Genomic DNA, 144,179 nt, shown 5'->3' with positions numbered 1-144,179 from the left:
AATGTATTATAAAGTTATAAACTTTACCTTAAACACGCCAATCAATGTAGATTGAATGTAAAATGCATAATTTCTCTTTATGAATGAATTTGCCTTCAACTGATGAGCGTATTGCAGAGTACCGCCGACGGCGGCGGCTACTGAAATGGATGAGCGAATAAGGGTGCGAAACCATTTTAAACCGATATGGTTAATAATTTAATTGGTACAGTGTTTGCAATGATGTGGTATGGCATTAAAGTTTTGATGTATCGATATGAAGTTATTAGTCTGATGTGTGATTCATTTTATCGTTTCACATAATCATTTTATAACAAAACTACGTTTATGTGATGCCAATATTGCGTTGAAAATTTGGTGATAAATTTAGAACCATTTTCATTTAAAGATTCTTTTAAATTAAGAATGATACATAATTTGAGTATTAAATTTCTTTTTTTTAAGTACAGGTAGTCCCCGAAATACACGGTACCTCTTATACGCGGATTCGGAGATACGCGGTTTTCTAAATTTGAGCAGTTCTTTGAGCAAATTGTGCTGATTTGACTCATCCATTGTCAAATGCCATATAAATTCTCTTTTAATCAAATGTCTAAAACCATTTTTAATGGTTTAAAACTGTAATATACAGTCAGAATCATATCTAATAGTTAATTAAGTAGCAAAAACCACCCTCTACTTGAAAAATTACACGAATATTAGTGATAATCTTGAGATAAGACTTACGCGGAAATTCGAAATACGTGGTATTTTGCGGTCCCCATTGGCCGTGTATCTCGGAGACCGCCTGTATTGCTTTTAGCAAATGGGCAATTTTTAACCTTAACGTATGACGCATGACATACCATCATATAAAAAATCAAAACACAAACTTATTAAGTTTTGATTATTATGTCATTCATTATAATGATTTTATTCTTAATTATCATGTTATTTCTTGTCTTAATTAAATTAAACCAAATTGACCTGGTACAAGTAATTTACACCCTAACCCACAATTAAATTACGCCAATGGAGACGCCTGGCCTTTCTGTAATTAGAATGATAAGAATGGAAGGAATTTGGAAGGTGTCTTCTAACATCTGGAACCTTAACTTGGAAAAATTGTATTATAAACTAAAAAAGAAAGAAATTTTTAGGGCTGGAGAAATAAAATTGATACTAATTATGATAAATTTTAGTATGAATTGTCCTTTTCGGACCAGAAAGACTTAAGCGACGAACCCAGAATTAATCGCGGATCGTAATGAAAATAATGCAACTTTAACAATTAAATAACCATTGTGGTTGCATGAGAAGTTCATCAAAGATGGCTTATTTGCTTACTAAAACATTCAAAATTATACATCTGAAATGCATTCAACATGAAGATCTCAACTCAGTACCACTGATGAGTAGAAATGATACAATCTATGTTGATACGACAGTAGCCTTCAATTACATTACCCATTGAGTCGTGCGGTTTTGACGCCCTACCGAGTGATTCAATTAATTTACAACTGTTTTGCCTTTTTTTAGTTCACAAACCGAATAACACTTTTCACCACAAAACCCACAACGCAACATTGGCAGCTGGGTGTAGAAATATAAAAAGAAGCTAAACCAACACACTTCATCAAAAACCATTCCGTCGCATCTACCGGCAAAACAACTGTATTTACCGCCCTGACATTTGAGCGGTTTCGGTTGTATTTAAAAATGCATTTTACAATGCAATATTGGTCATTCCGTGACCGTACGATTAATGTGCGGCTTGGTAGAGCCCTTTCGTATGAATACTTCTTCAAACCCTTCTCCCCGTCCTTCTATATCGTGCGCCTTTTACCGCGTCGATCGTAAAATGGTAAATGGTTTACCGCAAATGTTTAATGGTTTGCTACACGGCACCACAAACACACCACGCTTACAACTACCGTTTAATGCAAAAACGATCGACATTTATTAGTGGACGAAATTGAATGTGATTACGCGCGGGATGTGAGCGCGGCTGTGTACCACGGCTGATGATTGCTTACGGCTAAACGATGACGGGTTTATGCTTCATCAGGATGCACAATGATAGTTGTTGCGCGTAGCGCTGGACGAGCAGACAGAGTGGTGTGCCTTAGCGGTAAACGGGTCGATCATTACCGATCGTGATGGTGATGATGATGATGGTGATGGTAGGGTGGATGGTATTTGGTGTTTTGGGGCATTGTCGTTCGCATTGTTGATCCATTCTCATTATCTGTAGGCACGTGGTAAGGCAGTTTTGAATACGGAAAACGAGAAACACGTGTCAATTCGTGCGGAAGTGTTTTGCGAGTGATTAAACGATCAAATTACACGCACTGAAATGAAGACGAAATGCCATATGGCGTTTGTTATTGTGCGAGAGACATTCAAGAAGAGAAAGAGAGAGAATGAAGGGAAGGAATGTGATTGAACAGAGCTGAACTTGTTGCCAAAATTACGGTTTAAAGGAAGAGGTAAATAACTGTTAAGAAAGACAACAACGGCAACGCTAAAAGCTATCATAATCCTGTTCAAAACTACGTTTTCGTTAAGAAGGGCAATAAAATTTGAATGAAAATCCCATAATCCTTGCATAAAACATACCGCATTTCAATCTAATTGGCTTAACCTTCTCGTCATCGACCACACAACTCCTCTCGGCGTTGTTTATTCATATTTGTTCGTTTCTAAAGAAAGCGTTCATGCAAATTCTTTCCCAACATGCTACCAAAAACCCTCTTTCTAGTCTAGACACCGATCTCACCGGTGTTCTCGTGAAAGGTGTTTTTTTGGGTAACATTTTTCGGTGGAATTATTCCTCCCCCTCTCCTGTTCCAAAACGGGTCAAACATTCCACCAGAACTGCTGCTGGTGCATTCGAAAGATGAGACCGAGGCAGGCCAAAAATGAGTAGCACACGCAGACAGTCCCGCTGTAAACCGGTGCCATGCTCTATGCAGCATATCATTATCGTTTCGTTTCGATTTCGGTATATTCCGGGAAAACCGGCAGCGGCAGCAAACCCTTAAATTGGCGTGTTCCGCATTTGACGTGAGCTGCCGATGAATGTACAACCAATCCAGGCGGTTGGTGGCTTTCTTTCTGTCCCACACCGTTTGAACGAGTCGTGTGCGTTTTTTTTATTGCTGCTCAAGGTGAAGCATCATCGGGAAGGTTGTTTTGTGGTTGGTCTGGTGTTGAAAGCCTGTTTTTTTGTCTTGTTTATTTGCATTTATTGTCTCGAGGAGAAGATGGCAACGGAACGGAAGCCTTGCGTTGCTGAATATTGATGCGGATTGCTGGAGGAGAAAACGTGCCGAGATGAAGGGATAAGCTACCTTTTGAAGGTGTAGCCTTAATAGGAATATGTCTATGCTATTAGTGTCGAAAGTGAAAGCAAAATGGGAGAGGATTATTCATGCAGGTGAAGGAATGAGCAAAAGGGGATAGAAATTTTGGCTATATGGGTTGTAAAGCAAAGGAAACATTATTAAAAAATTAAGCAAAACCATCACTTAATGAGCAGCTCACAGATTATGCCAAATATGTTTGGACCTAAAGATGCCTTCGCGTTAATCTCTGACCAACTTCGAATTTCAAACGAAAGGATGTCGAATTTTAAACATTGTATGGTAAATAATGAAAAAAATTGATGGGATTCACTCAAAGACGATTGTAAGCGACCATGCCTAGGTACATTAGCTTCTCCTGCCTCTGAAGGAAGTCCTATAGAATCACCTATGGAACCAGTGGAGCTGGCCGTTAGTTTATAGGGAGTTTGAGTGAGAGTAAGACTCACTTTTGGCTTCTTGTGGGTTCTAATATTGATGGGATAGCTTGTTCGTACATTTTTCTACTTTAAAATTATCATTAGTTTCATAATACCGCAAAGAACTTTCCGTCCACGTTCATCCTATGTTAGGATGAAACTTATCATCACCGCCAATGATTCTGCTAAGTTCCTTGCTCCCAAGCTTACCAATTTTTGATACTTTCTTTGTCGTAATCATCTTAAAAGTAATAACAATTAAAAGTTGGAGCACTGAATATCAGCTGAAAGGATGTTCTATTCCCCAGGTAATTGCTACGAAATCTATCATTAAATGTTATATTATTCATATTTTTGCGCCATTCCATGCTGACAGAATTGTAGCAGAATATTTCTGATTTATAGTAAGATAAGCATGTAATTTTAGTGTGGCTGGATGAGGAGTGTAGTGTTTTTGTTGCTGTGAAGAAAACGCCACACTCTGATTAATGCGTATGTTAAATGTATTTAAAAATCTAAAAAAAATTATTGGTCGGTTTCGTGGTAGAGTCGTGAACTCGAACGAGTTAACAACATGCCCGTCATGGATTCAAACCCCAGAAGTCACTCAAAGCCAAGCCCACTAGTGGCACAGGCCTTGGCAGACAACGGTTATTGAGCCAAAGGGGAAGAAAAACTTAATATTTACTTTCAATCGATCACGATGTATCGATTATCTTAAAGAGATACGATGGACAGTAATATCATATTAATAACATATAAAAAATATGTTTAATGTCTTTGCTGGCCATTCTCGCTAGTGACATCATTATTAGGATTTCTGTCGCGACGCTTCGATCCTTCAACCAACGCAACATATCGTTTTCCCGGCGGCTAGTCACTTTTCAAAACTCGATCGAAGCGGGAACTATCGAAGTGACTGTCAAAAGTGACATAAAATGGTAGTTTCCTTGACTATTTTTATACAACATTATGCTAAACTATTAGCAAAACTGAGCAGGATCTAGGCGTATCTAGGCAACAGCAACTATCGTTTCTCTTCAATCGAGTTTGAGTGTTCAAAATTCTTAAAATTCTAGGCGAAGAAGTTCTGTTTAATTTCTATTTTGGCTCTAAGCCTAATCGCGATGACTATCCGCCAACGTAGGTGATCACCCCAAAGAAAAATGATATTTTAAATTAAAAATAATGTAACGAGTATCAACTCAGCCGGTCATTATACTACTGTATACCTTGTTGAGTAAATGCTAGGATTGCCAACTTTGAAACCGTAAGAGAAGCTTTAGTTACACTTCTAGGCTTAATCATTGTATATTACCTTGAGTCTGCCATAGTTGTCTTCTTATTCTTCAGTTGACTAAACAACCGTTGTCGGACAAGGCCTGCCTGTACCAATTATGGGGTTGGCTTTCTGCGACTTATGGGTTATTCCCTCATAGCAGGATAGTCATAGTTCTACGTATGGGGGCACAGTCCATTTGCGACTTGAGCCCATGACGGTTATGATGTTAAGTCGTACGAGTTTACGACTGTACCTCGATACCGGCTCACATAGTTGGCACATAGTTTTAAAACAGAAATTTGAAATTAAGTATTTTTGAATTTTTATTATTTGTTTGGTCAGAAAAGTCCAGTCCAGGCTAATAAACTAGATAAGCGCATCTTAGAGCGACTTGTTCAAGTAAAATATAGCAATTTAAAACTTTTTTTGTTTTTTGTTTTGCTTCGCTAGATTAGATTACACTAGATCATTATGTAGTTTAATGGGAACAAAGGGAGTTTGGTTTCATTTATTCCGTACCCTTCCTATGATAATTTGTGTTACATTGTTTTCTTTCGTGCAACATTTGTCGGTTAATTTTTCAGATATCGATTCATTCACAGTCATTTACTGATTAGCTTGTAGCAAACCCAAGTCAAGTAAGAGCTTTTAATATTTTTTACATGTATAATTAATTACAATGAAGTACTTTTTTGCTTTTTACGACTTGCTTTTTACCACAACATCGCATTAACATATTTCTGCCGCACTAAAACAAAAGTACCCATGTCAGGGGGGGCCTTTTTCCAGTTTTTGTTATCAAATCTAATCAGCACCATCTTATCTTTCCCAAAGTATGATAAAAAATGCAACCATTTTGCAAGCCCTCCTGGAGTACAGCCATTAATGGTAAAACACTCCACCTGATGGTAATACATTCCGTTTCTCTGCCTGTTTTTACTACGCGGCCTTTTTATGTCTTTTCTGTTTCGATTTCATTCGCCATGGCCATGGCTCCGGGAGAGTCACCAGCGAGAATATAAAACCCCCTAGAACGACCCCCATAGCATGTGCTGTATGTGTGTGTGCGTGTATGTGAGTGTGAATACATGCATGCAATTGCACGCTACCCAAGAAAGCAGAAAAGGTCTTATCAAATATGTAAATGATACGCTATCGTGCCTGAGCCCCCCTCCCCCATGTTGCTGAAGGTGCTGGAGCGGGAAAACTGGCCATTCCGTACCGTTCGCCAAACGCGCGTCTATATAGCCTTCAGCTACTGGACGCTGTGCGAGTACCCGCCCAATGGCAAAGCGGGGGCTTTGGCGCACAATCGCCCCCTCCCCCTGCCTTCCTCATTTCCGTCGTCGATAGTGGAGAGAAATTAGCATATCGCCTCCTTTTGCAAAAAGCGGTTAGTTTGTGTGTGTGTGTGGTTGTGCGCCTTGAGGAAAACTGCGAAGCGTACGTGTACGCATTCGGCCCTTTACGGTGTACGCGCTTCCCTGCTCGCTTGACCCGTTCGTGGCTCCGGAGGCTTTGCGTGCTGATGGAGGCGGGTGGAAAGATTTGCGGCCATTTTCAAAGATGGAAACCAGCCTGTGTGTGCGTGGTGAGTTGCGCAGTGCGAGACGTCGTTTCCATGTCGTGGGGCTGGGGTTAGGGGCTTGAAATTGAAAATATAAAAACGCGTCACGCCTAATCATAACGTTAAAGGGTCGGAAGCATATGCATTTGCTTTGGGTGTTTTATTTTTTGCGACCAGGACGTACAAGTTGAGCAAGCAGATAGGATTGTAGAGTAGTTGAAGGAACGCATGTTGCATTAAATGTAAAAATGAACAGATTACGCAGATTTTGTTGCACCGTATTTTATGAATTTAAATAACAGTTGGCTTTAACAGAAATAAGAAGAAAATGCACATATCTAAATATAAGTAAAACATAAATTATTTTCATGAAGAGAAAGTTTGGCAAATATAAAGAAATTTTAATTAATTTAATGAATTACATACAAAAATGGAAATTTACATAGAAAATTGCATTGCTTCGCAAATAACGCTGTTGAAGCGTCAACTTTCAGTTAATGGTAGAACGTTTTAATCTCGTGTTGATAATTAAAATGTAACTACATCTATAAAATTATTTTTATTAATTGCAAATTATTATTGAAGCACGATTTTCGTCTTGAATTGACCAATATTATTATTTTGATTTAAATTGTCACTCTTCTTCTATTTCTATCTGGCGTAACGACCCCCTGGGACATTTGTTTACTTATATATTTTTTTATTTGTAACATTCAAGGGATAACAAAGATCCCGGAGAATGGCCATAGTTCTAACCTAATTGTATGTAGGACGGCACGTATCAATAATATATTCTGCATCAATTTTCAATGTCAACAACATTCATTGCTTCATTAGCGAGATGTTTTTTTTTTACAGATGTCAATTGTTAAATGTGAAGAATCATGTGGAAGAAGTAAAAAATATTGTGATGCAAATACAACATTTGACAGCTGTTGAAAAACATCTCGCAAGCAACAAAAACTGTTGTAGACATTGGAAATTCAGTCGCAAAACCCTGTAGTGCTGTGCATATTGGAGATTTGATTGAAACACCTTGTAAATATGTATTCACGGTAAGAACCTAAGTTTATAGCAAAACGGCCTTTTTGGACCATTACTCCTGAACAAAAAGTAGTACATCATTGTAGCCGTAGTCAATTCGCCATCAAGTCACAGTAAGCGATGGCTAAGAATGCAGGGATGTAGTGGGCGCATATAGGTTCAGGTGCTCGAGTAGGCCGGCCTATACAGGCTTTCGAGACTTATTGAGTACAATGCAGCCGGAAAGTCAGTCCTTGCTGGGGTTGGTCCATCTTAGGCATGTTACTCTCGACGGGAATGTTGTTAAGTCGTGCGAGCTGACTACAGTACCCAATTGCCATAACAATAAATTATTTATTGTAACCTTTACAAAGGCTCCACAAACCAGTGTATTTTAGGCTCTATAATGCCCAGGAACATTGTTTGTAAACTCTTGGGTCGAACACAGATTCGTTCCAATACGTTCGACAGGATGAACGATTCCAAACGGACGTAATATATATCGATTACAAGCCAGCATTCGACAGCATCGACTATAATATTTTACTAAAAAAAGTTGTCAAAATTAGGGCTCGGAACTAAAATATTGTGTTGACTGAAGTGATACTTAGTTATGCTGTGACACTCGAGCAATGTATATCCCAATCGTTTGGGATATGATTTATATGATCAATTTGCTATCTATTTAATGTACCAAATTAATAATCATATAAATAAATAAATAAAACGAGTGGGTAAACATTAAATTAAAGATCATGACGATTAAATGCCCTTATGACGAGCCCTTACTACGATGGATCGGTTTTGATAAACACACCTTTGAATTAAACCAGAATCTATCGGACTGAACTAAAACTATTGTATCCTTTTGGTTTGAATTGAATTTTTAGAATATTTTCAGATTTTTTAAAACTATATTAAATCTGTTTAAAGCTGTCTGTTTGAAGCTTGTTAATGTATGCGTCCTTGTTCTCCTATCGTCCTATCCAAAATTACCTCATTCCCTAGTTAGTATGATTATTGTTTTGTTAAACCCATTGTGACAGACAATTTACTGACAAATAAATAAACAAAATTAATAAAAATGTTACTAACACGGTTTCATGTTCTTAGAGGGTTATTTTTTTCTATTTAATTAGCTTTAAAATCTATTTTAAATGTCTTTTCCAGAAATTACCGCAGATGTTTCTGAAACAAGAAAATACAATTGAAATAATACATCTACATGAACATTTGAGCGTAGCCAGTAATATTCAATTTCGTGTTTGAAAACATGCAGAGGAACGCAAAACTATGCTACTTGCGGCTCAGCATAAAAGATGGCCGCCCGTTGCTCAAATGCTCTGGCCGAAGTCAACCGACAACCGGAGCGCCATTGCTTTCGCGATGCAATCGAACCGATCACGAGGTCCCATGTGCGTAGGACACGGTTGCAAGGTAACATGCATTTACGCTGCACCACGATTCCGCACGATAAGAAACACCCTTGGTCGTCCACGGTGCGTCACACGGGTTTGGTGTAGGTCGTCGCGGGCAACTCATGGTGTATCCCCCGAAAGGATGGTGGTGATGGTGGTGGCGGTGCGATAATAATAATTATGTTCAACGTCATTCCCCCCGCGTCATGCGAGTGCTTCGGAAACTGGCGCACTCTGGTACAGGATCCGACTCCAACTCGGCTTCCTCCTGTGTGGGTAAGGTTTGGTGTAATGGTGGAGTCATATGGGAACGGTTTCAGTATCGCTGAACGAACGTTTCAAACTGAGTAATGGATGGTTTGAAGAAGAGCGGAAACGGGCGAGAGTGGAGTTGAGTACAGGAAGGTTTCGCGCTGGTCGTTTCGCGGTATCTATCGTATCAGTGGCAGCCCGGTGGAAAGGAACCGGTTCCTTGGATCGAGATGGAAAACGACGTCCATCGCCTCTGTGCTCCCGTAAAGGCTCCAGAAGGGCCCACGGTCAGGCACCAACATCTGGGCCGACGCGTCGACGCGGCAACCAATATTAGTAACGTGAAGAAGCGTGTGGTGTGTGTGCTTTTTTTCGTTTCCGTTGTTCGTTTTAATTTGATTGGTATTGAATAGCCCGACGGCGGAAAAGCAGCGTGTCTGCCGTTCTGCTGCATTAGAGAAAGGATTCGATTTTTTTCTGTTGTTATTGCCTCTATTCAGGTTCAGGAGCAGCAAGCAAGGGACGGCATTCAAACGGTAGGCTGGCTTTACGGGCACATATCACGCAAGGTGAACGGTAAGCTCGTTTTTTTTTACGTATATCGTGATTGAACGTGCTGCTTTACGTTGGCAGGAAAGGAATGTTGCACCTAGAGTTGGAAATAACGCCAATCGATCAGCGGGAAGGAGGGAATAATTGCCATTTCTGTTGCTAGAATGCAGATCACCTCATTGCGGACACTTAGCTGCAACGTTGCATGTATTGATTAGCTTTACTTTACACAATTACTAATGGAAGTGAATAGAGTAGAAAATTTTATTGCTCATTTGGTGCAAACTTTCAAATTAATTTTAGCAAAATAAATTGAAAACAAAAATTCGAACATTTTCAAATTCGAACAGTGTTCAGTTTAAGTAAACGTCTAACAGATGGCGCTAGACAGTTGAACTACTCACCGCTAGAGGGATGTCGTTTGATTTCCACCGCGATGTGCCGTTTCTTTCATGGGTGGCAAACAACGGCAAAGCAAACTGAAGGAAAAATTGATTCTAAACCAGTCCCAATTAAATGCAGGCAGGGGAAATTAAAGCAACCTGTATCCTTCGCTGCGCATTGCCGACTTCCCGTTTAAACTAAAAAGAAAAAATCTCCTTCAACAAAATTGAATTTTCATTCGCCATCTTTATTCGAAACGCATAAACGCAATGGGTTGAGCATGAAAGATGAAAAGTGTGGGGGTTTTCGCACTTTCCCACCCCCCACTCCATCTCTATCCTGACCTCCCTGATGCTTCCTTCACCTTCCCAATTAGGCCTCTGATCGGACACTGATTGGCTGCATGTAGTGATGTTGTAAAATTTAAATAAGATCGTTTATATGCACACAACGGTACGCTTATTATTTTCCGTAGCATGTACATTTTAATTGAAAAAGCTTAAACGACCGGGCTAGAAATCTGTGAACGGGCCCTTGCTAGAAGCAAACAGAGATAGAGGGGAGGGACCCGTATCCAGGCTCCAGTTGGACGCGGGGACGAGAGCGCTGGGGTGTCTTCGGTCTTGAACGATCAACGTTAAATCGATTAAGGAGCTCGCTGCGGCAGGAGATCGAGCGTTCGTGCGCTCAAGACCAAGCGCGGCCTTTTTGCGATAGAATAAAATTAAATAACAACACTGCAACGCGCCTTGCAGGGTAGGATGAGCATCTTGCTGCCAGGGGAAAATCGGTTCCCGACGAAATTTGATGGGCAAATGATCATTTTTAATTCGGATCTTTTTGGACATAATCGATCGTTTCGCGTTACCGAGCGTTCGGGTGATAATGATGATGATGATGATGACGGCCGATGCGGGGTTGTTAATTTTGCATATTTATTTGATTACTTAACCCCCTTCCGAAACAGGATGAGCGTACAGGAGGAAGGGGGTACATGGTGGAGGCTCGAACATGTTCACTCTTCCTCCATTAATCCTATTCTTCCCGCACGCTCAAATCCTACAACAACTGAAATGACTTTTGCTTTCTCTGCGTTAAGGCACGAAGGCGAAAAGGCAACTATGGGAATGTGCGGAGAGAACCCATTTATGCCCATCAGCATCATCATCCTCATCGTCATGGTCGTCGTCGTCGTCGTCGCCGGTCAAGCCTTTATGGAAAGGGAGCTAAAACATATGACGCCGTGACGCCATCCTTGAACAGGACTCGATCTCAAGTGCGGATTAACGTCGGCCCTTATCGGGCGCACACAAACACCTATGGCCATCCGGTCGCTGTTCATTAGACACAAATGAAGAGAGACAGAGAGAGAAAAAGAGAGAGAGCGTGCAGCATCTTTGCAGCATCGACGAAGCTTTGCGGCAACGGCCCCGGCACTCTCAAGAGGGGCAAGTGTTGTTGTTTATGGTCCGCTCAGCATACGGTCGCACAATATACACTCAGGACAAGGCGGGCACAGGTACGGTTACGGATTGTTATTGCAAAACCCATGCCCTGCACTTGAAGTTGGTGTTGGACTTCCAACGCAAAAAACCAAAGAACAAAATCAGTCCAATCCTTGGCCGGCTGATGCAAAACCCGAACGAAATGGGATTGATTGATTGACAGGACTAATTTACCGGCGACGCAGGATTCGGGTTGTGTCCTTTCGGGCAGGATGTGCGTTTGAAGCGGCACACACATACACAAAATGAGTCTCCTTACGAACGCTCAACTCGGTTTTGATGGTTGGCGCCTCTTCACACCGTCGGCATTTATCGGTGCGTTCTGAGGACGGCCGTTTGACATTTTATTTGTTACAATTCGTCGTAACGAGCGCTTTTCCCTGCCCGAAAGGCGAAATTGTACGTGATGGTTTTTAATTGTTATTTAGCTCCTTTCTTCCTTTTGTTCCTTGTTTGGTTGGCCGCGGGAAGCTTCTTTGACGATCAGGTGATTGATGTCGGTGCAGTTCAAACAAGTGGCAGTCGGTTGATCGTGCCTGTGTGTGTGTGTGTGTGTGGATCGTGATCTGGATAAAGGATGTTAAAAACCACGCGGGTGGCAGTTGACGACGGTTTACAGTCAAAGAAATTAGGGGGAAGCTAATATTGTAGTCTTTAATCGGAGGCATTATTAGTTTGGCCCTTGTCTTCTGTTGGTTGATGCGTAGCTGAGCAGAAGGATGTGATTGTATGGGGGAAGTCCGATGCCCGACTGACAGGTGAAAATCGTATCGTAGCAGGCGCCAAGGTAACGAATTATGCCAATGAGCACTTTGATTGGGTGGGACAGAAATAAAGCTTTTTTAATTGCCTTTTCTTTATTTCGTTGTGTCATTTTTTCGTTTAGTTTGTTTCTTTTTTCCCTTTCCTTGCTATTTTGGCATACAGTTTACTCATGCTTGCCTTAAATCGTTTCATAGTATATTTTTATTACATCAATACATTGTTTATAATTGTCTACAATTAATGATTTAAGGTTGTTCTCAAATTTATTATTACGAGTTTTTATTGATATGTTGAGATTATTTTGGTATTTTTTTCACTTTATGTAAACCAATCCAATTAATGAGCCATTTGCAAAAGTAAAGTAAATGACAAAACTTCAAAATTACAAAATTTTAGCAATAGTGAGTATTTTTTAGGAAATTCTATTCTATTCTATTCTATATATTGTGATAAATCTATAAAGGTGAAAATATACCAAAAATAATACATTAAAAATGTTGGATGATTGCAAGTCTTCAAACTATGGACAAATAATTAATAAAAGAATGGCCAATGAATAACTTAATACTACTTGCGACTTACAGCTATGCATTATAATGGCAATTACCCATTCAAATTGTCAAAGTTTCTGTGTGAATGAACGTAAAAGAATGAAAATTAGCAAAAGTCTTTAATTTACTTCATTTGAACTCGAGTCTAGCTCTTCGAGATTGCAACAATATAAAAACTTATTCTATACTACTTCAGCCTTATTACGAAACCATAAAAAAAAAAGTTCAATGCTGTGTGAGGTCCAACCTAAATTTAACATCCCTAAGAAAAAGGTGACATTTGCAAAAAAACCCCGATCAACCTCCGTGTCTCTCTTTCTTTCCGTTCCGTGTTGTTTTGCTTCAATGCAATCGACAACTTCGCCGCGCAAAATCCTGAAAAACAGCACTAATCCGATTAAAGTGTTGTTGGAACCAGCGGGTTCCTTTCTGTTTTGCTCCCATTCCCTTGCTTCGTGCGTCTTAAGATACGTTCGGTTGTAATCGAAAAATCTACTTTTCGATCATCATGCCTCACCGTACCGACTGGGAAGGATGCGTCCGGCGACCTGCTATCGGAAAACCGAGATGTCTCAAGTACGCACGCAGCCACAGGCCGGTGAGAACTTTGGTTTTGTTATTGTTTTTTTTTCTCTTTTTCCGTCTCTTGTGTGTGTACGAGTCTACCAACAGTTTGAAGCTAATCTTCCTTTTCCTCCCCAGAGAGACTTTACCACTACAAGCAGGTAGAATGGACAGGAGATGAAAAAAAAAAAACGAGTCCACGAGGTTCGTCGCTTGCGAAGGATTCTAGAGACAAAGCAAATTTTTTTAATATCCGTAAAATATTGTATTATGTTTATTCCCCCAGAAAAAAAAAAACACAAACGAATAAAGCTCGCTTTCTTCTAGGCGATATATTTATGATGGATCGCTGACACTTTCGTTTCCTTCCCAGGGGCCTTGCGCTATGGGAAGGCGTGGAAAGGGCAAGAGAATAAGCTCGTTTGGGAATGGGCCATAAAAAGGATAAATCTGTCCATTCTCTCTCCCTCTCTGCAACGTCAAGTAAAATATTACATTCTCAATACAGTTTATGACTAGCTGGGTGGCTACGGTCGATAATTTGTAATCGATGAGATTACCTTCTCGAGTTGTTCCGCGCGCTTCGGGGTGTGACGACTGTCCGCCTCTTCCGTTGCGTGAGCCTTTCCTTTGTCCTTTTGCCCGCGATCGTTCGCAACGCGGTGGAAGAGGAGGGTGAAAGCAGTGTAAGGTGTGTAAGGCAGCCGGGCATGGGATGTAAGAGGGGACATGGGCGTTAGAATTTGTCACGCATGCAGCGTACATCACTCGCAATACCTCCCGTGAACAAAGGATCCCGATCGTTTCACTTTCCACCACTTTCGTCGGGTGGGTTTGAGATTTTTTGTTCATTCCTTCTGCCCTTACAAATGCCTTGTTTATTAGAGCACCTGCGATCGTCGATCCTGTGAGCCCACGGGCACTGCCGGGTCAAACGGGCGAAAGTCATCGGTTTCACGAGATCATTAAAGTGCTATTTACGATTGTAAATAGGCTTCCTTTCGTCCGCTCTCGCTCCATTCGATTCGTTACCGTGTAGCAGCTAGTCGGTCGGTCGGTTTTGCTCGGGCTGGTTCAAATTGGCCCATAAAACGGTGTCGGTAATGGGATCGTTTACGATTTGTTGTTATACCCAATGGCCACTAGACGCAATGGTTTGTTGTTAGCTGGCAGCTTGCCACCAGGCGTATGATCGGAACCGGGTTTATGATTAATCAATAAGGTGAAAAATGAAGGGTTAGTGGTGATGTTCTGCAATCCTAAACTGCTACTTGCAAGAATTGTAAAGATTGGCTGCAATAAGCAAGTGTCGATGGCACGATTAACAGAGCATTTTTAGGGGATATAAGTAGTTCGGGATAACACAAAATAGTTAGTTGCATACTAGTGTATCACAACTTAACACCATAGGCTGAATTTTCGACCCGTAAAACATCAATTCTAAATTTTCAAACTTGTATCATTGATCATACTGTTGATATGTGTTTAATAGATTTAAAATATTATTTTATGTTATTGAAGTAGGTAGAAAAGCTGTGTACGTTATGTTTATTCCAGTCATATAATTGTAATGCATCTCTCTCTCTATATCTCTCTCTCGCTCTATCTCTCTCTCGCTTGATGGCCTGCTCACGATAGAGCACACGTGATATGACGTGGTTAATAATAATTCTCCAGGATGACTGCAACCTCCCATCCATGCAGATACCCGATCTCCGACAGGTTTCGCTTCATCTGATCCAGCCATCGAGTTTGCTGTACTCCCCTGCGCCTTATGCCGAACTGGGATTTGCTGTCGAACAAGATGGTGGGGTATGAGTCCGGCATCGTTATGACATACCCCAGCCATAATATCCTGCCAGCCGTCAGGATACTCGGTTCGCCGTACAGCTCAGCAAGATCGTAGTTCATCCTTCTCCTCCACGCTCCTTGCTCAAACACGCCCAGAGCGTTTGCATTCTCCACTCGAACAGTCAAACACTCTTGTCCATAGAGGACCACCGGACGAATCAATGTGCGATATATCTCACATTTCGTGCGGGCTCGAAGTCTTCTGGATCTGAGCAGTCGGTGAAGCCCATAGTATGTACGATTCCCCTGCACAATGCGTCTCCGGATTTCGGTACTCTGGCTGAGTATCTGGCAATCAGGTACTTCGTCTTCATGGCATTGATTCTCAATCCAATTATTGTTGGTTCGCGTTTGTGTGGGGGGTACGCCTCACACACCTTCGCTGTTGTCCTACCGATGATGTCGATCATCCACAAAGCCAAGCAATTGGAGAGACCGATGGATGTAGATTTACATATAAAATGATTTGAGGTTACTTAGTTCACCATTGGTCAATCAGTTTTTTATGATTTTTTTTCTAAATATATGTCATTATTATTTGAACTGTGTTTTAGCATTCATTTGTGTGAATTTATCGTTAAATGTGATTAATGACTATCAACATAGTTTTGCTGGAAAATTATGGGTAGACAATTGTATTTTGTTTTATGCATAAAGCATACTAATTTGACTAAATAAAAAAAAACTTACAAGCTCAAGCTAAATTCATGATCCAGTTTTTACGATCGAGCTGGGCGCAGTAGTATCAGAACGCTCATTACGGCTTCTAATCTACGAGCCAGCTGCTTAGTGTGCTAAAATACGCCCAGCTACAATGAAAAGATCAGTTCGTGAGTACAAAACCTAATTGTCAAAAAATAAAACAGAGACACCACCCCAAAGAACCACACCCCCAAACAGCGAGAGATAGAGGAGGTAGAACACACACAATAAGGAAGAGCACAAATTACACACATCTAATAAACAAAAATCGCGAAAACGAAAGATAATTTGCCATCCTCCGTCATAAAAATGCGCGCGTGTTCTTGGCGGGAGTAATAAAATCGCTACGCCGGTGGCGCGACAGCACCCCTTCCCGATAATAGGACGGCCGGTTTTTGTGTTTTAAAAAATAATTCTGATTTATTCCCTCTGCTGACCGTCGTTCTGTGACGTTTGTGCGCGGGACTTGGAGGTTTGTAATTTTTTAATTAGGATTCGTTCCGTCGCGAGGATGCTCTCATTTCGGATGTGTGTGTGTGTTTGATTCGGGTATTTGGTGAAGGTAACACTCACCCAAGCGGAAGCTTCGAACGATTCGCGTTGTGCGTTCTGCGCTTTTGCACACCTTTTCTCACATCGTTAGCGGCTTTGGAGGTGGAGCTCAGCTTAAAAAATGCCGTGTCGAATTATCGAAATATCATGTGTGTTTTTTAATGGCTATACCCAGCAAGGTGATGGTGTCTGTGAGCTGAATTTCATTGATAAAACCGAGTTTACGATTTCTTCACCACCGATACCGGAAATTGGTCCAACACTTTCGACCACCGCTTCAGCTAACGGTACACAGACAGGACGGGCACGGCATCTTTAGAGGGTCCTGAATATGCAGGCCCCATTAAGAGCCGATCGGTTGGTGCGAAACTAAGCCCGCTAAACCCCCCCCCCCCCCCCCAATCGAATCCGCGGTAAGTCAAAGTCCAATCGCCAGCAAAGCGAAGGCACGATCATTAAGAACACCCGTAGACTTGCGCCGTCACATTGTAGAGGGATTGGTTTGCCTGGTTACGCCGGAGGCGGCCACGAATTCGTCTGCCCCGGGACAGCTCGAGGCCACTCGAGGGGAGAAGGCTTTTCTAGGTGATCGGCCCGCCACCGCCGCCGCCCCTGATGGTGCGCGCTTTCGGGAAGCGGCAGCCAAAGCCTCCGGGAGCGCCGACGCGAAAGCCCTTTTGCGCTGGCGCCACTGGGCGTGACGGGACATTCGCGCGGAGCGGCATTCGGGCTTCATGCTTATAATGGACACAGAAGGCACATCAGAGGTAGGGGGCGATTTGAAGAACAAGTTTTGGAGTCTCCCTACCTGAAGAGAAATTCAGAAACATGCCCTCGAGAGTCAACCATGCTTTGGGGAGGGCCGATAGCTAAACATCATGTCTGTTCTGGGAAATGAAGAAAAGCAAGGATGAAGCTGGACCTAATACGAACTAGAACATGAAACGCTTTTTTATGTACAACAATTTATGCAGTTGCATTTTTAACAATAAAAAAGTGAAAATAATAACCAAAATTTGCTGGGCTTCCAGACCCATCAAAAATCTCGAAATTTTATTAGCTTACAAAATCAGAAAAGTCCTAAAAGTTTGCTCTGTTTTCATTTTCCTCGCTTGCAGGAAACGAACACCGACAAACGGTGACTGTTTATGATCTTTCCTTTTCGGCATCGGATTTTAATGGCAACACCGAGAACCATCTCCACCCTACTGTCGTAAAGACTGCTCCGGGACGGTTAAGGTGATAAAATGTAATTCTTTTAAACGGCTTTTGTTCGGCTGGACGTGTTTTTGGACAACTGTCATTGGGTGGCAAAGACGGCGATGGAAATTGGACTTAGCACGATGCACCTCTAATGAGCATTTGAAGCCCCCAAGGCGTGGGGGAACTGCAGGATACAATTTACGGATGCCCCGAAGCCGATAGTCGAGGTAGGTCTGCTGTCTGCGCTCGGTTTTTCGGTTGCTTTTATCCAAACTCGTTGCAATTTATTGAAAATAAAATCGTCCATTAAATGCAAACCCGCAAGCGTTAGCAGTTGGTACCGATTTTAATTATCCATAAATATTCATAGCAATATAAATTAGCCTGCAACTCCTAACGCTGCAACGCGCACCACAATGCGATGAATGGATGAACGTGCGCGTACACGGCTAACGACACCGAGGCGGACGAACGGCCACTTTTAGTGCGCAACGCTTAACACGCCGGGCGCTGGCTACCGTGTTTGGCTACTGTGTATTCCCCTCCCGCTCGGTATAGTACCTACGGTCCTAAGCGCTTAGCAAATCACGTTACTGTGGCTCGATGCTGAAAGGTTCGTCGCTTGGCGACGGTGGGATGAAATCGTTCGTTTCTGGGCACGATCTAGGGGCTTGCTAGACGAGCGTGGCGAAGGAAGCTGCTCGGCCGGTCGGTGCTTGATTCGATCGTGATCCGATCGTGAAATCTGGTGCTGCCACCACGGTAATGGAACGGTTGGCCTCGCGTAGGTCCGACTCGCGCGTCTTGCGCGATCGATTGATCGATACCATCGATCGCGAGAGTGGGCGGTCAGGTTGAGCCTAGGCGCACCATGTTCCCCTTTGCATGTGTTTTCTCATGTGTTCTCTAGCTCTCTCTCTCTCTTTCCCTGTCTTTCTTTTGGATGTGGATGGGAAGTTAGTTTGGGGTGGACGGGTAAAGAGCACCCGGAGCTTTTACATGCATGCATGACTAAGCGATATTTGGCTGCGCCTGCTTCCATCCCGCACACAGCAAAAGGTGCTTTTAGGTTTTACGCTGTGCTTGCTTCTTCTTGGGGACGGGGTACCGGGGAGCAATGTTGGGATGAAAGCCGCAGAACCAGTAGCACTCTACAGATACAATTAAATCTAGTAAATTACTGTGATTAGTAAGTATCATATAAATTACAACATATGGAAATTTATGCTGATGAGACGTGGTGCCTCTCGCGCCACTGTGCACCCGCACAAACGTTCTTGTCGTCTCGCCTTCTTCTCTCCCTCTCTTTAGGGGAAGCTATCTTTCTCCGGCTGGCTGGCTTGTGGACAGTGTCCATTATCGGGCCAACTAGATCGATGCGCGTTTGCATACGCTTTGCAGGCTATCTTGGGACTTCTCTCTTACTCTTTCTATCTCTGTCTCTATTTGGTGCTGGATTGAGAGATTTTCGATTTCGTTGACGCGATGCAAGGGTATTCTTATGGGCGCGATATGCGAAGGGAAGCAGGCAAGAAAGAGTGCGCAAAAACACGTTCTTGCATAGTCCGTTTCATGATCTCTTAATCAGATTAGCCGTCATTAGCCTGGCTAATAGTGGATGGTGTGCATAAATGTTGCAAAAAGTAGGAGGAGAAGAAGCGAAAGATTTCAAGAAGTAAAGCAATATTTATGTTCTTCTTTTTATGTTGGCTGTGGTGTTATTCAAGGTCACCAGTAAATGGTGATTGAATATCTCTTTAAAATGTTCAACTTTGTTGCTTTTATTGTAGTTTGGTTTTGAAGGAAGCTTTTATTATATTATTAAATGATTAACAACATCTTTCTTTGCAATTTTTTCTTGCTCAATTGGATAAAAATGTCAATCGAATTACGTCCAATAATACCATTTGGGCCTCGCCACAGAAAATGTAATACAATCTTTCCGGTTCGGATAATCGGGTTCGTCACTTTTATTGGGCTTAATGTTCCGCCTGCTCTGTTCTGTGGTTCGGCATGTTAAACCGAAAGCCCCGAGGGGAGGTTCTTGAAAAAAAGAGAGAGATAGAGAGACAGAGAGAAAAAAAAAAACACAAAGAAGACAATGTTGATCAGTCGGCCTTTCTCCCGCTGTACACTAACTCATCCACGTCCCAATTCGTGCGGGAGTAAAAGGGCAAGGCAGGGCAGGGTGAATGGCGTAAAGATTTATCAAAGAAACAAAAGCCGGCGCCTGGCGCCATCGGCTTAGGACACACCGGGTCTCGGGACCAAACGGGGTTGGCTTAAGGCGACCAGGGCAAGTATGAGAACGAGAGCAAGGGACGGGGGCGAGAATCAAGAAGACGAAGGTGCTAGCTTGCGCGGGACCATCAAGGAACGCGGCTTGCCTAGTGATCGGGCAGAATTCATCGTTTTCTCTTCCGCTTGCCGCGTGAACGTTTGCGTTATGATTTGTGGCCGCGCCCGAGTATGGTTGCGGAAGATTTAGGACGATCTTTGGCCGGTATTGTTGGGCGTCGGAGTTCGGTGAGGCCGGTGCGGGTGCGATGTAAATCATGTGCTGCGGGATTTATATTTTTCTCTTTTACTATTATTTTATGCTTGCACCGACGCGAAAGGAAGTCTCGTTGGAGCGTCGAAAATAAATGATGCCTTTTTCTCCGACGCTCGGCGACGGAACTGCGTGCTGTATCAATCGTTTGAAGTCGTATCCTCCGAGCGACCTCTGAGCTGTAGTGCTGAACGGCGCGAGACATCCATGGCGAGCAGGAGCGTTTGTTTCGTCCATTCACATTTTACGAGCGTAATTATGATGATCGCAACCAGATGATTGAGTAATTTCTTCGGCTGTTATAGAGCAGGCTGTAATATGGCCGATAGGAAGAGAAGGATAGATTTAAGAAATTGTGTGGAATTATTTAATATATGCTAATGTACAAATGACTGTATTTAGTACATTACTTTAATGATAGTGTTGACAAAGGTTTTAGAAACAAATAAACCGCTTCTTATTCCACTTGGGTGTATTTACTAACATGTTTAGCTTAAATCAACACATTTGTGTAACTCAGACATCTTCATATTATTTACTTTACTATCCTTTATCAAAAGTAAATCTTATAAAAGATTCAAGCACCTAATATGAAGTTCTTTTTAAGACATCTTGGACATTTTGTTAATTGCAACTTTGCCTCCGATTGCGAAGTTCATACATTTTTTCTGAAAGCAAGTGCTAGCTTTTTGTTTGCATGTTGATATAATTTTATCTGAGACACTTACATGAGCAAGTATTGGCGTCAAACACTGAAATATACTGTCGAAATCTGAATAAATAGACACCAGAAGACATTTGTACAAGAAAAAATATCTAATCAAACCAATAAAAATAGACAAAACCTCAAACATTAGTCGTTACAAGCTGATCACTCAATTAAGATTACGGTGGGCCTTAAGACGAACCTTGTGGTCGGTGCCAACGACCGCGTTGTTGAGTCGTAGAGCATGATCAAACGACACGCCGTACACTAAGCCCTCTGGACGAAATATATATTATACGAAGAGACATTCGTGTGCAGAGGAAGAAACGTGTTTTAGCTTCTCTAGAGCAAATACACTCCGACTCATTAATCTTTTCATAGTTTGTTAAAAGCTAATTTATCATCACAGCATCGCACGACTTCAGAATGGAAGAGATACCAGACCGACCCGAGGTCGTACCCTGATCGGTTTCGACGAAAGACGATACAGCGGAGTGATATACAAAGAACGAGAGAGAGAGAGAGAGCACTGGCGCAGCCTGTGCCGACGTATAGATTGATCTACATTTGCGCACTGGTAGGAGGATTTTAGAGGATCGTTTCCGTCTGGTGCGGTTCGGTGTATGCCACAGCTGAATGAAGCCATGCGTTTGATGTTCCTCCGAATCCTTTTAGGATCGACCCACCGGGAAGGGAGGCAGTGAAGCTACAACCAATTGACCTGTGATTTGAAGGGATTGCCCAAGCACGAGCTCACACATAGATCCCGTGGGATAGGGCGGCGATTAGTGTGTACCGCTTCCTGGCCGTGCCTTGTAATCTGCTTGAATCTTCCGCGTCCGAAAAAGGATGAAGGTTTCCGCAAAAGGTTTTTGGTTCTTTCTTTTGCTTGTTTTAGCAACATTCAATCTAGATAGATCGGGAACAGTATTGGACATTTGGTTTTTCGTTTTGTTCCGATTTCGGGAATAAGGTCAAACGGAACATTTCAACTGTCCTAAAATCATTCACCCATAACGAAGTGTTGATGCTCCTTGTGGAAAGGATCTCCGTTATTGGATAAAGACTCTAGTGGACGCACTAGAAGCACTCGCATTCGAATCGTGAAGTCGTCGGTCAGGTGCTCAACTCAACAACGCTTCTCGCCGTGCTGCCAAGTGACACAAGACAAACAATGTGACCGATCAAGACCCAACTCCAGAAGCACTCTTCAGTCGCATTGTTTTCCACCGATGAACGAGCTTTAGGTGTACACGCAATCCAACAGACGAGCCTGAAGTAGGAGGGTACTAACGGGTTTTTACTCCTCGGCGAGATGAGATGTTTCAATCTTTCAACGAGTTCACACATGCGTCACTCACCGGGTGTCAAGTGGCCTCTTCAGAGACAGGGTTGTTTTTGGACTTCTTTTTTATTTGGAAGGAGATGTTTGCTAACAAGATAGAGACATCAGGCATGCTGTAGTGTCGGGTCGGTTTATATCGAGAAGATCTTTATGAGTGCTTGATCGTGTAATCGAATTGGGTGAAGTGTGTGTTTAACGTGAAAGAACTCAACTGAGCTGTAGCCCCTTCTGCTTATCGGTCACGGCGCTCAAGTGTTTACCGACTCGCAATAGGGCATTGATTAACAGGTTTGAGGTTAGGTAGAAAGTGGAATATCATATTTATTCCACACTCTACGTAGTCTATATAACTTTAGTGCAAATTTGAAAAAAAATCCACTCTTGTGCTAACGAACTGCAGACGATCGAGCAATCATGCCCGGCTGTCTGGGTGTCCTAAGACCATTCGCATTCTACCACGCTGTATCGATCGGTCGCGTCATCATAATTATGTCCGATCGTAAAACTTTATGCACCATAAAACTGCCAGCTTTCATTCCGCCGGTTTGCCATCATTAACTGAGAAGCTTTTCCTTTGATGAATGTCCGGTGGCGTGTGCATGTGTGTGTTCTTGTGATCACACAAATCAATTTCTGTCCGCGCAGGAAGGTAATTTGAGGTATCGTTTGAAGACAAAAGCACCGACCGGCTAGCTCCTGCACCGTCATCGGCGTAGTTCAGGAGCGCTCGAGTTGATTAAGCCTGTTTCGCGTTCCTTCGGTCGCAGTAGCAGCAGTAGTAATCCTGCAGTCAAAACACACCCGTTAGGGCTGTTTGATTGATTTATAACTTCCAGCGCACGCTAGATGTTTCGATCGATCGGTCAACGTCACGATGGGGCTTCGGTGTGAAATCGGATCGGGGGTTTTGGGATGGGATCCGTGTGTGTTTTTACACTGTCATCCGATCGTCATTTGTCATACCGGCAACTGATTAGGGCGAAGGTCCGTAGGCGCCTTCGTACGACCTTGCACATCAGAGCAGGAGGTTCACCTGTTACCCAGCGACGGGTCGTGTGCCTTGTACGAACCCTTTTCCCAAGCTCATGCACAGGGCACACGACTTCACACCGCCGGGCTAGGGTCGTTTGGGTGAAAAATTGTATTTTAATGGACACTTCACACTGATTTTATTGCACCGGGGTCGGGTTTGCAGCCCCGAATGGTTGTACTGCAATAGGTGACGCTGACATAGCACGCTGAGGAGCTGCCTTTCGGTCCTGACCGGGAGGCGAACCTATAATGTGGGTACCATAAACTAGACAACCGGTAAGTGTGGCAGAGGTTTACAATTTGTTTACGAGATAATTCCTGACCATAATGTTTATGGCCGGTGTAGGATTGGTGCTTTAGTAGGGCTATTGGACGATCTTCTCCTGAGGCTGGTTAATGGAGGTCTGAAGAAGGATTGAGCGCCGTATCGTGTGAACATGAGGTTGCATAAAAGAAGAAGTTGTGAGGAATAGGCTCTGCTGTTATGTGACAAAGAGTTGTAAGAATCCCATCTACACGATCGCTACGAGGTGATTGAAATCTTAAGAAGTGCTGCACTTCTGGAGAAATAGGAACAAAAAAGTGAATTATTTCACAATAATTAAAGTAAATGCTCAATGATCTGCGATCTTAGAATATACATAGCTGTAGTTTCAGTAACACAAAGAGTAAATAATTGCAAATATTCCCTCAAAACTTGTCAGATGAAGAGCATCAAATATGTAGCAAACTGTAAAGTTTCTAAATCGAACCCAACTCTATCTCCCAAATATTTGCTAATAGTTCCTTTGAACGCACCTTCACGGACAAACAATACGATAGCTGCGATCAGCAAAGACATCCTTGACACAGCCCTGATTGAACGTCAGACAGCAAACAAATCCAATGTTTTGATATCCATCTTCGCATCCATTTGCCTACACAGCGGACAGGATGACACGGACGTTTTCTAGTCAAACTAGAAGATCTCCTCCTCGATCACATCACATCTTGTCAGGTGATTGATATCTCGGTACGACAAAGTATCTCGAATGTCACTCCAATACCTCGTGAAGGATCGTGATCGTACGCCTTCGCACCAAAACCATCGCTGCTTGTTGTCATTTGAAAGTGATTTGCTTACAGCTCGCCGAATACCATCGAGCATTGTGGCTTCCGTGCTACAGACTTAACGATGGTGCAACATTGTACATAAAAATCAACAACAAAAAAGTAGGCTGGAAACGGTACCGATCACGACTTGTTCCAAAATGGTGCAGAGTGGATGTGGAGTGAAGAAAACAAAATTGCTCCACGATGGCGCAACGTTTTCAGTATTGTTGTGGGATGTCACTGAAGAAGATTTCATGCCCGATGGGATTCGAGTTGATGGATTGAAATCATAAGCGACCGGTGCTCCAAAGACGGCTTCGTTGGGACGGTGCGTCGTTGCCGTTTGATGAGCTCGACTTGATGGGCCTCAGCAAATGGAGTGGAAGCCGTTACCAAACCGACAAAGTACTTGCGCGATTGAGGAAGCCTTGAGCCGGTTAGATTTGTGGTGAAACATTTCTATTCTACTGCCAAGAGAGGAGAGGTTTGGTTTGAACTAGGACGTACGTTTAATTGCTTATCGTAAGGATGAAATATAGATACGATTAACAAATCACACACACATACGCACTTGAGAGTGAAATTATTCTCTCGATCGTTTCGAGTTGTATCATTAGCCCGGTTCAGTTCGATGCTCGACATCTTCTAATGAAGCTCAGTGGAGACGTAACCGCAAAAAGGTTCTTTAGCGTTGGGTAGAAAATGAAGCCACGATCGCGAACGGAGGCAGAACGAATTTCCCCTTTCATTGTACACTTTATGAATGAACGAAATGAATGAACGATCGCTACTCGTACGGCTCCCCCTTCCCCCCGAACCCCCCTGGTAAGGGCTCGGTATTGCGTTTCCTGAATGGAACGAATAATTACCTTTTAATATCCATGTTTGATTATGACAAAAACTTACGAGCTCCGGCTCGTCTATTCGCGCATTAATAGCGTGTCTCGTTCCAGCGCGCAGGTTGGGAGGTTTTTTTCTTCTGTTGTTGCTCCCTATAGTTGTATTGTAAACGCTTTTCTTGCCCATCTGTATTGATGGGTTTTTCGTTTTTTAGTCAAGAGTTTTCCCCGCACAGTATTCGTCGGGTCTGTTTCTAGAAAATTTCATTGATGAAGATTTGCGCTTCAGGGGTGACGGAAGCGAATGAATAGTTGATGAATAATGATCGGGAATGTTTGCAGTTTGGAGTTGAAGGAGGTAAGAAAAACGAAAATAAAATGAAAATCATCGACTACGGAATGAGACATAATTTGCGGTTAAAGTCTATTTTTCTTTCTAGAAGCAAATTTTCAGGCGAAAGAACTCCGTTGAAGCCAAAGCCTCTATAAACTATTCAAACAACATAGAAGCAAATTTCAAGCATCAAACAACGATCCAAATAAACCGTGAGAAGCATCTGACACTTCTGTTCTTATAATAAGTGCACATCAATGTCCAATGTTTACCGCCTATAATTGCTTTTTAGTTATTGTTGAATTCTACTGTTCATAAATTAAGCTGAAGATTAACGACAAACAAAAGTCCCCTGTTTTGCTTGCATGTTAGATTCCCTGCTTCTTGTTCACCTGCTCTTGTATAATTTGTTCCAGCTTTTACTGCCCCCAAATGCTCGATTCAGCAGCCTGCTGAATGCTTACACGCACGACAGTTAAACCGGGAGCCCAAACAAGACGGCTCAACGAGTCGCTCAAACTATAATACACCCAGATTTACTCTGCTTCATTATTTCAAACATTGTTGTGTTCTCACCGGAAGCTGTAATTTACGGTTTCTTTTCACTGACCGTTGCCCGTCGTCAGTGCAATGTTTTTCATTGGAATTTGAGATGAAAAAAATCTCGTGTTGAAGAGCATTGAGGAGTTAAAATTGAGCTTTCGTCCCGAGGAGCTACGAAACCCCCCATTCTCATGTGTTGGAGGTAGAACATTTCGTGTGGCGTGACTGACCCCACGGCGTTGTACCCCAACGGCGAAAAGTGATGTGGGTTTTTCGTGCGCCAACTGCTAGGCCTCTTGTTGCATGGTGAAGAGAATGGAGCTTGGCAACAACGGCAGCAGCACTCGAAAACATCTCCCCCAAAATCCCTCTAAGAAACAGGGAGTCGCTAGGTAAGGAAACATTTCCCCTTTAAATTGAAGGAAGCTCAGAGGAAACCCCGATGTGTGCGGCGTTTGCGGGAGCGAAAGAGGAACCGAGGACAAGCCTGAGGGAGTCTTGTCCAGAGCTGATCCAACCCGGAGGCTGGCCGCCACGGGGCGCAAAAAGATAATTTGATTTCCTTTTGGAGCACTTGGGGCGATAAGTAAAAACAAATCGGCACACCCGGATGCGGTGCGGGCAATAGCACCTCCTCCCCAGGAACTGTCGAATGGCTGGACGCTGGGCAGCCTATTATAACTGGGGAAAGGGAAGAATGGAAAAGCTATCGCGGGGTAAAGCGACTCGAAAAAGATCACCACCGGCCGATAGACGAATATCTTCAGGACTGGTTAGGAATGGACACCCCCCGTTGGACGCGGGTACGAGGTCCCGAAGGCATGGTCTCGGTTTTTTTTTAATCCCCCAGTACCGAGGGCGTAAACGGAAGCCTTCAGCAAACGTGAGGCAAGGTACTTCGGGTTTGATCATTAATAATGGTTTGAAACTTTTGTACTCAAAATTTCACGCTTTTCAGGAAGTTTATTATCGCACCAGCTGCTGGTACGATCGCGATCTCCGTGCAAGATACCATGGAGGTGATAGGCGTAGCGGAGAGCACGGATAGAGCGAACGTCACGGGCATTTCCCACTCTGCTCGGTTGGAGTGAGGTTTGGTGTTGTTGTTGTTGTTGTTATCCAGCATTACTTTTCTACGATCGATTGATCCCGCGGGGAAGGAAATACAGATTTCCAGAAGTCAAATCAATCAACACGTGCAATTCGTCGCGGATCGGTGCACCCGGGCTATGTGAGTTTGGGACGCGATCGCTGCTTAATCCTTTGAACGAACGGACGGTATCGGCACGAAGGTGCGATGGGGTGAGAGCAAACGAAAAATTTGTTTGGACAAAGCCAAATCTTCATTAATCTTTTGTTCAATGAATAGACTGGCCCGGTTGCTGCGGTAGTCGAGGGTGCAAATCGGAACGGTGCTGTGTACCGAGATTCATTAGTGAGAGTTTGAGTGGCTTTTCGGTGGGGAAGAATAGTGTTTTTCGGGTGTGAATCATTCTCGCTGCATTGTTGATGATCAATCATATTCGATGGACGATTCGATTTGCTTTTTATTAGGTAGCAAAGCGAAGCAGTGTGATGAAATGTGAGGCAAGCGTTTGGAAGCGATTTGGAAGCATGAAGGGATCGTGATTGCAGTGTTCTACATTTCTGTAGCAAAGTTCTAGAGCTTTCATATGTGAACTCTTAAATGTGAATTTTGCTTAAAGAATAGTATTATAAAGTAATTGGATTAATTTTAAAGGAATGTTATTATTTCCCAACGTTATTTCTCTCAATCTGTAGGAAAGTATAGAATGCGCATTTTCTTTCATTTAGAACTTGGAAATTACAATTTTTTTCATCGACAACCTAATTAAATGAACAAATGATAACCTAAATGTGCTAATGGGACATTAGCATCCTAAAGAAACCCCTTTTCTTTTTCTTGAGCACATTCAGCTGATATGTTTATGTCATCAACCAGTTTTCGGGAAGCTCATTTCAGGACTCTAGATCTCCGAAAGATTGAATTTCAATTGACAAGTCTTGCTCAAAGTCAAAGTTGCTTAGTCTCTCTACAAATCGTAACATCTTCTGAGATGAGTTCCTCGAACTTCTACTTAGGGAGTCAGACATCCTGATCCTGATCTAGTGTCCCAATGTATTGATCAGAATTGATCGGTCAGCTAGTGGCTCATCGTACTTTCCCTACGATATATACTGTATATTACATTTCGTAGTTTGATTCATAAGAGTTTGTGGAGCTCATTGTATACACAATTCCCTGTAATAAAGTTTGTCTGGATTTTGCTGCTTATTTATCAATGAAGAACCTCAATGACTGTAAGATCGTCGCAGTCAATTTATGCCTTACTTTCCAGACGGTCAGATGCAGCGGGGGGACATTATGGTCAGGTTCACACAGGAAATGCTTCGTAATTTCAACTAACTTGAAAGTTTTGCTTTGAGATCAGTTGAAGAATGCTGCGTAGCTGCTTAAAACGAAAATACTGCGTTAAAGGTATGCTCCAAGCTGTAAAGTAACACATCCTATTGGGCATATCTTTCGAAATCAAATTACATTTCTTGATGTTGGTCATCCTGGATCAACAATAGTTTGCCACAAGAAGGCTTAAACACAACTATCAATCGTTTTCAATGCTAGGAAGTAGAAGAATTTAAAAAAAAGCATCACAGCCTGCAGCAAATGTACAGTCAATGAATCGTACAGTAGTAGCACATCAAACTGAAAGAGGCAAGTAAGAAAACATAACAATAAGAGGAAAGGTACGAAGAGAAACAACAACACAACACCAAAACACGCTACAGACGAAAGAGCAGCATTATTGGAAACACTTTTCCATGGCGCCAGTGTGCGCGCACTGGGCAATTGTGCGAAGTGTGGTCCCATTCGAAAATTGCTCGAAAGCGAACCATCCGGAGGCGCAACAATGCCCGGTTTGCGCTGCTGCCCAGGGAACACCGAGAACCAAATGACGATTGCGACGTCGACGGCGCAAGGCTCGGGCTGGTGCTGGTACCGTGAACGTGTGAAAATCCAAATCGGGTACGGAACTGCCACCGTCAGCAGGCAAAGCTTGCCCACTGCGAAGAATGACTCTTGTTTCTTTTCTCTTGCTGCCTCGCGCGGTCCCCTTCGATACCATTCTGGACCGTGTTCCGTGCGTCCGCTTGCTGCTTCACCGGTCGCTGCTGCTCTTGTGTCGATTGGAAAACAAATCGTTGCCCCTGACCAATGCCGGTCGGTGTGCCCCAGTGCTCGGTCGCCATTATCGTCGCCGAGGCACTTCAAGCTACCAACCGAAAGCGAGCCATTTGAAATCTTGAAACGTCGTGGAGAGTTACTTGCGTTTTGTTGGTTGATTTGACTTTTCAATCACTATCGGTTCTCTTGACCCTTTTTTCCTTCTCTTCCTCCATCCACACGTCTTCGCAAGCTTGATGTGTCTACCCCTTTTACCTTTTAACCCCTACCTTCACACAAACCCCTCCACAAAGCACATCTTATTCTCTCATTTTCACAAGTCACAAGTCAGTGGAAAGCATCCAACACAGCTTCTGTGTGCATGTTCTGCTCTCCGGAGTACTCTGCCTCCTCCTCCTCTTTCTTCTGCTTTACTCCGGCTTCGGCCGATGGTAAAAACATCTTCGAATGTCTCTCCATTTCGGCTAGGCGCACACCTACCAGCACTGGCACTGTGCAGTGGTAGCGCCAAAACGCAAATCGGGACGCAGCACGGAACAGGGGCCTAAGAAAGCGATGGGGTAATTTACCCTGGGGGTCGTCCACCAGCCGATCGCGACCATGAAGGGGATGCGTGAGAAAATGTTTCCCACTCGTTCGTCGTTTGAAAATTGATTTAATTAGCGAATTTTTGTTCTTGTGCTTCCGAAGAGAAACCTCCCTAGAGACGGTACGATTTTGGCTTTGGTTGTGTTGGTGGTTGGGTTCCCTGCAATAGCTGCACAGCTTCTTGTGTTTGAGTTTGGAAATCTGCACACTCTCTGGTCTATGTTGGCAACGAGACGAACGTCTTTCTATATGCTTGAGTTTGGAGCTCGAGCTTTAGGAATCGTGCAGACACGAAACCTTGGCCAACTAGGTTTTGCCTAACCATATTCTTTACCTCTCATGTTCACAGAAGGAGGTTCTCTTGCCGTTGGAGCTTGTGAGGGAAGTCTGGTGATTTTTTTTCTTTTGCACCTACCACCAAACAAATCAACTGGATAACATTGTAACGAGGCACGAAAGTTTCAAACGAAAGTCGTGCACCGAAAGTTGGGCCCCACGATGCGTGCGCAAGCCTGTGAGAGTGTGCAAGCTCTCCACTCGCCAGCCGGCGATTGTTGTTCGATTGTCATGAATTATTTATTAGCGATTTTCTGCACCAATTCGATCAATTAGGTTAAATCTGTTGCTTCCGTTGTTGATAGGCCCCCTCGCGCCCATTTTTGCACGATCAGCGAGAGTTGTTGCAAAAAGAAAAGCACGTTTGATGATGCAGTCGTACGCTTGTCTAGTAGTACGTTGCTCGTATACCATCTGTGAGTATGGTCGTGGTGGGAGGAGAGGGTAGTAATCACAGTGAGACACCAGCAAAGACTGATCCTCTTCTTCTTAATGCCACTCCAGCATGTGTTTATGTGCGTACACACTTAAAAGTAGCAGCAACGACATGCGTTCCAGTGGCAGATGATTTTCGGGTGAGAAATGGTTGCCTCCAGATGCGGTCTAACTCCTCCCCTTCCACCTTCCAAGTGGTCCACGATCATCGATCGAGCTTACCGAGGGATAGACTTTCCTTTCCGACTAACGGCTCAGCCCACGAGCTCGCACGGTACGCATCGAACAGTTGGCCCCCGAGCCGCGCACCAATTAGTGATGTCGGGAAAAACTGGGAACCAGCCGCGGATGGGAAAACTATGGCTGAAGGGAGAAATTTCCACCTCCTGTTCTTCGCCCGCTTCGCGGGAGCAGATTTTGGGCAGCCACAGACCCCCGTGTCGATCGATAATTTCGGTGTTTTTCGGAAGGTACCGATTTAGTTCGACGCAGTTTTCAGCCCCCTTCTCTCGAAAGATCGGACCGGACTGGACCGCGGATTGTGCCGGACGGCCTCAAATTCAGAGGCATTTTCCCACGCTTTGCACCCGTTTAGTTGCTGGCGCAATCGATCGATTGGCGGGTTGGTGGGGAGAGGTTTGGCTGGTTTGCTGTGGGTTCCAGCAATCGCAATTTGCTGATTGCACGCCCGAACACCCGTTGCTCGCGAACGGGACTTTTGTTCCGAAAAAGGTACTTTTTCGATGGTTTTGCCACTGCTACTGGTGGACCGGCTGTTACTTCCGGGGCTTCCGAGCGAACGGTTTTGTGGTGGCGGTGGGTTCGAGAAGTTCAATGATCCAGCGGTCTAGGGCCAGCGGTTCCCTGGGAGAAGGTAAGGAGGATAATTTGCGATGCTTGATAAATGATTTGCCGGGATCAATTGGTCTTGGGAGCTTCGGTCATTAGGTCAGGCGAGTGACGAGAGCTAGGCGAGAGGTTGGCATGAGTGTGTGCATCAAAACAAACTAAATAATGACCTCTCGAGTAAGAAGCATCTCCACATTTTAATTTATGAGGTAGTCTTTTGGGCAAATCTGGTAGTCAACCGTCAACTCCCATCGAATCGAATTCATCGAATGTATCACCATAAGTGTACGAGAGGATTGTGAGTTTTTGAGATTTTTTGACAAGAGGGCAAATAAATTAGATTGATAGATAGATTAGATTGCAGTAGAGATCGAATGAAAAATCGATATTATAAAGAGGACATCGGAGAATTTTCAGTGTGTAGCGTTTATCGTTCACCATTTCAGAGTCTGTAATGAACATGGACTTCCTAGGTTCAAAGGACTGGTCTCATGGTACAGTCATCAACTCGTACGACTTAACATCATGCCCGTCATGGGTCATGGGATGACTGGGTCATGGGCTCCTGTGAATTTAATTTCTTTCTAGCATTTATTGTTGCATTGGAAAATATTTCATGATCCATAAGGATTAGGTTTAGCAAACTACTTGAATGTAGCAAACTGAAGAATGTCTTGATTATGAATGATATTAGAATGATATAGGATTATGAGAAACATTGAAAATCATTAAATCGTAATGGGTCATAACAGGATATATGAATAGGAAACTAGGTTAGAATAGGTTTATTTGAAGAGAGAATAGCAGATAGCAGATGCCAGATAGCAAATAGCAGATTAGGGAGTTAATTGTACGCTTCTTCTGAGTCTGTAATAAAAATAGAGTAATCTCAAAATCTATGGTCTGTTGTTAGAGTTAACTTAAGTCTTGCTAGGTTAAAAATTACTGTTTGTCTGTTGTCAATTTAAATTCACTGTATCTTTTAGTAAATGCTTTAGTGGGGCTAATCATTAATCACTATTAGTCATTCAATGCGATATTGGTCCATGTAGCAGAGCGTGATAGGTGTTGTAACGAGTGCAGTTTAGTAAGCACATAACACTCGTTTGTTTGATTTAGTTTCATTATGACTCCTTAATACATTTGGGAGAGTCGTCCATGTTTTATTTGAGTTCTGAGATAGTTATGAATGTATGTAGTACATTGATGAGTTACGACATGATCACCTAAGCTCACTATGTATCTTTGTACACAACAGTTTCTTCATGGATCTTTGCCAAACAAGAACTCAAATACACATTAAGGTTTCATTATTAAAAACAAATAAAATGACACAGTAAATTATTGACATATTCTTTGTATATTTCTTTCAATTGAATCAATCTTTTTTTCCTTCTAATTACCCTTTGGTTAAAGATCAGAATTATTGGCTGGATCTAACGCAATTGGATATTAAAGCAGAATTGTGCAAGAATCGTGGTCCTAGATGCTTGCTTAATTATCATTGTTTTTCCCTTCCACAGCGTGACTCCTGGGAGTTGCAGTTGCGTACTGCTCCACTACTACTGCTGTTAGTCCACTATGAATGGGGCTTCTTCTTCGCGATCGAGACCACCACAGACACCGTCGACAGATGCTGACCATCTTAGCTAACCCACAAGTCCGGCAAGAGGCAAGAAAGGGGTTGGCCCGAAAGCGAGCCCAAGGTCCGCAGCAAGTAGCGCAAGAGAAAACCGACCAGCGCCACCGGCCTAGTCCGGCCGGCTAGGATCGCCAGTGTGCTCACAGGCTCGGACGCAGATGTGCTACGGCAAATCGGCCCAAACGTGGAACACCGGGAGTCGAAGTTTTCTTTTAATCAATTAAATATGATGATGAGCCAAAGTCGATATATTTTGATTCAGAAGTTTAAAGTTAATGATAATGCATAAAACTACGGGCGGATCGGCGGATCGGCGGGTGCGCAGACTGCTACTGCCTGGTCACGCTGGGAAGGCGGGAGCATGGGCTTTTTTTTCTTTGCTGTTTCCAGTCTGTGGAAGCTTGTGTGAACTGGTGTGTTCTTGGCGTTCGGGGGGCTTTGCTTCCCGTGGGGCAGCAGCAACAATTCGTGAGGTGATCTGGCTGGTGGCTGGAAGAGCTCTTATTTCTGTTTGCTATTTCCGGACCACGGATGGGCTAAGGATAAAGAATGGGCAGGCAAAATGGGCAGAAAAGAAGACACAGAAGCCATCCCTTGGATGGTGGCTGGTGATATCACAGAGAGCGTTGTAGGCAAAAATGGCCAATCGAGTCATTGTGTTTCCATTCAATTGCATTGCATTCGATTGGTTCATAGCTTTTGGTTGCCTTTTTGCCTTTGCCGTTCCAACAAAATCACCTTCGTCGTCAAGGATAGAGGGGCAAAGCGTTTGAGTGACGTTTGGCAGATCCGTCCGCGAGCGAAGGTTACACACGCTCACTCGCCTGATACGCCATATGGATTCGGGGCGAAGCTGGGTGGGAATGGGAAGCCTGTGTGGATCGAGCTCCAAGCATGGTGAGGCCGCACGGGTACAGCACAGCTTCAGGCCAACCGAAGGCTGGGGTAGAATGAATGAAAGGAAAAATAATGAACTTGAAATTCAGTAAAATTACACTTAATTGATTTCAGCTGAGCAGAGGCAGCAGCAATAGCACCCGCAGCATTACGCCGGAAGTCAAATCGTACTGACTGAGCGTACTGGCTTTTGCTTTTCTTTCTTTCGATCTTTTTTCAGGTTATTTCTCGAAGCTTAGCTGTTGCATATGCTTATCGTTTCCGCCTTCCTTACAATTCTTTCGATCTGAGAATATTTCACTCATCAATGCCAAACATACTTTCAGAACTGTGCGACCACTTGCGACGACCTCAAGAAGCATGCAAATGAAATTATTTTAAAAGCCCAGAATTGTTGATAGCATTACATATAGTTCTACTAATCCTGTTTGTGAAGTAAAATAAGACACTTTCAATCTTTCACACCGGAAGAAAGGACTCGAACGCTTTATCCTCTCCTTAACACCGTCAGAAAAGCGAAAGAAAAGCCCTAAGATTGCTCAATTATGACCGAGAAAGGGATAAAAAAGTGGCTCCGTTCTTTTTGTTGTTGTTGGTCTGCGAAAACGTCAACTCACGCAGTTCGTGATCTTTGCCCATCTTGGTCCATCTACGATCAGATCTCACCATGGCCGATGCTGCCACCACAATCTTGATGCGGCAGTACCAAGTTGCACCAACACTCCAGCAAGTTGACGACGACCAATGACGCCGTCGACAACGGGAGACGGCGACGATTTCCGGTCACTTAACGACCTCGCCCATCAGTCCTCGCAGGGATGGCGGTGGGCTGCCATTAATACGAACAAAAAGCAAGATGCAAGAGAGAAAAAAAACCTTTAGCAAAGGTAAATAAAATGTAACACGTACAGGCACGCAAACAGTCGTGGAAAAGAAAGAAATCCCCAGTCGCCAAACCAATCGCTGTGCCCGATCGACCGGGCTTCATTCACCAAAAGGCAGGCTCGTTACGATCGCGCGCAGGGCTCTGGTAGCGCTATCGTCCAAACGCGATCTTCGTCTGCCGGGGCAACGGGAAAGGTGAGCTGCAGAAGGTACTACGCTCATTCATGTTTGATTCGATGTTCAGTGGGGCAAGACGCAACGACGGAGAGAGGAACCAAAAAGAAAGCCGTAGGAGTAGGTGCGGGTTTTGATGGGGTTGCGATGATAAATCATCGTCCTCGAGACGAGAAAGTATTGACGCTGCAATGGCGTTGGTCGAAGGGCTGGTTGTGGGGTCGTATGGGGAGGAAATGGGGTGTGATGGATTTATATTGCTAGGAGAGGAATGGGGGTTTTAAGTGGAGGTGTGCACTCCCACCACAAGAAAGCAAGGACGCTAGCCCGGTCTGATTCGGTAATTGATTGAGGGTGCTGTAGTGAGCGTAGCGAAGCCTGGTTGTCCAGAACGCCCGTGCTTTGTGCGAGCTGGTTCGAGCTTTCGAGCGGGCAGGCCGGTCGAATGAGTCGACAGAAAATGATGGACGGTTTGAGGGTGATGGTGGTTGACGGTGAAGAGACGCCATCGTCGGGACCGCACTCCTTTTGTTTGGCCGAGTGTCCGTTTGTTCGACAGGGACATAAGGTCGGTTGACGACCCATCTGGCTACTGTTGCAAACGGGTCACTTTGGGTTGGATCTAATCCACCAAGGAGCAATAAATTGATGAACTCTTTATAATTTGATTGTAAAATACTTTCTTTGAAAGAATAAGACATGAAGTCTGCGAATCACGTTAGATGTTAGTTAATTTAATTCAATTTTTCTATGGTAAAAGTTGACGTCATAATTAAGTCATAATATCTAGTTAACGTGGCTTTATATGTCCTTGTGTACTTATTTATTTCTATTTTTTATTTGAAGTTATATCTCATCTCATCTCATCTCATCAGACTCATCATCTGAATGACAAGAACCTTACTGTGGCCTTTTAAAATGCTCAATGCGCTTTAGCACTGCTGCAAACCCGTCTTCCATCTTTCCAGCAAAAGTGTTTTGAGATCGAAAAGAAAGAAAGAACGGTAGTCAACATGCACTACCAGCCTGGCCAGCATCCACATAGCCCCTAATCCCTAATGGAGTCTCTTTGATTTGATGATGGATTTCGATTACCGAACGATAAAACATTAGACCCCAAACGAAAACGGTAGCTACTCGGACGGGGGAAAATTACAACCTTCCCTCTTGCTCCTAACTCTTCTCTAGTGCCTTCCACCTCTCTGTCTCTCTCTCTCTCTCTTTGCCCTAGCTCCCGTGGTCCATTTAATAGTAGCCTGCGAGCCCGCGGCGCGTTCTTGTAAACGCGCAAGTTCTATTCTTCTTCTCCCCAAATTCTCCTCCCGTGCCCGTAGTTTGCATCGTGACGATGTGGACGATGATGATGATGATGATGGTGATGAACATTGAACGCCTAGGAATAAGGGACGACGCCTATAATCGGGCCCGAAGTGGCACGGCCCATGCTCAATGGTTGGCTTCAGGACAGTTGAACATTTATCGCGAGCGTCGCCCGTTTCTACACCGTTTCAAACTCCCTCATCTCATTGGAGCAGAGGGTTTTTTTTTGTTGCGTGTGGTTTGTGTACTGCTTTGTTTGAGTGTGTTGTGTATGTTCAAACTGTGTTGACGATTCACGGACATCCATTATGTGTGGCTAGGAGCAGTGCAAGAGGTGAACGAATCGGTTGTCCAAGGGATGTCCAATCAAGAGTAAAACATGCAACACAACAACAATAAAAAATCTCCAGAAAGCGTCAGAAATGCTTGATTCCATTCTTCGATGGTCCTTCCTATCAAACACAGAAGAAAAAAGCACACATCATTTCCTTCGGTTCTGATGGTGAAATCGTTTGGATGAAGAATGGAGGGGTGGGGTAAAATTCGCACAACTTTTTTTGTGTGTATATTTAATGCTCAGCGTTCAGGATCTAATATCTTCATTGCGACAGGAAAGCACATAATCTCATAATAATATTAGCCTTTATTCCAAGAAAGTGTACATTTTCATTTGTAATTTACAAGCAAGATGTCCAAAAGCTCAAAAGTTGGCATATTTCCGACTCTTTGGGGTATTTAAATTTTCAATTATTATTTAATTAAAAAATAGACGGAGAAATTCTATTTGATGACATATCCCAATGTTTCGTATAGTATCATTCGAAGAAGATGAAAACACACTCACATAGATCTATTATGGCTTGAAATAGTCTTTATAGAAAAGCGATTAAAAACATTGATATTTTACAAATATACAAAACTGGATGAAATTTTATCAATAAACTAGTGCTTAGATATTCAAGAAATTTGTAATTTTATTATTTAAAAAAAAAAAACAAATTAATTTAAAAATAAAAAAAAAGAGTTTTTGGAACAACATCCTTCTTATTTGGGACGTACAATATTCATAGATGGTATAGGTCTGCCATAAGTCAATAATACACTTGTTTTTTGTTTTATCTTATTGGTTTACCCATAGAATGATCAGTCTATTCAAGACTTTAATACATGACGAGCATTTTGTTAAGGCATACGCCTTGACGACTATCCCATTTGCTTTAGAAGAAAGAAAAACAAACATCACAATCACGAGATAACATATTGCAACTGCAAGCAAAGTCCTTCAGATGTCATATAAAATAAAGAAATAATTTGACTTAAAGCCTAACACAGCTAGAACAATTTCCTGCTTGCCATACCGTACCAGGAACTGCTGCCGCACAGGTTTCCTAATCCGAGAGATAATTAGTAGCAGATGCTTATGATGGTTTTTTTGCTTTGTTTTGCTCCCATGGCATTACTCAAGCACGCGTCTGCATTCATTAAACCGCACACACACACGACGGCTTTGTTCGCGTACCGTACCGAAAATAGAACTACCGCGTTTGCGGGACATATACATACCTAACATCGTGACACCTTCACAGCTTGCTGCTTCCTTGCCGGCGTCCGGCTCGTGTGTACGCCAGTCGCATTTTATTTACAAACAGCCCGGTGCGTATTGTTTTTGTAGGGCGCGTAATATCGCGCACCGAGCGCGTCCATTCGAGCGCGCGATTCTCGATGGCTAATTGATCAACAAAAATGTATCACTGTCGACGCACAATTTCGCTAAAAATTGTAGCACGCCAAAAAGGTCAACGATTCGGACAGGGCGATTCGGTGAAGCGGCGGACGAAGCGTGAGGTTTGGCGCACGTCCACCAGAAAATGTCTCTGTTGCAGTTTGTGGCCAGTTTTCGTAACGCGTCGCTTGCTGTACCGTACGGCGCCGTACTTTCACCGCAACCCGGGCGTGTCTCGCCCTTGCTTTAGCGTATGATAGAGATTTGAAATGAGCATTAAACAGCGAGGGAAGGGGAGGTGTGAAGAAATGAAGGGGATACGATTAAAATAAAATCCGGCATTACCCAGCTGTGCGGTATTCTATTGTCGGTGTGTGTCTCGTTCCGTCCACGGGATGGGTGACAGAATCTGTTGCTACAATGCAGGCTCAAATTGTCTCCGACCGCTCAGTTCCGTTCTGATGCTCGGCTAAGGAGCATCGTAAAATTTGCCAAATTAGAAAGTTAGTGTTCTAGAAGTTGTTTTTCTCATTTTATAGTGTGTGATATTATCAATTATTGTTTGCTGTAAGCAGTTTACTATGAGTGGATAAGGATGAAGCTGAATCAAAAGTACGTTGAAAGGTGAAATAATCAAATGGAAGGAACGTTTGTTGACTAGAGTTTATTTTAATTTTTTTACTATTTTGTTACAAAATGTTACTGGATAATTAGTGATGAGCGTGATTTTACATAAGAAGTGACGTGACAATCTCTTAGAAGCATCGAGGCTCCTTAAACATTTCAATTAACCGATGATTATTAACTGTACTGTGAAAATCTGAAATAGAGTCCCCCGTACCTGGTGAAATGTCACGCAAGTGAGAAAAACGAATTGGCCCAAAAATATGTGCCCGCTTTTCATTTCCGTGTGGTGCAACGAGCGGGAAAGAAATTCACCTCAACGAAATAGCTTTCTATTTTTACCCATTTTGCTACCTCTCGTTGCAGTATCTCGGCAGCATCTGCAGGGCTGCTGGCGCTGGGGCTACTGCTGCTCGCCACCACCGTGTCAGCGGCTCTCCCGGGTCAGCAGTACACCTTCAGCTGCCATCGACATGGGCGCGAGTGCAAGCTGTGGAATCTGTTCCTGGACACACCGGACGAGGTGTCGGAAGCGATCATCAACACCGGCGGTGACGGAAGCGGATCGTTCGTTGAGGTCGAGATAGCTTACTCATCTCTCCCGATCATCCCACCGTCGCTGTTCGCCGACAACGAGAATGTGGTCTCGCTCAAGATGGAGGACTGCGACGTGGAGCTGCTCGAATCGAGCACGTTCGATGATGCGCACGAGCTGAAGTACCTGCAGCTGCAGAAGAATCACCTGACCGCGCTACACGACGATGGGTTTGTGCGCGCGACCAAGCTGCTGCGGCTCAACCTTGGCAGCAATCGGATCGTCACGGTCGGGGAGTTTGCCTTCCGCGGGCTGGACAATCTGGAGACGCTACGGCTGTCCCGGAACAAGATTGCACAGTTCGCGAGCAAAACGTTCGCCGGGTTGTACCAGCTGACGGAGCTGAACCTCGACCACAACCATGCGGAGGAGCTGCCCGATCGGCTGTTCGAGGAGCTGGGGCAGCTGCGGGAGCTGCATCTGGATCACAACTATCTGTCGGTGTTGTCGCGTAACACCTTTCTCGGACTGACAGGATTGCGCAAGTTGATACTGAAGGAGAACGAGCTGGTGTCGATTGATCCGCAAGCGTTCGCACCGCTGACCGCGCTGACTGAGCTCGATTTGGAGGGCAACAATCTGAAGTTGATGTCGCCGAACACGTTCCTGCCGCTGGGACATCTGAGAGAGTTGGTGCTGGCTGACAACTACATCGAACGGTTGGACGATGGCATGTTTGCGGGCAATGTAAATCTGGAGATACTGAAGCTGAACAACAACTCAATCGAGGAGCTGCAGCCGGCCGTGCTAGCTAGCTTGAAAAACTTGGAAGATCTATCCCTGCAGCATAACGAAATTCGAGTGCTGGAGAAATCACTGCTGAAACACGCGACCAGCCTGAGGGTACTGCGGCTGGAGGGAAACGTTCTGCACAAGATTAGCCCCGGTACTTTCGATACGTTGCGACGCCTGGAGACGCTCGACCTGGAGGACAACAGTTTGTCGTCGATCGAGGGAGGCATCTTTAGCGGTTTGTCGTCGTTGGAAAAGTTGTTCATCAACGAGAATCAGCTCGAGGAACTGAAAGCCGGCTCGCTGAAGGGGTTGGAGCGGTTGCGAAAGCTGGAGCTGGAGCAAAACATCATCCGCCGGGTAGATGAACGGTTCCTAGACGATACGACGCAGCTGCGTACGCTTTCGCTGGCCGAGAATCTGATCGAAGAGATACCGGTCAAGCTGTTTGCAAATCAGAAAAGCCTGAAGGAGATTTCGCTCGAGAACAACAACATTCAGCAGCTACCGGAAGGAGTGTTTGCGGCGATCGCGACCTGCCTGGAAGAGCTGTACCTTGCTGATAATGATCTGTCCGAACTTTCGCCGGGCGTGCTGGATCTGCCCCGGCTCGAGCTGCTCGACATCTCCGACAACAAGTTCCGCGACCTGCCGGACGATATGTTCAGCAAGGCGAAGCAACTGCACGAACTGTACGCGGACGGTAACATGATCGACGGCATACCGGACGCGCTGCGTTCGTTGCTGCGCCTGTCGACGCTTTCGCTCACACGCAATCGACTGCACGAGATCGACCCGCAGAGCTGGAGCATGATGCAGCGCCTGAAGGAGCTGTACCTGTCCGAGAACTTCATCCAGGAGCTGACGCCGCAAAGCTTCGAGCGACTGGAATCGCTGAAGGAGCTTCATCTTGACCGAAACCATCTGCATAGTATCCCGCAAAATACGTTCGCGCGAAATGGTAATCTGGAGAAGTTGAACCTATCGAGCAATCATCTAGTGGGCCCGCTGGCGAACAGCTTCGCGGGGCTGTGGAAGCTCAAGGAGCTACAACTTTCGGATAATCCACTGGTCGACATGGAGGCGAACAGTTTCCGCGATCTACGCAAGGTGGAAAAGCTGTCGCTCGAGAACGTTAGCCTGGCGGACGTCAGTGGCAGCGCGTTTTACGGTATGTCATCGCTCGAGAAACTTGACCTGGACGAGAACCGCGTGCACCGGCTCGAAGGATCCTCCCTGCGAGGGCTCGAGATGCTCGAAACATTGTCCATCAACCACAACCCGGTCTCGCGCATCGATGCAAACACGTTCAAGCATTTGGGCAATCTGAAAACTATCTCGCTCGGTCCGGGCTCGATCGACTTCACCGAGGATCTGCTGTCTAACAATCAGAGGCTGAAGGAGCTGTATCTGTTTAACTGTGTGGCAAGTCCGTTGCCGCCCCGATTCTTCCACTTCAACAAGAAGCTGCAAACGCTGGCGATCGTCAACAACGCCAAGCTGGGCGGGTTGAACAAGCAGTGGTTTAAGGATCTTTCCAACCTGCAAACGCTGGTGCTTACGCGCAACGGGTTAACGCAGTTCGAGAAGGGCATATTCGATGCGCTCGATGGGCTGGACGCACTATATTTGTCGGGCAATCCGGTCGGTGAGCTGGATCGGGACGTGTTTTCCCACGTCGTTGGGCTAGAGGTGCTGGATCTTTCCAGCATGAAGTTGCGCACACTACCGATGGGCATATTCGACAATTTGTACGACCTGGAGCTGCTGGATTTGGGTGAAAACGAGCTTGCGAACGGGCTGACGAATGGTGTGTTTAGAAATCTGTACTCGCTCAAGACACTGTCGCTCGATAACAATCATCTAAAAACGCTCGACACGGTGCTGTTCGACGATCTGAAGAACCTTCGCACGATCGACCTGAGCGGCAACGAGCTGAGCAGTCTCGATCCGCAGCTCTTCCACGATTCGCTCGATCTCGAGCTGCTTGATCTTTCCTCCAACAAGTTCACCACCTTCGACTTACAACAGACGACCTTCTTCAAAACGCTGATTGAGCTCGATCTGGACGACAATCAGCTCGTTTCGATCCGCATCACGGAAGACCTGGAGGAGCTGTACGTGGAGAACAATCAGCTGACGGCGATCGAGGTCGACAACTCACCGTCGTACAATCTGCGCAGCCTGTCGATCGCAAACAACAAATTCACCGAGCTGGATTCGCTGTACCGGTTCAACAATCTGGAGGAGCTGGACGCGTCCGAGAACGACGAGCTGCGCGTGCTAGAGTTGGGGCGGATATCGAAAGCCATGTCGGTGCTGGAAGTGCTGAACGTGTCGCACTGCAACATTGAGCAGCTGAATTTGGCAGAGATAGAGATGCACGCGTTCCTGGAGCGGTTGGATGTGTCAGGCAATCGGTTGGCTAGTTTGGAGATGGATGCGTACCGGTACTTCCCGGCGGTGGAAAGCTTCCTGTTCGGTGGCAACGCGTTCCAGCAGTTCTCGATCGAGGAGGTGCTCGGTAGCTTTAAGGATTTGGAAATAATCGGCCTGGAGGGGACGGAATGGGAGCCCGCCTTTCTGGACGAGCTGGAGCGCTACATCGAGGATAGAGATGTACGGTTTTGGCAGCAGGGACAGGTGGAAACACCGACCTGTACGATCGGGCGCGTCAGTCGGCTGTTCTGTTGAGCGAAGCGAGCGTGCTGAATGTGTGTTGTGGTTGTGTTGAACAGATTGAATAAATTACGAAAGCCGAACGAAACGAGAATGAACGGAAATGGGAATCCACGAGAGCAGCGTAATCTTTGAAAACACATGATCACAACCCGTTGGTAGACAAATGTCAGAGGGTACTGGATTCTGGTGAGTAACGTTTCTTCTCTGCAGGCACAATATCACAAACAGGTTAGAGGTGATCGTCTGGAGGCAGCATAATCTTTGCAAAAAGGTTGTAAACACATTTGATAGATTGCGTATGGCAGAGCATAAGCAATAAAAAAACAACAAACCAGTTACACCAAAAAACCAGTTGCTAATCGCGTGCAAATGCTTCTCTTAACAAAAAGACATCCTGATACCGAGTTCAAGGTCATTCGAACGACTGTAAATTTTGGGTATTTATGGCATTGCTGTGGCTGGCAGACGGTTCAGTTCCGTTTCGGCCGCGAGCCGACAACTTCAAGTGTCAGTGTGTGATAGTCCCGAGTGTGATAGGATGGGAAGCTTCAGGCGAAGGTATTATTGCATAATAATCATTCCCGAGACGGTTCAATAACATTGATACGAGCGTTTTGTTGTGGTTTTTCTTGTTTTTTAGTGTTTTGCAAGCACTTCCACTGGTGCTGCTGCTGATTGTAATTGTGCGTGGCGAACCTTCCTTCAAATGTGCTGAGAATTATTGCGAATTTGTCGTAAATGAGCAGCTTCTGGGCGGTGATGTGCAGGCGTACAAGTTCAATCTCTCCGCCGAGTATGGTACGGTTGAGGTGCAGTTCGAAAAGTCGCTCGTGTCGATTGTACCGCCATCGCTGTTCGAGGACAATGGGCAGAAAGTGGATACGCTCGTAATGCGTGAAGTTGACGTGCAGCGTGTTGATGCGGACACGTTCACGAAGGCGGTCGCACTGAAATCACTGCAGATGCACAGAAATCGCATCCCGAAGCTGTTCAACCGCATGTTCCGCAATGCCACGAATCTGCGGCGTATCAACTTTGGCGGCAACCGTATCGATGCGGTAGAGGAGTACACGTTCGAGGGGTTGGCAAATTTGAGCGTGATTCGGCTGTCGCGCAACAAGATTCCAGTGCTGCCAAGGAAGCTGTTTGCTGGATTGAGCTCACTCACGAGCCTGCTACTCGATCACAATCGAATTCTTGAGCTACCTGAAGGGATATTTGAGGATCTCACGATACTTGATGAGCTGTACCTGAGCTTCAACTTCTTGGAGAGACTGACCAGGAATAGCTTTAAGGGCTTAGTTGAGCTAGATAATCTGGCACTACACAACAATCGTATCAGCACGATCGAACCGGACACGTTCGCCTCGCTGGCGACGCTACAGTATTTAACTTTGGGATCGAACCGTCTGACCAGCCTGGCACCGGAAACGTTCATTGCGCAGACGAAGCTGGCCAAACTGGACCTGAGCGTGAACCAGCTGGCCGAGCTGCCGAAGGATCTGTTCCGCTACACCACCGCGCTGAAAGAGCTGAAGATGAGCAACAATTCGCTGAAGGAGTTGCATTCGGATCTGTTCGCAAACACAGCCAAGCTGGAGGATCTTGTCATTTCTCACAACGAGGTGGAGTCGTTGGATGCGGCACTGTTTAGAAATCTGCGGAAGCTGGAGATGCTATTGCTGGAGAACAACAATATCGGTCATATCTTCCCTGGTACGTTTGATGCGCTACAATCGCTGAGGGCGTTAGATTTGAACCAAAACGGTATCATGACGATCGAGGGAGGCTTATTCCGTGCGCTGAGGGTATTGGATAAGCTATATTTGCAGAATAATCTTATCAGCATGGTAAGCGGAGACAGTCTCGAAGGTGCCGTACAGCTTTCTGAGCTGTATCTGAATAAAAATCCGCTCCAATCAATTGACGACGATTTCCTGCGCATACCCTCCCTGATGGCACTCGCAATGGATTTCTGTGGCTTAAAAACGCTACCGAAAGGTTTGTTCGCTAAGCAGCAGTCGTTGAAACTGCTTTTCCTGGAAGGTAACAAACTGACCGACCTAGATCCGGACCTGTTTGCACCGCTGGTGGAGCTGGAAGAGTTGGATCTGAGCGCTAATTTGCTGTACAACATTTCGAATGCGCTGGCGAACCTTACCAGCCTCAAATTACTGGACCTGTCGGACAATCGGTTGCGCTCGCTGCAGGATAATGCGTTCGCAAACATGACTACGTTGAAAAAGCTTAATTTGAAACAAAACAAGCTGACGGAAATCCCTCGTGCCTTGGCAAAGCTTCCGAACCTGAGCACACTGACGCTGGAGACAAATAAGATCAAGTCTACCGTTGTCGGCGAGCCGCTGGCAAATCTGGAGGATCTGTACATGGGGGAAAACGAAATCACCAAACTTCGCTTGAACGACTTCCCGGCCGTGGAGGAACTGTACGTGGAGCGGAACCAAATTCATAGTCTATCGGTGGACACGTTCGTCGGCAACAGAAAGCTGAAAACGGTGGATCTGACGGATAACCGTCTGACCGGTCCGCTGGAGGGCATCTTCACTCCGCTGCGGAAGCTGGTCACGCTAACGCTGAGCGGCAACCCGTTGGGACGCGTGACTCGGGCCACCTTTGAAGGGTTGCTTAAGCTGGAGGATCTCACGCTAAGGAACATAAAGCTTACCGAGCTGACGGGCGCACCGTTTGCATCGCTTTCGGAGCTGGAGAAGCTGGACCTATCGGAGAACCGGTTGGCAGCGGTGGACGAGGCATCGGTGCGCGGCATTGGTAAGCTCAGGGAATTCTATATCAATGATAATGAGATCGGCATTGATGGTTTGAGCGGACTGGACATACTGAACCGCGTGCAAACTGTTTCTCTCTCCAATCAAAGCATTGTTGTGCCGGACACATTGCTGGCCAACAAATCATGGATGGTGGAATTTTACGTGCAGGGCGGTACATTTGCCTCCCTTCCGGCTCAGTTCTTCCGCTCTACTATAGCGCTGGAAAAGCTCTCCCTGTCCGATAACAAGCAGTTGGTGAAGCTGCCGAAAGACTTCTTCCAGTACGTGCCGTACCTAGAGGAGTTGGTGCTGCTGAATAACAGTCTGTCTGTGCTGGAGCCGGGAGTGTTCGATCCGCTCGGACTTTTGAGAGAGTTGGATATTTCGGAAAATCCGCTTAAATCACTGCCGGGCGGCTTGTTTGCTCAAACGTTCCTGCTGGAAAGTTTGAGGATGGCGGATGCCAACCTTACCACCCTTCCCGCCGGTATCTTCGATAAACTTTACGTCTTGGCCAAGTTGGATCTGGCCAACAATCAGCTACGAACGCTGCCGGAAGGTGTTTTTAACCGGCTCTACTCCCTGGAAACACTTTCACTCGAGAACAATCAGCTGGAAGCTTTGCAGCCGGCCATGTTCAAGAGTTTGGAGAAGCTTAATATTGTCATCCTGTCTCACAACAAGCTTGCCGCGATAGATCCTCAGCTGTTTGCTGGATTGCCCGTTACGGCGATTGATCTTTCGTACAACCGTTTGACCACGTTTGATGAGAGTGCGATGGCATTCGCCGGCCGTTTGCTTATGCTGTCGCTGGAAAGCAATAAACTGACCTCGTTGAAGATCCATTCCACCCTGGAGAAGCTGTTCGTTGACGATAACAAACTATCCTCCATTGAGGTGAAGCTCGAAGACTCGTACAGCCACATCACGTCCCTTTCGGTGGTGCGTAACAATTTCACAGCTCTTGATGCTTTCTACCAGTTCAAGATGCTAACCGAACTGGACGCGTCGTACAATGCGTTCACGGAGCTGAATTTGGCCAAACTTTTCAACGAAATAGTACCGCTCTACACACTGAACGTGTCGAACAGCTTCGTGGAGCGCGTCCAGTTCGGGAAGATTGAGCATACGCCCACCCTGGTCCATCTGGACATCTCTAACAACAATCTGACCGCGTTGGACGTGCGTGCATTTGCCGTGTTCCGGCAGTTGCAGAACTTTGTTTTCGGTGGCAACAGGTTCGATACGTTTGTGGTGGAAGATTTGCTCCGTGCGTTCGACGATCTGCAAACGATCGGGCTGGAGGGTACGGTGTGGAAGTGTGATTTCCTGAAAAGCTTGAAGGCGTCGATGGAAGAAGCGGATGTAACGTTTGCGTACAAGGAGAAGGAAACGTTACACGAAATGTTGGAGAGTGTTTGTTCCAAGCAACTGTATGGCATCTGTTGTGTGTGAAGAGGGACGAATGAAACTTTTAGAAAGAATAAAAGATTAAATTTTGACAATGCAGTGTTTTGCTTGTTTTGATTGACTGGTTTTGTGTTGTTTTGTTGTGTATAGTCGAAATACTAACATAGCATTAAAAAGCATGTGATAAGCAGTAGAACCTGCAGCAAAGCTGTTAATCATACACGTTTGAAAAGGCCACATGGTTGAGTGAGAATCGTTCTAAGAATTACAATCACCGAACTGCATTGGTTAAGTAATAATCATTTCATTATCATTACCACGTTGACCCGGGGTGATTCCGTCCCAAAAAAGTAATTTGTTTATATGCCTTATCGCTACTGATTGTAGGATTCCCCGCCCTCCCATCTACCCCGTAGGCAATCAATACAACTGTAGTTTGCAAATTTTGGCAAACAGCTTGTGGGGCAGATGTTCGTGTGTGTTTCTTGTTGCATAATACAATTCACGCCTGATAAGACTTTTTCATAGTGATGGTATTGGTTAAGAATAAAAAGTTACTGTGTAACTAGTTTCTTTTCGATGAGGAACTAGTTACAGTAACCAGTTTTTAATAACTTATCGTTGGTTTGAATTACCAGAATAGATTGGAAGAATTTTAAGTAAGAAGTCTGTAGAACCAATAGTTACTAGTAATTATAAGGAGTACCAAGTAATCGTGACTAGTTACAAGCAATTGGATCTCAGAATTCACTGAATGTATTGGGTAAAAGTAACAAATACAAATTAAATTAAAAAAGCTGTGAAACAAGGTTTGAGGCACTGACAATAATCAGAGTATGGGTTCCTGAACTGGGACTGTTTTGTGATCCGTTCCATGACAGAGACACAAAAAGGTACAGTTTTTGTAGCAAAATATATTAAAGAGAAGTTTAAGCACCAACATAGTACCAGAGATAATACCGAAAGGGCTGATTCATGACATGTTTTACGATTGTTATGGGATCTACATTATTTACCGTTATGTATTCAGGACCAGTTTGAGAATTGTTATACAATTGGATTTGTACTAATATCAGAATGAGTTCCAGGATTGAAATATAATTCAATACTTATTTCAGGTGATATTGAAAATGGGATTGGTTCTAGAACCGGTATAGCCAAACCTTGGTTCATTTTCAAGATTGGTATGGGTTCAGGACAAATTGCAGGAGCGATATGGATTCGAGATCAGTTCCGATATGAGTATTAGATCTGTTACAGGACTGGTTTGTTTGTAGGGTGCCTATTCATGGCTAGTTATGGGTTTGGGAATAGTTCAAACACCTGTGTGGGTTCTGGACCGTTTCCAGTATCGGTATGGGTTGAAGAACAGTTCCAGGATAAGTATGGGGAAATATTTATGATTTTTATATTTTGTCGTACAAATTTTGAGCTAAATGTTTAAAGTGAGCTATAAGAGTAATTAGTTGCGAATACTGATGCTATGGAGTTAGTAACTAATTTCTTTAAAAAAAAAGATCATTTTACCAGTTACTGAAGACCATTCACATCTCTAATCCATTAGCTCAGCTGAGGTATGCGAATTAACATTGAAAGAATCAAAATTGCAGGTCATTGAAGGTGAATCCAAAATCCGAATTCTGTAATCTTTTGTGCACAAAGATGACCCAATGACCCACCAAAAGCGAGGAGCCGTGCGGAATAAAATCTGCCATCGCGCGGCCGTGATTCCTCAGTGTAGCCGAGTGTCTCCCAGCAGTTGGTTCAATTGGTGTCTTGTGCTTAAGATGGGGCTCTGGCCTAGGTAAGTACCAAAAAGCAAGGTGAAAAGTTTGTTTGATTGTACGCGAAAAAAGTAAACCGTGTGTATGTCTGTTTTTAGTGTGTGGTCCTTGCTACTGCTGTTGGTGGCCCACCAGCAAGTATGCAGGTCTGAATCGCCAATCTCTCTAACGTGCGAACCGCCTACATGTCGATACAGTGGCCTTCGTTTTGCCACTCCGTCCGATACCGCCTCACTATCGATTACCTTCGATTCGGACTACTACAGCCATGTGACCTTCGAAAACTCATCCCTTTCGGCCATACCGCAAACAGTGTTCGCGAAATCCAGTGGCGTGGAAACGTTCAACGCATCGGGGTGCGATATTTACGAGTTGTTGCCCAAAACGTTCCGTCACGCAACTGACTTGAAGTATCTGTATCTCGACAACAACAGGCTGCGCAAGACATACGGTAGTATGTTTTTGGGAGCAAGAAGTTTGGAACTCCTTAGCCTGTCTAAAAACCAACTCGAAACGATCGATCCGCAGACGTTCAGGGGAATTTCGTACGTGCAGGAAATAGATTTTAGTGGCAACCTGTTGCGCACGCTACCGGATCTGTTTTTCGCGGAAAAGCCAAAGCTAAAAAAGTTGTCGTTAGCGGACAACTTCTTGCAGGAGCTCAAGAAGGAGACGTTCGGTGAAATGACGGCACTGCAGGAGCTGGATCTGAGTGGAAACATGCTGCGAACGCTTGTGGCCGGCACGTTCGATGGGCCGTGGCAACTGGAACAGCTCCTCCTGCAGAACAACCGGCTGGAAGTGATAGAAGCAACGGCATTTGAGAACCTGGTCAAGCTGAGGGGATTGAACTTAAGCAACAACAATTTGAAAGTCCTACCGGCAACGGTCTTTAACTCGATGGGTGTTTTAAGGGAGTTGGAACTACAACAGAACTATCTGTCGCACCTGGACAGTGCCACGTTCGAGGAGAATCTCAGATTGGTGATGATCAATCTGGACAACAATACGATCGCAACGCTCCAGCCCGCGTTGATACAGAATCTGACCGATCTGCAGCGTTTCTCTATCGAGTATAATCAATTGCAGGAGCTGGATGTGCAGCTGTTCGCGCACAGTACCGATCTGAAGCGGCTGTGGTTGAGTGGAAACTTCCTGCGGCACATCAATCCCGGTACGTTTGACACGTTGGAACAGTTGGAAGATTTGTACCTTGCAGGTAACTTGCTTAGCACGTTCGAGGGAGGTTTGTTCCGTAATTGTAGCGAACTGAAGGAGCTTGATTTGGGTGGCAATCGTATCAAACGTTTGGTGGCCGGTTCGCTAGAAGGGGCTTCAAAGCTTCAAAAGCTAACGATCGACAAGAACGAGGTGACGGAGATTGAAGAACACTTCCTGAACGATACACCGCTGCTAGATACCTTTTCGGCAGAGGACAACTTTATTCGGAACATTCCAGTGGGTCTGTTTGGCAAGCTAACTAACCTAACGACGAAGGAGCTTGATTTGGGTGGCAATCGTATCAAACGTTTGGTGGCCGGTTCGCTAGAAGGGGCTTCAAAGCTTCAAAAGCTAACGATCGACAAGAACGAGGTGACGGAGATTGAAGAACACTTCCTGAACGATACACCGCTGCTAGATACCTTTTCGGCAGAGGACAACTTTATTCGGAACATTCCAGTGGGTCTGTTTGGCAAGCTAACTAACCTAACGACGATCATTCTGTCGGATAATCAGATCAAAGAACTAGCGCCTGGTACATTTGAAGGGCTGGAAAGTGTTATAAATTTGCATCTTAACCGAAACCAGCTTAAACACATCGATGCAAGCCTTTTAAATCTAACCAATCTGGAGTATTTGGATTTGTCGTACAATTTCATTCGAGAATTGGATGAAACTGCACTTGAGGGCGTCCCGAATCTGGTGACCTTAGATCTTGAGTCGAACCGCCTCGATCGCATTCCATCGGCCATCAACAAAACCATCAAACTGGACTACCTTGGGTTGCAGCGGAATAGGATCAGCCGATTAGAGTCGGGACAGTTCAATCAGCTGTCCAGCCTGCTTACGTTGAACCTGGACGGCAACAAGATAGCAACGATGGAGCAGGGTTGTTTCCGTGGGTTGCAATCTCTGACAATGCTGGCATTCGTGAATGCCACACCGGAATACGAATCACTCGATCTTTTCAATGATTTACAAAATCTCACTCAACTTTTCATGGAAGAAACGAACTATACAGGGCTAAACAGTGTTCGGCTCGATTCGTTGCAAAGCCTGGACATCCTATCGTTCGATACCAACTCTCTGATTGGTGTGGATCCGGGATTCCTATCCGGCTTGAAAAACCTCACACGAATCTCGCTGAAAAAGAGTTCTATCAGATTTAAAGCGAGCTACTTTGGATCACTCCCAAACCTGGAATACTTAGCCTTTACCAGCAACGAAAGCATAGCCCTTGATGAGACGTTCTTTGCGGGAGCGCCAAGCTTACAAACGGTTGAAATTCAGGACACAGTGCTCGAATCGATTAGCGTAAATGCGTTCCGACGGTTAGCCAATCTGACCGAACTGTATATTGGCCCATTCAAGGGCGAGCTGAAGGACATCTTCACCGGAAACGAAGCACTGAAAACATTGAGGATGAAGCAGATGAGCTTTACCACCCTGCCGGATCACTTCTTCTGGGCAAACCGTAGGCTGGACACGCTGACGATCGATGGCAACCCCAACCTTTGCGAGCTGAAACCGGCTTGGTTTAAGCATATGGCGTATCTCGACTATCTGGACGTATCGTCCAACAACATTTCGGAGCTTTCGGCGGACTTGTTCGATAACACTCCCGTGCTGCATCAACTGTACCTGGCGGAAAATCCACTCCGTGTGCTTGATGTCGGCGTGTTCCGAAAGGTGGGCGCTCTGACAGTGCTCGATCTCGAGGACACGCTGCTGACCGACCTACCGGTAGGAATATTTGATGGGCTGTTCAAGCTAGAGGAGCTGTTCCTGGGCAACAATAAGCTGTCGAACCTGCCGAACGGTACCTTCCGGGAGCTGTACTCGTTGCGGATGCTCTGGTTGTCCAACAACTCGATCGAACATGTCGATCCATTCCTGTTTGCGGATATGCCCAGGCTGAAGGAGATCTCGCTAGACGACAACCGGTTGACCAGTCTTGATGATCGACTGTTTGCTGCTCAGCTGGCATTGCAAAATTTACACCTTTCTGGCAATCGGTTCGTTGCATTCGATCTCACCACAATGCCCTATGCCAGTACGCTGATTTACCTTGCGCTCGATACTAACCAGCTACGATCGGTGAAGATTACACCTGGTTTGGAGTTTCTTACCGCCGATGACAACCAACTGTCCGTCGTGGAGTCATCCGACTCGGACTACTACCGGCTGGCGACACTCTCGGTGCAAAACAATAGCTTCAGCTCGCTGGATTCGATCTACCGGTTTGATCGATTGCAGGAGCTTAACGTCACGTTGAACCGCATTGCTGTGCTGGATTTCGCCATGATCGCTACCAAGTTCCCGCGGTTGACCGTTTTGAATGCGTCGGTGTGTGCTGTCGAGTCATTGGGACGTACGGATAATCCGTACGAGCTGAAGGAGCTGCAGCATTTGGACTTGTCGAACAATACGCTGACGAAGGCGGAAATGAGCAAGATGGGCAAGATGCCGAGATTGAAGACCTTATTCAGTGCTGATAATCGTATCCATGGCGTGTTGCGACTGTTGGATCGATTGTCAAAGTTTTAGGGTCGACTTCTAAAGGTCAATGGTGAGTTTGGAAGACTGTGAAAAGCAATGTTAATTTGATATGACAAACATAAATGAATAAATATGGTATCTTTTGATTATCCTATTTTTTACATTTAAATAAGAAAACAAAGAATAAAGGTTTGTTTGTAACATGGAGTATTGGTGGGTATGTATGCGCTTTCGTTATCGTAATCTGAATCACGTAATGAAATAGGTATAATTGATAAAACTATCTGTTTACATATGAAAAGAGCTACAAGAGTTAAAAACACAAACTTCTTCATTTATGTTTTGTTTCGGTTCATAGAGCTAGTAAAACTAATTGAAAATGAAATATTAAAATCAAACTGTTGTAGCTATTATTTTACAGGCATCCCGGAAGCATGGGACACCGTGATGAATGAGATTCTCATCTCCTTCTTTCGCTAACGTGACTGCCAACCGTGGCGCAAGCACACAGCACCAACACTTTCCAACCATTCATACACACACAGCCCAAACCGCACGCTGGTGTGCTTAATTATCGATCCGATCATTATTGCTGCCGCTTGATCGGTTTCGTCCGACGTAAGAGTTGGTCACAGTACCATCAGTAAACTTACAGCGCTCGAAAAATATCTTCCATTCTTCGCTCTTTCATTCTCGGTCTCCAAAAAAACTACAGCAAAAACGCTACGAAAGCAAGATCCCCAAACAACTGGGCAACCATTCGGGCTTCCCGCTGCTTTCGATGATCGGTTACCATTCGTGTGGTCCATCTTATATTTTTTTCATGAATGGCGATCTCGGAACGATCTCACTTCCAGTAGCTAGCGATGGGGAGGTAGAAAACAAGAACAGTACAAACCCAAACTTCATGAAACAATTGATTTTGGTACGGTGCTGTGAATGAGTGTTGGTCAGATTGATCGACCACCTCCTGGTGGGGTAAGATTGCACCATTTGCCACGTTTGCCTAGGACGGCAAAGGTGTGGTGTTTGCGAGCTGGCAAAACGACGGCAGGTGTCCCGGATACGCAACGGTGGCCATCACTGCATGGCCTAGGTGAGGAGATTTGGCATGCTGCTGGTTAGCAGTCCCGCAGCACGTAAATAACCATTCCAGAGCCGAGGGGGGATGCGATCTGTGCGACGGATCAAAAATAGACCCTACATAAGCTACCGGAGAAGGTGTAGAAGAGGGAGGCAGCCACAAAATGCCCGTCCAAAGCCCCCGGAAGGAAAATGTTCGGTTTGGGAAATTCGATAATAATTCATCTATTTATTATACGATTATCGACGGACAATTATGAGCAGTGCGTGGTGAAGGATTTAGTTTTTTTTTTCGGTGTTTCTATTCACACAGCACCCCATCTCGATAGCTTTCGACACGTTGGACCCAGCTGGGAGTTGACTTTACCTCCTCTCTCCCTGAGGTAGCTTCTGGTTCTCGATGTTACATTCACCTTGTTTGCTGTATGGGATGGTCTTGTTGGTTGCGGGTTGGTGTAAAATTCACACAACGAAGCTTTGTTTGCTGTTTCGGTGCATATACACGTAACGTATGGTTAGGATGTGGCTTGGAAAACATTATCTATGGCTTTCTAGAGACCGTAGCCAAACGAAAATCATCCTGTTTGGGATGTCTTTCGGGAAAGGTATCCCACAGATTTTGGATAATGATGGAATCATGGGTATCTGTAGAAGGTGCAAATGCCACACGAAGAGGTGTAACATTTAGATGAATTTTATTTTGATAGTAGAGCAGAGTATATGGAAGTAAGTACAAGAACGGTTGGAGTAGTAGATACACTAATTCTATCTATGCTTTCCTTCAATGCATGAATATATCGGAGTGACAAAGTGAGCTTTTATTTTTATGAGTGTGAAATTGCTGTTAATTTATTTTGATATTATGAACTGTTTAGCACTAGCATTATAAATAAATGTAGTAAAAAAAGACGTAGTATTAAATTACCATTAAGAGATCTTATTAAACATAATATTTATAACAAAAATAAGAAAAATATGAAAGACTATGTTTGTATCTGTATTATCTAGTACATCTCATATGCTTTGCTGTAGTAAGAGTTGTAATTGAATTCGATTGAACTACGTGGCAGATTTGTTGCAAAGATATTAACTTCAACTTTTACTTTAAGAAAAATATGTATTGCACTTTAACGATTCAAATCATTCTGTTGAATATGAACCAATTGCTTGCATGATTAGAAGCTTCAATAAACATATTCGAGTATTTCGAATTCCAATGTAGTGTAGAAAGTTTAAAAGAATCTTCTAGCAATTAGTATACATTATGTCGTGTTTTTTCTCAATTATTGCGGGTATTGTGGGGAGTCCTCTTAGATCCCGTGGAATTTGTAAAGTAGTATCAAATAAATAAATTCACTGTTCACTCACCACAGATAACAAAAGTCAGATGTACCTATTTACAATATATAATCTTACTATGCTTCTTCTATTTGGCGTAACGTCCTACGTGGACATGCCGGCCTATACAGGTTTTGGAGACTTAATTCATTACCACGTAGTCGGACTGTTAATCCTTGCTACGGGGGGACGGTCCATTCTGGGCTTGAACCCATGACGGGCATGTTATTGAGTCGTTAGAGTTGACGACTGTACCACGGGACTGCCCCTTACCGGGTGATGTTGCTTGACCGCGAGTTTGACTTTTGAAGGCCGGGCTACATTGATCGTACTCGCACGCGTAATTTTGATTTTCACTAGCGCATCTGGCGGCGGCTGACCGAAGCATTTTGCCAAACAATTTGGAGCCGCTCCAGAAAATACGTTAATTTTCCATGTTTTTTACTTAAATCGGAGGAGAAAAGTTTTGTAAAACGTAGATGCACATGTCTTGTACGCATTGCATCCATTTTTGCAATGGAAAACGATGGAAAAACTACTAAATTTTGAGATCCGGCAGGTCCATTCCCTCGATGACCAAAAAAAGCTTCCACCAGCCGCCGCCAGATGCGCTAGTGAAAATCGAAATTACGCTTGCGAGTACGATCAATGTAGCCCGGCCTTGATGTTGTTGGAGCCATACAACAGCAGTATCCAACTACCTGAATTAAGCGGGGAATTGAAACAAACAGGCATTAAACACAAAGCTGAACAGAGGAAAAACAGTTAAAAAGGTCGCAAGATAGCAATGCAACAGTATGAGGAAATGATATTCAACCCAGCGTTTGTATGGCCGGTCCCCAATGTGTAATGATATGTTTAAAGGCCGGGCTACATTGATCGTACTCGCAAGCGTAATTTCCATTTTCACTAGCGCATCTGGCGGCGGCTGACCGAAGCATTTTGATAAACAATGTGGAGCCGCTCCAGACAATATGTTATTTTTCCATGTTTTTACTTTAACTGGACTGGAAACGCTTTGTAATTGACAGATAAATATGTTGTGCAAGTATTTCAGCAGTTTTCACATCAAAAAACGGTGATAAAACTAATTAATTTTGAGATCCAACACGACCATTCCCCCGACGACCAAAAAAAGCTTCCACCAGCCGCCGCCAGATGCGCTAGTGAAAATCGAAATTACGCTTGCGAGTACGATCAATGTAGCCCGGCCTTAATGTTGAATATGACATTTGCTCAAAATGAATTGGGTGAGTAAATAAGATTTGTCGACCAAGCAAACCTTTAAATAAATCACAAAAATTGGCAACAATAAGATACATAAGGAGTACATAAGCAAACAACTGTGTTGAACAGAGAAATTTCGTCACAAAACTGTCGACTAAACGAAAGAAATGAATGTAATATCACTTCCAAACGTCACTGATGATTTCTCCATGCTCCCCATCTTCCATGAATGAAACCCACCCCTTATTGTGAACCATTCCATCCGCCCCTTGCTCCATCCCTCCTTCATCCCAGAAGCAGATGGCTAGCTCATTTGGCTAGCTCAATCTCGCAGGTTTTCCACTCGAGCGCAATTCGAGAAAACACACGAAACCCAGACGCCTTTATTTTGGTCCAGCGGATGTTACAGTAAGAGCATGCCCGGTACAGCCCCCTCTTACTCTACTACTCCGCCTCTGGTGCTGCAAGGCGTACGCGTAAGGGGTCAGTTAAAAAGGGGTCTGAGCTTGATCGCGTATCGCTTCTGCTCACCCTTACCCTGCGCTGCGTACAGTGTTCCATTTCGAGCTCCCAAGCCTCCAGGGGTGCGGAGCGAGGGCGGTCCACTCTGAGAGCCCGGCGTCTGCGAGTGACCGCTTTCCTGGGTGATGGTGGTAGTGGTGTAGCGGGAGGAAGGCAGTAGAGGGAGTGCGCTCGTCGGCAAAGGGAAGACGGTTACGTAGTCATTATACCTTCCGGGTTCATTCATGGTTTTCGTTAGCTGCGTCCACTACTCTACGCCAGTGTAGTGGCGCGTCTATCCGCGCACCCATTTCGTGTTCGTTTCCCTCTTTTTGCCTACCCCCTTTTTTGGTGTGCGTTTGCAGTAGATGGAGGTTCGAGTTCGACGTCGAAAGATGCCGCGAACCGATTCCGTGTGTAAATGTAGAATCAAGGTTATGTGGGATTTGTGGTTGAGACAAAGGCAGGGGGAATGGGATGCAACAAGGGTAGATGGAGCTTGAGGAAGATGCTGTACAGCAGATATCAAAGTCAGTGGAAAACTCTACTCTTGCTGGTGTGTTGGGTAGGGCGGAAAGTGCGTCATTCGGGACCCTGTTTGCCCTTCAACTCGAACGAAGGCAACATGACATCACAACAGGCAACAGACGAACACGCGTTGATGTTCTTATGAAGGAACTGTTTAATTATTCTCTTAATGGGAAAAGGAAAGTGAAAGAACTACCCAACATTCTATTATTGTCATTTATAGATGAATGGATTTATACTACGTGTTGCTACAAGAATGAGACAATCTATCACTGATATACCATGATTCAATTCGAACTGCATAAACACTCTCGAAAAGTCCCATTTCAAACCATTAAAACAACCTCAGCAGCATTAAAATCTTTGCAATTCGCTCCTCTTACCCATTCCAGTTGTCGCATTTTCCCTCACAATACAATAAGGACACTTGCTAAATTGATGGCAATTATGCCTGCATGAGGTGTGGAGCATCAGCCACTGCCCAATTATAAAATATCATTTCGACCATTTTTAAAGCCAGTCTTCCGTCGCGATGTCGACCTTCAGCAGGGCACACACCGGGTAATTGTCCGTTGTGTGGGGCGCGGTAACATTGTAACAGTCCTGCTCGTGGACAATCAATCTGTGTGTTTATGTTGTGCCGTAGCGGCGCGGAAATAGCTACATTCTGTGGCCGAGGTAATGAAGATTCTTCACTTTTAGCCGTATCGAGCGTTTTTGTGGTCCGACACTCTCCGACTGACGAAATGTAAAAAATGTTGAGGTTACGAGAAGGGTTTCACGAGGGGGACAAAAATGAGGGTGATAGGTACACTGGCAATGGAGGGCAAGTGTTTTAGGGTTGTAACTCCACACCTGACATCGTGAAGGATGTTAAAGTGGAATTTAGAATGCCTTTAATGTGCGTGATAATTATGTTTTAAAATTTATTTTTGTCTTGTTTATGTGAGTGTTTGTGCTATTCTTCATTTTTTTACCACTTTATTGTATTCCCCATTCCCTTTGTTGCAATAAATATTACACTTACAAAAAACGATTGATTTTTTTTCTTAAATTTCTTAAATTGAAATTTCGTTACAAAATCCAATTACATTTCAGAATATATAAAAGCTTTTTTTAATTTTCATTTTTAAACTTTTGATTGTTTTTTATAGTTTTCGAACAATTTGATGATAATTCAATTTTGTTGCAATGCTTTGAACGTTTCGTTGTTTTGTCGTTTTGCAACGTTCCTTTATTATATTAATTCTTTAATTTTGAAAGTGTTCATAATTTGTTCCATGGAGGTATGTTGCTGTACTTTAAATAGAATTGATTGCTGGAATTGTTTCACTTCAAATTACGCTACAAGGAACATCTTTCGTCGTATCTATTTATCAGACATCGACATTTCACTTTTGAATAATAAAAAACAGCTTCCATTACATGTAGAAAATGGAACCGTCAACACATTCAGCACTAAACCCCAAAACAACGTAATGCATATCACATACAACAAACTCAGACTAAAAAAAATATATCAGACACCATTGAATCGTTCATTATGGAAAGACGCCGTCAATGAAATGCATTGGCACGTGGGTTTCCGGCACCACCGGTACAGCCCGGCTTAATCCCGGGGGTTTCGGGCGAAATAAAACATAAACCAGCGAACCGTCTACTCCCGGAGGGGAAGAGTGGTTTTTTCTGATTCACCCCTCAATGTGTGCATCCCCTCCCCTCCTTGCATCCCGTGAATACTGTTTGTTATTGCACCCGTCGACCATAAAACCACCCTTTTTTGCAAAGACACCCAGCAATAAACCAAAGACGAACAAAAAAGCGTCTTGAAGGTAAGACGAAAAAAGCACCAGAGAGTGACACACACACATACAGAGGGGACAACGTACAACATACAGCAGCAACAGTACAGCAAAAACAGACCAAAACGAGACCAACATGCTACGGAAGCTTCTGTTTCACTCGCGTACCGTTTCGACAGACAGAACATTTCGAACGTGCTTTGTGCAGAACAGGTTTTCCACGGAACTGTCCTCACCCTCACGTATCACCCCTTTCAGTTCCCTTGTCTTCAGTGCTAGTAGCATCAAACCACAAACCCTTGACGATGGGGTGTGTTGGGGTTTTCTGTTGTTCCTCTACAGCTATTGCTTTCTCACTCTCCCCTTCCATTTGGCGGAACGAGACGAAAGCTTTGTTGTTGTTGCTTGCGATGGCTTGCACTACCACACCGACACAGCCGCTCACACATCGCTCCCTACACGACCCGACCAAAAACCCTTCGCATCATAGTGTGCGTACCGTCGGGTACAAAATGGCCGTACAGTTGCTAGTCGGCTCTTTCGCGCTCCCTGCCAGCGAACGGGGGTTGATACAGTGCGCCATTGCACTCTTGCACGTGGCTGGAAAAACGGGGCGGAGCTATCCCACCAAACGGGGGGGTTGAAAACGCAACCCTTAGCCGGCCAACGATGCGCTTCTTGGGAAGTTGCTTTGTCACTTGCTCGCGGTTGTTCGCGCCGTCGTCGTCGTCGTTGTCGTTGCTTGCTGTCGCGCCCCGTTCGTCGCTTGTGTGTGATATTCTCTCTCTGGCTCGTGCGGTGCCGAGATTTGACAGCAACGCTAATTATATTATTTGCGCCATCACCGGGGTTCGATCACGGGTTTGCGCTGGTGCAGTGGAGTTTGTTTGGTTTAATTATCTGTTTGTGATTTTAAATACGCGCGAGTGATTTGAGGTGTCGGTAATTTTGTTGTTGTTGTTGTTTCGCAAATGCATCGTATCGGTGAGATTGAAGAAGTGTTTCGATTCGATCGCTGCTACCGGCGGTTTGGTGCGGTGTGAACCGATAGTGACGAGCGATCGCATCCTGATTGCTGTGGTGTGCCGCTGTGCCATCCAGTACAAATCGAACGAGGAACAAAATTGTGGTGATTAAAAGTGCTCACCGGCAAGTTGATAAGCAAAGCAGTAAGTGCAGCAAGAAAGAAAGAGTTTGTTTCAATCACCATTGAAGCTGAGACATATTACGCTACGGATAGTGATCGCAGCCAAGGTTTAGTGTGTCTTTAATACAAACCATCAGTTTGTGTACATCACAGAAGCAACCCCAAATCAGTAAATAACTCGCAAGTGCTTATCAAACGCAGCAATTCCGTTTCGGAGAACATCGCCGGTAAGGGTAGCGCAACAGAACCAGCCCAACAGAACCCATGCCGACGCAAGATCATGCAAGAGCATCATAAGTGTGTGCAAGCATCGTTCAATGTGTGAAAGTGTGTGATACTCTCGATAAAACCTTCCCGAAGAAAGGGCATCCGAAAGGAAGCGGCTGGCGCTGGACGCGTGTGTGCCTAAAGTGTGATAGCGGAAGGTGTGCCGAAAGCGAAGAGCCCGAGTACATCTCACTCTCACGCGTCTCGAACGGGCAGGTCAATCGTCGTGTGAATTGGTCTCGTTTCAAAACGAGAAAAAGAAAGGAAAAAGGAAAAAAAGGAAAGATCCTCTCAGAGCCTTCGTCAAGATTGCCCAGGACCGTGTGGTACGGGCGAGATAATGCGTGATTCTCAGCTTTGAGGGCGCAAGAGTGTGTGCTGCACCGTCCAGTGAGTCGGTCGAATCAATCGTCCTGCGGTCCGCCGGCGTAGTGTTGAAAAGAGTGCATTTTGAGTGTTTAAGGAAAAAGTGGCTCGCTGTGTGCATATTTTGAAATTAGTTTATTCTGCTAAAGGATAAAGCAAAGGTTTCTCCTGCAAAGAATCAGTGCCGAGCGCAGTGACCGAGCTGACGTGTTGTAGTGCGTTGAAAAGTGTTTAGATTAATATTCACTGAAAGAAAGAATAGCCTGCCGTGGCTGCTGTGAAGAAGTGACTCCTCGAAAAGGGGATTAGCCGGTGAAGTGATAGCAAGTGGCGTGGTGCTCCTTGCGGTCGGGAACTAGCGTTACGCCAGCCTACCGGGCCGTGATTGCGCTGTCGCTTCCATCGACGGGCGCGGCAAGATAGAGAGTGCGATAGGTGACCACGCGTACAACAACGGCCTTACAATTCATTTCGATAAAGTGGCCTCGATCGGCGCCAACACGCTCAACTTTACGGACCTGGGGAGCCCTTACGAGGGCCCCCCGAGCACACCCCAGTCCGGGATGGATGCGCCGGACGCGCCGCACACGCCGAAGTACATCGACGGCGGTGCGACGGCAACCGCGCCCGGCAAATCGGCCTTCGTCGAGCTGCAGCAGCATGGGTTAGTGTTTGAGAGCCTTCTTTGCAAGTACAAGTGATCGGTTAATCTGTTACGTTTGTTGAAGAAATTGCCAGTGATGTATGGTACTAAATAGTGTCCGAGCAAACACTATCGCAAAGCGCGTTAAACAACAGGAGTTTGCCCTCAGTTGCTGGAATCTTGAGTGATTACTTACAGTAACAAAGAAGGCATTGTGGGTATTGTGTCTTTGGATGTCAAAGATCGAAAGGATTTAAAATGTGAAGAAGTGTCTAGGAGCTCCTAGAGAGATTAGTGCCTGCTAATCGTTTAGATCTTTTGCTTGAAAATAGTTGGAAAATACAAATACCAAAATGGCTCAATGATTTACATAGCTCACTATACAGGTTGAGCTGCTGGTTACCGGTGGCAAATGTTGGTTTCGAAGGAAAACGTATTCTGTTTTGTATTTTTTGTACGAGGTAAAGTCTCTATAGAGTGATCCTCGTATGCATCAAAGTTATGGAGAGATCTGCTTGCAAGGCAGTGATTCTCAAATTTGTACGATGGTTCCATGAATATGAGAGAAAAAAGCCTTCATCTAGGCCGCAAGAAGGCACATGTGACCCGCCATACTCTGTTGACTATACTATGTCGAGTTGTAAGGGAACTATCAGTAAAATTGTAGAAATTTCCATGAAAACAGGTGGTAAATACCGTCTATGTTGACCACTGAATCAAAATATTTCTCTGAACTGTCATTTAATAATGCAGCCTACAGAATCTAGGCAGCAAAATCGGTTTTGAAGCTTAAAGACTAAAGTTAATGAGTCTTGTTAGAGGAATAAATAATCCATGCAAAATGATCTTGTAAGCAAAAAAAAGTCTTTTAAGTGATGCTATAAAATCGTTTTCTGCCTATTGTTTGAACTTTGAACTAAACTCAACTCATTGCTACAGAATAACTATTGCATTTGTATTTCATGCTTTATATGTCAGTTTTTTGGGAATCACATCTATGATTTTATTGAAAAGTGCATCTCTTCAAGTACTATATATTTTCAATAACGACAATTGAACAAGCTTAAAACAACATAATAACTTGGATATAAAACATGGAGGCTGCATGTCCGCATTGGACGTTGCACGCCAAATAGAAGGCGAAGAAGGTCTTGTGACGGATTCTTGTTCGATCACTTACTTCTTGCCATAGAATCACTCTAAAAAATTAACAACTGACACTCTTAAAAATTAAAAACGATTGTTGATTGACGTTAAGTGTATTTCGCTTGTAAAATATATTAGTTCAAAACATGTATTTTTTACATTTATTAAGGAGCTTTTTGTTTTGAGCCAATTTACCCAACCGATATGTTGAAATATGTATTCTTCAACACATGTGCTTTACCACATTTAACGAGTTAAAGCCTTATTTTCATTAAGCTGCACATCCACCTCATTCACCCTTTAATTGAACGTCCTTGTCGAATTGTATCATCGGGCTGCAAACACACACAACCACAAAATCAATACCGAATTGCTCCATTGGACCGTTTAATTGTACCCATTGGCACCGTGAAAGCAATTAGCACCCAATCGATGAGGGGCACCTTATCATCATCATCATCATCATCGTCATCAGCATTAGCGATTGTGGCATGAAGCGTATGATCAATCGATGAGGATGCTGCTTCGATTCATGTGCTAGAAGTAGAGTTTTGAAATGGCGTAAATGCCCAATACTCGTTGATGGAAATGTGAATGATTTTTGGTGATTTTATTTCCACACTGCAACAAGAAAAACAAAAATACCAGATTCGTTGCATTTATACACATCAAGCGTAATGAGACGAGATAGTTATCGGCTTGTAAAACATCAAACTGTAGTTCCATCTAGAAATGGTAAAACGAGTGAAAAGGAAAGGCTTTTCTTCCACTGCCACTGCCCAGGACCGGTGCAGCTTTGGTGCAGACAGAAATATACCGCTTGCCCGCTCTTTTGCTGCAATAATTAGCAGCGGCTAATGATAATGATTAATGACGCCCGGGCATGTTGGGCACGTGTGCGTCACTGCGCAGGAAGACGGGCGGGTTTGGGGTCAGAAAAGCGTTTGCGTTCAATTCATAAAACCACGACGGTTACAGCATGAATGTAACAAAAAGGTGGCTCTTCCATCTTTCCGCTGTCAGCATAAACGTAACGGACACGAGGTGTCTTCGGTACTAGCATTACGGACATCCATTTTTGGATAGTTTAGTACAAGCGTATAGAAATGAAACCAAAAACAAAAAATGACACATTTTTAGTATTCTCCCCCTGAACCGCAGTGCATAGCGATCGGCGATCGGTTATCGATTCTAGAGCATCACAACCCGCGCACAACATCAACAGAAAGGCTCGCTCGTTCCGTTCCCGATTTGGATGGTATCGAGTTTTTAATAGCGGGCGGGTTTCTGTTTTTACGATCGATTCCATACCATCTATATACGTGGAAAAGGGGAGTGAGCGTATCGGTAGGTCGTCTTTTTATGACCACCAATTTGTGAGAATCCCTGTTTTCCTCCTCCGCCAGTGGTGGGCACGGTACAGTAGCGAACAGTAGGCGAAACCTTGCTGAAAGCTAGGCCACATAAATCGACGGAAATATCTACATCGTTAAAAAATAAGCTCCAGCATGTGCAGCATAATGATACAGGGCAAAGCGTGCTAGTCCCGGAGCGGAGTGCGAAGCGCAAGAAAGGAATAGTTTGTTTGTTTTTCGCCTTTTGCAAACCGGGCGGAAAGTGCTGGGCCGGGTGGGCAAGTTTACGCGCCATGTTTTTATGATTAACTTTAACGCCGGTTTTACCGTGCTAGAGCGCTATGCGCGAGCGGGTTTCAAGGGGGGGAGGAGGGACCACGTAGTGAAGTTTGTCAAGTTTTATGGCACATGGCAACGACGACGCGTGCCAAAGTTAAGGTTCGACCTTTTATTGCCCGCTAGGGGTTTTGTGTGCTAATTTGTCTTCCGTCTCCTGCACCCGACGAATCGGGAATTGATTTATGAAGCTTCAATCAAACGAGCATGGAACGCTCGTTCTTTCAAAGTACTGCAGTGCTTCGTATTGGTTTATAGATTTTTACAGCAGAGTAATTTCTGCTTTTACGGTGCAACTATTTCCGCCTAATTACTCTCTGTAGGCTGTGTGTGCGGGACAGTGGAGGGTTTGTGATTTATTTATTTACAGTAGAAGATTCGTGAGGTGATTGCGTGAGGGCTTCGTTTTATGAGACGAGTTTAGCTGTCACAGGTCCGTGGTATACCTGAAAGTGGTGTGGGAGCTTTTGAAGGGGAAGTGAATTTACTAAGGAGCTAAAGATTTTACAACGAACAATAAAAGATACATCATAGAGACGTTTTGCACGAGTATATGACGTCCTAAAGCGGAACTTGGAGATTAGCTACAGATAACAGATCATATTGGGCAGTAAAGCGTTGATCATTGATTCATTGATTGGATTTTTACATCTTGTGTTTTGAAAGCTTTCGAGAGATGTTGAGAGTGCTCTATCAATATTTATATCTACAGATGACGGAGGTATATTTCCGGAAAGCTATCAATTGACAGATCTGAGAGAAGACCTTTGTCATTTTTATTGTTTTATTGCATCGGAGTTATTTAAATTGATCCTCCTGCAAGCGAATAAAGCATAGTAATGAAGAAGCATTAACACAGAAATTTCAATGTTCGTTCATTATTGTTTTATTTTATTGTTGATCATCCCAAGATCATAATGCATTATTTCATGAAAGTTGCTCAAAAGTAATAAATGTTTTACTTTTAAACACCTTTCAACGCTTTTTATTTTGAATAATCTTCTTTCCAATAAACTACACACTAAGAGTGTTTTGTGAGGTTCTGTTTATTCATTTCTGTTTGACCTTTTCCCATTTCAAAATTTTGCAAAATAACTAAATTGATTTCTACACCATAAAAACCCCCTTCAATGAATTAAGCAAAATTGGAACCCTTTGGACCGTGGAAAACTTCCCAAAAACTAATCCACGCAATTGCTGTTTTAAACTGCTTTTTTCCCCCCCCTCCCCCCTCTCTCCCGGCTCGAGCAGCTGGTACAGTTTCCAACCTTCCGCGGAAGCCGAGCGAGCGTCTCTAATGGCTCGATCGAAATTAAAGGTTCGGTGCTACCGAAAATTGAATTACACGTAAATTGTTTAATTCATTCAGCCCGTCGTGTACGGCAGGGCGCGGGTGCGCGTGTACCCCGGTAGCATGGCCACCTAGATATGTATGTGTGTGTGTGTGTGTATAAAGGTAACACCAGGCCCCACAAACGCACACCGCTTTTTACGCATCAACATTTACGCGCTTGTTCTTATTTTCCCCATTTTCCCCGGTTTTTCGCCCCCCAAAATACGACCACTTCCACACGGTCCGGCTTTTCCGGCCTGTTTTCTTTACCACTTCCTCCCTCCACATGGAATTCTCTTCTTTTTTTTGTATTTTCTTTTTGGCTTTTTTTGTTGCTGTTGCTTGCTCACCATCATCTTCACCTTGTACCGTATGGCAGACAACATGTGGGAGCCGTTTGGTGCGTCGCTGATGGACGCCATGCTGGAAAAGCTTGGACTTGGACTAGCAATGGAGGGTAAAGAGGCATGGGGGGGATTTTTCCATCCAATCCCAAATCGTCTCGTTCCTTCTTTCTCTGCCGAACCAGCGCTGCCTGCAGAATGAAAAGCAGTGTGTGCGCGTGTGTTACCAATCGATCTCGGGAGGGTCGGTGGTTGAGGGTGGCAATAATATCGAAGGGTGGTACGGTAGCACCGTTGTTGCTGCTGCTGTTGTTGCTTTTTTACTCGTCCATTTCTTCCATTTGGGTGGCGCCATCCGGCCCCCTCGAAACAAAACACGCTCTCTCGCCGTAGCCGTGCTGCTGTCTGCGTGGTGTCCCGTGGTGAGCCCAAACCAAGCCTCTACACGTGCATAAAATTACATCCCGTGGTTGTAGGTTTTCGTACAAGTGCGGTTTGGGAAAAAAATTAGGCCTAATTGACTTTTTGGCTGAGGGTTAGTTTTCAGTGGTGTTTTGCATTTCGAGCCAGCCGTCGATCGTGCAAGATGGCTGTGGGATTGTTGTTTTTTTGCTTCCATACGGAGTGAATTATACTTCCGTTCCGTATTGCAGCAATGAAAGCCGTGTTTACTTTAGTGCAATTGTCTTAGTAATTTTAACATAACTGTCGAAAATCGATAACTGCAAATTTGAAGGGTACAATAATTTCAGTCAAATGCATTGCTGGCATGTATTTTGCAGGAAAAAAAAGTAATCATAACGATTATTTTTAATTTCGACCTCTATCCATGGATTGTTTTCTGTTTTCGTGATCATCAATATCAGGTTGATTAAATGTTTAAAATAATAAAACATAATTATCAAATTTATTAAAGCGCCCCTTTTTGTTTTCTTCCTCCAAACAGGTACGGTGGCATCCGGAGCGGGTATCAGCATTTCAGTGCCCAGGGCGGCCAGGACTCGGGCTTTCCGAGTCCGCGCGGTGCCCTCGGCTACCCATTTCCGCCGATGCACCAGAACTCCTACTCTGGGTATCATTTAGGCAGTTATGCACCACCCTGCGCTAGTCCACCAAAAGATGGTAAGTGTTCCCTGTACAGAATGCCACGCGCGGCTTCGCAGAGAAGATGGAAGGATCGAAAGGATAACGTAACGTGGAGTTTCGGTCGACGATTGCGCAAAGCAAAGTGTGTGTTTTACTGCAATGAAAAATATTAAAAGCAGACATGTTTCATTGTAAAATAGCAACACAAAAAGTCGAAGCAATAGTGTTGCATGTTAGTGTACAACCTCCTAGAGGAGTTTCATCTGCTTGATTCTTATTTCGTTCTCTTTTGCTCAATATAACAAACAAAGAAGTTACAACAAATGGCAGATGTAATGGTCTCTAACCCACTCTGGACTATTTATTATTCCATCGTTAATTAATAAGTCATGGCGAAACATCAACCAGATGGCGTAAGCAAAGCAAACAGAAACTCACACAAAAAATACACACAAACATGTGTTTGAATTAAAAAGGCATTTTATTTGCAAAGAAAAACAAGCCAGAAGCTCTGTAGGCTATGTAGAAGAGGTTGAAAATGCATTAACATGAAGCACCACAAAAAAGCCCAACGGCAAATGTGGTTGAGTCCGTCGGATGGTAAATTATTCAGCGCAGTGTGTCTAGAAGACAAAAACTGTTGCTAATGCATCATGATGATCTGCTTGTCTGTTATAACTAAACCCAGACAAATGTAGCGTTAAATTGATTTCAAAGATATTTATCTTAATATCTTCAAATGTTGAAGTGTTTTTATTGCATTAAATTAGGGCCAGTTCAATATCACTGGTTGGATTGAATCTTATGGCAAATTGTTACGTGTATTAAGTTACTTCCCAAAGTCAATTGCTACATATCATTTTAAAGAAATAATCAACAGCCTCTCACTGACACACGTTGCCAATATATTGGCTTTTCTTTCACTAATGGCGCTATCGCTTTAGCAACAAACACCCAATCGGCTCGTGCCAAAAATTGCTGTGCGTTCGTGGTCTGTTGCTGTTGCGTTTTCTTTCCCTTCCAGCCGACTGGGCTAGCAAAACCCTCAAAAGGTGCAAATTAAATTAGGCTCAAATACAAAACGGTCGCCAGAAGGGAAATCCCTTGTGGCGCCCTTGTGCGAAAACTCACCCAAAAAAAAAAAGTCTGAGTTTGGGCGGGTATCGAGCTGGGGAAGAAATAAAATATGTTTCCAATAACCAACAATAACGCAAACGGAATTGGTTCAATCTGCCGCAGGCCTTCAACAACAATCAAACGCCCTGGACCGCCGCCAACCGTTCGACTCGTGCGCCACGCAAGCCACACCGCGCACATTGTATACATCCGCCCTCCTGAGGGAGTAAAAAAGCTAGCATAGCAAGGGTAAAAAACTCACTATGTAAAAAGTGTCGCTCAGATGAATAAAACACGGTCCAGCAGCGGCAGCTTGCAGGGGTCGCTTGCTCCCTCGCTTCCGTCAAAAAATTTGAAACCACGCCGGCGACGGCGATGGACGGAGCCCGTAGTTTCCGGTGCCGCAGTTCGGGATTCAAACGCTGGACCCGCGTCTGGTTTTGTGCGCCACCCGGCCCCGGTATGGTAGGCGGTGCCCGAGAAACAAACCCCTCGGCGGGAGGAACCCGTAAGCTACCTTTAGGAAATAAGGTTCAACGGGGATTTTTGTTATAGTTCATTCTCGCTCTTTAGACACTATCGTGAACGGATATCGCCCGGCGGAATGTGCTTTCAGCTTACAGCTGTTTGGGAGTTGGATTTTTTTACCATCCCAGCTTTTTGTGCTACAAAACCATCACTTCATCGTGTGTGTGTGTGTTTTTTTGCGCCGTGGAAATAAAAGCCGACCCACGGTTCCATATGCGTTTCCGGTGCGCTGAATTCTGAATGTCCCGAGGTTTCCTCCGCGCAAACCTCAAAACGTCGTGGCACGTTCTCGGAAGACGAACATTGGGCGTCGGCAAATCGGTACAAAAGGAGCGCTGTGGTGATTTGAATAATAATAGCCGGCGCTAGTTCAATGGAAAGGAACAAGAGAGCGAAAGAGAGGGAGAAAGGGAAAAAGGGTGCAAATCCTTTTTTAAAGGTGCGCAATGATTGGAGAGCGCGTCATTGTAGTGGCGCCATCGGGACGGAAATGTCCTCCGAGAGCTCAGAGCCAGGCGCTTAACGTTTCTCGTTCACACAGTGCAAGTTATTCAGATTGCGCTACGTCATTCCAAAGCCGTCGATGAAGATGGCGTATTAGGATGCGCAGAATGGTAAGGTTTCAGACGGATAATGTTGCTATGTTCAATCATATGTATCCCATAAAACATGTTGAAGTGTCTTTTTTTTAAGTAAAGAGAAGGTAATAGTGGAATATATCATCACAATTGTCTGCCTTCAATGAGTTAAACTACAAGACATTATAGCATACACCTTTTAATGTGCAAGGCGTTAACTCAAAATTAACTCCTCAATTTCTTCAATAACCGACGGAGAGCATTGTAACACGCAACAAATACTGATTTTGTAGTACCAACTAATGCTCTGGTTCATGGAGCTATTTGTGATCCTCAAGTAAAAGCTACGAGCCAGTTAAGTTCTTCTCCTATTCTTAGGAAATGATCCCGTAAATTAATCTCCAAGTTGTTGGAGTATTCGATAACTTCTTGTTATTAAAGAGGATCTACATGGGATAATTTTTTTTTGATAACATAACACATAACATTAGAAAGTAATTATGTCTGCCATAAATGAGACGTCCAATTATTCTTGTTTCGTCCACAGGCAACTTAAGCTCTAGCTTTCGAAAAGTTGTTCTTGTGTCTGTAAAGTTTAACGTACATATCAAATGAATCCCCACATTGATTCACTCCTTCCACCCCGCATTCAGGACTTTTGTTTTTATTTGGATGACATTTTACGATCGTCCGCGCGCTGAGTTACGATCGACATTGCGTACGAATATCACAGGAAACGAACAAAACAAAAATGTCGCATCCAAAACGTCTTGCCATCGGGGTTTCTCTCAGTGCTCAGTGGCCCTTTTACGTAAAAGTAGGGCAGCGCGTGCAGTCAAGGATTTCTGCGAAAAATTCTACCAAAACCCCGTGCGTGTTCGAGTGCGAATATTTATGTGATCGCAGAAAAGGGACCCTCCAAAATCGGGTGACACACAGCGAGGTTTGTCTGTACGGTTCCCGAGAGACAGAAAGAGAGAGTAGGAGAGTGAAGATTGATTTCCCTAGATGGCATTGGCGGGATCTTCGTGAGCATATCTCACCCGGAGATCCCGTTTAAGGAAGTTGTTGGTGTTGCGTTGCGTTTTGTGTGTCTTTTTACCATTTAACATGGGACAGCAGTTGCAAGAAAGTATAAGTGTTTACAGCCTTTGCAGATAAGCAGCTAAGTTATACAATTCAAATGAAAGTGTCTACTTTAGGTGGGAGATGGGAGACTTAAGCACCTGCCCCGTTACGCGCCCGTTATCGCCACTGACCTTCCACTGACTTGCTCCAAAGCGCGCTAAAGATCACGGTTGATTGACAAACGTGACTTCGTTGCCGAAACAGTTGTCTCATCCATTTGCGAAACTGCACAAAAAACACACACACACAGTCAAAGCAATTGCACAACCGTACGGTGTGACGTGATGGAATTGGACTCCCTTTTCCGCGACCTACAGTCGCCCTCGGCCTCAACGTCAAACCCCGGAGACCCTATCCTGGAGGTCACCAGCACGGGGAATTCCTTGCGCGAAAAGACGGACCAACGAGACCAGCCGAAAAATGCCTCAGCACCCATCGGGCTGGCTGGTTGGTTGGTCGGCGATCAGGGACCGTTGAGTGACCGCGGGAATCAGACAATCTGCCGGCATCCGTACGTAAAAGGACGTGCAGGAGGACGGAATAATTTATTCGCACAAAACGCGGCCTGTCCCTCGCACACACGCGGTCCCAAAACGTCCACGCAAGTTGCGTGAGGACTTCCTTACCCTTTTGCTTTGTGCAATTTTTGCCGTTACCGCTCCCGGTTTGCTGAGCATCGGTGTCATGATTTTGGACAGCAGTCATTCACGACGCGTTTACAATTGAAAGGTGAAACTCAGAGTTCCCCGGAGGTGGATGTTAATTTCGGGTGGCTGATAGTCGCCTCCAATGCACCGATGGGTGCGCGCTCGGTTGGAACCAACATTGTTGTATTGAGGCAGCTTTTTTTTGCGCATGTGTGTCTTGTGCGTTTCTCTCTTAAGCAAGTGCACTCCAAACTGCGCCTTGGAGACGGTGTGTACAGTTTATTTAAATTTAATCTCAACTGTTCTGCTGTTGTTTCTTCCTCCTAATCAAATAGCAAAACTGCATCTCCCAAACGGAGTGCGTGTGTATGCTCCGTAATGTGTGCGTTTGTTGTTCACAGATCGTCACGGGAGAGAGTGGGAGATTGGCGGGGCTCTTTTCACACGGCTACGGCTTTTTTTTGCACCCGCAATGTTGCTCCATTTAATGTATGGACGTACGGGCTGCTGCCGACGGCCCGGTGACGCCAACGATGACAACAGTAGCGCACCACGCTGTAGGTGCCGTATGGTGTGCAGACACACACACACACACACACATTGATCGAGCCAAACGAGCTGGAGTGTTTTTCGCATGGAATGAAGCTCACACGCAATGTACCTTGCCCTTCCCTCTCCCAGGAGACCCTCCTCCATCCAGTCCGGTGGTGCTGTGGCAGAAAAGTATGTTGGCACACATAAATTAACATTTTTGATTAAATACGGCAAGCGGCATTTAATGCACAGCCACCGATACACTCGCCAAGCACACCGACACACACAGGGTTGCTCAGCTTTTTTTCAGTACGCAGCACTGTTCAGCTCAGCACTGTTCAGTACGCAGCACCATCTCTTTCGTGGGTCTGGGTGTGGAAGTGTTAAGAGTTGGTTTTAGGCTTCTTACTTTTTCCCCAAGTGGACATAAAAGCCTCCTTTTTCACTGACGCGTATCGTGCGTGGAATTGTTTGATAGTAAAAAAATCAATCAGTAGTACGACAGTAGTACGAAAGTGTACTAGAACGTCAGTCTTAACAGCTAGCGACATCTGTCGGTAAAAGCAAAGCGACTTCAAAACACAATCAGCGGAGTTTCGCTTGTGCCTGCAATCGAATGGCAACAATGTTGCAAATTTTGAAAGTTTTTCACTACAATTTTTCATCATAACTCCGGGAAACTGTTTTCCATCCTCCCCTCACAGGAAATGCAACTTTTCTTCTACAACCCTTCCAAGTCGCTATAAATAGGACTGTATGCGTCGTACCGTGAGATACAAAGCAGCAGCAAACCGGAATGCAAATGCAACTTATGCACTTTCTTTGACGCACGCACCGAAATCGGGTCATGACAGGACACACACACACACACACACACACACACACACACACACACCGCGCCCGGATCTCGTTTGATCGATAGTGTGTGTAGCGGTGGTGCGTCCAATGGACATTGTTGTTAGGGCCTGTTAGGCCACGTCAACCGGCCCAGAGACGACGTAGTGCCCCGGACGTGGTGTTAATGAAATCATTATCGGTTCTGTCTGTGTGCTATGTCGCGACATGAAAGCTCCTCTCTGACACACACACACCTTACGTTATCCTTACCCTTACACCCCCTCGAGCGTTATATTGTGCGGGAGGGGGAAGCCAGCCCAGGTTGCATCCCCGTATACCAGCCAGCCCTGTTTTCAATTTTCCTCATCTGCAATCGATCTTCTGTTTTCTCTTCTCTCTCCAACTACCGGTTTTTCCCCGTATCCGCCACCACCACCCTCACCGACGACCGCGCTGCACGTGAACGCGCCCAATGCGGACGGTGACGCGCATTTCCTGCTAGACAAATTAGAAGACACCGGTCTGCGGGTAAACGGCAAGGGCAAGAAGATGCGAAAACCGCGCACCATCTACAGCTCCCTCCAGCTGCAGCAGCTCAACCGAAGATTTCAGCGAACGCAGTACCTGGCGCTACCGGAGCGGGCCGAGCTCGCCGCCAGCCTCGGGCTGACGCAGACACAGGTAAGTGCAACGGGATGGTTTATGCTTGGGGAAAACGGGAGGGTGGGTCAATTTTAATTCGCAAAGTTATTCGTTGTTTATTTGTGTATGTCTTTCTCACATTGCCCGTTAGGTTCTACGTTCAATTTAGCTCAACAGTAGTGAGAAAAGGGAATTCGGTACGCTTGTGGCCAAATTTCTTTATTAGATTTGTTAGCCAAATTACCGAACCGGAAACAAACACACACACACACACAGACCGAATTCGTGCCGACCCTTCCGAAAACATCGATATCGACATAATAATGGCTAATTTGCGACAAGCGGCAACACCAGTGTCAAAAGTTTTCACAAACCCCTTTTTCACGCCATCTGACCGGAAGCCGTAGGGGAAGCGTGGAGGTGGTCTTATCTGGCGGCGGGGCTGATTATATTATTTGGCAACTAGTATTTCGCTTTCTTGCTCTAGCAGGCAAAGATGCAAGGCTTTTTTATGTTTTTTTTTTCGGATGGTCCAAAACAATCAACCTTACCAGACAAAAGTGAAATGTTTTTTTCTGCTTGTTTGGGCTTTTGACATTTCCCAATACCTCCTGCCGTGACACTCGTGACCTGGAGTGGGGAGACATTGGGAAATGAAGTCACTTTTCCGTTCCCGTTGAGGGAAAACCCGAGGTTTGGTACGAAAAAGAGTGTGAGCCTCCTGCACGTAGAACACAGGTCGGCAGGTCGGCGGATCAGTGTCGAGGGGTTTTGGCCCCGATTAGCACCGATTCACATGCAGACCAACCACCTGGAGCTCGCAGGCTAAGAAGGGGAAAGCGTTCCATTCCCAACCGAAGCTCAACCTCGCACGGTCTTACCCCGGACCAACCTTGATTGATTGACAACGTTCGTGGTAAGTGAGAAGCGAGAAAAAAGTGGAACTCCGACGTTCGACGGAGACGCTCGCCCGTACCACTCGGTGCTAAGAGGGGTCCGTTTCCGGGGTGAAAACATTTGCACCCAACGCAACCTGCTAGAACGCTCGCTCCCTAACCCAACCCCACTAGTGTGTGCGTCGGTGGGTACAAACAAAGCAATGGAGAAGGCTCACACCACGCTCCGGCATGGAATTGATTGGGCTTTTTGCTATTTTTTCTTAAGTCACAGAGGAGTGGGATGGAAGGGAGGAGAGGACTGCCGGGGCAATCGATTTTGAAAAACCGATCGACCCAATCGTATGGTCGTTTCACTTCAAATGGAGACAGACAGAATGGAGACTTGAATTCTACCAATCTCGCAAGCTCCAACGAAGGTGTCTTGCGGCCAAGTGTTCCGGCACACACACAACACAACCGGATTGGAAATGGAAACTTTCAGCTGCATGAATAATAGCATAAGGTTGAGTTTTCCGTTCACAAAAGGTTGAGCGGGCGGTGGAAAAACTTTGCCTTTAAGGTGCCTTTGAGCAACAAAAATCACTGTCAGGTGGAATTTGTGGAGTTGCCTTTTTTTCGGCTGAGCGGAACATGAAATTTGTTTACACAATAAAAAAACAAAGCCTAAAGGATGCAACAAGCCAGCTCGAGGCCGGCTCAAGTGCCTGCCGTTGTTTGTGGCTTGTTGTGTTGTGTTTTTTTCACTCCACTGCCGAAATTTTGACAACTAAACGAAACCACCAGCCGGGAAGGGAGGCCCTTTCTCCAAAAAGAATCATTTTTGTTTGGGTCCCCCATTTTTTCCCCAACACACAATCGCAGGGAGATGTACAGAGGTAGAAGGTGGTTGAGAGCAAATTGAATTAACGCAACCTGCCCGCCCACTATCAATAATTTCGATTTGGAAAACAAAGGAAGACGTGTCCGCCCGCTGACGCTAACTGGGCCCCGCTCTGACATCGGCGCAAGCCTCCCCAAGGCAAGACAGGGCAGGGTGCCGTGTCTCGAGACAGACAGCGAGAGTTGTGTGTGTGTTGCGGCCCACGGCATTACTCTTGCGGCCAACTCCGAATCGTGTTATGTGCCAATGGAGGAAGCCTCGATAAGGCAAAGGTAGCAGACACGGGAGCCTTTTCTGGGGCTCGCGGGGAGGTATGTACCGATGGTTGGCGTACGCGTTACGAGGGTAGCCACGAAAGAAAATGGGCACATCATCCTCCTTCTCATCATCATCATCATCAGCAGCAGCAGAAGTAGCAGACGCAAAAAAAACCAACACAAAACAAAACCAAACATTGTGGTTGTGAAGGTTTTGAAATTTGAATAATCATCATCGTAAAGGAAGCATTGTTTCGTTTGGTGGGTTTTGCCGTGCCCGTCGGATAGAGCGGGTTGAGCGGTACATCGGTGTAGTTCGATGATGAAATTACAAATAAGTGAGACAGTGAGCTTACGGTGCGCTTACACACCACATGCTGCAAGTGTTGACATGTCTGTATTGTTTGGGTGATGCATCAGATATCCTAATGTTGGAAGTAGTAATGCAAGAGCTTAAATCCAATTCCCCAATAGGAAGTCATTTTGTGTGAAGTCGCTCTGATAACGGCAAGCGTAATATAATACTGCCACTGTAGACATTAGACATTCCCTTTCCAATGTGTTATCAATCTTCTTCTGTCCCTAAACTACTCAAACAAGACCCACCTTTATTGTCCTGCTTGAGAGACGTCAGCCAAAAGCCATAGATAACCGTTCCATCCTTTATTGATATGACTTCCGAATGACTGCCAGGAGTGCTTTCCTACTCACAGCACTGACATTGCCTGTACAGCGTACCGTTTTCGTGGATAATTTATGATGCTCACCGTCTAAACCGTCGTCGTTTCAATTGTGTGCCCCGCGGGCCGGTAGCTAAAAGAGGGTTGGCAAGAGAGCACGCTCTAATTTCCCTCGGTTTCCCAAGTGTCCGAGCCTGCCCCCAACAGTTGCACAAGTCACACACACACGCGCGCGCTCCGTCATGAGCGCTCGGGTTTCGCCTACGCACCGACAAACCGCTTTCGGATTCCGATCTGGTTCCGAAAGCGAAAAAGGGGGTTAAATTAATTTAAATTAATGGTCGATACAGAACCCCACCCCGTTGTTGCTGGGGATGGAGAGACTCCCATCGAGCGTCCCACTCAGTGACAAACTTTTCGAGACTCGACACACTCGTCGGAAGCGCACTCACGGACCGAGTATCGGGAATGCAAACGAGATGGTATCGTCCCGATAGTAGAAGCAGAAAAAAAAATACTGACGCTTGTTGACAATATTATTTATCGCTCCATTGTATTATGGATCGCCATTTTGTGCGCGCAGGAGAACATTCAAGGCATTCGAGGGTAAATTGAAATTGGTCCCCGGAACGGCCCCGGTCAGACGCGTCGGGCCACGAGTGTGGGAGAGCACGAGCTTTATTGGACCGGCACTACTACTGTACGACAGTTTGTAAAAGGATTTTCGTTATTGTTTATTACTTCTTTATTGAACTGGAGCCGCTGCGACAGTGTGGATAAGAGGAAACGCCATATTTTATACGGTTTATTGCTATTAGTTCATTCCACCTGCAAAGGAACGTTGTCTGGCTGGACGTGTACATGTCAGAGCTCGCTTTATTAACCACAGCATATAGGAAGAGAACAAAAGACTTCGTGTTTGGTGTGGAATTGAATAGGAGAGAGAGCGCTAGGAAAGGTATATTCAGCTACCGATGATTCGGCAGGACCGGGTACCAGTGGGCCACCATCAACTCCCGGGCAAACGCCATCATCATCTACCACGCTCTTGTCTCTATGTATGAACCAATATTTAATCTTGCCTTTCCTCGCCAATATCTCTCCGTACAACTACAAAGCACACAAAGGGTGCTGAAATGTGGGTGCCACCCGGGCGTACAAACAACGGGCAGAAAAGTTCGTACAATTACGATCATTACAATTACCACCTCGGTTCACGCCACCTTCACACACCAATACGCCAATGTCTTTGAGCTCATGGAGCGAACGAATCGATCTCCGCTAAAGAGTGAGAGCAGCTAGTTACATGCTCGGAACCTGCCCGTTGCAACCCGTACCCGGTTGATGGTGGTTTTAAAAACTATTGATTAGATGTCGACCGCACCAAAGTGTCGAAGTGTCGCCATTAGAGGTTATCATTCCGGCCTTACCCTACCGAATAATGGATCGAGTCGTCGGATCGGAAGATTAATGGCGTAACAAGCCCTATTTCGCCCAGCGCGCCCAGGAGGAGGGAAAGTGACAAATTAGCACTTATGTCCCCTTCGGTCGCTGGTGGAGGTGGAGATAGTGAGGACACATACCGAATGACCAAACTAATACGGTCCCTCCCGGTACAGTGAAATCGCACAACCTTCTCTTCCTCTTACTGATTACGCTGGAAGGCCCACATCAGTCCCATCAAACAGCGAGCCGCAACAACCGTAGGTCTAAATGAAACACCTCGGTGTACTTGACTACTACCCATCACACACGTACGCACACACGCACACACTGTCAAATGGGCTAAATTATTCAGAAAATGGCCAGTTGTTCAGCAAATTATAATTCAATTTGCAACCGGAAAATCCACCATCACCTTCGCCGTTACGCCTGGCTCGTGTAGTTGTTCCAATAAGGTTCATCCTCAAAGCAAGCACCACGACAACAGGTTGCAACTTGAAAGAACGGGAGAAGGGTGGATTGGGATAATTGCAGCAATGCAAAGGATCGTAGTGTTGTGTGTTGTTTTTTTTTTTGGTTTCTCTTATACCAAAATTGACTAATTTTACTATGGACTGTATATTGGTTCATGAATTTGAGGCGAGAACGGTAGGAAGACAGAATAGAGAGGTGTGGCAGTACTTGGTACTCACTTGTCCCAATGTTTTATTTTTTACACTTTTTACGCGCGCGCGCGCCTCGAACTGCTGCTTTATTGCTTGTAATTGGTGGTTGCCGATTATCGTTTCAATTAGCAGCAACTACTACACCCTAGGGTCGTTGGCGATTTGCAGGTGTGGTGACAACTTTCCGGCACAACACACTCATGCGGACACAAATGCGAGCGAACCGCACACCGGAATGTGAGGTGATTAATTGTGTGCGTAAAAGATGACATGATGGAGCTGTTCGGTTTATTAGGTTGTCGCCATTACTGCCATCGATCAGTGACGATCGATTGCGTACGCTGCTTTCGCAGTGGGGATTTGTGGAATATTGAAATATTGGTGAAATTGTTGGAAGGCGTTCCAAGAAAGAAAGGAGATGCTTGCTTCATTTCAAGATGCAAGCAAATGTCATGGAATTGGATCGTCATCAGATGTATTATTTCCAGAGAAAACAAAGCTCCCAAGAATTTATATTGCATTCCAAACTGTTGAAATGTCACTGGATGTGAAACTCATTGTACGACCTTATAGTCACCACTTCCCAGGAATAGGAGCATGTGGTCTTACACTCCCCCCCCCCCCCACCCGTTTCCATTTTCCCGTGCGCAACTCAAGTAGCGCTCTTTAATGGAGCAAACAAGGGGGGAAATACTGATGCCTGTGCCTTCCATTCAGCTTAGTCATCCCGACTTACTAAGCAAACAGTGCAAACCTCATAAGCAAGGTGCTTGCCAGCTTGAGCTTGCAGTCTAATCCCCGGCAAACTGTCGCTAGCGCTAGTTTTTGCTTTAAATCTTGATGTTACTCATCTCCGAAGTAGGTACAGCAAAGCAGTGCTGTCTAAAGACTACAAAGTGAGTCAGACTGTTCGGTACGCCGCATCACAGTGTGTCTACGCCTCTTTTGGAGATGCGACTACTACGGCAGCGGTCAATACAATGTGGCATCCGGATAAGCCCGAGTAAGCCAGCACAGACACAAACACACACACGCACTCTTACTTGACGCAGCGAGGCAGGTTCGCGTTCAAAAACTGTTGAAAAATCAATTTATCATCGAATATAATTGCTTCAATTATTGTGCTATGTTGCTGTTTTTCTTTCTCTTCTCGTTGTTGTCGCCGTCGTCGTCTTTCCAGCAAAAGGGTAGTCACTCTTTTTTACCCCATAAAGAATCCGTTTCCGATAGCTGAATGGGTGAACAGTGTCTGTGGCTCGTCCACCCATCGCACGTCAAGCCGACGCGAGACGTTATTCGTACGGTTCCCTAAACGCAGCGGACGCACGATCGACAGCGTACGATCGCGAGTACGATGGCAGTCAGCAAACATGGTTCCATGGTTTATGGTCACTCTCTTGACATCGAACCATCAAGACATGGTAGTGGTAGTGGTGGTGCTGCTGCTGCTAGTGCTGCTGGCAGTAGTCAATCAATTCAGCTTGTTGATGGCTTATCGATTGTAATTTATCCTGTCTCGAGCGTCTTGCGGAAAGAAGCCGCAACAGTTTACCATAAACCTACTTGGTCGCATCAGACTCTCTCTCTCTCTCTCTCTCTCTCTCTGTCTCTCTCTCTCTCTCTCTTGAGCATAGGGCTCCCTCACTCAATTCACCTTCATTTTGATTGGGAAGGCAAAGAGTTCAACTTCATCCGACAGGTTGCAGACTCTTCCCTACTTCCAAGCAGACATAACAAAAAGGTGGAAAAAGTAAAGGGAACAAGAAGGGAGAAACTCGTTGTACTCTGTTGTAACTTAATCGTGAACATATGTTTTCATAATCCTTTGGACAATAGGAAACCTGTTGCGCTGAGTCATCCCCAGTCGACCTGGGGATGAGCCTGTTTCTGCTTCTTTTTAGGAGGGAAACATTAGATACCGTGTTTTTTTTAAGTACCGCGCTTGATTGGGGGTGAAATTGGAACAATTTTTCAACTAATTAGGATGCGAGAGGGTTTGGCCCGTGCAACAGGAGTCGTGCGCCCGGATGGCGCCCCCAGGATCTGGGTGACGGCGGCAGTCTGGTGTCAACTTTCGTGGGACGCTCGGAACACGATGCCCGGCCCGGTGAATTCTGCTAATGATGTTCCTATGTCGGAAGCGGACAGTTCGGGACCTAATTGGTTTAGGGTTAAATCTGTAATTAAACGCATCGCGCGCGCTGGTGGGCTTTTGGAGTAAAAGAGGCAACTGCTGGGAGGATATATGTGAGCATGGGCTGGGATATCGGAGAGCAGCCGTGCGGTTCGATTTTAATCTGAAGCGGTCAAATAGATAACACGAGCGTTCACTAGTCCCGATGACACAGCGGTCTTTGTTGAGCGGTCAGTTCGTGCGGCGTCGCTTAAAAGGGAAGTGCACAACGGCCGCTTCTTGTTATCTCATGTCAGTCAGCTTCTTATTGAGCAGTGTACACGTTTCCATGCCGCCATGATGCTGAATCATTGCAAAAGTTCACACGAAACGTTACAACCTTCAACTGCTGGTCGCAAACTAACAAGCCGGAACGCGTTTGAGGGCGGTGTTTGGCATGCAAAACCGGCGTGCAAATGTAAACCTACAGCAGCGCCCAACGGGAGAAGGAAAAATAATCCTTGTTATTTTTACGACTTCCGTTTAATGAGCGGCATCAGACGGTCGGTTGGGTCATCCGCGGCATCTTGGACTGCCCGCCCAGAAGAACCAGCAAGAAGCGCGGACGATTTGATTTACCTAACAGACGGGCAACAACAGCAGAGTGAAACCCTTTCTGGCTCGTGTGACCTCCCGCTGGGCTAATAACGTATGCACCACCGCGGCCAGGCGTCGGTAACGGCTTTCGCGATGTGTTAGCTAATGGATCAACAACGCACAGCAGGGGTCGAGCGGGCGCACAGTTGGGTTACGGCAACCCGAAAAGCGATCCACCGACCCAGAGAAGGTTCAATATGTTGTTCACTTCATGAAAACAAAAAACAAAAGGGATTCACGGTTTCGTTTGTTCCCTTTTTTTGAGCCGCGGTCTGGCGGAACAAAAATGAAACGCCGCTACGTTCAGGGCGACCCGCGCGGACAGAAGATAATCGAAACAAATTAGTCCGATTTTATGAGGCTACCACCTGCCGCCGGATAGGTGTGTTTTCAAAAGGATTCCGCTGTTGGAGTTCCAGGCAAAGGGGTTGCCGTTGTTTTGTTATTAGGATATGGACCCAAGGAACTTAGCTCATTAAAATCCTTCCTTGGCGCCAATGCAAGAAAAAATTTCACAGGTATAAGGATGTTTTTAAACTCAACGCAAGAGGCTCTAGAATTTGAAGTATTTTGTGTAGGAATTCGCTCTCAACATGAAACTACCTTTACAGCAAGTTATATTTCACAGCTCTTCCATAAAAATCGATTGAAGGGTTAAAAGTCACCCTCTCCCAAACCATTGATAACTCTATTGCGTTCCCTTATCGATCGATCACCGGCTTTCCGCTCGGATGCAAATGCGCACGAACTTAAAAAAGGAAAAGTGTTTTCCCTGGAGGGGATCGCATGCAATAAATTAAATACGGGCATGGGGTTCGATAAATCGATAAAACGCCAATTGTATTCAATTACCGAGGACTCCCTCGTCGAACGGGTGCTAATACATCCGCCTGTGCCGATCGGTACTGTTGGAGAAGTGAACTAATTTAAAGCAAAGGGTTGCATACCTCCCTTAGTCGGATCGATCAGCCCAGAAGACCGCCGACAAGATCAAGTAAAAGGCGTTCCACAAACAGGGTCGTCGGATCAGTTGGCACCGGGTTGACCCTTTACGACCGTTGTCCAATTCTTCCCCGGGCACAACCGAGGGGTCAGCAATTGAGCTGTAATAAATTTAATTAGCCCGTTAGCCGTTATGATTTACGGGCTCGGGCGCTGGACGCACACTCCGAGTCTCCGGGCGGCTTGGTGGCGTTGCACGTATGCATCGCCACCGGAAGTTTCGTTTAGAGCAGCAGCCGGGTGCATGATGGTTAGTGAAGATGGTGCTGCAGGCCGCTGACTCCAACGATCAAACTAGAACACAATAATTGACAGATGTGAGTGTGTGTGAGTGTGTGTTGGTAGCTATTGCCATCTATTGGGAAAACAAGAGGCGAGCGTTTGAGGATACAGGGGAAGATCACTTGTCTGTGCTGGGTTCCACTCGTCACCGAGCCTGAGCTATAAATATCAGGCCCGTCAATCCGGATTTACCAGGCGTTTCGTACGTTGTCTAATTAACTCATTTATATACACTACTTTGCGCATTAGCATACTAATGGTGTACTGCGTACGCCGGGCTCAGCAGCTCTCAACAGGTCGGACAGATATTGAACCAATTTTGAAAAGCATTCTTCATGTTCGTTTTTTTCTCTTCTCTCTGTTTCTTCCTCTCCCCACGCAGGTTAGTAACGCACGGACGCAGTAGCATCATTTCTTGGTTGGGGTACACTAGGACGAAATCAATTTACCATATAAATTATACGCACCGCTGATCCAGAGAGTCCGATCCATGAGAGTAAGTGGAACATGTAAGAAAAAGGGGCAGCATAATGTTTCGTATATGCTTGGAAGGGTTGTACGAAAGTTATTAACTATACGAAGCTCTTTAGACACCTTGATACATCAAAGTGTTAAAGTAACTATTTACAGATTTGTTTGTAGTTAGTGTTTTGTTTATGAGCCTTGACTGTACAAGCGAAAGGAACAAAAACAGAAGCACACTTAACGCTCAACGCCATTACATTGTTGACTTGAGAAATGATCCATTCCAACCCAAGCATGGAAGCGTCGAACATAGAAATCTTTGAAACGAATCTCTCCACCGAAAAAGCACCCGAACCAAACCGCATCCAATCGAAGCTGTCAATCGGCCCCGGTGGCTGAGGATCACAGCACAACCCCATGTTGTGATCGGTGCGCGTTTGTTTCGGCGGAGAATAAAAAAAGCAGGAAAGGTCTTCCGCAAAGAGTTATGAATCGAAACCAAACCGTTTTCTGTGTGAAGATTTGGACCGATACAAATGAGCGTTAGAAATTGGGGGATCTTGCCCGCTTCATTGACGGAAAAGGCAAGCCTGGTGTGCAAGATATCTTCCTCCAACGGAGCCTTTCAAAATCCGCTCCAAGTTGTTTGCTGGTGTTGTTTAATATACGTTAATTAAATTTCCTTTTTCCCACTTCGCGGCTCAACTGGTTTGTGCGTGTGTGTGTGTGTGTGTGTGTGTGTGTGTGTGTGTGTGTGTGTGTGTGTGTGTGTGTGTGTGTGTGTGTGTGTGTGTGTGTGTGTGTGTGTGTGTGTGTGTGTGTGTGTGTGTGTGTGTGTGTGTGTGTGTGTGTGTGTGTGTGTGTGTGTGTGTGTGGACGGGATCGGTTAGTTCGCAGCGGGGTATCTTTCCGCCTTTCATCGGGACTTTTGGGTGGGGATGTCCATTGGATTCCCATTCATCTATTCCAGCGCTTACGAAACACAGAACGAAGAGCGTAGCCACAGACAAGAGAGTGTAGCCACAGCAAACCGGCGCGTTAGAAAAACCGGCATCTGACCATGGACCACGGAGGTTCCCTCGAACGCCACAGACAGCTCAAGTGGGTGTACCAGAACGCAGAGTCGTTCGCTTTGAGGTCGAGTTGAGGAGGTTTGATTTGGATGTCAATCATAATCAGCCGGCAGTGGAGGGGGCTTAATTTCATTATCTTCACCGATGGTGAGCCCCGGTGAGCAGTGTGCAGTGTCGGCGGAATTGCCAGAGAATCCTGGCTGCCATGAAGCATTTGGGTTTGGAGGTTTTATTTATTTTTTTTTTTTTTGGTTGGGAGATTTTGGTATTGCCCAAAAGCGCTGGGCGCATTCGATCGATGCGTCATGGCGATCACTTGCGCGCCCCGGTTGATGAAACCATCATGCATTGGCCACGGGTGCGATGGTGGTGTCTCATTGTTCGTCTCTTGGTGCTGATGATGAGTTGGCACAAAAAGCAAGCGTGTCTTGAAGGAGTTGTTTTTGTGCTGATCTTCCTGGAAAGTCCTGAGTGGATGTGAGCCTTTCGGGGATGGTTGGTCAGAACTTTGGGTGAAACGGAATAGGAACTGACTTCTGATCGGCGGACATCGGCTGTCGGTCCCATCATTGCAGGTTAGAAGAAAAGAATGTGTGTTGGAAGTACATGTTGGACATGGATGAGACAATAACTGCGACAGCTTCTTCAGGTGTGTACATGGATATTGGGTCTGGTATGGTTTATAAGAAGAAGTTTGACTGAGTGTTACGGTCCACTGATGAAGCAGCTTCTCTCTTATCGACCAACACACTGGTAAGCTCGTTGGTAAGTTGTTATAAAACGTTTTACACAAACGAACAACAGAAAAAATGGAAACCAGTATTCAACACTATCCAAACAATACACGCAATGACCCAGAGGAAGGCAAAAAAAGAACCCGCACGCAATGTGCCACAAGAAAAACACGAAAAACGAGCACAACGAGACAACAACAAAAAACAAACGCACACACAAACACTCGCTCACGACCGCGTAATAAGACGAACTTCCATCTGTGCGCATGGCGCTCGCTGTGTTTCGCTTCATTCAATCAACATCAAGCTAAAGGTAAACAAATAATGCACATGAAATATCTGCTCATTTCGGACGCCGCACGCGTTGCAGAGTGCGTCCTCGCGTTTGACCCGCGCAAGGAGCAGCGGAATGGAGAACAAGAAGAAAAGCTTCAACCACTCTTCGCGATCCTCACCAAAAAGCAGCGGTTTGGCGCTTTTTTTTGCAGACCATTTGCCAGCTGTCATGGCGTTGTTGGGAGGGCACCGGGAGGTTGGCAGAGGCAGTGCAGGAAGGTTAAAACAAATGAAGGCCATCGGTAAGGTGAAGTGAAGAACCAAGAGGCAAACGAAGACTCGATGGTGGAAAGGCGCGCCTTACCTGAGCGCTTGCAAAATTCATCTGTTAATGATTTATGGAATTTTGTGCGCAGCCTTACCAACAACACACCTTCGCGACCGCGTGGCCACGTGGAGATGATGAGTTAGAGCGCACCACAAAGCGGCATACCTCGGACGAAAGGTTCGAGCCGGTTTTGTTGAAAGACCGTCCGTCGGGCTGGCTTCGGAATAGTGATCGTTGCCCGGGCCAGATGATCACCGGACAATTACGGATCGATTATCCGGTAGCGTTTGACGCTTGTTTGCATAACAAGCGGACTGATTTAATTTACAAGTATCAGGAATGACATTTACGCGGGCGCACTGTATGCGTCAGAAGTCGCATACGAGTATGCTATGCACGTTTGATGACATTCTTGGGGTGTCATATGGTGACATTTCTATCAACAGGCAGGAATCGACGTACCATGAACGCATTAGACACCCCAGTAATACAATTCCATCATTTACCCCTAAGGACTTACTGGATCAAAGATCCAAAACAGACGAGTCAGATGATGTTTCGGAGAATTTTCTAACCATCAAACCCCGTCTTTCGTTCCCATATGCTTTGAGGCTCCGTGGCTAAGAGTGGTTCTGTACTTTTTGGCGGCATTTCTTTCACACACAATGCACACTGTCGTTAAAAACGGCAAAGAACTGACCTGCAAGCAAGGGGAACCATTAAGAACGTCACGGCTTCACGGCACCATCGTGTCGGTGCTGGATGCTGGAAAACGGGTCTGTCGGCGAAGTCGTTGGTCCGCCGAACACGGGGCGGACTTTTCTCCCCGGGGCGGTACAAGGGGCACCGTCCGAAATTCGAAGTATTGAAGAACACGGCCAGCCTCCGCCGAATCTTCGGGGCGGTTTCATTCGTCTGTAGTGTGCGTTGTTTCACGTTATATTTCGTGTGTGTGTGCTGCAGAATATGTTTTGGGGTATATTGTGGCCCTTTTTTTGGAAACGGTCGACGCCCGCCTTAAATTGAAGGACTTTGGGGTGTTGCGTGCGCCGGAGTTTCGCTTTTCCTGACTTAAGACTTAATTCGATCGGAACCCGTACGATCATTGATGTGATGTTGTGGCGTTTGATATGCCTGGACATCGTGCCTTTTCGAGCTAGAAGTTCTAGTCGTTAATGGGATTTTGCTGAAAACGTTGGATTTGCGTTGTTGACTTCCCTTCTAGCTTCAGTTTGTATCTTAAAGCCCGCGGTACGGTTCGACACGGCTACCCTCCAAGGTCCACACAAACTGCGATCGTAAAACAATAAAGAGTCAAAGCCATGCGCTCCAGCGCTCCCCGAGACCTATGCCATGGACGATGGCTTTATGACGGGGCCCGTTACGAGGCCTACGGCTGTCGTCGACGTCGTTGTCGGCTGCACAATGTTACCAGTATCAGCATCAGCAGTTGCACTGTAGAAAGCAACGGCAGCTTTGGCACTATTATGACGCCTGCCTTTCAAAGCGCTGCAAGGCCCGGATGGAAGGTTGGTAAGTTGCTCGTTGGATACGTTTTTTGTTGCACCCTTCGCTCCACCGTGGCTGATGTAGTCTTACCAGATCGCCACGATCTGTACCAGTTTTTGTTGTTGTTGTTGTTAAAGTTGATGTTGTTGGTCCGAAGTACGTAGCAGAAGTCTGCACGCGGATCTGCGGCGGGATTGTGCGTCTGTGAACATCCAGACGGTACAGCCCCTTCTGGTGCGGTTCTGGTTCGACCACTACCACCGTTTCAAACCTCCAGGACATACACAGTGAGCACGTGAGATTGTATGTCTGCTTGTATGTGTGTGTGTGTGTGTGTGTCTGCCAGCAGGATTTGATTATACACTTTAAAAAATATTAATAATAATCATTTTCACTTCTTTAAGCTGTTGCGGACACGGTGTCGGCGGTGGCCCCGGTGGTACCGATAATAATAGTAATAAATGTATTGATTTTGCTTTAATAATATTATCACCTCTTCAGCTAAATGATGTATTGCGAATTAATACAAACAGATGCTGCGCAAGGAGGATGATCGCGCGCGCGCGCCCGCTTACATGTGTACAAGTGCGCCACAATAACCGGCGTTCTATCGGGCTTGGTGTGTGAGATGGTTCAGGCGTTCTTCGGTCGCGATTACATCAGAACTTATCCGGCTTTTGAGTAAGTTCCCACACTGATGTGCTTCTGGAGATAGGGCCGCAAAGGAGAGAAGGAAGATGAAGAGCGGTAGGGATTTCGTTCAACCCTTGAAAGGAATGTACCGAGCGTCCGACAAACTGCAATGAGCTGGAGTGTAGTGTTACTTTACGGGATATTTTTTGGGGTAGGACGATGCGTTGCATGCATTTTTTGTTTGTCGTTCCCCCGTCTTTGCTTCACTGAGGCCACATTACATTCCCAATTCGTTACCCATTACGGGCACTACCCGCGCAAGAGGGCCTGGGAAGGCACAAGGGCCGTGAGGGTATCATCGTTTGCGCTTCAAATCGAAACTCGAAGACGCGCGTTGCCACCCTTTGATGAAAAACAATTAAAACCGTATCTTCTCATTTTTGCAAGTTGCGGCCCCGGTACGGCCCCGGGAATTGGGTGGAGAAAGAAAAAATCCCGACTGGATGGCTGGCTGGCCGCGCGAGCGGTCGTGATCGCATGAGTGCAAAGATCTTATTCTCGATTTGGGAACCAACAAATTTAAGTTCTTCCCCGAAACAAAACAAAGCGAAAAAGTAGGATACGAGAACGCTGTTGAGAAAGTGCCACGGTGCATCACGCATCGGTGAGGATGTTAGAGAGAGGCTCAGAGAGGCAAGAAAAAAAACGGGAGGAGACATCATCCCATCAGAACAATAATCCATACGAGAGCGTTCCTCGCTCCATGGCTCCGTGACTAATGAGAACGCGGTTGGAGGATGCTAACGGTGGAAGATGAAAAGTTGGCCAGAAATCGATCACACTGGGACTAAGGCTCCCCGTACCCGGAGCTCCAAACTTCCCAATTCCATACCCGATGGTTTATGGCCGTGCAAATCGATTCGAGCAAATGCGGTAAATCATGGCCGCGCAGAAAGGAGGTCCATTTGTTTTTCGAACCGTGGAACTCAACGCTCGGTGTTGTGTATTTTGGGCTCGTTGTTTGTTCGGTTCGGTTTCGGGGGCGATCTTCCGCTCTTCTCCATTCCCCCCCACCAGGTTGCTAATGAGCCAGTTGAATAGGCTTCCTTATAATCAGGCCGGGATCGTTGGATCTTTTGGCCGCTTTTGGTGCCGAACGGATCGGCGTGGTGAGAAACCGAGTCAGAAATTTGACATTTTATTTGATTTAATTTTATTGCTCCGGCGCTAAAAGGCAAGCGCCAGGCATTGGGCTTCGGGTGGAACGGAATGGTCGCTAGGGGGATCGGGTGGAAGATGTCGAAAAAAAAACAACACGAAAAAAATGACACGGCTCCGAGAGAGAATTGGGGTCTAAGAAGACCGAGGATGCCCTCTCGTCAGCTCGTTGTGCGAGTTGATAGATTTCGTGAATTTCATTTCAACTTTCCTTCCTCCTTTTTTGGATGGCTTTGCTTATGCGCTTTTCTCTGCCGAAAGAGCGATAATCACTCGCATCGCTTCGTGAGAGCTGAACTCCATGTACGCTGAACGTACTCAGGGCGTCACGCTCTTGGAGCGGATCTTGCTGGAGGAACACCTTTTTCAGCAGAAGAGGAACTGTCTTCATTTAACAAGAGTCTTTCAAAGGCTGTTCACTTATCTGACTATATGGGCGAAATGGAATGAAGGATTTCATAATAGGCAAACTACACGATTGGCTTAGAATATGGTGTGATGTCTCTATCGATACGGAGCGCTAGACATTCTATGCTCCCCTGAGTACTTCTCAATCATCTTTGACTGGAAATACACTTTGTAATCCAAAAACTCCCGCGACTCAAATACGACGGCCACAGCAAACGCACGCACACACACACAACCGCTGGTGAGAACTTCAGCTCAGCTCGGGGAATGCTTTAATTAGATCGATCACACTAACAAGGCAGCCGAGCCGGCAATGGCAATGTCAGGATGGGAACCGCTGGCCACTCACAATTTGCGCGACAGCACGTCTTGCGGCAACGTGAAACAATCCGCATTGGTTCAGGTTGCCGCTGGGTTTTCGGTAGCTTTGAAGCTAAAGCCGACGGGGAGGTGAGGGTACAATTTTACATGTTTGCAGTAGCGCAGAGGCAGTGTAGCGGCACTCTAATTGACGTTTGACATTCCTGGTTGGCTCCACCCCGTACAAGGGCATCACTGGAAGCTCTTCCCGTATTGGGGGTAGAGTAACGAAATCCGTTTCTGGCGCTACGACAGGCGCACGGACAATCTGCTGGAACTTCTGGATCTGCTCCAGAATTATTGGAGCTCCCCAGAAGTTGGTGTAGTACTCGGTTTGAGTTTTTCGCTTATAATCAAAATTAATTAATTCATTTTTCTTACCCTAGGCTGCGCCGCAACCCGCCTCCACAAGCCCTTCACGGTGTTGTGGGAAGCTTCAGTGCCAGTCTGGCGCCTTGCCCCCTTTTGTGCGTCTGTTATGACGATGTCAGATTTGATAGATCCGTCCCTTAACGTCTGCGTGCGTGTGTTGATTCGTACTCTTTCCTTTCGCTTTTTTCGTTCGATTATTCGCTTTCGTCTGGCAAGCGTTTCTGTTTATGAAATTCTAATTTATGCATACACATTTGTATGTCTGGTGCTGTTTGTACTTGTGTTTTGGGGGCTATGGAACCTTCAGAACCTTTCGTACCTTCTGTAGAGCGTAAAAGACTCACAAAACAACAACAGAAACAACAAAAAGCTAAGACACACACCCGTACACACCCGTAGGGCCTCATTCACTACGAAAAATACATCGCCGTACATACACCGCATTCGTACACAATCTGTGCAAGATGCCGCCTTCTGGTCCGGGGTTTCGTCCTGTTCCTTCCCCAGACAGAGGCTGAAAACTTTGGAGCCAAGTTGCCGAATTCAAAGACGAGCGCGGAGGTCTTGCGAAGGGGGCAATCCCAAATCCCCGAACGCCAGGTTGACGCCCATCGGTTGTCGGCGGTTCTCGTTCGGGTTTGCCTTTCGGGCGCGTTCTCCTTCCTTCCTGGACGTTTGGTGCGATCGGTTATCTAGCACCTTAATGTTTCGTTGTTTTGGGGGTGTATTCAAGGTTTTTGTTGTTTTGGAGATGATGTTCTGTTCAGTATAACTTAACTAAGGCTTTTGAAATGTTACGTTCAAATGCAATATAAGTTTTCAAACAATCTTTTCAAAATGTAATAAGACGTAGTATTTTTTCATCCTGAGATTGATAACACGAGCAGGTTGAATGCTCATGTTTGTAAAACCTTGTTACATTCCAACTCGTTTTTTCAAGCAACTCACGCTCTCATGACGTTCGGGGAAAACGCAAGCCAACCAATCGAAAAAGAAAAACATTCTAACAATAACACAACCGGAAGGGAGTCCATTGTAAAGTGAAGAAAAAAAAAGAAACGTCACCGTTTCAACAATAGTGCACACTGACCGTCTTCTTAACTGACCCAGAACGAAAGGCTGCGCCACAAATTGTCATATTTTCAACCCTACGGTGCAGCAGCGCACCAAAAACACAATCATATTTGTTTGGCGTTTGAAATGCGTGTGTTTAGGGGGACGAAAAAAAAAACAATAATAAAAATATGAAGAAAAAATCTCTCACCTGTCGGCCGCCAAATCACAAATGTCATTTTAATGTTCGCCACTCGCACCCTTCCACTCGTTACGCCCGAGACAATCGCACGACTGCGCGCGCTTTTCGGTTTGAACAACAGGAAGCGCAACCGAATTCATCTCGCGAGCGCGAACCAAGTGTGAACAGTGAGTAAAAAAAAAACTACCCCATCAACCCCATGCCCAGCACAGGTGCACATGGAATCCGACGAAGAAAAATGGCTAGCAATTAACGTGTGACGCAGGCCGTGCGCTGTTTAGCAGCAGCGGCAACGGAAAAGAAAACAGCAGCAAGCGCAATTGTCAAACATAAACAGCGATCATCTTTATTCGCTCGATAGTTTTGAATAATGGTGGTGGTGGTGGTGATGGTGATGCGTTTTTGTTTTGGTAGCTTTTTCGGGGAGCTTTTCCATGAGGTCAAAGAAGCATTTTGTGGTTTGTTGGGAGAGGATGTTTTCTATTTGGCGCTTTACCGATCCGATTCCCACGTGTACGTCGAGGCACGCTGCTGAATACACACCATTGTTCTTATCATCTTCAGCGTTTTTCCATTCTGGGGTTTTCCCCCTTTATTCCCCACCCAAAATGGTGTGAGTGTGTGTGTGTGTGTGTGCTACATCAGGCAGTTTTTGACAAGAATAAGCGTACATTGTTGTCAACGTTTGGGCACCTTTTCACGTGGCCCGCACTAAACAATGCTCGTTTGTTAGAGGTTTCCACTGTACGTGGTGGGTTGGTTTTTTGTTGTTCATTCAGGGACGTCTCTCTCTCTCTCTCTCTCTCTCTCTCTCTCTCTCTATCTCTCTCTCTCTCTCTCTCTCTCTCTCTGTATGAGTTTTCTTCCCCATCACCACCCTTTCACATGTGTCTATTGTTTCGTATTTTGTGTATTTTTTTATTATATCGGTACTACATGTGGCTTTTGATTCGTTTCTGTTTTCTTTTTTTCGGTATCTCTCACTCCTTCCGATTCAACCATGTGTCCTCGCGGTTGTGCAAGGAAGCGAGAAGAAAGGGCATTCGATGTGTCGCCCTATCATTTCCTTCCACACACCCTCCCTCTCATATCGTTAAAAGTTTCCCTCAAATTCACAGGCAATGGTGGGAAAATTAGTTCCAAAAGAATAGTTGCAGCAACATGTCCGAGTGGGTGTACTTTTTTTTTTGGTTATGACAATTGCTCGACCGGTGATGGAACGCACGGTGCCACACCATTCAAATACATACACAATGGCAGGACGCGGTTTTGTCCACCCCACTAGACAGAAATCAATAATTCACCCCAAAATATGAGTGTCTGAGTCCGAGCGTGCGTGGAGTAATAATAGATTGTCCTCACCCCCCTCCCTCAGGGCCAGACACATGTTTTGTTCATCAATTAAGAATTGACAGTGCCAGTGAGAGATCAGTAGTGGAGCCGGGGGGAAGGGAAACTTTATGGGACACGCCACACACACACACACAGAGGCTTTCATAACTGTCACGGCAGCACGTGCCACGGGCCTACATTAGCCGCACCGAGTGTTTTGAATGGCAATAAAACAAAAATGCCCACCCGGGAGTGTTTGAATCGTGTCATAGATAAGATAAGAGTGAGAATAGTAACTGTAATTTGTTTCACAGTAAAATGTAACATGGAAAGGCCCCTGTTCCTCGTGCTTAGCGGCTGAAAGGGAAGGATGTAATGGGCTTGTAAACATCTTGCCGTATCACTTTACGCTGCAGAGCCGCGGGTCGATAATTGTCGATTGATAATATGTGCAATGGATTGCAACAATTGTCACGACAACACACACACTCACACATACACTCACATACACATACGTTGGAATATGTCGCTGAAATCGGTGGGTCACCGTGTGGCAGGATACGTTTTGGACCGACCAAAGGAACCTGCGCGAAGAACCACTCGTTCTCTCAGCTTTCGCGAGCAGGACATAAGCCATTCCATTCTTTGCAGTAGCAGGAAAACATTCCATTCACAAAACGCAAACAATTCCCCCGGATGCTGGGAAACAGCGAACCGTTCGCTGCGCGTCATTCCTGCGCCGACGATGACATTGCAGCATCAACGTACGACGAAACCCAAAGGAACCGATGGAAACGAGGAAGCGATTGGAAAATGAAATTGTCCTACACTGGATATGAAACAAGTAAAACAAATCAAGATGGAGAGAGAGAGAAAGAGAGAGAGAGAGAGAGCGAGAGAAAGAAAGAGAGCAAAAAAAAGGAAAGGACATTGATGCAAAGGATGCAGGTTCGCGCAACAATCGTCGGGACAACCGGGGAGATGAACGAAATGTTTTGGACCTCGTTCATTCTTGCGGCGTTGCGCCTCGCACGGCATGGATTGGATTCTCCCTGGCCTTGCCGACCCCTGGGAAACAGATCCACCCCGCGGGTACGGCAGCGTTCTGTTTTCGCCCTTCCCCGGGTCCAATTGCGAATGCTTTTATATGGTATCGGTGGAATGTCGGCAGGACATTCTTCGGCAAATCGGCAAAAGAGCCGAACAGCAGCGGCGGCGGCCTTTTCTGCTGAAAAGCACCACAGGCACCATGCGAATGAAGCCACTCGGTGGACGCGCAAGAATGGCAACAGCACGGGATGAGCAACAGGGCAGCGTCATAGCGTCAAGATAGGGGATGGGAACAGGAGAGGACAATAAAACCATCCGACCATCGAAACTATGCGTCGTGTGAGCTTTTTTTTGACTGTTGCTCCTGTTTGTTATAGTTCAATTGTTTTTTTGTTGCTGAAGAGTATAACACGCTTTTAGGCAATAAGTGATCGCGAATCGTTTTTTCAACTGCCCATGGCGAAAGTTTGAGGTAAAAAAGCAACTCCCCAATTGCATCCGCACGCCTTATGCCCACGAAGCACAAAGAGATGTGCAGCACAGCTTTGACGAAAGCGTACCTTCGAAGGTTGGGTTTTTATGTTCGCGCTTCGCGGTGGATGATCGAACGATTTCGGACTACATCAAAGTCCCGTTTTGCAGTTCGTGAGTGCAGCACACGCGGCCCGGGAGGTTTTATTGCAATTTTCACACCGCGGCGCAGTGGCTGATGCACCGTGCGGCTGATGCGGTGTGCGATCCGATGAGACGCTAACACCGAATCGAATCGAATGGGTTACACTGTGGCCAGCAACAACAACATCATCATCATTTGCAGCATTTTTGCGCGTTTTCGCAAGCGAGCAGAATGGAGGCAGAAGACCGGCACCGAGTGGCGCATTATCGAATTGAGTTACGTGAGTAACGCTGGCAGGGAGGCCAAAGGTGAGGCGGAACGGCAATGGATGTTGCATAATGCGCACAAAAGGGACCGATTTTATGACACATTTTGAGTGTTTTTTTTTGTTTAAGCAATAAGATATGCAATGAAGTTGTAAAGTTGAAATTGATTTTAAGTAATTTATGAAGTACGAGAGACCTTCACACTTAAGGGTGACACTAACCGATTCGAGACACCAAAAAATGAGAAACATTGAAAATTGATTTTATGAGCGTTTAACTCGACACGAAGAGTGAGGTCTCGTGGTGCTGTGTGAAGCGTCCGGATTGTCACACGACAGGTCATGCATGGAAATCTCATTCATAGACATTGGAGAGTATGCGCAATTATTTTCCAAATATTAGTAAAACATAATTCCTCATATGAGTGTTTATGTTAGACTTTAGATGTGACTAAAAGTGACTGTCATTCGGACCATTATTCATTCTCTATGTTGCCTCTTCACTAGCACTATTGTGCGGTCCATTGTTCTATTGAGATTTTTCACTTTGATGCTACTGCGACCTCTCTGTGTGCTGCGTGTTACGCCTCTGGCTTCTTTCATAATAAACACACTACAACACAGAACCCCATATACAAAGCAAAACACTCGCTTGTCAGCTAACAACACATCACTCCTAGCGTTCTCTCGCAATGTGTTAGACCCCGAGCGGTCAAGCGACTGCGCGGCACAAGCGCGTTTGCAATAAAACGTGTACAAGGGGCAGCATCCGCGACTAAGCGTTTGTTGTGGATAAGCGGAGGAGAATGCTCAGCTGAAATAAGGGGGAGGTCGGCTGGGGTGGATGTTGTGTGATTCCGCACACACACACTCACTCACAAAACACAACATCAGTCGAGCACGCGTCAATTGTTGTGTACTTCCTCAATCTAGCACGGTGTCGAACAGTGCACGACCCTGCACGACCAGGTTCCGCCACACAGTGTTGTTGAGGGGTGGTTTTTTCTGTACGTTTCTTATTCACCAGCGAGCGGCGGTTAGGTACCTGCGATGGTGACCTTCACCTTCGCCCGTGTTCCGCCCGTGCATCATTTCCTCGCGCGTTTTCTCTGTGAACGTGCTCTATCACGGGGAAGTGAATGTGTCCTGTGCGGCCCGAAACGAAAAATCCACCAGCCACCAGCATGCCGCAACGAAACGAGGCTCTTCCTAAGCGCGTAAAACTTAATTGCTATAAATTATCTCAGATCTTCTGGAGGACCCGCGGGTGGCGTTAGGTCCCCCATCAAACCGTCCCGCCCTCCAAGCCATGCCCGAGTTTTATTAGCAAAAGTCGCACAGAAGACAACACAAGTGTTCGCGATGCGGTGAAATGTAATGTCGCCAGCCGACGACCGCACGATCGTTAACGTTGGCAGCAGCAAGTGTGTGGCTGGCTCGGTGCGCCAGCGTGTGCTGCAGAAGATTCATTCATTAATTTCCGGCGTTAAGATGCTTATCAGCGACAATCATCATTCTAATGAGTGAGATGAATGGATGAAAAAAAAACACAAACACACACACACTGCACATTTGCTACGGCAGCTAAAGAAAGCATCACTTGGAATGTTTAAGCAGCCAGATCGCAGATGTTTGTGAGCGAGTTTTTATGATTGCATTTTTTTCCCTATCTCCCTCTAAAAAGGTGCTACGAATGATTAGTGAGATCATAAAAGCTGAAGCGCAGAATTTACATGCGTTTCGGGATGAGGGAAGCAGCAGAGCTTCCCTTCGTTGCCGATAGAGGCGTTGCTGCTACTTAGCACCACTAAGTGAAAGCAATTACATCCGTCAGGCGCAGCCGCTCGCTTGGCCCATAATCGGGTTAGACAGTCGTCCACAGATGGCGCAAAAAAAAACTAAACATAAAACGATGGGTACAGGCGAGCCGACGGCGGCACCTGTTCCTCTGCATTGGCCATTTGCGTAATTGAATGCTTAATGTACTGGGAAGCAGGCCGATCTACCGACCTGTTGAGTCTATTTGTAACCATCTTATCTTAATGATAATCAAATATTAGATGAAATGTTTTGCGTATCGGATGGAGAGTAGATGATCTGTAACGCTTTTTTCTACTTCTATATGTTTCGTTATTTTCTCTAGCCAGTGCTTGTTGAACAAGCATCACATTAAATGCAAAACACGGTAGCGTACACGGGCAACTCTAAAGTAGTGTGGCGCTTGCGGCACGCAATTCGCGAGTGACGGGGTAGGAGGAAAATCAACTTTCCAAAACATTAGACCCCGGGCTAGCTGTGGTTAGCTGGTTGGCTGTGGCTGACACACATGAGACGCTTCCGCTCGCATTGTATCCGACGGTTCGCGCTTTGGTCTGCCCTTCAGCTCATCTTGTGCTTGCCGTGTACGCCTGGCAGCGGTTACGGTATCTCACCTGTCCGGTCGCGCTAAAGACGAAGGTGACAAGAGGTGTGCAGCCTTACAAGGCCACACACACACACACGCGCGCTCGTTGTGGCACACCGAACCGGGCCCGATGGAAAACTCCCATGGAAACGCGCACACTCAGCACCGTCCGTACGCGCGCACGGCACCGACGCGCACTTTCAAAGTCGAGTGAACGCAAAGGCCTAGGAAAACATGCCTATGGAAATTGACGACCACCTCACTCGCCGTTGCTCGTGTGTAGTGGAGAAACAGCCACCACGGTGGCAGCAAAAAATCTACAATTATCATTCAATCACTCATCAATATTAATCGATGCAGGAAATTTTTGCCCTACACCGCCTGCGTTGCGTTGAAGGGTGAAACGCTCGCGCGGATACTACGCACCGGGCGCACCGGCACGCACACACACACACATCAGCGCTGCTAGTAGCGAACTGGTTTCTTTCGACTTTTGATTAGATGTCAACTTAGAAACGCATTCCATTGGCGCCCGGGAACGTCGTGCGTCGTGTGCTTTGGTGCGGCTGTCTCGCACTCCCGGCCACCTGTCTCTGTAACAGGTCCTTCCCAGCTTGCTCTTAACCTTTCGCGCACCTGAAAATGCGGCGAATCGGTCCTTTGTCTAATGTCCGATGACGTCACTCGCTCCGGGTTCCCAGAATTGCACTTCAACAAAGTAACAAACCTAAGGGTTATATACAGGTTGCAATGCTGACACACTCACAAACACACACATGCACAAACACTGCGTTTTGTTGTTCGCTCTCTGTGTCGTTCTGGGGGAGACGCGGCGGGTTCGTGATGTGGGAAACGAGATTGTTTCATTTCCCGGTATGCAACAATGATTGCTATCATCACCCGCGCTTGGATCGATCGTACCGATGGAGGGCTAGAAAATCCCCCTCCACCCTCGGTCACAGTCTAACGCTTGAATGGCAGCGTCGCATTCCAGGGCCAGAGTGACTAAGATTGGGTAGAATTAGTGGGTGATTTTTTCTCTCCAGCGGTTGTGGTTTTTTGTAAAAAAAACTGATTGTAGTTTCTACTGGCATATTGATCAAGCAATGGATTTTACTTTTTTTAGGGAAACTAGTTCAACATGTACACTCGCCGTATTTGTTGACTTCTACTCCGACATAATTATTGGAGCAATTATTGGACATAGGTTGTTAGAAGAGCGTTTGATTTTCGATTGTTAAATATTGAAAAGATGTTCGAAAAATTACTTAGGGCTCTTGTCGTTGCTGAAAATAGTTCCTCAAGAAATCCGTACTTTTGAAAAGCTTTTAAGACCTCTAAAGATCTTATGTAAAATCTTTACTCCACAATGCCAAGAACCAATTCTTACGGATCGTTGAGATGACGTATTCTAGACATAGGATTTTGAATTGTATTCTGATATACATCCCAATAAGAGTACAGTTTCATTGGATATTTGATGCAAATTTCCTTCGATATAAAGTTTTCAAATGATCTTCCAGTCCTTGTTGTATGTTGACAGCTAATATTTGTTTATTTGTTCAAGATGTCTTTACAAGACAGCTCGTTCCAGAGCTACCGGTCTATAGTATGATTGAGAGATGTGATTTACTGTGAATATCGTTTACAGCCAAACCTACCGCTGCAGGGGAATTCAGACCTCGGCGCGGGATCACCACAGCAACCTCTTTCGGCTGCCAAAAACCTGAAACTGCAAATGATGAAATCTGCTCGCGGCAAATCGCACGATCGTGATCACAACGCTGCACTCGCGAGGTCGCGATCTGGCACCGCGCGATCTGAGGTGTATCGATCGAAGCGTATTCGAAACCGATCGGAACGCGTTCCGTTACGCATCGAATGAATAATTAATAAGTAGGCTATGTGTGTGCTGGTTGTGTTTGCGATCGCGCCATTTGCCAACGCGAAAATGAAGTGATCTTTAGCTGGGTTCGGTGAGAAGCCGTGCGCTCTACCGCTCTACCGGAAGTTCGTGCCCGGTGAGACACTGTGATCTCACATCGGTGCACCAGCGCCCGTCAGCCGTGATCGGCAGGTGCATGGTGGTCCAGGCTAACGACGGTAGTAAGAAAAAAAACACACACACACACAAAACCCCAATCGACAGCGCGGGTGAGCAAATTGTGCTTTGCGCGTGTTTGCGCGAGCCTATCGCGCGCAATCGGTCCCGGGGTGGCCGCGATCTTGAAAGCGTTCGCGCGGCGGCAGCGCGGCGTCGACAACAGCGACAGCGAGGTGACGTGCGGGCCGTGATTGAAGCTTGACGGTTGATGGCAAATGATTGATTTCTTTCATAACTCTCTTGGACGAAGCTTGGCAGAAGGGGAGGGGACGGCGAGCGGGGTTGGTGATCTCGGCGGCGTGAGAGATGTGCTTGGGGTTGCGCAAAACATGTCGCTAATATGTAGGCACGGTAAGCCGCACGTACACGATTCGATAGTTACGATCAAGGTTTCTAGGAACGGGTGGAGGCAAACAAAAAAAAAAAAAATACACACATAAGGTGGAAAAAAGGCAGCACAAACGCGCATTAGCGCTCGGTACTGCACAGCACATCGATAAGGCACACCAACCAAAGGCTCGCACATTTCAAGGCGTACACCGTGCAATCGAACCACGTGTTTGTAACGAGCCGGAGAAGATGCAAAAATATTGTCTTATAAAAACATCGTCCACTTTTTTGCTGATCAGTTTTAATAAAAAGTTCCAGTCCTCTTCAAGAACAGGAGACACCGAACAACAACAGCACCGTTGTTGATGAAGATGTTGCACAACCCTGATAACACAAAACCCGTTTCGGAAGAGGATTGCGAAAAACTATCTCCACTGGGCCAAGATAATGAGCGCGGGAAATGTGTTGCAAGGGCTAAATAAATTGTAACAGTGCATTCCTTCGGCAGCTGTTGTACATACCGAACGGGCCGTGCCGAGTTGACCGAATCTAGAGAGCGATGGTGTGTGAGTGTCAGTATGGAGAAGACACAGGTCGAGAGAAGAATTGGGGGCAATTAAAATGAACAATAAAATGCGCTGGCTTCTTTTACAAGCCATTTGCTCGGGCTGATGTTCGGGATGTTTTTGTGAGCGCCTGATCGATTCTGTAGTACTTGATCGCTCATACACAAGCGGAATGCATTACACAGAGGGTCCTGAAGAAGCCACACCGCAGAATTGCCCATCATTCCCACGTCGTTACAATTTATTATTTATAATTAAATAATTGAAATTGAGGTTTTTTGCTGCTCTACTGCTGCTGCTGTTGTTATTCCAAGCAAAACCACAAAAAAACCTCTCCGATTCTCAAGAAAGACTTCGTGAAAAACTGACCGTTTGAGTTGCCGTTGTGCAAATGGGGGTAACTGCTTGTCAAGATATGGATGTGTTTTTGTGTAGAAACTTCTACCGCAAGCTGCACTCCCTGCGTGTAAGAAGATTCTTTCTTCTTGCCAGAGCAGCATTGCTCCACCCGGGGGAGCGGGGAGTTTTGCTGCCCCATTTTGAGGGTGTGTTACGTACACCTCCAACCCTCAGGACGCTGCCGCACCAAGCTGCTGCTGCTCCCGGTGATCGAATTGCATATAATGAATGCATATTTTCCGCATGACAGATCTAGCGTAACTGTGTGTGGTGCGTCTTCGTCTTCACCGTTGCATGTCGCTGCCGGTTCAACCGATGACACACCGCAAACGACGAGTTTTCAGGTGACTTCAAACGTTAGGATTTGTGCATTTGTCGTCTGAGTTTGCCGGATGCTCCGTAAACCGATCGTTTTCACTGAGCAACTGCACACGGTCACTCACTTCGAAAGGCAAATCGTTGATTTTATTCGTTTTTAATAATTCCTATAACCCTAAGGGCACTGGGCAAAGCGTTTGGAGTAGTGACACGCTTCGATAGCCTTTTCCGAATGGGCTTTTTTCAAACAAAAAAGGGGAAAGGGGTAATTCAAAGAAAAGAAGATTCAACTGTCACTGGGCAATTGATTGACGCTGGTGCACAAGTGCAGCGGTGTGTCTTAGGTTTGCCTGTCGGGGACATCCGGCCGGGTTTACCTGCTTAGCCGGTGCTTCGATTGCTGCAACCTACATTTCAAAACCTGACGGAAGCTTGAGCCCGAGCAACAGCGAACAACTCAACTAAGGTGGGTGTTGGGGTTGTAGTTTTTTTTTTTGCTCTCCCAACTTGTAAGACAGCCATGTTAAAGGTTAGCTGAGTGCTAATCGAATGCAACAGCAAGACAGTGTCGGACGTCACATTTGCCGCCCCGCTCAAGCGCTGGAGGTTTTTCCCTTTCGAAGCGCAATAAAAAACTCGCACCAAAAAAAAAAAACAATCTCGCGAACCATTCACAGGCACAGTCGCGGAGAGAAGGGTTGGCGCGATCTTGCACATCCAAAAAGCTTACGTTGGCTTGCGTCTGTGTGTGTGTGTCTGTTTGGGTACCAAACCGCCCCTCATTTGTATTCCGCACTGCCTGCGCATCAGTCCATTTTTTTAATACACACTGTGCCGATGCACGATGCACCGTTGATGCACATGCAGTCTATGTGCCTATGTATATCTGTGTGTGTGTGTTTGTGGAGGATTTTTTTTCCTCTTCGCAACCTTATCTTTCACATCGTCCACAAACAACAGATAAAAAAGCTGTCGCCCGGTCCAAGCGCGCGCTGAATGATGAAGATCGCGGATGTGATGAACGGGGTTGAAGCTGGAGGAAATGAGTCGGAAAACGAGGAGGCCTGAGGTTGTTGCGAGTAGGAACTGTGTCGGTGCATTTGATGCAACACAGCATCATCGAGTGACGAATGCATCGCGGAACCGGGGACGTCGAACATGACGCGTATGTGATTCACCAACCAGACCCAAGTGCGGTGGGGGAGAGAGAGAAGAGAGATCACACGAACTGCAATAACTCCTCTGGGGGCCCCCAGCGCGAACGACAGATGGTCAGCAGAGTGTGTGCGTGGTGCGGTTATGGACACGTTTGTGCAGTAACTGGTGCAGTAATAAGAGCAGGAATAGGTACTGCAATCGCTGCACACTGCACGTTTATGTAGATCAATTCGGTAGTTTGTATGAGACAGGTTTGAAGAGTGAAAAAGATTTCCTTTGACTTATGAAAATCGGGTCTCGATCAGCTGACGCTTCTCGTCACAAGACAACACACTTACCATTTGCACCATAGCGGCACACTGCGCGGAGCCCCGTAATATCGCATATAAATAGCATCAAAACGCACACAAACTACACTTCCTCCTCGATTAAATCGTCCAAAACGGAGATCTTAAATCCAGCAGTGAATGACACGCAACATACTGCCCCTGTCATCGATCATTCCTCCGGCCGTGGGACGCTCGATATGATTGAGCAACTGTTTTGACAAGCGATCAATTTCGATCGACACTTTCCACATCTCGCAAATGGGGATCCTTCACGCGGAGGGCTTCGAATCCTAATAGGGATGCTTTGCGGCTCGGCCCGGTCAACAACAAAGCGAACCGGTTGGTGTGATATTTTTATTAGACTGTCACACGACCGGTGTCTAAAGTCCTGTCACTTGGCTGGTTCCGTCCTTCGGGCAAACACGGATCGGATTCGCGTAGCAGTGTGCGTGTGTGTGTTGTATTTTGTTGTCGCTGTTGTTCGCATCCGACCGAACGACGTTGAGCTCTCCAGGGAATGGGACTCCTCGGTCCCGGTTCTGCGAAATGTGTTCCTTGTTCGAGGGAGGGTAAAAATGGGTTGAGGGACGGTGCGGTGAAAGCATGAGAGCATGCAGGGTGGACGAAACCGCACAATCAATAGTGCAAAAATTTATCATGCGAATTGATACATTTTATTTATCTTTCCGTTTCCACGTGTTCTCCCATTTTTCACCGACTCCGCCGAGTCCAATTGGCATATTGGAGAAGCAAGGGGGAACGACTGTCACTTGTGCCGCTTGATCGAGCTTGCAAAAGGGGCCAATGTTTCCAATGTCCCAATGATCGGGGTCTGGGAGGACGGGAAAACAATCGAGACATAAATCTAAGCTTGTTTTTTTGTTGTATTTGCTTCTTGCTCTCTTTCGCTCTTTCTCTTGTTCACGAATTTGGTCTTGCGTGGTGCGTGTCTCGAAACGGTGGCAACTTCCGTGGCGCGGCATTTGCCAACCTTGGCGACTCGATGCTCACACACGCACCCGCTTCTCTCCGCGTTTCCACGGTGCGAGATCGCTTCAATCGACAGGCGAAAGGGAGCTGGCTTGCCAATTATGGGGCTCGCGCGGTTTATCGCGGCTCTTTTATCGAAACCGATGCGATACGATGCGCACGGTGTGTCGCGATCACCGATCGATGCGTCGGAGAATGGGGTTCTTACGGCTTTGCGGACCGGTGGTAGCGTACATTCCGGGCGTGCTTGTACGTTTGATTGTGCCGTTGGACAGATCGATACAGTGCGATCGATCTTTAGGTTTCGCAGAGAAACGAATAGAGAACGAAGAAGCTGCCTTGATAGTGTTGTTCTTGCTCGGTGGATCTTTGCCAATCGATGACTGGAAGTTTGATTTATGATTATTGTTAGAACAGTTTTATTGGTTTTAAATTGCATAATGTTTTTATTCGATTGTGGCTAGCTATCCGACGTCAATAAGGATAAGTTTGATGTGTGCTGCAAGTGACTGTGCGATATTTTCTTTGTCTTTTGAGTGAAAAAAAAAACAGAACACCCATGTCTCAAAAACAATCATCGACACGATCAGTCGACCTTGGTGTGATGTTTTCCACACTCCCTCCTAATGCCCTCCAGAGCAGCAAGAACAATGTCACTGGAACTCTTCAGTGCACACGGTACGCTAGGTTACACCCAGCACTTCCTGTCTTCCAGCGCTGAACCATCGTTCCTTTGATGCACAAGAACATTAGCATCGCCCAACAACAACATCCGTTGCGCACATCCACCGCATGTCACATCGTTCCTCCCGTCAGCACCTTATAAAACTTTTGCTCATCAAAACTGTGAGCGTACACATACACTCGGGGATCGAAACGATCTTCATTGCCCGAAGCCAAGCCTTTGGAAGCGTACGGCGGTCATGGTTCGGTGAGCTACACCGCTCCAAGGTGCGTACCTTGCCATCCCCGTGGGTTCGCCTTTCGCCTTCGCCACGCTACACCGCACACCGATATGTAAACTTCAATTTATAATTTATATCTTCTTGCCTATCGGTTGGATGGGCTTGCGCTCGTGGGAAGCTCGATGGGTTTGCTGTGGTCCGGGTGACAAGGGGTAGTAGTATGTCAGATTTGTCCCTACAGTACCGGCAAAAACGGACAGGCAAGAGTAAGGCGGACAGGGAGAAAGAGAGCGAAAAACGATGCGTCGAATCTCCGACTGGATGACTCCGAGCTCCAAGGTTGGCTGGAGTTGGGTGCGCGTCGAGTGTGCGTGTGCGTTCCGGTGGCCAAGTCACCGCCCAAGTGTCTCAAGACGCGGGAACTCCTTCCAACGTTGGTTGGATTTTTTCCCGTTAATTTCAAGTAGCAAACGATCGTCTTGTTTATATGTAGAGGACCTTTTTTGTTTGAAGAGATGAAATCCTTCTAAAGTCTCGGGACGCTCAAACCGAATGAAACCACTACACATCATTAACAAAGTCGTTATCTTTATCATATATTGTTCAAAGTTTCAATCAACCCCATCAGACTGGGCAGTTGTTTTGCAATGAATAAAAGTAATTAATCGATATCTCGGTACCACGGTTGCATTACCATCAAAGTTTACTTAGTGTTGCTTTCAACTACCTGCTGTTGTTTATATGCGGGTCTTTTCCTTCTCCCTGCTCTGCAAATCATAACGCGCTGTTCTTACGCCTTGGAATTAATTATCGTTTCCCCTCTCCAGTAGCAAAACAGCGCCAGTATGCATTACAAACTAAAACGTTTCATTTACACACCGCCGAACGCAAATAGATAGGGCATCCGACTACCGGGTAATGCACTGCCGCTATGGCTAAGTACACCCTCTCATTAACGATCACCCGTAAGCCATGAGCCCTCTTAATCGATCGATCTGGCGAGATTAGGGGTCCTAAACGAGCCTGGAACGGGGTGCGATGGAATCAGAGTACCGCTTGCAAAGGAGGTGAAGGCTATAAAACCACTCACTCCAGGAACTGCTGCTAGTACTGCTGCTGCTCTCTCGGTGTAATTCGGATTGTCGTGGTTGTGTTTTTGTTTTGCCATTTTTTGCTGTTGTTGCCATTTGCCTCCCCCAAGCCGTTTGGTGGGTAATAAAAATAAAATAAGGTGGTAATGGCACCCCATCAATTATTCAAAATTTACTCTTTACGCTCTTCACACACACACTCGCTTCGTGTCGGACAACACACGGACAATATACGGAGTTTGAAAAGGGGTCGAGCAGCGATCGTACAGTGTGTCCTCAGGCTAAAAGGGGTTCCGTTTCTTTTGCATCCCGATTGGAGCTCCGTTTCTGGAGGTATCGAGCACTCCCCTATCTTGAGCCGACGGATCAAACTCGAACTGGTCGGATGTAGTCTTAAAAATCCTGTAGAGGTTCAGAGGTAGAGGAGGGAAAAAACATGGACGCCACAGGCAAAATGGACCACAAAGCGCTTCTTCTCCAGGAGAATCGGTCTGTTCGAGCTCCAACCATTCGGATCCGCAGAATTGGAGGCTGTCCTTGCGATGGTTCCGAGAAGATGCCTCAGGCCCGAAACAGAAGCCAACTCCGGAGAAGTTATTCAGAGTACTGCTGAAGCTTCAGACACGTTGTAGCAAGCGTCCATGTCGATATGTTGGGTGGGGCTGGGAAGAAAAACATGGTACACGGTTTGGCTTGTCTGGTCAAGCTGTAGCTCTTTTTTGTTGCTGTTGCTTGATGTTACCTCCTGTACCTTCTGTACTAGACGGAAAGGTCCCATGAACGTTGGGCAACTACGATTCACAATGTCCAGACTTTGGTGATTTTTTGCTTCATTTTCGCTGCGCCGGAGGCCGTACCTAGGGAAAATAAAACCCGTTCATCCCTATTTCCCGGGATCCCGTTCCCGAGCTGGTTTCGAATCCACGTTGAGGGGGGCGGTTTTTGTGGACGAGTTACTTGGCATGAATGAAACAAAACGGGCATCAGCATAAAACGTCAGTAAAACATTGATCAACATGTTGTTTCCCGTCGGCATATACACACACATACATACAGTTGCTGACTCCCCCCTTTTAACTGCAACAACTATGTTGTCATGGTGGAAGAGGGAATCGGGAACTGTGGTTCACATGATAAAAGTTCTTCCCTTCCTCCACACCGAGTCACCAAGCGCGTCTTATCATTACAAGCAAGGGGTTTAACAAGTAATGCTGCAAACCCTTGGCCAAGCGATGGGAAACACCCATTTCCCGGGCAGGAATATGTGCGCATGTGCAGATAGCGGGAAAACTCGGAAGCTCAACCCCGTCCAACACGGGAGGCAAACCATGATTGATGTTGAAGGTTTGAAGGCAGCACCAGGTCGCTTTGGACCTTTGACAGTTTTCTGTTTGTGCTCGTTGCTCCACCAACGGAATCCAGTTCTTTGTGGTCCGTGCCGTTCTAGCTTCGGTATGTGTGGGGTGGGGTGAGATGTCCTCTTCAAATAGCGCCACAAAGACGGCAACGGTGACGTTCGCGTGCGCCTGTCCGTGCCCGTCCCGTGTATGTCACTGTTGATTGTAATCTTGCAGTGACGGTGCCTCAACGCCTCGTAACTCCCCCTCCCGTAACGTGTACCTTCGGAGGAAGTGAAACTTGGCTTCAAGCGCCGGCCGCCACAGCTCTCGTTCTCATGTAACATGCGCTCACGAACTCACGAACTCAACGCTCCAACCAACCAACCTTTTAGGTATGTGCTGTGCGCCGCTTTCGAAATGATAAATTAGTGGCAGGAAGTTGATGCGCGGGTGGACGGCATGGCGTTTGTGGCAGGGGACAAGCCGTATGCCCTCAAGGACAGGACGCGATGGTTGTTCGTGGTTGTGTTGGGTGGCGTGACGGTGGTTTCAGATTTTCGTGGATCCTTGACGGACAGTTTGCTCCACCGTCAGGCTTGCGGCTGTGGGTTAAGAAATTGTTAGGCGAAGGAAAAGCCTTGCATGACGGCTAGAATGTGGCAGTGTGCCACGATGACTGTGAAGGCTTGTGGAATATCGCAGCAAGGTATTCTGGGACGTTGAAGACTTTGCCAAGATTCCCAAACCTGATACAATTGAATGGGTCTTCATTCTTCCAAAACACACATTTAGTACTTGGACTTAAAACCATAGTTCGTCGTCTATAATGTTCTGGTATGAGTAAACTCAATTAAAGCTACTCCAAAAGTCCCCAAACCAATGCACTCGCCGTACCAATGCTCACTCATCCGGGCACTTCCGAGACATCACGTCGGTCACTCTCTTTCTCTCTCTCTCTCTCGCTGTTGTGTTGTCCGTGTGGATGCGCATCAAATCCCAGTCACCGAGTGACGCCGCGGCCACATGGCGCATCATCATCCGCATCATGCTGCGCCGAGGGCGGAAACATTTCATTAATCGCTGTTTATCAGTTTTAATTTTTATTTATGTTCCAGCTCGCGGTGTGTGTGTGTATGTGCGCGCAAAGTGTGTGCCCGCATCCAAGTTGTGTCAAAACGCAACCGTAGCATCGCAGTTTCGGAAAACTGTGTCAGCTGTGTCGGAGCGTGCGTTGGCGCGTTTGTTTCCTTTCTCCATCGCCAGCCTCCGTTTGTGCTGGACGTTTCAGCTTCGCAAAGCGCAAGATCCGGGGGGCTGGGCCGCTCTTCGAACACCGGGCTGAACGCGCGGACCTAAACGCTCCCTGACGATCGTGTCTTTGATTTAAGCGAAACAAGCCAAACATCATCGAACGAACCGGAGAACCTTCTCCCGGCGACTCGGGCCGTCGAGATGTTGGAGCGATGGATGGTGAAGTGGTGGTCAATTGATTTAAATAAACTCCCATGGGAGAATGGCCGGGCGACGAACTGCTGGCCTGTCCGTTGCGTCCTACTCTCTCGCTGCGCGCGTTTGGATATCATGTTGGTGGCGTGCACTAATCAGCTCTAATCAGCCGTGATTTACGACGATCTGTGTACGCCTTCAGGGGGGGAGAAACGTTTGGGATGAAGTTGTCGTTCGGTAAAACACACACACAAGCCCCTAGACAGTGTGTCATGATGATTGCAGTGCATCTAAAGAGTATAAAACTAACCTGTCCAATATAATCCCGAAAAATACATGAAGCCCAATTCGTCCCAATTCGATAGGATTTTTTGCACTTCATGTCTGGTCTCTCCGTGGACCCCCTTAGTGCAACGGTGGAACTGATTGAATCTAACTGATCAATTGCAATGTGTCCGTGTTGCTCCAGTGTCGCCCTGTCCACCATGTCAGTCTCCGTATCATTCTAAAAGCCATCTAGCGCTGTTTTCCATCCTCCACTTGACATAATTTTGTCCCAACCTTTATGGAAGAGTGGTAGGGAGGGCTGCACCAAACGCTATCGCCTACCGGCTGTACCGTGTCCGTGGCTCATTTAAATAATATTTCAATTAAAATGGAAAATTTATTCACCCACTCTTCCCGCACACATCCCATTGCTCCGTTTTGCTCCCCGTTTCAAATGAGCTATCGGGGCCGATGTAGGACGGGTCCGGTTCGTCTGATAAGCTTTCGGTTTTGTTGTAGTTGTAGTTTTGCTGCGCACTCTCTTCCATGCGTTTCGTTGATGTTCCTTTGCCGCCCGTGTATGGGACGATATTATCAAAAACCCCGGTAGCAGCTAGCTCACAGTGTGTGTGTGTGTGTGTGTGTGTGTGTGTGTGTGTGTGTGTGTGTGTGTGTGTGTGTGTGTGTGTGTGTGTGTGTGTGTGTGTGTGTGTGTGTGTGTGTGTGTGTGTGTGTGTGTGTGTGTGTGTGTGTGTCCATCCTGATGGCAAAAGAGCTCGTTAAAAGGTGCGCCAGGGAAAGGGAATTTGTTTTGCAAAAATTGTGATGAAAAATGGAGCTGCATTGGTGTGGCGGGGCAAGGGAATGGCATTGGATATGATGTACGTCACTGTTGCAGAGGAGAGGCAGAGTGGCCAGCCGTGCAGGGTTGGCGGGGAATGATTCTAATGAAGCAATACGGACATGATATTGCGCCATCCTCGTTTTTTTTGCTGTAGAGCAAAAACAGCAATACATCAGATCGGGGTGACATGCAAATCGGACAGCATGGGAGTATCGATAGAACCGCATCTGAATTTATGATGTGAAGCGTACGTGTGATAAAGGAAAGTTGAACAGGAGAAATGAGATTCTAAAATTTGTTATTTATTTTTTATGGCAAATAAACGCATTCAAGGGTTGCATTAAAAGGTGCAAAGTTTCAAAAATTACGTTGAAGTTAATTTATTGGTTAGTCATAAATTATTTCGGGGTTCAAATTAAACATCGAGCGAATGAGTTTTATGAAGCACAATCTAGAACAAAATAACGTCATTTACATGCAATAAAGTGTAGTAAAAAATTCATCAAACCGTGCAGGAAGCAATGGATAGACTCAAAGATAACCATGTTAAAAAACCTGAAATAAAATCAACATTTAGTAATTTTATATTGGTTTTCTGTCATTTTTTGGGTCCTTGTTTGTTTGTCCCTTTCATTTAATCGAACGCTTTCACTCTACCCTAACGTTTTACGGTATTTCTTCTCCTTTGCGCATGTTGCATGTGGTGCATGTTCGCTTGCGCAACATAATGGTGCGACAGATCGTACGCAACATTAGTCTCTTCAACAGTTGTGCTCAAAATTTTAGCAGCAGCAGCAGCAGCAATAAGCATCGTATTTTCTGTTTCTAATTTTAATTTTTTAATTTTAATCTAAGAGTAATTCATATTCATTTTCATTTATTCAAAATTTTTATTATTTACACTTATTTTCAACAAATAATTAATATAGATATTCGATCTGTTTCTGTTTGCTTTCTTCCGCAGGTTAAGATCTGGTTTCAAAATCGGCGATCCAAGTACAAGAAGATGATGAAAGCGGCCCAGGCACCGGGCGTTGGAGGAGGACTTCCATTGGGTGGACCGAACCAGGGAGGCCACAGTCCGTCGCAGCATCAAAACATGCATCAAGGTAAGATTCTTAAGTCCATTTTCTTTTACAGCGTCATACAATAACATAAAATGAAACATATAGATCGGAAATGAATACATTTTTACCTTTCCTTTTCTCACAATTTCCTTCCACAGCACCCGGTGGAGGATCGAGCAGTGGTTCGCCTTCGCATTTCCTACCTCCCGGACACAGTCCAACGCCGTCGAGCACCCCCGTCTCGGAGCTCTCACCTGGTAAGTAGCCAAGCAGCGTGTATCCTTTCCCGCTCCACTCCTTCCCTTCCCCTACCATCCTCTTCCACCTACCCCAACCACCATCTTTTCCACCAGTACCCTGAAGACTAATAGCGCTATTCGCTCACTACTGGCCGCATTCCAGGTCTTAGTCCGCCCTCGCAAGCACCCTGGGAGCAGAAACCGCCGCCGCACTGGGCCGACCACAAACCACCGCAGATGGCACCGCAAACGAATCATGCACCTCCGCAACCGACCCACGCACCGCAGATGGGTGGCTACGTACCTCAGTACTGGTATCAGCCGGAAACGAACCCGTCGCTGTTAACGTGAGTATTTTTGTTGTTGTTTTAACAATTATGGATAGAAAGTTGATGCATATTTTATGCCATAGGACTGTTTTGGCTTCATTTTTTTGTATAACAGATCTTACTCAAAATACTCAAAAATTTCTCTTTTCTTTTCGCTTTTTTTCTCCCTTTCTGCAGAGTGTGGCCAGCGGTTTAACATAACGAGAATGTAAATTATAATTTTAACCATCCCTAGTGCTTAAGACGGTAAGACATTAGACACTCTCCTAAGATAAGATCGGCTGTAAAAGCGGGAAGCGACCCTCTACTGCCGAGAGAGCGAGCGAGCGAGAGAGTAGGTACCCTTAGAACAATGATTCGAAGCAGCAAAGCAGAGCAAAAACGCAGAAAAAAGGCAAATAGCACATGAAAACACACACACCATTAGAGCGAATTAAAAGTCCTCGGCATAGTGGATAGTGGAAGTAAGTCTCGTTCCCAATTTAAGAAAACAACAAAAAAAAAAACGGGAGGGAAAACTTTCTAATTTTAAACCTGGCACGTGATCTTGTTCATTTTATTGGACGTTAGTATGGAACGGACATAGCGCGGGCTGCAGATGTTCTATTATAATTTGTTCTTTTTCGTGTAGTAATACTTGGATTCGGATGCAGCCCCGATTTCGCATCGGGCAATGTGATGGATCTGTACATTTTGCGGTTTGTTGTTCCGTTTGAAACACACACACACACACACATACAACCCAACCCACATAAACCCATGTGTTTGTGTTACTTTTAATTAGTGTGCTTGGTGCCGTTTCACGGCGGTTTGAGCGGCAGATGCGTTTTATAGACCCAGTGGGTGTGTGTGTGTGTGCGAGTGTGTGTGAGAGAGTGTGTTAAATGATCCGGAGACGCTTTGGGGCTTTCAGGTATTCCACCCCCCCCAAGGCATAGCTGGATCGAATCGTCATCTGCGAAATCGTACAACGGAATAGGTTCTGTGCAATATTTCTTAAGCGTAGCATAACAAAACAAACGGCCGCGTATCCTTTAGCATGTACGGGGGTTTGAGGGAATTGGTCGGACTGGGGAGAGGAAGAGAGCGAAGGAGAAGGAAAGATGAGCACACACACACACACACACACACACACATACATATTCAATGGAGCTTTTTGTTTCGTAATTATTTTAAATTTTGCACGTACAGTAAAGCAAAGCTTTTACGTAAGCTTTTCGTGGTTGAATTGATTTTAATCAACACAGCTCAAATGAACGTTCGGAAGTTACAAAGTCAAATGCAAAAGAAAAAAAAAAACATTATTTAGAAAACACATTCCAAGCTGCAGTGCCCTTTTTCATCCTAAAAAGTTCACAAAAATAGAAAATTGCCCCTGATTGCGTTCTAAGACATGCAATCTAACACCAAAAAGCTTGCGCAAACACCGATCATAACCGTATCATGATGGCATATTGTCAACTAGCAACCATTTCAACTCACATTACGATCCATCTTTAGTATTTGTGTGGTGTAAACAACTCCGACGACGCATTTGGGAGCCTTAAGGAACGTTGCGGCTGGAATAGAAGTTCAACTCGGTTCCCAGAAAATCCCAGCAAGTTGTAAATGTGTTCTGTGCAGTGCATTTAGTCGGCATTTTGCAAACCTTTTACGATTACGTTTGGCAGCAGTAGCGCACAAAAGAAGCCAGCAATCCTCCCCACCCTAGCGTCCCCGCCAAAACCCGCCAAAACGAGGGATAAGCTTTTATTTTGCACCGCTCCACCCCACCGCACCAAACATCAGCGCACACGAACACGCACACAAACCACGATCCGACAAATGTTGCTGCTACTGTCTGTCTGTCTGTTTGCCCATTCTCTCGACTATGTTGTCTTTCTTTCCCTTTGCTGTGTGTGTTTTTTATTAGTTTTTTTTGGTTCTTTTAGTAAGCGAATTGTGTACATAGCAGATTTAAAACCGCATGCCCACCCCCTCCTTTAGATTGGTAGGGGTGGCCACCCTATACATACATTAAAAGCTATTACTACTATAAATAAAACAAATATGGACTAACATTAATTCGATGCGAAGAATAGACCACTACGTATGATGATTAAGCAAAGAGGGGTGAAAAAAAGAGGGGCATGGGAGGTCCGGCACAACGAGTAGCTGCACCGTGGGCGGACAAAACAATGAAAGTATTTAATTGAAGAAGCGAACAAAAAACGGAAACATTTTAAAAACACACAACTAAAACTTGATGGCGTACATTTAAGGTAGTGATAGAGATGGGAAGAGAGTGAGCGAGAGAGAGAGAGCCGCAATGGTACAGTGGTGTGAGCGGAGAGCAGCAGGAGAGAAAATGGAAAAATAAAGTGAAAGAATATTACAAATGTGAAACAAAAACCTTGAATCTCATTGGGTGGGGCAAAAATGTAGTAGAAAGAATCGAACCAGTGCGGCAAATAAAATAAATGTGTGTGTGTTTTGTCACCCAACATTAAGGAAACAAAACAACGGAAGAGAAGATAAAAAAAAATTGGAACTAAAATCTGAAAGTGTCTCAAACAGTCTGGACAAAAGAAGGAAAATCCAAACCAACATAGTGTGAACAATAGATATAGAGAGGAAGAAAAAAAAGCAGTGCAAAGATTGAAAGCTTCAAACACAACAAAACACAACAGGGGGAAAACAAACGTATTAAAGCTGTGACTGAAGCTAGAGCGGAAAGCTGGGGCTAGTTTCAAACTTGCAAACGAAACAAAAAGATTCAATCACATCCACATCTCCAGAAGTGAAAATAAAATGAAAAACAATCAAACTGTTGTTTTTTTTCTCCTGTTTCGTTCGCATTTCCACCCTCAATCGCGTTGTTTTGTTCTCTCCTTCTTAGTAGTGTATAAAATTCATTTTTCTGCTTTAGGAAAAAGGTAACTCTTGCAATAAATTGTATAATATTTTGATGAATATTACGCCCACAAACACTAAATAGTGCTGTTTGTGCAAGATTGTGTTGCTGATGAACCGTTGCAGCAGTTCTATGGGGTTGCAATCGTATTTCAGATATTGTGTATGTAATCTTGCGAAATTTAAAGTAAAAATGAAACGCTCGGCATTAAAGATTACTATGAAAATCGTAACGATGGAGCGGCGTTTTTTAAAAATAGTGTGAAAGTGAAAGAAGATTAAATTTAAGGGTTTATTTTTAGCTATTGCTAGGGCTGGGTACGTTCATCGAGAAGGTAAGGTGTTTGTTTGGCTAGTGGGTAAGTACAATGAAAAAATGGAATTGGTAATTTGTCTACAAAAAATAATCCTTAATTTATAAAATATAAAAATAATTCATGGTAAGGGCATTTTGATGAGGAAATCCTTAATCATTTGATTAATTTTGTTGTAAAAAGCCCTGAAAATATTTGTAAATTGTGGTAAGTTAAATGTTTACTTTTTATATTCTTGATTCTAAACCGCAGCGAATATTTGATGTAATTTCTAGGGGTTAATAAACTATTTTAAAAACATTTTATGCTCACCGATTGCAAAATGTCTAGAGACGTAACTCTTTGTCAAATCGGAAAAGTAAGTTCGATCAGTACCTGTAACAAAACCCCATTTGATACATATTTATTAAAGTTTATACTATTTATTATTTTAGTAATTAAGGAGAAAAATTAAAAGTTTATTAAAAATAAAATTTAAATGTTTAAACTGATAGGCAATATCTTTTGAATATTTTCTAGGTGGTGTGAAAGATTATTTGACAGACGCTCGTGTTACCGTTTTCAGATGCTTGCCTTAACATGGCGGCATTAATGAGCCAATTAGTAGTCGGCACAGCACGCCTGGATTGACCACGATAGTTGGGGCAAAAAAGAAAAAAAGTTCCGTAAAACATCGAATATCCAGGGACGGATTAACCGGCGGCTGCTTTACCGTGCGCATGGATTTGACAGCTAGGATTGAAATGAAAACATTTGAAACGATTGTCACATATCAAGTGCCATATCTCAAAAAAATGTGTTTGCAGATATTTGTGTCTAGTGATATTCAAAACATAGTTTTTTTTAAATAATAATTATTAAACCTATACTTTATGATTTATGAAAATTATTCTACTAATGATAAATCGATTGGTATTAAGGTTTTTTTTTGATAAAATCAGTGAATTTTCCAATTTTTATATGAAATTGACACTTCTCGGACTATTATCCTCAAAGTTCCACCCATTAACCAGCATCCGTTCTGTTCTGAGCCACTTCGATGCTCTACTGTAGCTAGATTTTGGGAAAATAGTTTAAGCCAGAATTTGAAAAATTCATCAATTATGTTATATTTAACATACCAAACCGATAGTAATGAGACGCAATTTTGGATTCTGTAGCAATATGAAATACACATTTGGTGATGCATTTTTTATTCTTACTTTTTTACACTTTCCCCTGCAAAGGCTTAAAATTTAACAAAACCGTACAATCACCCTCTCAACCCCATTTTTGAGTACCAAACTCGATCAATAGAGGAGACATTCTTGGAGGCAATCAGTGGGATGGAAAGCAAACAAAAAAACACGACTACAGAAAAAAGCGAATGTGCGTGTCGCACCGAGCGAAACCCGTGGGGCGGACGAACTGTCCCGGCCCGGCAAAAGTTTCCTCAGTTTTCAACGTGTGTCCCAGCCAGCCCATGGCAGGCAAAACCATCAGGGCCATGGCGCCCGATGTCACTGCACTTCTTTGCGGGTGCGGTGACAAAACCGGAGCCACCAACAGCCGGAACCAGCTGGCCGGAGAGAGAGAGAGAGAAAGAGAGCAAGAAAAGGGGTTGCATAGTACAATCGCGCGATCTGCCCTCCTTCTTCCATTCCACTTTCCCATGTTTCCGCCCGATCCAGGAAGGCAGAGGGAGCGAGCTAGCAGTCCCCCTGCGATCAGTCAACCGTTCCGTTCCGTCAGCAAATACAAACACGCGACAGGGTGTAATTATGACAGTTTTGCTTCATGTTTTGATGGTTTCGACAGAAGCAGCGAGAGAAACTCCCGCGTCTGGTCCGTACGAACTTTCCGTCCGTACGCCTTTAGTTTCAGTTTCATTTCGCAGTGCGCGCGCGTGTGTGTGTGCGTGCGTTTTTTTGTTTCTGTTTTTTCATCCCTACCCTACCCTACCTCTCATTCTCATCCCTTCCTAGCAGAGGGGTTTGGATAAAATTTTGTCATTGTGGCTTCAGTTTGCTGCGGCCGTTGTCGCCTTGCCTTGATCGAACTTCCGCCACCGTACAAGCGATCTTATGCGGCACACACACACACACACACACACACACACACACACACACACACACATGTGCAAGCGAACACAAGGGGTGGAGAATGTCGATTCGTACAGATGTCTTTCGGGTTAACGGGAATTCAATGTTAATAAATGTCATGTACTCTGTAATTATCCACCCTTCGCATGCCCCTTCGGGTGTGCCTCGAACGTCGGTCCCGGGCTTTGGCCTCCCTTGAGATTTCTTCTTCGCCCAGCCAAAGCTCCAGAACACGACATGCACACACACACACACACACACACACGCGAGCACACATGTATGCTCAACCGCATCTCTGGACTGCAGCACGTCGGCCATGTCGGGACGGCGATGGGTTCCACGGCACACGTTGGGCGGCGTATCCTTCTGTTCTTTGGGTTTTCTTTTTAGTTGTACTGGATGTATTTTTTTGTTGTTGTTCGTTGTTGTGCTTGTCGTTGTTGCAGTTGTAGCTGGTTGGTTCGTTGGTGCAGTTTTGATGCAGCCTTCCCTGCAGATGGAGTGCACCGTCTTCCTCTTTTACCCTCCACAGCCGGTGAGCGTACGCGAGTCTTGCGGTCTTATCGCTCGGATGCATGCTACCCCAGTTAGTGCTTCCCGCTTCGTGGTGTGGAAAAAGGGGGGGGGGGGGGGAACGCGGGATGGAAAGCAGCAGCACACACCGAGCACACATACACGGTAGCAGTCACATAAATTGCTTTGGCTACAGACACACACCCTCGGCTACTGACTGTGCCGCCTGCTCGCTGCATGTCGCCAACCGCGCAGGCTTTCGGTCCGCCCCAAATGCAACCCCTTTGCTGTGCCGAAACGGCCAAAAAGAAGAAAAAATGCTACACACACACACACATACAGAGCGACACCACAAGTTCATGTAACAAAATGGGGGAAGAAGAAGTAAAGAGAGTAGGTAGGAAGACAGCAGCAACGAGGGGCAACGACACAAACAAGGAAGAAAGGGAATGAACTGAAATATTTCATGGAAAATGAGAAAAAAAGAGCATTCATGATGGCACCCCGCGTCGGCAAAACAGATAAATACACACGATCGACCGATCACCCCCTCTTCCCCCTTGACCGACCGACCGACCGAGTGCCGACTGCAAATGGTGAGGGAAATTCATTCCCACCTGCGAGGAAAATTGTCGCTACTGTTGCCTCTGCTACCGGGGTGTTTAATCCGTGGGATGTTTTCGGGAGTGAAACAGTTCCCACCACGGGGCTGGCCGGGTTGGATGCAAATCTTGAACCGTCATGGCGTTGCACACCCGGTAACCAGATTAAATGCACCATTTTTGTGTGTGTCTGCTTGAGTGGCAATGAATGGAAATCACTGCTCCGCTGCTTTCCCGTTCCTTTGCGATCTCCAACGTTGAGCTAATTTGAAGGGAATGTATTATTAAAAGATTTCAATGCCACACTCACTGGCACTGTTGCTTTGTTGCCAATTTCTGGTGTCGCTAATCTTTGCACCCAAATACACGGTAAGATGTCACGGGAGGATTAGGACCGCTGATGGTCTTTTCATTTGGCCGTTGACCACGGGAGGGCTTTCAGCAGACGCTGGTGTTACGTTTGTTTTGCGGTTTGTGCTTTTGATGTTCTTTTTTTTTTGCAGTGGCTCAGCGGGTGGCCATTCAATCGGGCGGTAGATGCGATTTATGCCCTCAGAGAGTGTGGGAAAGAACATACATTTTTGTTTATTATTAATAAACCTAGAAGGTTTATTTGTTCGACTTCTCCAGTGCATGCATCAACACAGTACAGTAGGTGACCGCTAACTGAGAGGTAAACAAGCTCCAGTTAACGAACAATGTTCGCTAACTGGAGTGACGTTTCTATGGATTGATTGTTTTGATTGGCGTTGACTGGAATAAACATACCAAACTTTTTTTTCATTTATGTGGATATAAAGTATAGTAATTCGTGTAATAACATAAATTAATAGCAAACGTAGGCAAGAGACCCTAAATTTGTTTGAAAAATGCACATTTGCGACAAATTTCTCTTCATGAGATTCCGGATGTTTCATGTTTTGACGTTTAAGTGTTCGTTAACTGAGAATCACTCCAGTTAGCGAACCTCCAGTTAAAAAGCACTCCAGTTAAAACACATCCAGTTAGCGGTCACCTACTGTAATAAAACAGTATACTAAAGAAACTGATACACAACTATCATAAAACAGTTCATAGATCTTATATGAACTATCATAAAACACCAGAAAAAAGTAATAAACCTGCTAGTTTCAGATGAAATGGTGTACGATGGGAAAATAATTTAAGGAATCAAACTTTAGGAATAATATCTAGCCTGAAGTACTATTTAAATATAATTAAAGAACTTAATAACCTAACGACTTTTAATGATAAACTTAATCCTATGACCTGGATTAATAAATGAATAGACTACCCATTGAAAGCTGAGAAACTGAACAACTGGGGTTTCCAGGTTTTGGCTTAAAGCATAAAGATATGAGATATTGAACCAAACGTGTTCAAACTCCGAGTGGATCGAACCTTCTATTTGGCTACTGCTACTATGGCTAATTCTATAGATAGCTAAATACGATACGATTGTTGTGTGAAATAAGGAGAATAAGAAGAAGAATAAATAGCAAATAGAGACAGAAAAAAGAACTGAACAATTGAAGAACTAAAGAACAAAAACCTAAATCGTAAAACACTGATGTTGAGTTTGCATTGTGACAATCTACTTTATCAATATTATACCTCTAAAGTGTCGATGCTTTGGAACCTTTACGCCGGATTCATCTTGTTTTTTCATGTCGTGAAAAAAATCTGCATCTTAGTCTTATTAGAGAAAAACAAGTTAAGCCACAGAAAAAAAACGAAGCTAGCTGCTGCTTAGTGTCAATCTCTACGTTTGTCGGTACCAAAACAAGAACAGAAGCAACTACCGACACGTACCAATACAATCAAACTGAATGCACCCGATCTGCATTACATTTGCAAATTGTAGGTGTAGCTCGTAAGAAAAAAATACAGCGAAACTGAAGCACTTTTCTCATCCAGTTCGTGCTTATGCCGTTCGCGCCTTCTTCGCCGTAGCGTTAAGTGGCCGGAAAATTTTTATCTACTTTTTATTGGCAGTGGATCGCGGAACCATTCCGCCCATATCGAACGGGCACGACACTGGCGACGTTTCGGTTGCACTGCGGCCAAACATGAGCGCACAAAGCCAGCAGCCGCCCGGGCAGTAGGGAAATGAATTTCATGTTGTTGTTTATCGTTTTTGTTACTGCTGTGGCTGTGCTGATGATGCTGCTCTGGCTGCCCATTCGCGCGTCCTTTTATGGCACCATTCGGGTGCGGATGCTCGCGGCAAACGAATTGTTAACAACCGCCGTAGTAAAGTCACACCATCTACCAAAGTACCGCGAAGTGTCGGCGGACAGGGCGTGCAATCCTTTTTAAGCAAATCTATCCCTAGTTGCGTTTTTATTCACTACGCGAAATGTGTTCTTGTGCGATGCGTTCGATAGGTGCGTTTTAGTTGTTCTATTTCAAGCCCTTTTTCTACAGTTTACGGGCCAGAGCAACAGCGACACCCCGGTCGCCCGGTGTTGGCGGTGTTTAGTTTCAAAATCATCCCATAACATCAACGACCCTTAACGATCTGTTTCGCGCAAATCTTTTACCAAAAGGGATGCAAGTGTGCACGTTGCTGGTGGTGGTGGTGGGTCAGGGTTGTTGGATGGAGTTTTATTTTTTTTGCGTTTTTTACAATTGGACTTACAAGGAGGTGTACAGATTTCCGTTTCCATGGCACAGGTCACCTTTCAGTGGGTTGGCCTTGGTGTACGATAAAACATTTCCCTTTCTAGCTGAGAATGGGAATGAGAGGAGCAGCAGGAATGACACACAATTAGTCAAGATTTCGTTAACAAACTTTTATTTTAGAGATTGAACATTTTGAGCTGTGTTGTTTGCATGTGCAATTTTGACGAACTTGTATGGAAAATCCTCAATGTTGAGTTGTACTGCTTTGTAAACTCTTTAAACATGATTTCTTTCTTTCTTCAAAATGACTTCAATCATACATATTGTTTTATTGTAAATTAATTAAAACTCTTTGTGATGTGGGTTATATTATTAAGTTTTCCAATAATAAGTTTTCCGAACATTACAGCACTTTTTTATTATAATTCAAGAAAACGAAGTTCCGCAAAACGAACGCAATTTAAAGTCCCTTTGTCTCAAGGAGAGCTCATCCTACAACAGTCTTACCGGCAGACCCGTTCTTGCTGAACTCTACCCACCCAAACCTCTTCGTATCGTCTTTCCTGTCGTACCGTTTTTTTGTTACTCTCCCCCCTTATACGCAACCTGACCATCGATGGGTTTCCTTTCACAGCCGATGGATGCTGCCGGAAGTATGTTTCTTTTCACTAGCTTTCCCGTTGCGCCACTCCTCGCACCACCAGGCTGGCAGGCTTTTTTGCGCAATTTCTCTCCTCATTACCCCGTCCACCGTCCAAGCAAGAGCGGCGAAATCCTACCGTCCCGCCCATCACACAGCAATGGGAGTAATGTTTCAAGGAACAGTGGCGTTTTTTGTTGTATTCTTCCTTCTTCGTTTGCTGCATGCTCTTGACTCATACCATCAACCATCGCCTCTTTACCGAACACCGATCAAATAATGCACGTTCGTGTTCCGTTACACAGGCGACGAGGGATGGAGCGTTGGAGCGGTGGTCACACAATGGAATCGTTCAAGGGATGCTGCAGCGCGGCACACACAGAGACAGGAAACACATTGCGCTTTGTGCACAAGCGCACACAATGGAAGCAACAAACACAAAACAGCAGCAACAAAAAACCCAAGGAAACCCAAGGTTCGCTTGGAGAGCCCTGCGCTGCGCTGCTTGGGTGATGGGTGCAATTGAATCATTTAAAAAATAGAAAACAAGGACTTTGGAATTGAAAACGACCGGGAATGCTGCAACGCTGCTGAAGGATCCTTGTGAGGAAGATGCAATTTTGGATTGCCATTCGGTGGAGTGATGGAAACCGAAAAAAAAATGAATGAAAGGAATGAAATAACGAAATAATAAGTGTGGATGAAGTGTTGTGATGTAAGTTAAGCAAAAAGCTACGCATAACGTGTAATCATCTGGCCTGATTTTGGTTGCAAGTCGGTGCCCAACTCCAACGCATCTGCAATCAGGAAGTCAACAAAAAAAAACGCAGAAAGGATCAGCTTATGCCCCTGACCTGAAACTGATTGAGACAAAGCCAGAGCCCATTTCTGTTGAGCTGCATTATTGAAGCATATTTCAATGAACTGCTTACCGGCCTGTCCGTCGCTGCTAATCGAGCGATCAATTTACTTTCATGAAGATAAATGAAATGTTGGTTGTGATTGTGACAGACTGTACGGCCCATGAACTGCTCGAAAATAGATGCGTTATTGTTTTATTCGAGCACGTTAGAAGCAAAGCGAAACAGAAGTACGCGAAAAAGACAAGCACCACAGTAGGCAACGACAGTATCAACGCGTCACAGTCACGATCATCGTACGATCGTGTGACCTTTTCGATTAAAGTTTAAGACACTTTAATTAAGGGGCGTTGACTCACTTAAATCCGGCACCGAACCGAGTGGATGAGCATGATACGCTTTCGCTTTTATCAATTCTCGCCTTCATGCGGCGCGAAGATGTTGCTTGCTCCAATGTGCGCACCAAATGGAGTGTCCTGTTGTGTTGCTTATTCCCATAGGCAAATCTGTCCAGCTGGCTCTGTGCGTTATTGCTGTTACTGCCAACGGTGCGCCCGTCTCCAAAGTCGCTAAATCCCAGACCGGCCCAGTTTCCCAAAATGAGGATGCGCGAGCCAAGCGGGGCCCGTTTGCGTGCCGTTTCGCGCAGGATGGCAATAAACATCTATTAAGTTTTATTATTGCTGATCGTATTATATCGTTTAAGAGATTGCGCTTTGTCTTTGGCACCGTGAGAGGTATGCGTATGTGACCCCGTCTTGGAGTTGGTCCGATTCCTCTTCACCGTCCTCGAAGGTCTTCCGCGGTGGGAGCACATTCGGACACATTCGGACGAAGGCGGCACACTAAGTGGCGCGGGAACTTCACGCTCCTGCCCAGTGCAAAAGGAACCGGGTCAGTCGCTCAAAAGGATCGATGCGAGCGCATTTCCCTGAATCCATGGCGTCAGTGGGTGCTAATTGAATTAATTACACTGACCGGTTTGGTGTGCGTCTCTTGGCGCGTTTGATGTTTGCGCGCCAAAACCGGAATGTGGCGCTCGATTCTTGAAGGATGTTTTTTTCTCCCTCCTTATTCTGGTTGCATTTTTTGTTCCAGCTCGCTATGGGAAACGGCATTTCACTAGCAGTACTCAGCGGTGCCTGCGGTGCACATTGCTTTCTGGATTGTCGTTGAGCATGCGTCTAACAATGAAGCTATTAATAGACAAATCACTATAATCACGTGCGCGGATCTGTTGTCACTTGTACCTCCACGCGGTCCCCACACATAAACACACACACACACAAGGCATCGGCGGAATAATAGGCGTCCAAATTACAATTATGCTTTACGTTTCCTTTTTGCACAACACCATCGGCACCCATTGTCACCGAGCAACTCTCGGACGCGGTGCACGTGCCGTTGCGGGGCAGGAGATTTCGTCACAATCGCCTATATTCGGGAGGGTTGATGGAAACTCGTTTGAATTGAATATGCATACAAGGGTGTAAGAAAGAGAGAACGAGCATCGAGATGAGTGTGAAAAAAACATTCTTTTTCATCCTATAAACGCTGATTTCGACTGATCCTGACCAGCTCACCAACACCTTCCGCTGCTCGCGTGGCATCAAAGCGCAAGTAATTTAACAGTACTTAGGCCGTTTTGTTCGGTAACGATTATGCAATTTTGTTTGAAAACCATTGCGATGTAGACCACGAGTGCCTCCGAGAACGACTCGGCCGCAAGTGAGGAAGGGAAAAATCTTACGAATCGAGAAGGGGTTTGGTTGCGTTCTGTGCTGGCGTGGCAGCGTACGAGTGACACATTTTCGCTCCGAACGAGGACATGGGCGTGTGGGCCCGGATTCTTAATTTCGGGTTTCGGTGTAACCAAAGCGAGGTTTTGGGATGCTGGAGGGCATCGGCACCGGCGGGTCGCGTAACGATCGGTTACAAATTGTGTTACAACACGGCCTGTGCACGGCTGCAGGCTAATGTGTAGCGGAGTTGGTGTCGTTGGCGTTTGATCGCTTAAACGACAAGGGTAAACGGGTGCTGATTAGCGTAATGTGGTAGATGCTGTTAATCATTCAATTCATAGGCAAACAACGGTGGTTGTTTAGGGACATTTAACAGATTGAAACATGTTCATTTTGATTGGAAAGAGTATGGTGATTTAACGCGATGTTATCTTACGTTATTACGTTGAAGTCAATGGTCAATGGTCAATGGACTGCAATAATGGGTAAGAATATAGAGCAAATAAGAACTGTGTAGTGTTTGTTTTAATTTTAAGAGTCATTTGATTGATTCATTGTTTAAACATATCAATGAAGCAGGAAGTTAAGACAGCAAGGATCAAAATTGAGAACATGTTAGTACTTGAGATCCTTTGCTCTGTTCAGCAGGAACTTATGCAAACATTTGAAGAATCAATTTCGATTTACCAACAGTTTAATATATATTTAAAAGATATCGTTAATAATTTGATTAAAATTGCCTTTGTATATAATAAGACTAAAACCAGAAGTACTTTCAAAGCGACTCCGATGGATGAATCATTTAATTTAATACCAATTTGAGTAATTTTACGCTAAAGTTATTGGAAAAGAAGTCTACTGTACTTAAGATTGTACTGTATATGACTTACATTTCATTCTGTCAAAAATGACGATCGAAAATACCTGCAAAGAGGCAACAGGATTTAATTAATTGGAAAATCGACTTGTAAATAAAACCTTTGAATGGGCGATAAACAAGAACTAACCGCAGCTTCAAAGTGTCGCTAACAACAAAATCCTTTCAATGACAGGCCAAGAGTATAAATTTCAATGTTAGCTCTATGTATCATTGTGATATTATACTTATTTTTGGTTCGAAGGATTAGGTTTAATTTGGACATCTAACTCCATGCATAATGCAAACGCAAAGTTACCTTGATACGGATACATAGTCTAAAAACGTATTCTCATGAGGAATGTAAATGTGCTTGAGCTGCCAAATCAACATAAACAGAGACGAAAAACACTAGAATCAAGCTTATACAATAATCTTACAGAAAAATGTTTTTCAATATGTGTGTTTCTAATGATTGAGAACCCTGGAAATATCGCTCATTTCAATAACGTTTTTAACCTGTTCCAATTCATTATGAGAATAAAACACAAATAAGAATCGAAAATTTCACCGCTTCAATTACACATGAAGTAATTGCTTTCGCTGTCATCGATTGTAATAAATTCAATGTGTTAACTACTGACACATTTTATTGGTGAAAAAGTTGTACCATCCTTTCACTGGAGATTTTGAGAAACGCGAATAAAAACAAAGCCCGAAAATACATATTACTCCATTAGTGCAAACACTAGTCCCATCCGGTTTCCGTGTACTACAACCAGACTTCAATGACAAAATTAAGTCATCGCCATAAAGTCCACGATCGTGCTGCACGTGCCAGTACAAGTGTCCTGAGCTAAGGAAAAGAACTGAACAACAAGTGAAATGAAAAAAAAGGCAATAACGGTCATTACAACAATGTTGAGCTGGTTGGGCTATCAGGTGACACGAGTTTCAGGCGAGTTTGCGTGGCCGAATCAATTACAGCACAATGTACGCGTTTGCTTGATCGGTCTCTGGAAGCGATCTGTGATGACTTAGTTTCATCCAGAAATGGAAAAGAAAGATAGAAATAGAGAAAAGCAAAAATAGAGAGTGAAAGAGAGAGCAAGAGAAATCATGCACTAATAAAACCTTCTAAGGGCAGCAAATGAAAAAAAGAATTCGCAAGTGCATGTCGGGGCAAAAAGGGACTCGTTCCGGTAGTTTGAACTCGTTAGCATTACCGGATACTGGATCATCGTGAGCCCCGTGAGCACGTTCGGTGTGCGGAGAAGGGTATAAGGGTTAGGTGTGTGCCGGCACTGGAGGTTTTGTATAATGCTGATCGCGTACGCACGAACGCTTGATCGGAAACGTATTCATTACTTATGTAGATGAGACTGGCCCGGTGGAGGGTCTGTAGCTGGGCTGTGGGATATTAATTTATATCGTACCCATCCCGTGCAATGTACTATATATGTGGCTTCCCTCCCCCTTACGCACACGCACACGAACCCCACCAATTGACGTACTGTCGATTTGAATGACTTTGTGTCTTTGTATCATTTCGTTGCGCGTTTGTAGCAAGCCCCAAGCACGCCATCTCGATCCTTTGATCGCTCAAGTGATCCTTTCCCCCGATTACTTTCTCATTAGCGTTCCTCCACCCTTCCCCCACCATGACCCGTTACATCGTGCTGAATCGTGCACCAATGAGCGTGCTCGTGTATAGCAAGCTGCAACAGTCGGATGCAGTAGTGCAGTGGTGCTAGTTTGTATGCAAGGAAAGCAACACACATATTCTGGAGCGATTGCCTCCGTTCTTGCATATCTAGTTGGGAGGTTTTTTTTGTTTGTTGCATTATGATTTTCGACATGGACCGCACGATCGACAGGGCGGAATCATGTCGATGATGTTGCTGCTGTTGTTGATGATCATGATGATGATGATGGAGGTCTGTAATGAACGAAGGGCACCGCAGCGAAACGTCCTCAAGTGGCAAGGCAACGGGGGGGGAGGCCAAACGGTGCGTCACTGCGTGTGTGAACCCCGGGCCGGGGCAATTTACATACACACTGCTCTTCTGCTTCTGCTGCTATTGTTGGAAAAACTTTGGCACGATGCGCTGCTGGTACAAGCTGGTACAGAGCCCAAGACAAAATGGTTTCGCCGGCGAGCAGAACAATCGTGCAGATTGCGTCAGCGAAAGGGGCTGATAATTATGCTAAGCAGCAGTAGCAGCAGCAGCAGCAGCCTGGAATGTGCGTCACGGAGAGCGGAGAAAAAATGCGCAGTTTTGCTTTTACTCGAAGCTGTATCTTCCACGCGTGGTTTGTGAGAAACAAAGTCCCAATTGAATGCTTATAAATTTAATGCATTTGTTGTGAGTTGAATCATTATCAGCAACATATTTTTACAAGACATTAAATTAAGTCCATTCGTCTCGATTTCAAGCGTTCTAGCAATGGAAAATTTCCCCAAGTCATCGGCTCATCGGTTTGAATTTAAACTAACTCCAACAGCGCGCGTCACATCAAGCTGCACATTGGCGCAAAAGGAACGCGAGCGAAGATATTGGACATGTCATGTGCGTCGGCTAAACAAAAACCCTGCCTGCCGCCACAAAGAGGAAGAATGAATTAAGCTCAATTGGATTCAATCACGCATCGGAATCACTTTATGCTCTTAATCACAGCCACGAGGTAGCTGCAGAAGCTACCGTTCATCCCGCGAGCGAACGAGCGGGAGAACCTACATCTTTGTACCGATTCTTGAACGCACTCCGGGACCCATGGGCCACAAGAATAATCGACAGTTGGTGGCTATCGTTGCGTTGATATTTTCGCTTTTTTGCATGCTGTCGTGCGTGTTTCGCATTGATTTGTCCTATCGTCTGTGGCGTTTGTAAGTTTGTGGCCTTGCCAAATTATGAGAATTGTTCTGCAACAGACACAAACAACAACAACAACAACAACAACCCTATTTCTTGCGGCCCTACGGGATGCTGCGGGAAAGTGTCGCTCGTCTAGACATTCCCAACAAAACATGTCACTGTGGTGAAGGTAAACAAATATGCCACAAAATCCGATTATGTTCCGTGCCGTTCGGTCAACTTGTTGTTGTGATGTTGTTTTCAACAAGCGGCATGTATTTTTGCCACCGTTGCCATAGGAATGGCCTTTTTTGGGGAAAGAAGAAATTCACATGGAAAGTAGGGCATACGATAAGGGCTGGTTCAAGAGCAGAGCTCCGTGCTGAACAGTCCCGGAGCGTCGATGAGAGTCTCAATGGACAGACCCTTCCCAGGCCCTATGCCACGGACCCATCAATGCAGTGATGATTTGCTTTGTGTTATTTCATTGTGCATTCGTATGTGTGTTTGTGTGGTTCTGTATCGTGCATTCATCACAATAAATAAGCCACTGTTCGAGTGGCATGACGCCTTCACGCGGGTTCATCCTCGCAGGCGAATCGAATGCTCAGCCGCTCAGCAGTGCCCCTTATAAAGCGACCGCATTCAAATCGTGGTTGGGTCCGCGGCTGTCCCAAAAGGGCTCGGGTTTTCTATTTTTATCCCCCAATACAAAGCATCTTCAAAGCATGATGATGGTTTGTTATGGTATGCCTACTGCTACCGCTGCTGCTGCTGCTGCTGTGGTAGCCTTCACCCAAGGCCCTTACTTCCGGGCGTACAGAGGGGCCCCTCGGCCACTACCACCCTCCGTGCGTCCACAAGAATTGATGGCAATTGGTGCGTAAAATGCGCTTCCTTTCCTGCCCGCGTACCCGAAAACCACCCGGCGGCCGATCGACGGCCCTCGATGAATGGGCGGATTAGAGCGTGTTTTTCGAGCCTCGCTGCAAAAGATGAAAAGATTATGATGTTCTGCTGTATTTGTTGTTGTTATTGTTCTGTTTCCCTGGTTTGCACAGGCAGTGTTGGACTTTTGGACTTGCTTTTGTTGCCGTCTGTGTCACTGTGCCCACTTCAGATGCTGTTTGCTACTGTGTTTCCTGTTTTGCAGACGCGGTTTTGCCGAAGCTGAAGGTATCGGCTGCCGTCCTTTAGGAGCCCGTTTTGCCTACGGAACGCAGTTCCCTGTTTTCTTTGGCACGAATTGTTTGTTTTCATACGGAACCGTGTGACAATGGGAATCCATTGCAAGGGTGAATCCTCGAGTAAGGTGAACCGGACGGGCACTTTGGGTTTAACCGCGTGTTTATTGTGAGCCGAAGGGGAAATGGGTACCGAGGACAGGCTGTTTATCGGACTTTGGGATGCGATCGAGTGATACGGGTGAATTGGCTGGATAATTTGGGAAGCTGGGTCTGTGGCGCGGGTGTCACAAGCATAAGGGAAAGTCAAAATGCATGACGGTGAGATAGATAGATGATATGAGATTTCAAGGGTGGAAAGGTAAATATTAGATTTGAATGACTGAAATTAAGATATGAGCGCTGATTAGCGTTTGACAAATTACAAGAATCGAGAGACAATAGCTCTCATTATTTTAGTGGAAGTGATCTTTGTCAAAGGGAATTCTCAATGCAAAGATTTAATAGCTACATGACGACATTCTGCCAGGCAGGAAAACTCCGTGAAGGAATTTCTTTTGATAGTTTTTTATGACATTACTACCCAACAGTCCCTGTACACTGTACATTTCTCTTTGCAAACAGGTTCTTTTATTCTACTTCCGAAAGCTTCATGATCCAGGACATTATTTCAATTATCGTCGTAACCTTATTCTTGTTTCTTGTCACGGTCTTCATTTGTTATTTTGTTATTTGTGTTAATGTTCGAAGTTTGGACACAATTTGGGTTGCCCAAAGTGTAAGTGTAGGTGCGACAAAGTGTGGCAAAAATACTCTCAAACTCCATTTGAAACCTCCCAAACTCTTCAGCTGTCCAGAATTAACATCAATATACTAACAAGATCCCAAAAACCGCATAAATTTCTAAAGAATGACTTGAGGAGGCAAAAATACAGCTTTAATAAACTTTTGATGTCTATTTCCCGAAGCTTCAACCTGTCCTATGTGTTTGTGGATTTGTGTAAAGAAATTATTTCACAATAAAGTAAAAGATAGGTTTTAAGTTGCTAAGGCCATAGAAGAGGTCAGATTTTTTAAATAAACATATAAATTTCATATTTAAAACAAAATGCATTCAGAAACGATGGATCAGGAAACGATATTTGTTAACGAAAATTGGTGAAATTAGGGTAAATCATGCATGATATTTCCACAAATACATGGTCAGAATTTAATTCCAAAACTGATAAAAAATAATACAAAAAAGTTAAAAAAAAAATAAAACATATCAATTGCTTATAAAGATACTTTTTTATTTCATGAGAGGGATTTATTCATTTCTGTCTTTCATAAGTATCCTTAACGACACTCTAGCGCCCTCTAGCGCACAGTAGCGGAACAACTATGGTAGCCATTCGACACACACACATACACAAACCTCACCAAACACAAACATACCAAATTATTATTTCTATCGCAATGTCTCACGCGGTGTTGCGTTCGACTCAATCGATTCCCCTTTTCCTGCGTGGATTTGTTTTTCCTCAATCAATTTAATTACCCTATCATTAGTCCGACCGGAGAGAATCACAATCGTCCGTCGGTAAGGAATGCCACCACACTGTTCTGTTCTTTCCAAGTCTCAGCCACCTGGAATGTCATGGAGCGACAAAAAAAGTGTCAATCTTCAACCACGCTCACCACGCCGGATGATCGCCCAGCTAAGACACGATTATGATTGGCAATTAAAACAATTCGAGCTTCAGCGCTTGCAGTTCAGGATTTCGTTCCGCTCCGTTGAAGTTCGATTGAGTGGTTGGCCATCGTTTCTGACCCGCGTTGTCTATCGTCCTTTTGGCTGTTGCCGTGTTGTTTTATTCCCCTTTCCTCCCCCTGATGCATTCTCCTCAACCTATCCCGCGCATCACCCGCTAGACAGGATCGTCATACCTTCGCCAGCCTTTAGGGCCTGTACCGTGTGATTAGGCATCATTAAAAGTATTATCTGCTTTATTTTGCCATGTTGCGATGATTGTTTCTGATCATGTTTTTGTTTTTTGGGTGCTGCTGTTGCTGTTCCTCCTCTTCTTCCCATTATTATCGTTAAGAAGTTTGGCGTCGCATGCATTTTCGGGACACGAGACCGTTTCCCCCGCTTGGTCCACGGCGGTGGACCGTCCTCTTGTGGTTGCGATTGTATTTGCCTCCTCCGTTGCATCAGAAATGGTTACTGCTGTATCCAAGCGTTAGACCTCAGTGCGTCCTTCGTTGCCCACTTCGGGGCCTCAATCCGGCAGCTTCTAAGGCTTAATATGCCTTTCGGTGAAGTTTTGCGCAGACCGGAAAAGGTTTCGACATTGCCGGCACTCTCGCACTGGCAAACGTCAACCGAAGCAAAAAGGACGAAGGAAACCACTCCAAACGTCCATTGACGATTGGCCGGGTCATTCCCTTTTGACTTTGCAGCCCGAACAAATTACTCACCCATTACGGATCGAGCGCACGAGGAACCTACCCGCAGAAGGTGCCCCTTCTGCCGAAATCCTTCTTTCCGCTTCCCTATCTGCCTGCCTCGCTCAGGTACACCCTAAAGGGAAGGTGATGGATCTGGCTGGCTGTGTGTGTGCTGTTGCTTTTGTTTTTTTAGTTTTGATCGGTGCCGCATTTCCGATTTTATTTCTTCTCCCACTGTCCTTCTGATTCCTTTCCTATTCCACCAGAAGTCACCTAATGATGATAGACGGTGGTCTCTGATCGGCGGCGGCAGCGGCGACCACGGTGGATTCGGTAGGCTGGACCGGGTCGGGATCACGCCAGCGCCCAGAAAACGCGGGAATTCACTCGACTTTCATTAATGGGACCGCAAGGGTGGATTTCAATCGACGGGTGTTGGTGGTGATGATGGGTGGCGCCGGGAAAGGCCGTCTGGTGGGCATCATTCTAATTTTTATGAATGACCCATTCGATCGTACCCACATACAGCGGGCGACGGCAAATGGAAACAGAAACGGACGGTCCAAAAACCTTCCACCGGGGCCTGTAATTTGGATGTCATGTTTTGAGATGACGCGTTTGATGTTGGCCACGTTTCGTGGTTGTTTGGTTGCTTTTTATTCTTGCATTTTTTTTTCGTCTTGTTGTGCCTTTTTTTGTTAGGCCGTTTGTCTCTTTGCCATTGTTTTAAGGTGGCCTGGCGATTGCCCTTTTCAGAACCTTTGTGTTTTTATTTAGGTGCGTAAAAGTAAGAGACATTCCTAGTTTAATATCACAATGGGTGTACATTCTTTCACCTCTACTGTGCTGAAGCGAAAGTGAAGTCGCTCTAAAGGTGTTTCTGCTGGCGTGCTTCCACTCGCAGCTCATCAACCATCCCAGCATATTGCAGACAGCGGGACAACTGACCGTCACGCGGATGATTGATGAGCCGCACGTACCGCAGATGATGGTAAAGCGGTTCGATTCCGTTTGCCATTACCAAGCAGGAAAATCCCAGCACCGGTTTTGCACTCTTATCATTACCGAGCCAGGGACCAATGAGGGGGCACCAACGAACGTAGGTGATTATTCATATTTCGACCAGGCAACGTGAGTAATTGCGAATCTATTGCCCACCAATCTTCGCGTCAACTATGTGGCCCCAGCGACATTGTTTGATCCGGTCACCGGAAGCCGAGCTAGCACGAGCTGGGCGGATAGGGCTGCGTTTTAATTGGACCCATAATTAGCAGCCTGGCTCGTGCAGTGGTCAAAACAAATACGTCACAGATGGTGAAAATGAAGGAGTAACAGTACCGCTCCTGGTTGTGCCGGTAAAAAAGAGCTTGTTGCTTGAAAGTGTCAATTTGCGTCTGGTTTGTAACGTTGCGTGAAACTGATTTAAATTTTAATAATACTTCTTCATTATAGATATATATATTTTTGGTATTGATTGTTCTATTTTATTCCATCATTCTCTTTTCGCAAACAGTTGTCCTTAGAAATTGTTCTTAGATATTTTCCACACCTGAGATATGTAAACGCCATTTTGTTGATACAAAATTATCAAGAAGTTTCAGAAGAAATTAAATTGGCATAGTACACTGATCAATACTTTCGAGGCTTTTTTAAATTAAGGCTGATAAGGTGATAAGGCTACGCAAATGCTATTCAAAAATCAATTTCAATCCTCAAACTACAGTATTTCTCTAGCCAGTTCAACACTGTGAAATTCGTTCCTAATCCGTCAAATCCCGATTCAACATTGTCTAATGCATGTCGAGCTTATACCGAGCCACCAATGACAGATCATTTGAGTGTTCAGAGTAATTGTTGAAATGTATTTTACAGGATTGAATTATTGGCTCAAGGTGTTGAGCTGACTAGGGATACCCTGTAATGTAGTGATCTAGTGAAAGTCTACGTCAAATACTGTTTTGTTCTATGTGCATTAAGTTATCTCATGAACTATACAGCAATACAAAAAAGAAATCAATTTACCAAAATAAAATCCAATTTTTCAACTAAACAAACATATTTATTAGCGAGGATTTTATATTTATTCATCATTTCCAGTTGAGTTTTGAAATCACTTATCATCACGATTTGTAAAATAGCTTGCAGTTTTCTCCATAAATATTACAATGTTCAATATTACAAAAAGTCAGACACATCAAAAGTTCAAATAAAGTAAAAATCATAAGCTATTGAATGGATTTTTACATCTACTGTGTTTAATTTAATGTTTGTAGAATATTTCTAATGATTTATCTCATCTAGATTTCAATAAAAAGTACGAATAAACTGGAATGCTTTTACTGAACAGTGTAATTTTCAATAATGCATCCTTTCTATTTTAACTCTCCCCAAACGAATACAGAAGCTCATAACGTAAGCCGTTTTCTGCCAAATTAAAGTGCTTTCCTTTCAACAGCTTTAACGTGTAAATATACCATTTTGAGCATTCAATTCCCACTTTCCCCGGACGAATAGCGAACCAACGCTACAACGCTGCCCAGGACGACGCTCCCAAACTGCCACGCCCTCGCTTGCAACGTTGAGTTCGGGAGGGGGTTTTTTGCGCTTATCATTCCACCATCCATCCTGCTGGAGTCCTCCCAAGCATTTCCCTTAGCTACCCTAAACAACAGTACGCGCTTCGTGGAAAGCTCTCCCGGGAGAACCAGTGGGCGCGTTTTCGACCTGCGATTGTGATCAGTTTTTCCCCACGTAGCGTACAAAACCACGGCCTGGAAAGTCACCGCTGACGACGAAGCGGCATGAGTCAGCGAGATTCAACGCGTCGGGGGAAAATGGGCAAGTGTAAAAGTCAGTGCCTAATGCGTTCATGGGAGTCGCTGGAGTGCCATGCTGGTGGTTGGCGTCGCCACCGAGACGGCGTTACACCCTTGCAGGACGGTTTAAAGATGGCTGGTTTCATACTTTTTTGCCATTTCGAGACTGGCACAGTGGCACCGGTAAGCAGCAGGAACCTCGAGGCTCATGTTTATTCATACTCACTTTAGCGCAAGGGACTCCTTTGCTGCGAAAGAATGGAAGCAAACTAAAAGCACAACCAAGAATCCACTGCAGTCGGGAACGAAGCTTAAAGAGAACGATGTTTTGTTGTGCCAAAACGCTACACTGCAAGGAAAGGATTGTGAGCTCAAAAACTCCCATCCCTTACGGCCATGTTTCATCTCCTGTTTTAGTGCAACGATTGTGAAGCGTTGGGATCAACCCCGGGGCATCGCAATCAAGGCAGGAGGAGACAGGCGTTTCCTGCAGCGGTGCTCATAAAAGCCGTCAAGCCAACCCTGTTTGTGGTTGTGTGTATTAGAGGTGCCTGCGCCGTACAGGCCACATGCATTATGCCGTGCGCCATTTTGAATGCTAAAATAGAAGCAAACAAGGAGCGGCGTGAAAGCGAAAACACGAATACGAAAGAGAAAGACCACGCATCGTCTTAAGAGCGAATGGGCGCCCCAATAAACAAGGAAAAGGATTCCGCGTTTTTTGTTGTGGTTGCGCTTGTGTTTCGATCTTGTTACACCAAGACAGTGTGTGTTTTTTGTATACATTTAAATTAATTGAACTCGACTTCTAATCAAAGTCTCTCCGTAGTTTTTGCTCATACCCGATGTTTCGCTTTCGTTAACATGTTCTCAATTAATTGAAAACATTCTTTTCCGTAACGCAACGAAGGAAAAGTGAGACCGGGATGAGACGGGGAATCGACGTTTACTACAACCACCACACCCGCTCGGTTATGGTTCATTCATCGCGTTTGGATTTTTGGAGGACCATTTCGGAGGATGAGGACGAGAGGCGGCCAGCCAACCTAATTATATCCAGTCGATTAATGTCGATCATGCGAAGCAGCCTGAAAGTGACCTTCGTCATTTAGCAAAAGGGAGTGATTGATGATTACTGCTGGTCGTCGTTGGCCACATGCTGATCGCTGAATGGATTTGTTCGATGTTGAGGATAGCTGTTGCATTTGAGCGATTCTTTGTCTTTGTTGGAATGTATTGTAAGTTTAGAAGTACAAATATTATTTGCAGTGCATTTAAACCATTACAAAGCTTAATGTATTTTGAAATCAAAAAATTATTTGAATATATGTATATTAAAGTAGAAATGAATCGATAACGTTAAAAATTTTGATAAATATTTAGCATGGTTTAGTTCAGCTTGTTATGATTTAAACTGTAGAGTGTTCGTTTAATATTTGAAGATCGTATCTAACTCTTCTTGCCATAATTTTTCGTTTCGTATAACTTTCTTGCTCGTGATAAATTAGTTTAATCCCTGGGAACAAAAACAACAAATATAAAAACGAACGTAAATTTTTTGTTTGTTTTTGTTTTACTTTTTAACAAGAAAATTAAATTATTGTTTCATTTTAGAGTTTTCTCTAGTACTACTAGTGATTTCCAGAATACAAAATGATTTTTTTTTCATTAATTATATGGATATCAAAAGAGATTGAATAATCACACCTTATTAGCTAAATCGATTGCTAACTGAGCATTAATTAAATCAAAATAAGATTTTACACAAAAACTGTAAAACCTTTTTGTTATAAATAGTATTAGTGTTAGTATAAGTGTTAGTACAGTTTAAAAAAATAATAAAAAATATTAATAATCTCAAGATATATTTTGTATTGATTCTAGTGCATTAAAACATTTTTTAATATTTATTATTATTATTATTTTAGCATGTTTGAGCTATCGCATCGCATCGTTTAACATTTCGTTAGTTATATTCATTTAGCTACACACATCACCAGACATTGCAACATGATAATTTGAAGACAAAATTTAATCTAGCAACGAATAGATAGCAATTTACAGCGAAAGGTGCATTTGAAAGAGTTAATAATGCTCGCAAAACACGGCGATGTGACGAGCATTCAATGTTCTTGTTGAAGGAAATAAAAAAAATGGCTCGCCTCAGTTTTGCTTGACATTTGCAAGCTGTCTACATTTATTGCAAAAACGAGAATCGAAAAACAAATACCAAACAAAAGCCAAACAGAGGCCCCATTATTTGTTTTCATTTGCCACGTGGTAAATAATTAATCTTTCACCAGCGCGCACTACCAACATGTGGGCAAGAACACAGTCTTCATATTTAATTGTTATTGCAATCGTGTAAAAGTCATCCCCAGCGGTCGAATTCTTGCCTTCGTAACGTTCTTCAAGTGTTGCAATCATCACAAAGTATGACGATAAATATGTTATTAAGAGTGATTTCTTGCCGAACTGCCGAAGAGCAGCCTGGATGTGCTTAATGTGCCTGCAACTGTACACTCACACAAACAAACACACAAACACAAATGAAGCTTATCCAGCACTGAAAGCGTACAGAATGGACGCACAAACCGTTCCTCTCACCGTCGGCTCAAGCCGTGAAGTGTGCTGCATTTCCTGAGCCGACGACGATAAGCAAATTTAATTCAATTCCCCCTGAGCTCACGCACCAATCGGACCGGGGTAAATGGGGCAGCGGGGGAGCATTAATAATCTTTTAAGCTTACCCGTAAGTATAATAATTAATACGCTATTACGGAATGAAACACGATTTTCCCTCCGGGGAAGGACAAGGGTGTAGGGAAAAGCGACTACACGGCCGAGCAGAAGCGAAAATGAAGCGGCGTGGAAAACATTTGCGTTCGTAGAGCACTTTGTTTCCCCTTGACCAATCCCCGCACTCGTTCGTGCCTCTTCGATACGTCCATTGTTGTGACCGGTGTGCGTAAATATAGTGTTTTTCCTTGTTTTTATTTTTCCCCTGCTCCCGCTCGCTCTCTCTCTTTTTCTCTCTCTTCCAGTACGCTTGCTTCGTGTGCGGAGGGCCCCGGGGACATCATTGAGCGGAGAGACGAACCCCAAACCATAAGCCACCATGCGTCTCCATCCGGCTCAGAGGAACTGCCAGGGAAATGGGCGCCAGGAACGGCGGAGGAAAGGTGCGTGACGGGCGATCCGCGTACGCTTATCGTGCGCGCGAGTGAATAATAAAATGTAATGCATTACCGGAGCCACCGCTGTTGTCATAAAATTTGCACCGTGAAGCAATATGGATGGATGGAAACGATTTTCAGAAACATGAAAAATCGATCTGTATACACGGTGGATGGTGAAAAGAGGGTAAGTTGCATCGGCATCGGTGCACGGCACGCTGGCTGGGGTGTTGAGCTGAAATTAGGATGAAGCAGCCATAGCAGCAAAGTACGAGCGCAGGCGAGACGAGAGAAAGAGAGAGAGCGCGCGCAAATAAAAATCCCTCACGAAAGGGAGCTTGCGGACGAGTTAAACTGGATTTTCAACTTTGTAACCGCGCGCAATGGAAATAAAATTTCCATATAAATGGGCACAAATTATAGATCTGAGTCGCTGAGCGTGCTGAGCTCACAAAACGCATGCACACGTATATACACACAGGCAAACGTACACCTGGGGCGTCGAGCTGGGGGGGAGTTTTTGCGATTTGCGCAACGACTTTTCCCCCGCTCGCCGAGTGTAGTGGGTATGGTACGATTCAGCAATACCTTAGTCCTGTGGCTGTGGTTGTGCTCGTGCCTTATTGGGCCCCCATCATGGCGTGGAACGGATTAAAAGCCACGCTTGCCATGGAGAGGTGAGTGCATTAGCGGATGGTTTAAAGATAATGTACCGAACGCAACAGCACGCTTCAAATTGAAGTGAATTAATGTGGAGCTTTTCATTTCTCAACAGCGAATGCCAACTGATCTGTTACAATCTTTATTCATAAAAATGTTCTAAACTGAATACTTTACTCATTTCATCTACATTACATCGCTATTTCAATCCCATTACACAACCTTCCTCATTCTGCCCGATATCCTGGCTTCTACACGCTTCTCAACTGTAACAGGCAATCATCGCTTCGCGTACATGACTGCGCACACACGCACTCGATCAGCCGGGATCATAATGACGATTTAATTGAATTATATTTGTAAGCTGGTAGGTAGAGGCGACCACGACGGCGCATGCGCGTGGCACTAATAAGCGTGGAAACAAATGGCACTCACCTTTACCGGGAACAGATGAGCGATGAAGGCACGGCCGTTTGAGCCGCCTGGACCACACCTGGTCCGGTGGATGGGGCTCGCTCTAAAAGCCCGTATGCTGATGGTTCTCTAATGGTAATTTAATATTCTAAACGGCAATGATTTACGGTCCTTTAAGTAGGCAGGAAATTGGCCATGTTATTTATTTCCCCTACTTTTTGATGTTGTATCACTCGTTGGATCATTGACCATGGAATTATGCTCTAAAAATAGTACGGTGACATTGAGTGTGATATTGAAAAGTCTAAAATTAGCGATCCATCGTGTAGTAAAGGTCAATACGATTAAATGAAAATTTATTTCATTTAAGGGAATATATTTGATGCGTTGATTTAAACTTGGTGCTGATGAGCTAACGTTAACGTTAATGAGTAACAAGAAATACAGGCTTATTCTATTCGTATTTCGACTTAATATTAGAAATCAATTTGAAATATTCCTTATTGAAGGACATAGTGTAGAGCAGTGGTTCAAAAGTGTCCTACCGGAGGGAACAATTTTTAGTTGACGATAAGATAGAAACAGTCCTCAGGTGAGAGTTAGTGTTGTTGACTGATGTCTGATTGATGTTTGCACATTTTACCGTTTATTGTTCCAAAGCGTCTGACAGGTCGTATTGCTAGTTTGTCACGTTTTTTAAAGTAATAAATTGATAACATGATAGCATCATTTAACATCTACATCCTGGTCGAATTTTTTTGGTTTCAATGAATCGGTATAACGATCAAGAGCGTATCTGTATAATGTTTTACAAAGATATAAAATTGCCATAATGCTTTTTTTCTTTCTTTTGTCCGTTAGGTCACTAAAATGGCTCACCTCTCACATTGAAAAGGTAAACATGAGATGTTTGCAATGATATAGGTCAGCTGTAAGTCTAAAACAACAACATTTGCAAAGGTTTCTGCGACCGAGGGTTTTGCGACCAAGAATTGCGACTAAGGATTTTACAACCAAGCATATTGCCACCCTTTATTTTAAGTTTTATTACAGCTGTAAAATGTACGTTGTACAAAAATGTAGCAAAGTGTCATATGAAAAAAAAACATCTAATTTTATGGATAATTATGCTGCAAAGAATAATGGTAATTGGAAGAATAATAGTTTTGGTACATTTTAATCTCACACTATCTTATGATCTTTCATGACACGGGAGCATACTCTTTAGATGTTATGTGTGCTAATTGTGATAAAAACAAAGAAGTGGAGCACGCTATGACACACAAATTCAATAAATGGTATATTTGTATCAAGATTGATTCAGAATGGCTAAAAAATAATCGCAAAGACCATGTATATGTTGGTGGTAGAGCATAATTTAAGAGTTTATTTTTCAATAATAAGATGTTCTTTTCAAACTAAGGTGTTTCCAAACATGCTAAAGAGTTCGCAGTACGGTACGAAAGCCTCTTGAAGCACACGAAATGAAGCAAAACCCTCCCCAGGCAACACAATGTATAGGGCGGGAATAAGAACCTTTAAAGATGAATACTACGTAGAAGCCACATCGCTCAGCACACCGGTTAGATTGGCCAGCCAATGTGTATGCATCTGTACGTAGCACAAGATACGTGAGACCACTCCAGAACGCGCACGTACCGCCGATGTGAAGCCGATGATAACTCGCGCGCATTTTATCCAGCATAGGGAAGAAGGCTCATAAACCCCATCCACCACAAAACGTGTGCAATTCTACGCGAGGGCACACCTTCGGAACGCACAGGCCCAGGCAGCTATGGTGGATCCGACCCGAGGATACAGATGCAAGATAAAACGCACCAGCACCAGTGTGGGATAAGCACAATCATTGGAACACCCGCTTTTTGCATTGCCCGGGTATGCGGGGTGCGCTTTTGGCACCCGAACAAATGGCGTCGAATGTATCTACCTACCTTCCTTCCGACCCCCCTGCAGCACCCGGCGAACGTGAGAATGAGAGACACAGAGGCACACAGAAAACAACGGCAGAAAAGGGGGCACAGCAAGAAAAAAAAAGAGTTATGACGGAAACATACGCTGCGTTTTATGAAATATGGCCCATAAAACGAAGCGCATAAGCAAAACCCAAAGAAAGAGAAAAAAACACACCAAAGCCGAGCAAAACCAAACCCCCCCACACACACACACAAAGCCTCCACGGTACAAAGGTAAAACCGAAACCGAATGATCCATTGCCCAGCGTTGGGCTCCGCTGCTGGTAGAGGGGTCGTGCAGGCGCACTGTGCTGAGCCCTCCAGTGGCTATGGCGGATTCATTCCACCCCAATTCCGTTGCCGTCCTCGGTGCAGTTCTGTATGTGTGTATGTGTGTATGTGTATGTGGCGATGGTGCGGTTCTGTGCCAAGCTGCACCCAGTGCAGTTTTCGTACCCTTTGGCGTCCCAAACCCGTCGAACCCTTGCAGTTATTGCGGGGTTTTGGTGGTATTTTTTGTTCAGTTTTGCAGAGAAAAGATGGAAGATTGTTTCAGTTTTTTGGTGCAGTTTTTTTTCGTTGCTGCTGCTGCTGCTGTTGCATGACGTTTCCGTCATATTTTGAGCGGTCCTCAAACACGACCACCATATGTTGGCCTGTGGTCTGTGTGTTTCGGCCAAAGGGGACGGTTCTTAAAAATGGCCGCTCAGCAAGCAAAAGAGGAGCAAAATGGTAAAAATCATATTTTTCGACATGAACGGTTCGAATCGATCGGTTCAAGGCTTAGAGGCGTTGCTGCTGATCGTAGCGCACTTTTGGGTGCAATTCGGAACAGTTTTTGTGTTTGAATGGCTAACCCAAGGGTCTCTTGGCAAGAGAGATGTAGTTATGTAGTGTGATGCAATGGAAACATAAGCATTTTTCGAAAATGAAAAGATCAACATCAAAATAATTATTTTGACAAAGTCAGGCTAGAAATTGCTTTTCTAATTGACATATGTTTGCAGAAAACTTGGACGTCGCTTATTGAATTAACACGAAATCCTAATATTGTATTACAATAACCTACTAGATTTAAAAAGGATTTAATAGCATTTGTAGAGAACTCAAAATATCTTAAAATTTAATCAAATAATTTATACAAGATCTCTCAAAACTACGGACAAAAACGGGGCCAATACAATCCTCAAGGGTCTATACGGTGGGCTTTAAAGACTTCTCCAAGAGTCAACAAAGAAAAATTGATTTATTCATAATGCGGATTTTACATGCCCTTCTTGAATGGCTTAGATTTGAGCTTTAGATATTACTATAAGATTTTATCAGTTTTTAGTTTTGTAATCGAATGAGGGTTTAAGCCCTTCTTTTCAATTCTATGTTAAATGCGTTGAAAAACAAAGAACTAGAAACTAAAATGGTACTCAAAACTATGGTAAAAAATATATCTATATCCAAAATACTGATTGATCATTTGCCCTCATAGTTAGAGTAGTACATTGTTTTAATAATATGAATCGCATATCAATTCTCTTAGATGTCAAGTCCTCAAATGTCCCTTGAGGCTTACGAGATCGCTTGAGCCATCCATCGCAATATTTTGTGTCTAGGATGGGGAAACATGAAAAACAAACTCATAACTTGCTTTTTCTTCGTTTTGCCCAGGATAATATATGCAATTTCTAGTAAACTAGCTTAACTGCCTCGCTGGTGACCCCGAATTACCGTCATACGAGTCTATTTTCTCGCTAATTCACACCCAGTATACCAACAGACCTTTTGTCCAGATCATAATTCAATTCTAAATACAGAATTCCACTGCAACTTTCCCTCATTTCGCATACAAATTCCTTCCTTCCACGGCGAATATGTCGCTCAGCGTGAAACATTTCTCCAGCAACCTCCTCCTAAAGCAGCCCACGAAAATTCACAACAACAACCTCCTTCCCGCCCAATCGACCTCAATCGAGCGACCGAGCACGTAACGCAGCCAAAGACATTCATCCACCAAAAAGGGGGCACCCCCGAGGCCAGGTGTCGTGGTGCGTGTTTGATTAATGCTATTGTACTAAATCAACAGATTATGCTACCGAGCGATAACGCCTTTTCCTGCTTCCTCCATCCTTTTCCGCCCCGTGTGCAAAACATTAGCCTTTTTGATCAAAACACCACGAGACGCACCAACGAGCGCCTGCTGATGTGCTGCCCGCTGAAAGGAAAGCGGGCATGGAATGTGCGCGCCCACACAGAATAGGGATTTCTGATTGCGTAGCCCCGGACGCAAAGGACGCGTGCTTGTGTCACGTTGCATAGCAAAGGGATTTGTTGACGCCCGGGGTGGAAGAAGGGCGATGGAACGGGGTACATATTCGGTAGGCGTTTCCTTCGATTGTCCTTGTTCTGCTCCCGGTTGCCATTGGAAACTGCGTTGCCATATCTCTTGGTGGTGGTGGTGGCGATGGTGGTGCAGGCTGCGGAGATGGTGATGAAGCTCGTTAGTCAAGCTGACGGCCGTCCTTTTTTGCATTCGTGTACGCCGCCACGTGTAGGTGGGTGCTCGTTGGCGCAAGAAGCCAAAGCAAAAAACCTTTTTCCCAAGCTGTGTGAGGACAGGCGTCACAACGACAATAAAAAAAAACACAAGTCAACTCCACGCCATACAAAACCCTGAGAGGAGGAAAGGCACAGGAGAGGCTAATAATGATTGCTCTCGGACGGGCGATGGATTCGTTCGTTCGTGTCCAGCTATTTCCGACGATTGAGACGAACCTTTCACAATCAAGCCCGCCACGCCGCCGCGGGATATGGTGTTTGATTTTGAATCGGCCACAAATTGAAGGAATATTTGCACACATAAACACACACACACCCATACTGTATCTCTTTTCGCTTATCCATCCACCCACTCCGTAACGCGTGTGAGGGATGTGTCTTTTGGGATGGGTTTGGATGGAAACGGCCAACGCTAATGCGCCACTGCATGCTGAGTTTGCTACGGATACACGCCCGTGCTCGTCTAGAATGGACGATTTACGTATTCATAGGTGGCTGTATGTGTGTGTGGAAGCTTGTTTATTCTCGTTCGTGGAGCATTCTGAGGTTGAGGTTTGAGTTTAGAAACTTCTGCCCAAGGTTGGGTCTGGGAGTAGCCCTGGCAACCGTCAACACGCCATAATCTGGCACAATTTGTAATTCATACATATTCATTTGGTTTCTGCTCCCGAGCAGCATGCTGCTGGGTTGCTTTCTGCAGATTCTGGACGCAAGCTGTTTGGGGATTTTTTTCTTGAATCCTTGAAGGTTCTTGAGAATTGAAAATGTGAAAAGATCTTGTGCATTGGCCGAAGATATTACGATTATATGATTCGGTTTAAAATTAGGCATTTCTTGTGGGGTTTCAAATTTTTGAAATATGTGTCCAATTTGAATTGAGCTTAATGCTAGACGCTCATTTGGGACCTTGAGGGATATTGGATTCCAAATAAGGTAACAGTAGCTAATATATTTGCAGAAGACTGGCTAGTTGAAGTAGTTCGAGAATGTTTTGACCACTGTCATCACTAGCGATACAGAAACAATTAATAAATTGCACAAAAAACGTTTTTGTCTTGTTTTACACTAGCAAATTGTCTTTACAAGCTTGATAATTAATAGTTGCAAAAAAACGACGAAAAAAACTTGCCGATCCATTTAAAACTATTTATGTGAAATAATCTTATTATGCCTTCAGTCGTTTTTTGCGCCGTAACATTAAAAAGAAAGAAGTTATCCGAGTTGTAATTCAGGATAGTGGTTATTTTTATAATTGTTTTGAAGTTCGAATAGCGAATAAGGAAAACAGCGAACCCAAGAGATAATATGAAAAATAAACCTTATTGGGTAGATGGATTAATATATGAAAAATAAATGATACTTATAGTTGACGCTAGCAGAAAATCAATACATTAAAAAGCAATTAATAACTTCACTTTAAGATGTACCAGATCATATTGTTGAAATTTATCATGTATATCCCAGACTGTTTTTTCATGAACAAATCATGTGAACATAAATATTGTATTTGAGGTTTTTGATATAGCTACGCTAAGCTTCTGAACAAATTTGATTTTTAATACACCAAATATGTAATATTGAATGACTCAATGCGGCGATCGGCAAAGTGCGGCTCACGAGCCGCATGCGGTTCTTTGATATCGAGATGGTGGCTCTTAACAGTTCATATATTTCATAGAACTTTTACACATTTTTGTTCTTTTTATAGCAATTTGGCTCTTCGCGTGAAACTCTACAAACATTATTGAAGATTTTTGCTCTTTCGGTCGTTAAGTTTGCCGACCGCTGATTCAATGGATATAAACGAATCTCGTTCAAATAAACTCTTTCAATATGTGTTTATTTATTTATTTATATTTCTTTCATTTTCACACTACAAAAAAAAAGAAAAAATGAAAGTATTCCACTCCAAGAAGAGATGAAGTATTCAAAGAGCTTTATTTAAAATGAATGAATTTATTTTTATTTTGTAATGCAATTATAGAATTGATTGTTCGATGTTCTGTTGGATTCGTACGTAAATATGAATACAATATCTAATTAAATTTAAAAAACTTTAATGGATTCATATCCCCCAAAAAGCCATACCTCTTAAGCAATTTATGATAGTGGTAACCACTTTAAGATGTGAACAAATTCTATTCTATCCCTCTTTTAAGCTATTCCCTTCCCTCCATTCATCTCGTTTTATGAACGTGAAGAACTTCGTAAGAAATGCACCGTAAAGTCTTAACCACACTATGCACGTTTCCCCTTGTGGCATACCACAGAGAGACACACACGCACACATTTACTCACAGACACACAATTGGCCAACTTCATATATTCTTCCGTCTACGTCTATGTCTTGGTGCGCCTTCGTACTATCTCCCAAACACCCAAACCAGACCCCCACGACGGTTGGCTTTTCCGCATTGCATTGCGGGTTGCGGGTACACTATCAAGAGCAGCAGCAGCTTCTTCCAGCAATTACCACCGAAAAGAAGTTCCTGTGCTGCGCTCCCTCCCCTTTGTTCCCCTTTGTTCCCCGTTTGCATCTTTCCCGCACTCGTTCTATTCCACCACCAGCACCGCCAGCTTCCGGAAGCGCACTTAAAACCCATTAGCCCGTAATCAAATGTGTAAATTACTTCTTTTCCAGTACTTTTGGCGTACACTCCATCCCCCCGTATACTGCTGTCGATTTTCCTACCAATCCCCCTCCCCCTCCGGTCCACTGTGCGTTTCCGTTCGATTTGGACGACCCGCCGTGTGCATTCCGTCAGAAAATTCCGAAATTTAGCTCCACTTTTCCTGGGTCCTATAGGTGGATGGGGC

General features: G+C 45.0%; 3 protein-coding genes across 4 annotated transcripts; all 3 read left to right on the top strand.

Moving 5' to 3' along the window:
* Positions 1–38,791: 38,791 nt before the first annotated feature.
* Positions 38,792–43,170, top strand: LOC120950123 (chaoptin-like). The gene is made up of 2 exons (XM_040367895.2): positions 38,792–39,042; positions 39,421–43,170. Exons 1-2 carry the CDS (start codon positions 39,026–39,028, stop codon positions 43,073–43,075), a joined length of 3,672 nt encoding a protein of 1,223 aa, XP_040223829.2. The 5' UTR covers positions 38,792–39,025; the 3' UTR covers positions 43,076–43,170.
* A 73-nt stretch (positions 43,171–43,243) lies between these two features.
* Positions 43,244–52,894, top strand: LOC120961386 (uncharacterized). The gene is made up of 3 exons (XM_049611202.1): positions 43,244–47,299; positions 48,925–49,066; positions 49,145–52,894. The coding sequence occupies exons 1-3, from the start codon at positions 43,954–43,956 to the stop codon at positions 52,812–52,814; spliced, it is 7,158 nt and encodes a 2,385-aa protein (XP_049467159.1). The 5' UTR covers positions 43,244–43,953; the 3' UTR covers positions 52,815–52,894.
* Positions 52,895–60,939: 8,045 nt separating this feature from the next.
* On the top strand, positions 60,940–111,242 carry LOC120949763 (homeotic protein distal-less). 2 transcript variants are annotated; one of them, XM_040367258.2, is made up of 7 exons: positions 60,940–61,689; positions 67,129–67,304; positions 73,139–73,317; positions 109,506–109,650; positions 109,767–109,865; positions 110,011–110,194; positions 110,354–111,242. In XM_040367258.2, exons 1-7 carry the CDS (start codon positions 61,589–61,591, stop codon positions 110,370–110,372), a joined length of 903 nt encoding a protein of 300 aa, XP_040223192.1. In that variant the 5' UTR covers positions 60,940–61,588; the 3' UTR covers positions 110,373–111,242. The 2 variants fall into 2 exon arrangements, with proteins under 2 accessions (XP_040223192.1, XP_049463834.1); XM_049607877.1 differs by having other exon boundaries at positions 60,941–61,689; positions 73,148–73,317; positions 110,354–111,241.
* The last annotated feature ends 32,937 nt before the right edge of the window (positions 111,243–144,179 follow it).

This window comes from Anopheles coluzzii, chromosome 2 (assembly GCF_943734685.1).
Source record: "Anopheles coluzzii chromosome 2, AcolN3, whole genome shotgun sequence".
NCBI classification, from domain to species: Eukaryota; Metazoa; Arthropoda; class Insecta; order Diptera; family Culicidae; genus Anopheles; species Anopheles coluzzii.
The sequence above is the reverse complement of the archived record's forward strand: the minus strand, read 5'-3'. Positions and strand labels throughout refer to the sequence as shown.

Bases quoted from the DNA above. Each gene is read 5' to 3' on its own strand.
- LOC120949763 (XM_040367258.2), top strand. From the start codon at position 61,589: ATGGATGCGCCGGACGCGCCGCACACGCCGAAGTACATCGACGGCGGT. The intron at 61,690-67,128 runs GTTAGTGTTTGA...TCCTCCAAACAG, and splicing joins GTCGAGCTGCAGCAGCATGG to GTACGGTGGCATCCGGAGCG. The intron at 67,305-73,138 runs GTAAGTGTTCCC...ATTTCCTGCTAG, and splicing joins CGCTAGTCCACCAAAAGATG to ACAAATTAGAAGACACCGGT.
- LOC120961386 (XM_049611202.1), top strand. From the start codon at position 43,954: ATGCGTGAAGTTGACGTGCAGCGTGTTGATGCGGACACGTTCACGAAG. The intron at 47,300-48,924 runs GTGTGTGAAGAG...TTGTGCACAAAG, and splicing joins GCAACTGTATGGCATCTGTT to ATGACCCAATGACCCACCAA. The intron at 49,067-49,144 runs GTAAGTACCAAA...GTCTGTTTTTAG, and splicing joins AAGATGGGGCTCTGGCCTAG to TGTGTGGTCCTTGCTACTGC.